At 46.0% G+C, this 126,426-nt stretch overlaps 2 protein-coding genes across 3 annotated transcripts in view; both read left to right on the forward strand.

Moving 5' to 3' along the window:
• Nucleotides 1-25,488, forward strand: part of zgc:163022 (putative ferric-chelate reductase 1) — a 157,054-nt gene extending 131,566 nt beyond the window's left edge. For both annotated transcript variants that reach the window (XM_038793951.1, XM_038793952.1), the window contains exons 15-17: nucleotides 394-534; nucleotides 644-669; nucleotides 24,654-25,488. In XM_038793951.1, coding sequence (XP_038649879.1) covers nucleotides 394-534; nucleotides 644-669; nucleotides 24,654-24,743 — 257 coding nt within the window. In that variant the 3' untranslated portion in view covers nucleotides 24,744-25,488. The remainder of the gene's footprint in view (nucleotides 1-393; nucleotides 535-643; nucleotides 670-24,653) is intronic.
• Nucleotides 25,489-35,091: 9,603 nt separating this feature from the next.
• On the forward strand, nucleotides 35,092-116,571 carry cfap57 (cilia and flagella associated protein 57). Its single transcript, XM_038793953.1, has 20 exons — nucleotides 35,092-36,269; nucleotides 52,335-52,648; nucleotides 54,964-55,205; nucleotides 58,860-59,028; nucleotides 72,748-72,900; nucleotides 73,180-73,319; nucleotides 75,485-75,650; nucleotides 83,027-83,140; nucleotides 86,090-86,302; nucleotides 90,974-91,147; nucleotides 94,853-95,014; nucleotides 98,482-98,637; nucleotides 99,603-99,696; nucleotides 100,898-101,088; nucleotides 101,253-101,426; nucleotides 102,153-102,311; nucleotides 104,170-104,313; nucleotides 114,570-114,606; nucleotides 114,706-114,822; nucleotides 116,538-116,571. Exons 1-19 carry the CDS (start codon nucleotides 36,113-36,115, stop codon nucleotides 114,714-114,716), a joined length of 2,970 nt encoding a protein of 989 aa, XP_038649881.1. The 5' UTR covers nucleotides 35,092-36,112; the 3' UTR covers nucleotides 114,717-114,822; nucleotides 116,538-116,571.
• The last annotated feature ends 9,855 nt before the right edge of the window (nucleotides 116,572-126,426 follow it).

The following is a 126,426-nucleotide window of genomic DNA, read 5'->3' on the forward strand; positions in this document are numbered from 1 at the left end:
TCAGATACTGGGATCAAGGAATGTCTGTGTCAGATTATTTATTTTCAATGGATAATGCCTTCATTCAGATAGGCATTACATGGGAATGTAATAAGTGTTGTACACTTAATTTCAGAATGTAATTTCATGGGGTCTTGGGTTTTAGTGCAAGAAAGAAACAGAACTCCTCCAATCAGCTGCAATAAGATTAACGGAAGATTGGGAAAAGGCCCAGATGGGCTTCTGTTAGATTTAAGGATAGTCGAACTCTGCATAAATTCCTGACATTCATTTTAGAATGTAATTTTTCCTTTTTCTCTCCAAATCACTCGTAACTGAAAACATCACGCTTTTTCATTGAAAAATACCAGCTTACCTGAATTTTTCTAACATCTATCGCTCTTTCTGTTCTAGTGGCGACTCTGTTTCTGGGGTTCATACTACTGCTAAATAGAACTGCAAATAAATGGCCCGTGAAGGTCTTGGGCGGATTTGTTGGATGGGAAGCACTGCTTTTCACCCTGCTTTTTATATGTTGCTATTTTAAAGAAAAAGGTAAGGAACTGTTTGCATTGATTTTTCATATTGACGCTCAATAAATCTTACATCATCGACTACTCAGAGTATATGATGAAAATTAACTTTACATCTGCCTTCTTTTCAGCTGTGTACGTCAACTTGAAGAAAAAGGTATTGTGTTTTATCTCTCTTATTTCCTGTTTATAAAAGTTATAAATTGTTCAGGTTTTTAACAGCAACATCCATTTGGAAAGGTCATTGGAACCATCAGCTAATGAATGAGAGGTTTTCCTTCTCAGTTCTTTTTCTCTCCACTTGCGCTGCTGCTCTCCTTAAATGTTGACTTCTGACTGCAGTGTAAACCAATGGGTTTTATGCATCTTTTGCCCACTCACCATTTATTGCTCTGCGTATTTTTGTGCTTCCGAAACTGAGGGTTCTTGGAAAGAACAAAGAACTTTCAATGATATGTTCAAAGTGTCTCACACGCAGTGACTACTTTTGATGTATAGCATTACCCAGGCAAATCAGACAGGGTTTTTAATAACTTAAGACGGAGAGATTAGGAGCAAACCATCCAAGCTCTTGCCAATGATACAAAGCTAGGTGGTAATGTAAACTGTGAGGAGGTGCAAAGAGATATGGCAAGATTAAAAGTGAGGGGGAAACAAGGTGGCAGTTGGAAAGTAATATGCATTAGGATGAGGGAGTAGGAGGTTATCAACATGATAAATAGAGTAAGAAACCAGACCTTTTTTTAAACAATGCTTGTGGCCTTTACATTGTCATGGGAATGTCACTTTAAGAAATGTTTGTCTTCTCAAGTGGCTGCAGGGATGTCATTGTGTGGGTGGATCTGGGCTCTGGCTCTGCTTTTACTTTTGTTTTGAGCTGGAAGCTGTTTTGGGCTCTGAGTTTTACTTTCGGTTTTCAGTTGGGGAGCTGCATCCAAACCAATAAGGTGTATTTTGGTCTCTCTCTCTGCATGTTAAAGAATGTCCCCAGATCATTTGATAATTTCAAAGTAATACCTGTTTCTGTAAGGAATGCAAAGCTACTGTTTTTGTAGGAAAAAGGGTGTTTGGCTTATGGGTGTTGTTAGGAAAGGTACTAAGGGTTATCTATAGAGTACTGTATCTTTGGGGGGGATATTTGTGTTGGTAGTTGCTAAGATGTTTACTGTGTGTTTATAAAATGTTAACTGGATTCATAGAATAAATATTGTTTTGTTTAAAAATACTTAAGAACTCTGTAGCATAACACCTGGAAAGCGGACCTTTGTGCTCCTCATAACCAAAATCTATTAACAGCTGTAGGCCAGGTGAACTCCATTATATTCTTTGGTGTTCTCTAAACCTGGCCCATAACAACATGCTGATGTTCAGAGGACGTGGGTGTATATGTACAAGCACAAAAAGCTAGCATGTATGTGAGCAAGAAATTAGGAAGGCAAATGGATGCACTCCATCCTTGCAAGGGGACTGGAGCACAAGAACAAGGAATCTTCCCATTAACATATCGAAGTTTGGAGAGTGCATATCTGGAGCACTGTACACAATTCTGAACTGCATATCTAGGGGCTGGTTTAGCTCACTGGGCTAAATCGCTGGCTTTTAAAGCAGGCCAGCAGCCCGGTTCGATTCCCGTACCAGCCTCCCCGGACAGGCGCTGGAATGTGGCGACTAGGGGCTTTTCACAGTACCTTCATTGAAGCCTACTCGTGACAATAAGCGATTTTCATTTTTTTTTCATAAAGGAAAAAAATTGCATTGGAGGCAGTATAATGTAAGTTCATTAAATTGCTCCCTATGATGCGACGTTTATCCTTTGATGTGAAGCTGAATAAACATTTGCTTCTCTGGATTTTAAACGTATGAGAGGTGATCTCACACCAAATTCTGAAGGAGCTTGATGGGGTTGCTATTGCGATGTTGGTTGCCTGACTGGGGAATCTAGAACACAAGGACGTAGACTCAGGCGATATATTTGATCATTTAAGATTGAGATGAGGAGAAATCTCTTCATTCAGAGGATTGTGAACTAGCAGAAGGCCCTACCCCAGGGTATTCTGTGGGTGTTTCATCCTTGAAAATAGTCAAGGTTGAGGTAAGTAGAGTTTTGATCTCTGGGGTGTCGAGGCGTTTGGGGAAGGGGTGTGAAAATGGAGTTCTGGCAGAAGATCAGTCATGATCATATTGAGACGTGAATCAGCTTCAAAGGGTCATATGGTCTACACCCAATCTTATTTCTTATGCTCTTACAATCTGTAATGATTAAAGCACCACCATGGTATAGGAAATTGTCTCTAATCTGCACTGATCCATAACATCTTAAAAGTGAGTAATCAGAACAATTACGTAAATGTCAGGGAACAAAGGACAAATTTGTTTAATAGTTTAAGGTTTCTTACACCAACATCAAATTTGGGAAGATGCCTAGAAACATTGGTTGATCAATGTTGGGTTTTTCCTTCTCCAATGCGTTGGCTTTGCAACACATTTGTTTTGATGTAGGGGAACAAAGGGCGAATTAAATCTTAACAGTTCAAGGTTCTTAGTCCAACCTCAACCACATTGGAAAGATTATTGGAACCATTAGCAGATGAACGTGAGACTTTTTCCTACTCTCTTTTTTTCTCTTTGATTCTGCTGCTCTGTTTCTTATGATGAAGTCTTCTCCCTGGGGTGTAGTTCTACGGTTTCCAGTCATACTCTGGGAAATTGCCAAATTCATTGCACTTTGTAAACATTTCAGCCGAACAGACAGAGGAACGTTAGAAAGGACAAAGAACTTGCATTGATCCTCCTGCACCTCACCTCCCCAGGATTTCCCAAAAGCACTTCATCGGCACTGATAACTGTGAAGTTCAGACTTTATCATTGTGCAGCCAAATGTGGCAACCGACTTGTGCACAGTAAGATCCCACAAGTAGACTCGATGGGCTGTATGGCCTCTACTGCACTGCAGGGATTCTTTGATTCTAAGTAACAATGGGATAATGGCTAATTAATCCAGTTTCATGATAATGGTTGTGGCATTAAGTAGACCATTATTGTTAGTCTTCATACAATGCCGTGACACATGATTTTTTTAATCCACCCCAGGAAGTCTTGATTGAAGACTAATCATCAGGACATCATTTTGACAGAGCAGCATTTCATCAGTACAGCATTGAAATGATAGGCGAGATTTATGTAATCAAGCTTTGATGTGGGACTTGAACTTAAAATCTTCTGGTTCAGACAATGTCCTACTAAAGAGCCAAAATGACACTGGTCTGTTGCATGGAACTTGTTCTTGTTTCGGCGGCTGTTAATCAATATCAAGCACATTCAGGTGGGAAATGAAGTGAAGGTCCTTCTATTCTGCCCCATCAATGTGCTATGTTTTCTCACCTCATACTGCACTAAAGTTAGCATGTAGGTACAGCAAGCAAATAAGAAAGAAAATGGCGTAGCAAGGAGACTGGAATATAAGGGCCAGAATATCTTTCTACAATTGCACGCGGTTTTGGTAAGATCACAACCTGCCATACTGTGCAAGACGTTTTGAAATCCAAATCTGAGGAAGGATCTGCGTGCACAGGAGGGGGTTCAGTGAAGGTTCACTGGATTGGTTCCTGGGATATAAAGGTTGTCCTTGATGAGAGGCTTGAGTAAACTTTTAACTCTCTGGGGTTTAGATGCATGGCGGTAATCTCATTTAGCTAGTGAAAGGCTTGTCCCTGTAAACAGTTAGGCGATGTTTCCCTGGCTGGGGAATCTAGAACAACTGTATGCAGTGGCTTCAGAGACTTTGTTTGATCATTTAGAATCGAGTTGCAAAGTAATCATGTTACTCAGGGAATTGCGGATCTTTGGATTTATCTACCCAGGGAGGTGTGGATGCACCTCAAATTTGGAAAAATCATGGTTGGAACTGGTAAAGAATTGATCATGTGTGGAAACCATGGTTATGGGGAAGAAAATTTAAACTAGTATTTTGACAGAAGATCAGCCAAGATCATATTGAAAAGTGGAGCAGGTTCATAGGGCCAAAAGATCTATTCTTGCTTCTATATCGTAGGCTCTTATGATCACTAATGATTGAAAGCAACACCATGGAACATGGAATTGTCCATTATCTGCTGACCTATAACTTATCTTAAATGAGAGCAATCAGAACAATTACGTAAATGTCAGGGAACAAAGGACAAATTAGTTTAATAGTTTAAGGTTTCTTACACCAACATCAAAGTTGGGAAGATGCCTAGAAACATTGGTTGATCAATGTTGGGTATTTCCTTCTCCAATGCGTTGGCTTTGCAACACATTTGTTTTGATGTAGGGGAACAAAGGGCAAATTAAATCTTAACAGTTCAAGGTTCTTAGTCCAACCTCAACCACATTGGAAAGATTATTGGAACCATTAGCAGATGAACGTGAGACTTTTTCCTACTCTCTTTTTTTCTCTTTGATTCTGCTGCTCTGTTTCTTATGGTGAAGTCTTCTCCCTGGGGTGTAGTTCTACGGTTTCCAGTCATACTCTGGGAAATTGCCAAATTCATTGCACTTTGTAAACATTTCAGCCGAACAGACAGAGGAACGTTAGAAAGGACAAAGAACTTGCATTGATCCTCCTGCACCTCACCTCCCCAGGATTTCCCAAAAGCACTTCATCGGCACTGATAACTGTGAAGTTCAGACTTTATCATTGTGCAGCCAAATGTGGCAACCGACTTGTGCACAGTAAGATCCCACAAGTAGACTCGATGGGCTGTATGGCCTCTACTGCACTGCAGGGATTCTTTGATTCTAAGTAACAATGGGATAATGGCTAATTAATCCAGTTTCATGATAATGGTTGTGGCATTAAGTAGACCATTATTGTTAGTCTTCATACAATGCCGTGACACATGATTTTTTAATCCACCCCAGGAAGTCTTGATTGAAGACTAATCATCAGGACATCATTTTGACAGAGCAGCATTTCATCAGTACAGCATTGAAATGATAGGCGAGATTTATGTAATCAAGCTTTGATGTGGGACTTGAACTTAAAATCTTCTGGTTCAGACAATGTCCTACTAAAGAGCCAAAATGACACTGGTCTCTTGCATGGAACTTGTTCTTCTTTCGGCAGCTGTTAATCAATATCAAGCACATTCAGGTGGGAAATGAAGTGAAGGTCCTTCTATTCTGCCCCATCAATGTGCTATGGTTTCTCACCTCATACTGCACTAAATTTAGCATGTAGGTACAGCAAGCAAATAAGAAAGAAAATGGCGTAGCAAGGAGACTGGAATATCAGAGTTAGAATATCTTTCTACAATTGCAGGCGGTTTTGGTAAGATCACAACCTGCCATACTGTGCAAGACGTTTTGAAATGCAGATCTGAGGAAGGATCTGCGTGCACAGGAGGGGGTACAGTGAAGGTTCACTGGATTGGTTCCTGGGATATAAAGGTTGTCCTTGATGAGAAGCTTGAGTAAACTTTTACTTCTCTGGGGTTTAGAAGCATGGAGGTAATCTCATTTAGCTAGTGAAAAGGCTTGTCCGTGTAAAGATCTGTAAAGGGACAGGTAGTATTGAAGAAGCAAGGGGACTGCAGAAGGACTTGGACAAGCTAGGAGAGTGGGCAATGAAGTGGCAAATGAAATACAATGTAGAAAAGTGTACGGTTATGCACTTTGGAAGGAGGAATCTAGGCATAGACTATTTTCTAAATGGGGAAATGCTTTGGAAAGCAGAAGCACAAAGGGACTTGGGAGTCCTTGTTCACGATTCTCTTAAGGTTAATGTGCAGGTTCACTCGGCAGTTAAGAATGCAAATACAATGTTAGTATTCATGTCTAGAGGGCTAGTAAACAAGACCAAGGATGTACTTCTGAGGCTGTATAAGGCTCTGGTCAGACCCCATTTGGATTATTGTGAGCAGTTCTGGGCCCCATATCTAAGGAAGGATGTGCTGGCCTTGATAAGGGTCCAGAGGAGGTTCACAAGAATGATCCCTGGAATGAAGAACTTGTCGTATGAGGAATGTTTGAGGAGTCTGGGTCTGTACTCGTTGGAATTTAGAAGGATGAGAGGGGATCTTATTGAAACGTACAAGATACTGTGAGGCCTGGATAGAGTGGACGTGGAGAGAATGTTTCCACTTGTAGGAAAAACTAGAACCAGAGGACACCATCTCAGATTAAAGGGACGATCCTTTAGAACAGAGATGAGGAGGAATTGTTTCAGCCAGAGGGTGGTGAATCTGTGGAAGGCTTTGCCGCGTAAGGCTGTGGAGGCCAATTCACTGAGTGTCTTTAAGACAGAGATAGATAGGTTCTTGATTAATAAGGGGATCAGGGGTTATGGGGAGGAGGCAGGAGAAAGGGGATGAGAAAATATCAGCCATGATTGAATGGCGGAGCAGACTCGATGGGCCAAGTGGCCTAATTCTGCTCCGATATCCCTTATGGTCGGAACAGTTAGGTGTTGTTTCCCTCGCTGGGGAATCTAGAATAACTGTACGTAGTGGACTCGGAGGCTTTGTTTGATCATTTAGGATCGAGATGCAAAGTAATCATGTCGCTCAGGGAATTGTGGATCAATGGATTTATCTACCCATAGAGGCTTGGATGCACCTCAAGTTAGGAAAAATCATGGTTGGAACTGGTAGAGAATTGATCATGTGTGGAAACCAGAGTTATGGGGAGGAAAATTGCAAGTAGAATTTTGACAGAAGATCAGCCGAGATCATATTGGAAAGTGGAGCAAGTTCATAGGGCCAAAAGGTCTGTTCTTGTTTATATATCGTAGGCTCTTATGATCAATAATGATTGAAAGCAACACCATGGAACAGGAAATTGTCCACTATCTGCTGACCTATAACTTATCTTAAATAAGAGCAATCAGTACATTTATGTTAATGTCAGGGAACAAAGGACAAATTAACCTAATAGTTTAAGGTTTCTTACAGCAACATCAAAGTTGGAACCATAAGTTGACGAATATTGTCTTTTTCCTTCTCAACCTTTTTCTCTTCATTTTCACTGCTCCTGGAATTCAGATGTTGATGTCTGACAGGACAGTAGTCCCATTGGTGCCAGTCGTCCTCTAGTAGCTAGCCCAATTCATTGCTTTTTGTGTATCTTCTGTGCTAATGAAGATGATGGTCATGAGAAAGAACAGTGAACTTGCAGTGATGTAGTAGTTCTCACCTCTCCGGGTGTATTCAGATAATCTCATGTTATCCCCAGGCAAATCACATGGGATGTTTATTATCTTGAGACTGAAGACTGGGTGTTAAGCACCAAATTTGCTGACAATACAAGGTTAAGTAGGAATGTAAGAGATATTGTAAAGGTGAGTGGGAAAACAGCTGGCAACTGGAGTATAATGTGGAGTAAGATGGAGAAATTTCAAGTTATTCAACATGATAATTAGAATAGAATGCTTAAATGCTGTTTTTTTTAAAATGGCTTGTAGCTTTTGAATGCTGATGTTCAGAGGGAGTTGGGTTTACAACTTCCTCTGTGCAAAGAACACAAAAAGCTAACATGCAATTACAAGCAATTAGGAGAATGAATGGATGTTGTCCATTCTTGCAAGGGGCCTGAAGTACAAGAACAAGGCAGTTTCCCGATTCTTTTTTCCAATTAAAGGGCAATTTAACGTGGCCAAATCACCCTGCACATCTTTTTGTGTTGGGGGGAAGGGACCCAAGCAGACATGGGGAGAATGTGCAAACCCCAGATGGATAGTGACCCGGGGCTGGGATCAAACCCGTGCTAACCACTGCGCCACCGTGCCGTCCTAGAACAAGGAAAACTAAGCCCATTATTACAGGTGTGGTCTCATCAATACGGCATTGATGAGACCACACCTGTAATAATGTGCTCAGTTTTGGTCTCTGCATCTATGTGATATATTTGCATTGGAGGTGGTACAGCAAAGGTTCATTAGTTTGGTTCCCAGAATGAGAAGCTTCTCATTTGAGGCATGGCACATTAAATAGGGTCTATCTCAGGCAGTCAAATGGAATGAAAGGTGACCGCATTAAAACATGGAAGATTCTGAAGAGGCTTGACAGGGTAGATATTGAGAGGTTATTTCTCCTGGCTGGGGAATCTAGAATATAGAGGCACAGACTCATCGTAAGTGGTCAAACATTTAAGACTAAGATGAAGAGGGATTTTTTACTCAGTGGGTTGGGGATCATTCAAATTATTTATCCCAAATTTTTGTGGATGCTCCGTTGTTGAATGTGTTCACAGCTGAGATAAATAGATTTTTGGTCTCTCAGGGAATTAAGGCGCATATGGAGGGAGAGGGAAAGTGGTTTAAGGTAGATCAGCCATGATAGTATTGAATGCAAGAACAGGATCAAAGGTCCATGTGTGTGGTTGATTACTGCTCCTATTTCTGATATTCTCCTGATCATTAATGATCGCAAGCAACACCATGGTCTCTTATCTGCATTGAAACATTGCTTATTTGAAGCGTAGGCATTGCAGCACATTTGTTTTGATGTAGGGGACAAAGGGCAACTTAAATCTAACAGTTCAAGGTTCTTTACTCCAACATCAACCACTTTGGATTATTGGAACCATTAGCAGATGACTGTGGGACTTTTCCTTCTCGATTTAGTTTCTATTCGATTCTGCTGCTTATGATGATATCTTCTCCCTGGAGTGCATTTCCAAGGTTGCCAGTCAAGCTCTTGAGAACTTGCTCAATTCATTGCGCTTTAAGAACAAAGAACTTGCTTGATATTTGTGCATCTCACCTCCCAAGGAATTCCGAAAAGCACTTTATGGGCAGTGATTACTGTTGAAGTTTAGACTTTATCATTGTGCAGCCAAATGTGGCAAGCAACTTTTGCAGAGTAAGATCCCACAAGCAACGATGGGATAATGGCTCCTTAATCCGATTTCATAATAATGGTGGGGGATTAAGTAGGCCTACACTGTTAGTCTTCACACAATGCTGCAATGTATGATATTTTTAATCCACCTGAGGAAGTCATTTAAGATTAACCCTCAGGACAACATTTTTGACAGTGCAGCATTTCATCAGTAAAGCATTGAAGTGACAGACAGGATTTATGTATTCAGGTTTTGATATGGGACTTGAATCTACAATCTTCCGGCTCAGAGGAATGTCCCACCATTGAGCCAAAATGACATTGATCTGTGCATGGAACTTGTTCTTCTTTGGGCAGCTGTTAATCAATATAAAGCACATTTAGGTGGCAAATGAAGTGAAGCCCATTCTATCCGGCCCCATCTATGTGCTATGGTTGTTCACTTCACCTTGCATTAATGTTAGTATGTAAGGACAGCAAATAAAAAAGAAGGCAAATGTTGTGTTCCCCATTCTAGCAAGGAGACTGGAATACAAGAGCCAAATGTCTTGCTACAATTGTACAGAGATTTGGTAAGATCACACCTGCTATACTGTATGAAGTTTTGAACTCAGTTTTGCTCTCTGCATCTATGTGATATATTTGCATTGGAGTTGGTACAGCAAAGATTCATTATTTTGGTCCCGAGGACGAGAGGCTTCTCATTTGAGGCATAGGACACCAAATGGGGCCTATATGATGGAGTTAAATGTGAAAGGTGATCATATTAGAACATGCAAGAAGATTAAAGGGCTTGACAGGGAAGATATTCAGAGATTGTTTCCCTTGGCTAGGGAATCTAGATCATGGAGGTACAGGCTCATGATAAGGGGACAAATATTTAAGAATAGAGATGAGGAGGAATTATTCACTTGGAGGGTTGTGAATCTTTTGAATTCTTTATCCTATATTTTTGTAGATGCCCCATCATTGATATGTTCATGGCTGAGATTTTGGTCTCTAAGGGAATTAAGGGACATGAGGGAGAGGGACAGTGAGTTGAAGAAAAAGGTCAGCCATGACAATATTGAATGCAAGAACAGGATTAAGAGTTCATATGGTTGATTATTGCTTCTATTTCTGATGTTCTTCTGATCATTAATGATCAAAAGCAACACCATGGTGAAGGACATTGTCCCTTATCTGCATTGAAATATTGCTTATTTGAAGCGGTAGGCATTGCAGCACATTTGTTTTGATGTAGGGGAACAAAGTTCAAGGTTCCTTGCTGCAGCATCAGTCATTTTGGGTTATTGGAACCATTAGCAGATGATTGTGGCACTTTTCCTTCTTGAGAGTCAACCACATTGTTGTGGGTCTGGAGTCACATGTGGGTCAGATTGGGTACGAACAACTGAAGGGATTTGGAAGGGTAGATAATTTGATTCTCTTGCCCTGACTGGGACATCTAGGACGTGGCGGCTCAGACTCAGGAGATTTGTTTGATCGTTTTGGAGCGATGAAGAGAAATTTCTTCACTCCCTGTTGTGAATCTTTGGGATTTGGGGTCGAATATATTCAGTTTGAATATATTCAAGGCTGGAATAGAGTTTTGATCTCTGGGGAATCACGGGTTATGGGGAAAGAACAGGACAGTGAAGATTTGGCACAAGAGCAGCCATGTTCGTACTGGAAAGTGGAGCAGGCTAATGAGGCTATATGGTCTATTCTTGCTGTTGTTTCTAATCTTTTGTCTTTTATCTACATTGAAACATGATGTTATCTTAAATGTGACCAATCAGTACATTCAGGGAAGACAGTGGAATTGTGGCACTGTCACTGGACTAGTAAACCAGAGACCCAGGGTAATGGTCAAGGGACCTGGGTTCGAATCCCACATTGGCAGATGGTGAAATTAGAATTCAATAAAAATATGGAATTTAAAATGTCTAACAATGATGATGATGAAACCATTGCCAGAAAAAGAAAACCCTATCTAGTTCACTGCTGTCCTTTAGGGTAGGAAATTTGTTGTTCTGACCTGGTCTACCCTACATGTGATTCCAGCTCCACAGCAATGTGGTTGACTCTTAAATTGCCCGAGCAAGCCACTCAGTTCAAGGGCAATTAGGAATGGGTAACAAATGCCCAGCCGATGAAATCCACATACCAAGAAAGAATTTTAAACTACATTTTCATGTCAAGAGGACAAAGGCAAACAAATCTAATAGTTCAAAGTTTCTTACATAAACATTTGAAAGATTATGGGAACTACTAGCAGATGAATGTGGCGTTTTTCCTTCTCAATTTTTTCTCTTCACTTCCACTGCCCCTCTCCTTCAGCTTTTGCCTTCTCACTGCAGCCGAATCCAATGGGTACTAGGCATCCTTTCTTAGCCCAATTCAATGGGCTTTGTGTACCATTTGTGCTTCCAAAGCTGAAGAACATGAGAAAGAACAAAGAACTTCTATTGATGTTGTGCTTCACACATTCCCAGGATGTCCGAAAAGTAACTCACGGGCAATGATTACATTTGAAGTGCAGTCACAGTTACTACCCAGGCAAATTCCATAGGTTTTCTAATGACTTAAACAAAGACACTTGAGAGTATTGTATCCAAGTTTTCTGGCAATGTATAACACGGTAGTCATATAAGCTCTGAGGAACACACCAAAATATAGAAAGGTTCAGTTAATGGGTAACAAGATGGCAGCTGGAGTATCATCTGGGGAATGAGAACTTAAACTTTTAAATGCTGATCTTCAGATAACTTTGGGTGCACATGTGCAAGGAACACAAAAAGTTAGCATACATATTCAGCAAACAATTAGGAAGGCAAATGGATTATGTTCTTTCTTGCAAGAGGACTGGAGTACAAAGACAAAAGAAAGTCTTTCCACAATTGTCTAGTGCTTTGGTGAGGCCATACCTATAGTACTATGCTCAGTTTTGATCTTGCCGTTCCTTGATAGCCATCTCTCGAGGCCACTATTGACAAGATCTATCATTTAATACAGCTGATCCTTCTACAAACTGAGTGATTGACAACAAAGATCTCTGCATGTCAATCTAAGTCCTGGTGTATAGAGCAGTTGTCGTCACCACACTCATGTTTTCCAGTGAGACCTGGACTGTGTATCAGCAGTACATCAGAGCACTGGAGAAATTCCATCACCTCTGCTGCATCCTCCCAAATCAAAGGGAGGACCGTTGAACAAATGTTGGTGTCGTACTTGAAGCCACCACCACATGCATTCAGGCAAATGTTCTCAAAAATCAGTTTCGATGGACTGGACCACTGTCTCCAGATGTCAGAAAAGCATCTCGCTGCATGCCCTGTTTTCTCAACTCTCAAATGACCAACATTCCAGGTAGGGATGAATAAAATGCTTCAAACTCACTCTGAAGCATTCTTGATGCGTGGCAGCACTTAGATTAATTTGTGGGAGGAACTTTCTACCAATCATTGAAAATGGTGACAACTTATCCATCACATGTCTTAATGATGAGGCAGAGCAGCAGCAGAGAAAAGGAAACAAACAAGGGTAAAACCCTGCACTCCAGATCCCATTACCTTGTTGAAGGTCCTGCCTCATGTTTCCAAAGATCCATGGGTTGAGAGTCGACCTGGTCAGTCACATGCAGTCTCATGGCAGAAACTCTTGACTCTGATTGGATGTCATCCTCCAGTTGAGGGACAGCCGACGATGATGCTTTGGGTACCGTGCTTTGGCAGCACGGTAGCATAGTGGTTAGCATAAATGCTTCACAACTCCAGGGTCCCAGGTTCGGTTCCCGGCTGGGTCACTGTCTGTGCGGAGTCTGCACGTCCTCCCCGTGTGTGCGTGGGTTTCCTCCCACAGTCCAAAGATGTGCGGGTTAGGTGGATTGGCCATGATAAATTGCCCGTAGTGTCTTAAAAAAAAAGTAAGGTTGGGGGGGGGGTTGTTGGGTTATGGGTATAGGGTGGATACGTGGGTTTGAGTAGGGTGATCATTGCTCGGCACAACATCGAGGGCTGAAGGGCCTGTTCTGTGCTGTACTGTTCTATGTTCTATATCTGGAGTACTGTGCTCAGTTTTGGTCTATATTTCTAAGGAAGGATATTCTTGCTTTAGAAGTAGTACAGTGAAGGTTCAATAGCTTGGTTCCTGGGATGAGAAGGATCCCCTATGATTAGAGTCTTAGTAAATTGGGCCTGTAGTGTCTGGAGTTCAGACAAACATTACATAACTTAAATAAGAACATTGCAACACATTTATTTTGATGGAGGTAAACAAAAAACAAATTAAACCTAACTGTTCAAAGCTCCTTACTCCAAAATCAACCATATTGGAAGGATTATTGGCACCATTGGCAGATGAATGTAGGGCTTTTTCTTAATTTCTTTTTCTTGGTCGCATTGTCCACTCAAGATGATGTTTTTTTCCTGGAGGGTCATCCCACAGCTGTAGTAACTTGCCCAATTAATTGTTCTTTGTGTTTCCTTCTTCTTAATAACCTCATCAAACAGCTTGAAATGATAGGTGCATCTCGCAGGCATTGATTACTTTTGTTGTGCAGGCTTGATCATCATGAAGCTAGCCAAATGTCACAGGCAACGTCTGCACAGTAAAAGTCCACAAATAACAATGCCATAACCTCTACTTAATCTGTTTTGGTCATATTAGTTGTGGTAAACATTAAGGCAGAAGGCCTCTCTTGTTCATCTTCAAATAATGCCGTCAAATATTTTAAATCCACCGGTGGGCGTCTTGGTTTAATAATAATCCTCAGAACAACATCTTTGACAATGCAACATTTCTTCAGTATAGCGTTGAAGTGATGGAAGGTGCTTACATAATTAAGCCTTGATCTGAGGCTTGAACCTACAATGTTCTGGCTGCAGATGAGAGTCTACAATTGAGCTAACACAGTTCTGGTGAATGGAACTGATTATTTAGGCAGTTAATCAACAGTAAGAATATCTGCGTTATATTTGAAACAAATCTCCCTTTATCCAGCCCCATGAATGTACTTCGGAGACACCCCGCAAACTTTAAAGGTAGTGTAGAGCAAATAATTAGGAAAGCAAATAGCATATTGGTCTGTCTTCCAAGAGGACTTGAGTGCAAAACAAGGAAGTGTTGCTACGATTGTACAGGCCTTTGTAGAAACTATACCTGGCATAATATGCTCAGTTATCTGAGGAAGGATATACTTCCTTTGGAGCAAAGGGTCACTAGTTTGTTTCTTGAGATAAGAAGGTTCCCATATGATGAGAGGCTGAGTAAATTGGATCTGTATTCATGGAGTTTAGAAGAATGAGCGATGATCTCATTGAATGAAATGAAAATGAATGAAATGAAAATGAAAATCACTTATTGTCACAAGTAAGCTTCAAATGAAGCTACTGTGAAAAGCCCCTAGTCGCCACATTCCGACGCCTGTTCGGGGAGGCTGTTACAGGAAATATGTAGAATTCTGAAGGGGCTTGACTGAGAGTTTGTTTCCTTGGCTGCAGAATCTGGAACATGTGGGCACAGCCTGAGGGCAAGGCTTCAATCATTTAGGATTGAGATAAAGCAATGTTTCTTCACTCAGAGCATTGCAAATCTTTGGTTCTCTACCCCAGGAGGTTGTGGTGGCTCCATCATTGAGTATGTTCAAACCTAGATATGTAGATTTTTTGTATCTCAGAATCCGAGATGGGGAGCAGGAAAGTGGAGTTGAGGCAGAAGATCAGCCATGAATGTATTGAATGACAGAGAAGCTCAAATGGCCATATGGTCTATTCCTCCTCCTATGTCCTTAATATCAGTAATGTTTGAAAGCCACATCATGGACTAGGAATGCACCTCTTATCTGCACTGAAACATAATTTAACTTAACTGTGTGAATTATAGAACACTTACTTTGATAAAAGGGGCAAAGCACAAATTAAATCTAATAGTTCAAAGTTCCTTGCTCTGATATCAACCACTTTGGAAGGATTATTGGAACCATTAGCATATGAATGTAGGGTTTTTCCTCCTCGCCTTTTTTCTCTTTGATTCTCCTGCTCTGCTCCTTCTGATGATGGCTTCTTACTGGAAGATAGTCTCATAGTTGCCACTCTTCTTCTAGTAACTTGCCCAATTCTTTAGGTCAATAATCTGAGGGGCATCAGAAAGAATAAAGATCTTGCATTGATCTAGGATTTCCCAAAACAAATCTCATGGGCAATGATTCCCTTTGAAGTGCAATCATTATTATTATGCAGGCAGTATGATCCCAACAATAATGATTACCTTATCTGCTTTCTTGATATTGGTCGAGGGATACATTTTAAAACTGTAGACCATCACTGTTTGTTTTCATATGTTCACCAGAACATTTTATAAAGGCACGGAACTTCTGAATGTTGATGTTAAGAGAGACTTGGGAGTTTTTGTGCAAGGAACAAAAGTTAGCATGTAGGCACAGCAAACAAGTAGGAAAGAAAATGGGCATGTTAGCCTTTATTGCAAGGGGACTGGAGCACAAGCACAAAGAAGGCTTGCATAATTGTACATTGCTTTGGTGAATCCATACCTGGAATGTTGTGGAGAGCTTTAGGTTCTGCATCAAAGGAAGGACATACTTGCTTTGGCAGCACAGAGATATTCATTAGATTGGCTCCTGGGATAAGGAGGTTCTCCTGTGGTGTTAGGTCAAGTAATTTTGGACTATCCTGCTGGAGTTCAGATGAAAGAGAGGTCATCTCAATGAAATATGCAAAATTCTGAAGGGCATTGTCAGGCCAATGCCAATACATTGTTTGCCTGGCTAGGGAATCTCAAACACGGGTGCAAGATCTCAGGAGAATTGTTTGATCATTTAGGACTGAGATGAAAATGGATTTCTTCACAGAGGGAGTCATGAATCTTTGTAATTCCCTACTCCAGAAGGTTGTTCCATAATTGATATGTTCACGGCTAAATAGACAGGTTTTTCATCTCTCTGGGAATCAAAGGAGATGGGCAGAGAGAAGGAAAGTGGAGTTGAGTTCAAACATTACACTGAGGCTTTTGAATCTTTGAAATTCTCTATGTGGAAGCTTCATCCTTGAATATGTTCAAGGCTGGGATAGATGGATTGTTGATCTGTCAGGGAGTTAAGGAATATGGGGAGAGCAGGAAGGTGGAGCTTAGGTAAGATATCCTATACATGGTGGATGAGGTACAGGGGACCATGCGATCTGTTCTTGCACCTATTCCTGATGTTCTGAGGACTAGTAGTGATTGAAAGCAAAACCATGGTGTAGGAAATTGTCTCTTATCTGCACTGAGCCATAACTTATCTTAAGCGTGGGCAATCAGCACATTTATTTTGATGCAAGGGAACAAAGGGCAAATTCAATCTAATAGTTCAAGGTTCCTTGCTCCAACATCAACCACGTTGGAAGGATCATTGGAACCATTAGCAGATGAATGTGTGGTTTTCTCACTTCACTCCTGTCCAAAGGTGTGGGCCTCTTTCTGGAATCTAGTTCCATGCGTGCCAGTCTTCCTTGGGTAGCTTGTCCAATTCATTGCTGTTTGTTTTCCTTTTCTGAAGCTGAAGGACATGAGAAAAAAACAGAACCTGCATTGATGTAGTGGCTCATGCCTACCGAAGATGTCCAGCAAGCAAAACACAGACTTTTGAAGTGCTGTTATTGTCGTTACCCGAGCAAAAGGACAGAGTCATGTATCCCTGGTTGCCAATGATAAAAATCTAAGTGAAATGCAAGCTATGATGTGGTTACAAGAAAATATAGATGGGTTTAGTGAATGGTCAACAAGATGCCAATGGAGGAGAGTATCCTGCGGGGAAGTGCAAAGTTATTCACCTTGATAGGTAGATTAGGAAAAACAAGTAATTTGTTTAAAAGGCATAACACTTTTAAATGGTGATGTTCAAAGAGACTTTGGTGTAAAAGTGCACAGAAATTTTGCTTACATGTCCAGCCAGCACTTAGGAAAGGAAATTGCATGTCTTGCAAATGGACCAGAATGCAAGAACAAGAAACGTGTGGGGCTTTGGTAAGACCATAGCTTGAATAGCATGTTCTGCTTTGATTGCAATATTCTTATGATTGAATGTACTTACCATGAGACAGCACAGCAGAGGTTCACCAAACTGGATCCTGAGATGAGAAAGTTGCCTTATGAGCAGATGAGTGAATTAGGCCTCTACTCTCTGGAGTTTATTAATAATAATAATAATAATCTTTATTATTGTCACAACTAGGCTTACATTAACACTGCAATAAAGTTACTGTGAAAATCCCCTAGTCGCCACATTCTGGCGCCTGTTCGGGTACACTTGAGGGAGAAGAAAGAAAGGTGACCTCATTGAAACATATTATCAGGGGATTAAAAACAGCAAATGTTTGAAATACACAGCAGGTCAGTCAGGCAGCGTCTATGGAGAGAAACAGAGTTGATTTTTAGGTTGATGACCTTTCATCAAAATTACCATTGACCTGAAGAGTGAACCGTTTCTCTCTACAGCTGCTGCCAAATTTGAGTATTTCCCAATATTTTCTCGTTTTATTTCTGATTTCTTGCATGGGCAGTATTTTGCTTTTGTTTTAAGATGATGAAGGTGCTTGACAAGGTAGATATTAAGAGGTTGTTTCCCCTGGCTGGGGAATCCAGATGAAAGCATAACCTCTGGATAAGGGATCAGTTATTAACTCTGAGAAGAGAAAATAAATTTCTTCACTCCTATGGAAGTAAATCTCTGTAATTCTCTGCCCGAGATATCTGGTTGAGTACGCTGAGATTAAATAGATTTTTGGTCACTTGGAATCAATGGCTAAAGAGAGGGAGCTGCAAAGTAAAGTTGAGGCACAAGATCAGCCATAATAATAATAATAATCTTTATTGTCACAAGTAGGCTTACATTATCACTGCAATGAAGTTACTGTGAAAAGCCGCTAGTCGCCACATTCCGGCGCCTGTTCAGATACACAGAGGGAGAATTCAGAATGTCCAAATTACCTAACAGCATGTCTTTCGGGACTTGTGGGAGGAAACCGGAGCACCCGGAGGAAATCCACGCAAACAAGGGGAGAACGTGCAGACTCCACACAGGCAGTGACCCAAGCCAGGGGAACCTGGAACTGTGAATCAACAGTGCTACCCACTGTGCTACCGTATTGAATGGAAGATCAGGCTCATATGGTCTACTCCTGACCTTGGTCGCGATTTTCCAGCCGAGTCCCACTGGAATCGGGATGTGACGCAGCCGGTATATCCCACGAGACGCCTCTTCCGGGTTTATAGAACATAGAATATACAGGGCAGAAGGAGGCCATTCGGCCCATCGAGTCTGCACCGACCCACTTAAGTCCTCACTTCCACCCTATTCCCGGAACCCAATAACCCCATCTAACCTTTTTGGTCACTAGGGGCAATTTATCATGGCCAATCCACCTAACGTTCATGTCTTTGGACTGTGGGAGGAAACCGGAGCACGCAGAGGAAACCCACGCAGAAACGGGGAGAACGTGCAGACTCCACACAGACAGTGACCCAGCGGGGAATCGAACATGGGACTCTGGCGCCGTGAAGCCACATTGCTATCCATTTGTTCTACCGTGCTGCCCCAAATTTCCTGATGGTCGTTATGCCTCACTATATCAAACGAGATCTTGCGAGGCGTCCTCATCTGGATCCTGCCCAGAACGGGCAGGACCCAGACTTGTAGAGTTAAAAGCTCACTTAACTCTTCCAACAGCAGATCCGAACGGCATCCGGGATCTACCAGCCTTGCCGAGGAGACCCCAGCCAGACGCCATTTAGCACCACAACCAGGGACTAAGCAGAACAACACTTTGAGGGAGGGGGTAGTCTCCCACGGGTCTCCGGGTGGCTTGTATATGGGCAGGATAGCACCCTGACACTCCTGATGCCAGCTTGGCACCCTTGATGCCAACCTGGCATCCTGGTAATGCCACTTGGGCACCCTGGCAATGCCACAATGTCACTGGTGTGCACTGTCAGATGGCAGGGGCACTGCTAGGGTGCCCGTATGCGGGTCCGGGGTCGTTTTGGGGGTTGAAAAGATTGGGGCCCCATTTAAACATGGCGCCCATTTCTCTTCCCCACTGAGCTCTGAAAAAAAAGCAGAGTTCCATTAGCTAACGATCCCTCCAATCCCTCCCAGAACAGTCTCTAATTTTTTCATTAGATCACGCTCCTTATGCTCTTATGATCAGTAATGATTGAAAGTAACACCATGGTATGGGAAATTGCCTCTTATCTAGAGGGTGTAATGTGTGTAGGGGCAGCACGGCGGCATAGTTAGCACTGCTGCCTCACAGCTCAAGGAACCCGGGTTCAATTCTGGCGCGGGTGACTGTGTGCAGTTTACACTTTCTCCCATGTCTGCGTGAGTTTCCTCTGGGTGCCCCGATTTCTTCCCACAGTCCAAAGATGTGCAGATTAGGTGCATTGGCCATGATAAATTGCCCCTTGGTATCCAAAAGGTTAAGTCCGGTTACTGGGATAGGGTTGAGACGTGGGCTTAAGTAGGGTGCTCTTTCCAAGAGCCGTTGCAGACTCGATGGGTCTTCTGGCTTCCTTCTGCACTGTAAATTTAATGATTCTATCTGCATTGAAATATCGCTTAACTGTGAGCATTCCAATATTGATAGAACATAGAACAGTACAGCACAGAACAGGCCCTTAGGCCCTCGATGTTGTGCCGAGCAATGATCACCCTACTCAAACCCACATATCCACCCTATACCCGTAACCCAACAACCACCCACTTAACCTTACTTTTTAGGACACTACAGGCAATTTATCATGGCTAATCCACCTAACCCGCACATCTTTGGACTGTGGGAGGAAACCGGAGCACCCGGAGGAAACCCACGCACACACAGGGAGGACGTGCAGACTCCGCACAGACAGTGACCCAGCCGGGAATCGAACCTGGGACCCTGGAGCTGTGAAGCATTTATGCTAACCACCATGCTACCGTGCTGCCCCATAGTTGAGGCCCCGAGAAGTGGTACCTGTGGCATTTCACTAACCCATTTGCCCCAACTGTTCTGTTCGCTAATCCCCTCTTTTTTTTAAATTTAAAGTACCCAATTCATTTTTTACAATTGAGGGGCAATTTAGTGTGGCCAATCCACCTAGCCTGCACATCTTTGGGTTGTGGGGCAAAACCAACGCAAACACGGGGAGAATACTGTGCAAACTCCGCACGGACAGTGACCCAGAGCCGGGATCAAACCTGGGACCTCAGCGCCCTGAGGCAGCAGGGCTAACCCACTGTGCCACCATGCTGCCCATGCTGATGTAGGGGAACAAAGGGCAAATTACAGCTAACAATTTCAGTGTTCCTTCTTCCAACATTAACCACATTGGAAGGATTATTGGAACCATTAGCTGATGAGTTTTGGGTTTTTCATAGAATCCCTATAGTGCAGAAGGAGGCCATTCAATCCATCAAGTCTGCACTGACCCTCTGAAATAGCATCCTGCCTGGGATCTATCCCCATAACCCCAACTAACATTTGGACACCAAGGAACACTTTAGCATGGCTAATTTACCTAACCTGCACATCTTTGGACTGTTGGAGGAAACCAGAGCACCCGGAGGAAACCCATGCAGAGACGGGAGAATGTGCAAACTTCATACAGACAATGGCTGGAATTGAACCCGTGTCCCTAACGCTGTGAGGCAGCAGTGCTTACCACGGTGGTACCGTTGTGTTATTTCCTTCTCAATTATTTTTTCCTTTTCACTTCCACTGCTCCTCTCAAGATGTTGGCTTCTTACTGGAGTGTAGTCCCATGGTTGCCAGTCATCCCCTGGTAACTTGCCCAATTCATTGTCCTTACTGCTTAATGAGCTGAAGAATGTTAAAATAAAGAACAAGTAACTTGCAGTGATTAAGTGTGTGTCACCTCCCAAGGATGTCCTAAAAACAGCTCAGTTGCAATGAATCCTTTAAAGCGCAGGCTTTGTCAGTATGTAACCAAATACGATGGGCACCTTCTGCACAGTAAGATTCCACAGACATAAGTGAGATAATGGCTACTTAATCTGTACCAGTCATATTGGCTGAGCGATAAATGTTCAAACAGAGGACCTTTCATATTGGTTTTGAAATAATGCCATCTGATACTTTACATCCACCTGAGGGAGTCTTGTGAGGGAAGTCTCAGCATAAGGACATCATCTCTGACAATACATTTCATTTGTATTGCATGGAAGTGTCAAACAGCATTTGCACATTCAAAGCTAGGTGTGGGACTTGAACCTCCTATCTTCTGACTTGGATGAGAGGGCTATTGCTGAGCCGAGCTGGCACAGTTCTGCTGAATGAAGCACGCTCTTTTAGAGGCGGCTATTAGTCAACAACAAATGGGTCTGAAACAGAAGCAAAATACGGCAGATTCTGGAAATCGGAGAAGAAGAAAATTGCTCGGAAATACTCAAGTCTGGCAGCACCTGTTAAGAGAAGAACAGAGTTAATGTTTCAAGTCAAATATGGCCAGTATGAAGAAGTCATATTCAACTCGAAACGTGAACTCTGTGGGGTGGATTCTGCAGCCCTGCCCGCCGCAAGAACGCCACGGGCGTGACAGCGACAATGGAGAAATCCATTGACCTCGGGCGGGATCCTCCTGTCGCCGGGTGGATCCGGCCAGAGAATCCCGCCCTGTACCTCTCTCCTCAGATGCCGCTGGACCTGCTGAGCGTTTCATATGTGTCCGAGTTCTATATGAAGCAAAGCTCCCTCTATTCTGCTCCATCCATGTGCTTTAGATACTCGCCTTCTGCTGCACTAGCTTGATATTTTCCATTTGTCACACAGAACCTACTATGAGTAAATCAAACAAATAATTGGCAGAAAATTGCTTCCAAATCTCATTACGTACAGGATGGACTCTCATTTCAATTCATTCCATCAACCTGGGATTATAGAGGGGTCTCATCCACAGTTCTGGTACTGAAGCATGAGCAGATTATTTTGACCATATGCCAATATTGCTCAGGAACCAAATGCTGCCTATATTCTCACATGCAGAATTTTAGATAGGGGTTGTTGGACAGTAATGTTAAGTGAAAACTCTACTCTGTTTTCTCCTCTCTAATGCAGAAATGGTGATACCCCTGTTTTTGAATTAATTTCCGAGATATGGCATTGCTGTCGAGGCTATCATTTATTTCCCATCTCTAAATGCCCGTGAGAAGGTGGCAGTGAGCTGCCGTCTTGAACTACTGCAGCCCATGTGGTATAGGTACACCCACTTCTGATAGGGAAGGAGTTCCAGGATTTTGACCCAGCGACACTGAAGTAACGGCGATACAATTAGATAAGCAGCTCTTGCAGAGCATTGGCAAAGGCACGATGGGCTGAATGGTTCCTACTATGATGTCATTATTCTGTGAAATACCAGTGGCTGGTCTGGGAACATTCGCTGGACACTCTTTAATAGCAAGAATGTCCTTCCTCAAACTAGGAGACCAAAACTGCACAATACTCAAGGTGTGTGGCTTCACCAAGGCCCTGTATAACTAGCAAGACATCCTTGTCCGACACCAAAATCGTTGCGGGTGCTGATTTCACACCAAATCGCAATTCTCTGTCACATCAACAGTGGCGTCAATGTGATCCGGAAAGCACGTATAGTCAACACCATTTGCCTATCATTAGGGGACCTGACCCGGTATTTTCCGGGGCCTCCATGATTCTCTACCTTTGATGGGCCGAGTTACTGATGGCGCGGTTCACTTGTGCTTTTTAAAATCGTGAAACCAGCGTAGTGGCTGCTGAGGGAGAAAGGGGGGTACGGAAAGTGCCTAACATTACCATAATTTGCTGACAGTTGTGTTGCTGGCCGGGGGCGCTTCTGCCAAGGCCGGAGGGAGTAGTGGGGGGTGGCCTTGAGGGGGGCTGTGAGGTCGGGGTGGATGGACGCGGAACACCATTTCAACAGCCGGGTAGGCAACCATGAAGCTGCGCACGCCACTGACATCCCTCTGTGAACTTAGGGCCACAGGTCGCATAGGTGTCCCCCCAGGCCACCACCTCAGGTGCCCTCTGGCCCCAGCTGACCCATCAGCTTTATGGGCGTGCTCCAGCACAACCAGTGCCATCTTGTTGGCTTGGATGAGCATGTGGGGATTGTAATTTGTATATGTGGCTGCAGATTTTCAGCCTCCCGAGTGTCAATCACGGACCTGGCGAATCCTGCACCGTTTTCATTGGAATCTATTGTGTTCCACTGGCACCGGTGCTAGCCCCTCCACTGTCGTTCAATCGGTCCAGATTTGGTGATGGTTTTGCTGTCATGAAAGTCCATGAATCTTGCCCCGCCATCAACACTTTGACTCAGGGACGGAGAATCCAGTCCCATTTACATGATGTGGGCTTTGCTGGCTAGGCCGGCATTTAGTGCCCATCCCTAATTGCCCTTGAGAAGGTGGTGGTTGGCAGCCTTTGTGAACTGCTGGGATCCCTGTGGTGTAGGTTACACCCACAGTGCTGTTATGGAGGGATTTCCAGGACAGTGAAGGAACGGTGATATATTTCCAAGTCAGGATGGTGAGTGACTTGGAGGGGAACCTCCAGGAGCGGTGTTCACAGGTATCTTCTGACCGTGTCTTTCTAGGTGATAGCAGTTGTGGGTTTGGGATGTGCAACATAAAGCACCTTGGTGAGTTCCTGCAATGTATCTCTAGATGGGACACACTGTCATGCATCGGTGGTGGAGGGAGTGAATGTTTGTCGATGGAGTGCCAATCAAGCCTGCTGACATGTCCTGGGCAGTGATGAGCTTCTTGAATGTTGTTGATGCTGTTATCATCCAGACAAATGAAGAGTATTCTATTAGACTCCTGACTTCAGTTTTGTAGATGGTGGACAGGCTTTGTGGAGTCAGGAGGTGAATTACTCGCTGCAGGATTCCTAACCTCTGACATGCTTTTGTAGCCACAGTATTCATATGGCCAGCCCAGGTCAGCTTCTGGTCAAAGATAATACCCAGGATTTCAAACTTGATGGGCTGAATGGCCACGTTCTGCACTGTAGGGGCTCTATTCTATGTTGATAGCAACTCATACCAGTGCCTCAACTAACAGCATAATGGATTTCCTGACTTGTATGATTATATGAGTCATCACCTTAACTAGCTGTATTTGGGAGAGTTGATGAGGTGTAAAATTAACGTGACAGAGTTATTGAGCCATTGCGCACTCTAGTAATGCAGACTTCTAATATCCACCCGCTGGTTGAAATATTAAAAATGGGTTAACCAGTTGCATTCTGAATTAATCAGGAATTGTTGCCAGTTTGAGTTAGTGATCATGTTCACCATTGTTTTTCAGGTGGACCCTGACTTCATCTTGTTCATTGTGTACCTATGTGGAAACCTGGCATTTGTGATAGCGCTCCTCGTGGGGATTGCGCAGACTTAAAATGCAATTTGCAAGAGAGACCATCATGGAGACATCAACATCATCAGTTCAACATCACCATGTCATAACAGATCTTGTTTCCTACATGTACATCTAAATGTATGACTTGTTTCCTAAATGCACATCTCTCAATGCAAAGAAATCTTAATTGAATACAGAAACAGGTGCTTATTTGACGATGACTACCATTTGATTGTGGAACAATAATTAAATCAGACTCGTCAGCCAAATAACCGTGTTCAATGGCACAGTCTAAAGACCGAGGAAATATTTTTAAAAATCATTGTGTGGCTATCATTGCATAAATCTTGCATAATGTATTGTAGAGTCATACAGCACAGAAAGAGACCACTGGGTCACTGTCCCTAGTGATGTTAATACAATGCCACTTTTCTGAGAGGATGTTAAAGTAAATCCTGATTCGGTAAATATTTCAATTTTTTGAAGAGTGTGATTCCATTTCGTTCCCCTTATCCAATTTTCTTCCATTCCCTCTGCATCAGTTGTTTGGGTATTTTTCCATAGGACAGTCATCCACATGAGTCTAGCCCTACTGGCTATTAAACAATGTGAGCCTTGACCATAAAAGTTTTTTTTTAGAAAGAGCCGATTTCTTCCTATCCAAATTCATGTCCGCACACTCTTTCAATAGTGACAGCCTTCCATCTCTTTGAGGAACATGTTTCTTTGACATGACTGTGAGGTAGAATAAGTAGAAGATACACTGTCACTCACATTCGTCACTCCTTCAGAGGGCCGAAGGGCCCGTACTGCGCTGTAATGTTCTATGTTCATTAATTATCCTACAATAAAAATAAACAGTGCTTGGCCATAGGCAGCACTCTAAATGAGTCGTAGAATTGTTGCAGCACTTGGCCCGCAGTGTCTGCATGAACTCTCTGAATAAGCAACCCTCGAGTCTGCACACTCTTCCTTTTCAAATAATCATCCAAATTCTCTCTTGAACGTCTCGGTTGAACCTGCCACCATCATACCCTCAGGCAGAATATTCCGGACCTTAACCACTAACTGCGTGAAACGGTTTCTGCTCAGATCTCCCTTCTCTTGGTAATTATCTTGAATCTGTGCTCCCTCATCCAAACCAGCATATATTCTTTAAAACATAACTACCAATGACATTGTTTGATAATTTTTATAATTGTTGAAGGTAAATGTCTCAAAATTGTGCACTTTAAGGGAAATTATTTGTGTATATAATGTATTTTAAATCAAAGTTTTAATAAAACAGATTATTCTCAAGCAGTATGAGTGTGATTTTACAGATAAAATAAAAATAATAAATAATCTTTTTATTGTCACAAATAGACTTACATTAACACTACAATGAAGTTACTGTGAAAAGCCCCTAGTTGCCACATTCCGAGTACACAGGGTGAATTCAGATTTCTCAGCTGGTACAGGAATTGAACCCGCGCTGCTGGCCTTGTTCTGCATCACAAACCAGCTGTCTAGCCCACAGAGCTAAACCGGCCCATATGACATTTTTAAATGCTTTAAAATAAATCCCTGAAATAACATTTTTCTGTTACTGACCTCATGTAAACGGACATTTTGAAACATTTTACAAGGTGGGAGAAAGGACATTGGGTGCCAAGTAAGAATGTAAAAGTGTAGGAAAAATAGGCTGTGAGTGGAGGACATTGTACAAGAGAAGGGTTTTCAAGCAATCTCTGAAACTGGAGGATGCAATGGAAAGGTGGAGTGATTCAGGGGACAGAGTTCCAGGGAAGAAAGGAACAATCATTGAAAGGACTATCAATAATAATCTTTATTGGTGTCACAAGTAGGCTTACATTAACACTGCAATGAAGTTACTGTGAAAATGCCCCAGTTGCCACACTCCGGCGCCTGTTCAGGCACACTGAGGGAGAATTCAGAATGCCCAATTCATTTAGCAGCACCTCTTTTGGGACTTGTACAAAGAACAAAGAAAATTACAGCACAGGAACAGGCCCTTCGGCCCTCCCAGCCTGCGCCGATCCAGATCCTTTATCTAAACCTGTCGCCTATTTTCCAGGGATCTACTTCCCTCTGTTCCCTGCCCGTTCATATATCTGTCTAGATGCATCTTAAATGATGCTATCGTGCCCGCCTCTACCACCTCCGCTGGCAAAGTGTTCCAGTCACCCATCACCCTCTTCGTAAAAAACTTCCCACGCACATCTCCCTTAAACTTTCCCCCTCTCACCTTGAAATCGTGACCCCTTGTAATTGGCACCCCCACTCTTGGAAAAAGCTTGTTGCTATCCACCCTGTCCATACCTCATAATTTTGTAGACCTCAATCAGGTCCCCTCTTAACCTCCATCTTTCCAACGAAAACAATCCTAATCTACTCAACCTTTCTTCATAGCTAGCACCCTCCATACCAGGCAACATCCTGGTGAACCTCCTCTGCACCCTCTCTAAAGCATCCACATCCTTCTGATAATGTGGAGACCAGAACTGCATGCAGTATTCCAAATGTGGCCTAACCAAATTCATATGCAACTGTTAACATGACCTGCCGATTCTTGAACTCAATAACCCGTCCAATGAAGGCAAGCATGCTGTATGTCTTCTTGACCACTCTTATCGACCTGCCTTGCCACCTTCAGGGTACAATGGACCTGAACTCCCAGATCTCTCTGTACATCAATTTTCCCCAGGACTCTTCCATTGACCATATAGTCCGCTCTTGAGTTAGATCTTCCAAAATGCATCACCTCGCATTTGCCTGGATTGAACTCCATCTGCCATTTCTCTGCCCAACTCTCCAATCTATCTATATTTTGCTGTATTCTCTGACAGTCCTCCTCGCTATCTGCAACTCCACCAATCTTAGTATCACCTGCAAACTTGCTAATCAGACCACCAATACCTTCGTCCAGATCATTTATGTATATCACAAACGACAGTGGTCCGAGCACGGATACTTGTGGAACACCACGAGTCACCCTTCTCCATTATGAATCACTCCCTTCCACCACTACTCTCTGTCTCCTGTTGCCAGCCAGTTGTTTATCCATCTAGCTAGTACACCCTGAACCCCATGCGACTTCACGTTTTCCATCAACCTGCCATGGGAAACTTTATCAAACGCCTTACTGAAGTCCATGTATATGACATCTACAGCCCTTCCCTCATCAATTAACTTTGTCACTTCTCAAAGAATTCTATTAGTTTTGTAAGACATGACCTTCCTTGCACAAAACCATGCTGCCTATCACTGATAAGTCTATTTTCTTCCAAATATGAATAGATCCTATCCCTCCGTATCTTCTCCAACTGACGTCAAGCTCACAGGTCTACAATTCCCTGGATTACCCCTGCTACCCTTCTTAAACAAAGGGACAACATTAGCAATTCTCCAGTCCTTCGGGACCTCACCCGTGCTCAAGGATGCTGTAAAGATATCTGTTAAGGCCCCAGCTATTTCGACCCTTGCTTCCCTCAGCAACCTGGGATAGATCCCATCTGGACCTGGGGACTTGTCCACCTTCAAGCATACCCAAAACTTCGCCTTTCCTTATGCCGACTTGACCTAGAGAATTTAAACATCCATCCCCAGCCTCAACATCCGTCATGTCCCTCTCCTTGGTGAATACCGATGCAAAGTACTCATTAAGTATCTTACCCATTTCCTCTGACTCCACGCATAAATTCCCTCTTTTGTCTTTGAGTGGGCCAATCCTTTCTCTAGTTACCCTCTTGCTCCTTATATACGAATAAAAGGCTTTGGGATTTTCCTTAACCCTGTTAGCCAAAGATATTTCATGATCCCTTTTAGCCATCTTTATTGCGCGTCTGAGATTTGTCCTACTTTCCCGATATTCCTCCATAGCTTCATCAGCTTTAAGTCGCCTAGATCTTATGTATGCTTCCTTTTTCATATTAGCTAGTCTCACAATTCCACCCGTCATCCATGGTTCCCTAATCTTGTCATTTCTATCCCTCATTTTCACAGGGACATGTCTGTCCTGCACTCTAATCAACCTTTCCTTAAAAGACTCCCACATTGCAAATGTGGATTTACCCTTAAACAGCTGCTTCCAATCCACATGCCCTAGATCCTGCCGAATTTTGTTATACTTGGCCTTTCCCCAATTCAGCATTCTTCCTTTAGGACCACTCTCGTCTTTGTCCATGAGTATTCTAAAACTAACGGAATTGTGATCGCTATTCCCAAAGTAATCACCGACTGAAACTTCAACCACCTGGCCGGGATCATTCCCCAATACCACGTCCAGTATGGCCCCTTCCCGAGTTGGACTATTTAAGCACTGCTCTAAAAAACTCTCCTGGATGCTCCTTACAAATTCTGCTCCATCTACGCCTCCAACAGTACAATAGTCCTATTCAATGTTGGGGAAGTTTAAATCTCCCATCACGACCACCCTATTGCTCCTACATTTTTCTATAGTCTGTCTACATATTTGTACCTCTACTTCATGCTCGCTTTTGGGAGGCCTGTAGTAAAGTCCCAACAATGTTACTGCACCCTTCCTATTTCTTAGCTCTACCCATATTGCCTCAGTGCTCGAATCCTCCATCGTGCCCTCCTTAATCACAGCTGTGATATCATCTCTGACCAGTAATGCAACTCCTCCACCCCTTTTACCTCCCTCTCTATCCCTCCTGAAGCATCTATACCCTGGGATATTTAGTTGCCAGTCTTGCCCTTCCCTTAACTAAGTCTCAGTAATACCTATAACATCATATTCCCAGGTACTAATCCAAGGCCTAAATTCATCTGCCTTACCTGCTACACTTTTCGCATTAAAACAAATGCACCTCAGGACATCTGTCGATTTGCAGTCATCATCTCTTCCCTGTCTACTCATCCCCTTAGTCACATTGAGTTTATTATCTAGTACCTTGCTGGCTTTAGTTGCTGCCTCTTTACTGACCTCTAATTTCCAAATCTGGGGCGGCATTCTCCCCTACCCGGCGGGGCGGGGGGTCTCGGCGTAGGGTAGTGGCACCAACCACTCCGGCGTGAGCCTCTCCAAAGGTGCGGAATTCTCTGCACCTTTGGGGGCCAAGCCCTCACATTGAGGGGCTAGGCCAGCGCCGGAGCGGTTGGCACCACGCTGACTGGCGCCAAAACCGGCACCAGCGGCCTTGGACGCCCGGCGCCGGGGCTGGCCGAAAGGCCTTCGGCGGTTTGCGCTTGCGCGCTGGATGATTCTCTTCTGCGTCCGCCATGGTGGAGGCCGTGGTGGCGGCGGAAGGGAAAGAGTGCCCCCACGGCACTGGCCCGCCCAGAGATCGGTGGGCCCCAATCGCGGGCCTGGCTATCCCCCGGGATCCGATCGCCCCGCGCCCCCCCCCAGGACCCCGGGGGGACGCTCGCGCCGCCGTTCCCACCGCCACCAGAGGTGGTTCAAACTTCAGGGGCAGGAGAGGCCTCCCAGCGGCGGGACTTCGGCCCATCGCGGGCCGGAGAATCGCCGCAGGGGGCTCGCCGCTCGGTGCGGTGCGTTTCCCGCCCCCGCCAATTCCCGGGTGGCGGAGAATTTCTGCCACGGCGGGGGCCGGATTTTCGGCGGCCACGGGCGATTCTCCGACCCTGCTAGGGGTCGGAGAATTTCGCCCCTGGTTCCCATCCCCCTGCCACATTAGGTTAAAACCTCCACAACAGTGTTAGCAAAAGCAACCCCTGGGACATTGGTTCCAGTCCTGCCCAGGTGTAGACCATCAGATTTGTAATGGTCCCACCACCCCCAGAACCGGATCCAATGTCCCAAAAATCTGAACCACTCCCTCCTGCACCATCTCTCAAGCCACGTATTCATTCTGACTATTCTTGAATTTCTACTCTGACTGTCTCGTGGCATTGGTAGCAATACTGAGATTACTACCTTTGAGGTCCTACTTTTAACTTATCTCCTGACTCCCTAAATTCTGATTGTAGAACCTCATCCCGTTTTTTACCTGTAACTTTGGTGCCTATATGCATCACGACAACTGGCTGTTCACCCTCCCCCTTCAGTATGCCCTGCAGCCGATTGAGACATCCCTGACCCGTAACATACCATTCGGGTGCCTCGTTTTCAACCATAGAAACGCCTGTCTACTCCCCTTACGATTGAATCCCCTGTGACTACAGCCCTGCCAGTCTTTTTCCAGCCCTTCTGTGCAGCAGAGCCAGCCACGGTGCCATGAGCCTGGCTACTACTGTCTTCCCCTGGTGAACCATCTCCCCCAAAGGTATCCAAAACGGTATACCTGTTTTGGAGGGAGATGATCGCAGGGGACACCTGCACTGCCTTCCTGCACTTTCTTTGCCTTTTGGACACCCATTCCCTGTCTCCCTCACCAATCCTAATCTGCGGTGTGACCAACTCACTGAACGTGCTATCCACGACCTCCTCAGCATCGCGGATCCTCCAAAATGAGTCCATCCGCAGCTCCAGAGCCGTCATGCGGTCTAACAGGAGCTGCAGCTGGATACACTTCCCGCACGTGAAGGAGTCGGGGCATTGGCCACGTCCCTGAACTCCCAGCAGGGAGGAAACAGGAGCACCAGGAGGAAATCCAGGCAGACACGGGGAGAATGTGCAGACTCCGCACAGACAGTGACCCAAGCCAGGAATCGAACCTGGGACCCTGGCGCTATGAAGCAACAGTGCTAACCACAGTGCTATCATGCCGCCCAACCACTGTGCTTCCGTGCCACCCAATTATCAGTGGTGGAGCTTAGAGTGCGACATAAAGGGCGGGATTCTCCTGTACCCGGCGGGGCGGGGGTCCCGGTGGGATGGAGTGGCGTGAACCACTCCGACGTCGGGCCACCCGAAAGGTGCGGATTCCTCCGCACCTTTAGGGGCTAGGCCCGTCCCGGAGTGGTTGGCGGCCCGCCGGCTCGCTTCGAAGGCCTTTGGCGCCACGCCAGCTGGGGCCGATGGGACTCCGCAGGATGGCGCGAGTCCACGCATGCGCGGGAGTGACAGCGGCTGCTGACGACACCCCGCGCATGCGCATCGGGGTTCACCTACGCGTCAGCCATCGCGGAGTCTGACATGGTCGGCGCGTAGCAAAAGAGTGCCCACACGGCACAGGCCCGCCCATGATCGGTGGGCCCCGATCGCAGGCCAGGCCACAGTGGGGGCACCCCCAGGGGCCAGATCGCCCCGTGCCCCCCCCCCCCCCACCCAGGACCCCGCAGCTCGCCAGCGCCGCCAGGTCTCGCCGGTAAGGGACCTAGTTCAATTTATGCCAGTGGGACTGGCATAGAACCAGCGGGACTTCGGCCCATCGTGGGCCGGAGAATTGCCGGGGGGGCCGCTGTGAGCGGCCGCTGACCAGCGCGGCGCGATTCTTGCCCCTGCCGAATCTCCGGTGCTGGAGTATTCGGTGGCTGGCGGGGGCGGGATTCACGCCGCCCCCCGGCGATTCTCCGACCCGGCGGAGGGTATGAGAATCCCGCCCATGGAGTTTGAAATAAACATGCTTTTGTTTAAAAATTCTGTTTGGATTCGGAAATGGAAGATGGATTCTCCCCTTGACATTCAACTGCATTATCTTTGCTGAATCCCAGGGGGTAGCACAATGGCGCAGTGGTTAGCACTGCTGACTCATGGTGCCGAGGACCCAGGTTCACTCCAAGCTCCGGATCACTGTCTGTGTGAAGTTTGCACATTCTCCACGTTTGCGTGGGTCTCACCCCCACAAACCAAAAAAAGATGCACAGGGTAGGTTAATTGGCCACGTTAAATTGCCCCTTAATTGGAAAAAAGAAGAATTGGGTACTCTAAATTTATTTTAAAAAATCTTTGTTGAATTCCCCACCACAACATCTTAAACCAGTGACATAAAACTTAACTGGACCAGTCATATAAATACTGTGGCTACAAGAAGCTGGGAATTCTGTGGCGAGAAACTACCTAACTCCCAAAGCCTGTCCACCATCTTTCAGGCACAAGTCAGGATTGTGATGGAATATTCCTGACTTGCCTGATTGCTGCAGCTCCAACAACACTCAACAGGCTTGACACTATCCAGGTCAAAGCAGCTTACTTGACCAGCAATGCATCCACCACCTTAAACATTCACTCCCTCCAACAGCACACAGTGGATGCAGTATAGTATACAATCTACAAGATGCTCTGCAGCAACTTGCTGCTGTGCCTCCTTTGACAGCACGTTCAGAAACCTCGACCACCTAGAAGGACAAGGGCAGTAGATGCATGGAGCAGCACTATTTGCATGATTCCCTTCATGCTACTCACTTCCTGACTTGCTGTTCCTTCGCTGTCACTCAGTCAAAATCCTGGATCTCCCTTCCTAACAGCACAGTGGATGTATGTGCATCAGTTGAACTGGCAGTTCACCACCACCTTCTCAAGGGCAATTAGGGATGGAGAATGAATGCTGGCCCAGCCAGCAACATCCACATCCCATCAAAGAATTTTTAAAAACAACCACTGGCACCCTGATTTTAACTAGAACTGAGAGTCAACGTTCGGATTGCTTGAAGCATGAGAATAGAGAGTAAGTTGCCAAGGGGTTACTAGTCTGGTGCCATACCGAACTGTTGCATCGCCTAGCCAAATAGTCCAGGTAAGCTTTTGAAAATTATTTTACTCATTTATAATTGGCACGTTCTATAAATGTCCAGTTTTCAGACAGCTGCAGTATTTGGACAGTTGGTTTCGAGATGCTATTGTATTTAATATGTGACCTTTACTGCAGGCAAGTTGGAGTATAAGAGGAAAACTGCCGTGTGTAATTGTACAGGACTCTGGTGAGACCAAACCTGAAGTACAGTGCACAGTTTTGGTTTCCATATCGAAGAAAGGATTTATTTGTTTTGGAGGTTCTGCAGCAAACATTCACGAGACTGATTTTGTGGAGAGGAGAGTTGCCCTATCAGAAGAGCTTTGAGTAAAATGGGTGATATCTCAGAGGTGTATAAAGTTCTGAAGGGGGATTGACGAGATTAGATTGGGCCTCACAGTGCCAGGGACCTGGGTTCGATTGCGACCTCGGGTGACTGTGTGGAGTTTGTACGTCATCCCCGTCTCTGCATGGGTTTCTGGCCGTTCTCCTCCCCTCCGTGTCTGCGTGGGTCCCTGGCACCGTGAGGCAGCAGGGCTAACCACTGTGTGGTAGTCGCCATTGATGTATATATTAAGTGATTTGTGGTAAGGCCCTGTACTACAGGTACGGGGGTAGATCCCTGCCTGCTGGCTCCGCCCAGAAGGCAGAGTATAAATATGTGTGCTACCCGTACAGCAGCCATTTTTCCAGCTGCTGTAGGAGGCCACACATCTTAGAGTATTAAAGCCTCGATTGCATTCAACTCTCGTCTTTGTGTAATTGATCATGCATCATACTGTACCATTGTGCTGCCCGTGTTGATCTTATTAGTTGTATTATTTCTACGTTTGAGAGCATGTCTGTCCACACCAGTGGATAGTTGTGTCCTCTGTTATAATATACATCCATGTATCTGACGGAGTGCAGACAGACAGTGATTGACACACAGGATGACCAGTGAGCACACAGAACACACCAGCCAATCACCAGACAGGACACGACCTCTATGAAGCCAAAGGGCACCAGTTGTCCCGCTCTTTCGGGGATCCAGCCTCTGAGACAGTTGGAGCTCGTGAGCAGCAGCTAGTACAAACACCATATGGTAGTCAGTTAGCCTCAGGTCTCCAGTCAAGTCAGCATAGTGTCAACCCACACTTAAGCATGTATTATAGTTAGTTGTTCAATAAAATCGTGTTGCATCTCATCAAGTGTTGGAAGCCTGTCTCTCTCTACACTGCATCAAACGCAGTCCACATAGACCCAGCCTGCCCAGCACATCATCCTCATGCTTACGGTGGCAAGCAGAAGTGACAAACATGAGGGGGCACACCTGCCCCCATGAGCAATGACACACACACACTGACACCTTTCTCCTCTGCACTGTGATAATTTCACCCCAAACACTCAGTATTGACTGAGAAACAGCGGGCAGAGTTTGTGAAGGTAATTTTTAATGTGGCATCCCTTCCCTGCCACCTGGCGGTCACTGTTGGCTGAGCCACTGGGTTGCCAAGGCAGTAACTAAGTGGACTCTTGCGCAGCTGCAGCCCAGAAGGAGCTGAACCATTCGGCCTATCCTGTCCGTACTGACCCCCTGCAAGAGTAACCTGGCTCAGTGCACCCCCCGAGCTACCCTCCCCCTCGCCCTCGCCCTCCGGTGGTGAGCTGACCCCTGACGGTCACCAGGTAGGCGCCGAACTACAACCCCCACAATCCTAGGCGTGCCGGTTTCCGGTTGGTTACGGCCGCTTTCCGGTCCGTGTCCATGGTGACGGCGTTATTTACAGCAGCTGGAAAGCGTCCTGAGAGATGTGCATCGAGAGTGAAGGAGAAAAGGGATAGAGTGCTCCAGAGACAGGGAGAGTGAAAATAGATCGATAGAGAGAGAGTGTGGGGCGGAGGAGGGTTAGAGAGATCGATTGATAGAAAGAGAGTAGATGGATAGAGAGTGATAGATCGTGAAAATAGATTGATAGAGAAAGTGTGGGGAGGAGGGTTAGAGAGAGAGAGAGATTTGGGAGTGATAGAGTAGATAGATAGACAGATAAATAGATTGATAGAAAAAGGGAGAGAGGGTGTGGGTAGGTGGAGAGTGAAAGAGAGAGATAAGTAGATAGAGAGACAGTGATAGAAGCAGTGAAAGAGAGCGAGTGAAAAAAGATTGATAGAGAAAGACCAAGAGTGCTGGGGAGGAGGAGGAGGGAGGGTTAGAGATAGAGTGAAAATAAAGTGAAAGAGAGAGAGTTATAGTGTGACAGTCATAGAGGGAGAGAGCACACAAGGACCAGAGCAATAGAGTTGTAAAGAGAGTGACAAGAGTCATAGAAAGTGACAGTTTTGGAACTGTCAGAGAGGCAGACTGTTAGACAGCACAAATTCATTGAAATTGAAATTGGTTGAAATTCATTGTGCTAACATAGTACTGAGTCTGCTTGAGTGACTAAATTAAAGAGTAAGATTTAGACATTGTGCTGAAGAGTGAGGGAGGCAGAGATAATGTTAAAAAGGCTATGACAGGCACAAAATACACCACAGAATATATGAAAGAGAGATTTGGGCAGATTGTATTAGGAGAGGCAAGGGAATAAGGAATAGAGTAAGTAGCAAAAGCAACAAGTTGTTGCAGAAGAAAGTATTAAAGATAGTGTGAGAAAGTTGCAAGTATATAAGGGCCAGACACCAAGAGAATGTATATGAGCTGGAGAGTGTGTTAGGGATTTAGAGAAGCAATTTACCAGCAAGATTTATACAGGAAGAAATTTATGCAGATTTATATAGAAAGAGAAAAAAAGTATTAAAAAGGAGTGCGCAATCTGACAGCTCACCATGTCCATCCCAATGATTCATGCCAATCACATTTTTGGGTTAGAAGCTTCTGTTGTCAATAATGTTTTTTACTTTGATGATCAAAGCATAATGTACCCAGCTGGGAGTGGCTGTGTGCGTTACAACATCGACCAGAAATGGCAAAAACTTTTTCCAGGTAAGTGGCTTAAGATAGTAGAGGAATAGCTCATTAACCGTGAACAATGTCAGAAATAACGCAAATAACGCCTTAATTTTTGAATTCATTCTTGTGATATGGGCATCGCTGGCTAGGCCAGCAATAATCGTCTATCCTTAACTGCCCTTCAGAAGATAGTGACCTTCTTGAACTGTTGTGGTGCAGGCACACCCATAGTGCTTTTAGAGAGGGAGTTCCAAGAATTTGCTTAAGCGACACGGAAGGAATGGCGATATAGTTCCAAGTCATGATACTGGGAACAGAGCTCCATCGCGAGCACGTTCAGCCTCGTGTTTCCCGGCGCTCGCAGCACCAAGAAACACAACGCAATCGAACAGCACTCGGGTTGGATTGGGGGCCTCATCGGGAACATGCGGCTGAAGCTGCACAGAGCCCCATTTTCTGCACTGAGGAGCTCCATCGCCAGAACTCCTCAGTGTAGCGAAAATGGCATCCCAATGTTTGGAATCCCAGATGCAACCCCTGACCATCCCCAAGCCTCAACTCACTATAAGGGAGCCCCCAGCCCCCAGCCCCCACATCCTCCTCAACAGCTGCACAGAGCACACCCAGCCCAATCATCACTGCATGCAAAGTGCCTGCTTTAACCTTGGCAGTGACAACCTGGGCACCTTGGAAGTGCCAGGCTGGCCATGCCAGGATACCCAGGTGCCACCAGCAGTGCCAGTATACCACCCTGCCCCAAGGGCATGCACCAGGGGGCCTCTGATCCTCTTGGAGACCACTATAAGTGCTGTTCTATCTGGTCCCCATTTGTGGAGATCAGTACTGACTGGCACCCACCCAAGGTCTCCAAAGCAAAGGGGATAGATCCCTCAGATGCCTGGGGAACCTACACATTAAAGTGAAACTAGCTGGCTTGCTCTAATATGCAGATCTATGCCAAAAAGTGATCCCGCCCATAATAGGCGGGATTTACATCCCTAACGTCTCACAAGGCCTTACAAGCCAGATAGATTGAGGGTGTGGGGTATCCTGGCTTTTACCAACCATGTTGTGCCATGGTGCCCTGATTTTCGGGTGCAGCTTGGCTGTTCAATTGTGCCCACTGTGTAACATCAGGGGAACTTAAGCCATTGAGGGAATTCCAAGCTTGCAGCTTTTAGGAGATCCAATAATTTCAGCTACACTGATTTAAAAAAAAATGTATTATCAATAGTACTTATTACTAAAAACATAGAAAAGAGGTAATTTTAAAGAGTAAATTCATATGCCATGACCTCGTAGTCTTACTATTATGGTTTATGTTGCTTGCCCCTCAAAACTACATTTGTCTTTAAAATCTTGTGTATATCTTTGTAGTTTCCGCATGTGTGAATGCTTCACTTACACTTACTGCCTGGTACTATTTATGACACTGATGGCAAATCTAAAACTTTGTAAGAAAGTGCTATTCAGTCAAAAATATACCAAAGTTGAGTGCAGCATTTTATTTATTACCTTTTAAAGAGAATGTTCAGGGTTATATTCTAATGCATTGTTTCATGATCTCAAATAATCTGAAAGGAGACAGACAATGCACACAAAAAGACACACATATCTACATATATATTATATATGTAAATAATATAAAATTGCCTTTCTAAAGAGCTTTGTTGAACATCCAATTTTATCCAAAATCTTGTCAAGTCCTTCTTTGTGCCGGTGTTGAATACTGTAGTGAGAAAGTAAATTAAATAAAAATAAAGGGATATATTCCTACACTTCTCTGGTAACTGGCATATGTAGAAGATCATATTAGTACATGTTCTGGCATGAAAGCTGCACTGTGCTTCTGGGTAGAATTGATTTCTGAATAGATGGAATCTCTTAAGTATGAACTTAGCAAAGGCCTTCCCTGTGATGTTAAGGAGTGAGATGTCCTGTGGCAATTGCAGTCTCCTCTGTTGCTTTTGCATTTGAACAGAGTAATGATTTTGGTTACATGCATCACCCATGAAACAGAACCTACCTTCCCGCAGAGAAGGAGAAGGTCATAAAGTTGTGGCAATAGGTGGGATTTTCTGTGCTTGAGCAATTTGACTGCAATTCTGTCCTTGCTGGATGCCCTTCTGTTTACGAGGTGGTCAGGCCTCTGGAACCCATGTGATGAGGGTTCTTCATCTAACTCATCCATGGCAGGAATCTTCGGGAGAGTGTCAAGTGCAGGCAGGAAGGTGTCCAATTGTCATGGGTACAGAACACAGAACTATAGTGTTTGGCCCATTGGGACATCTGTTTACTTATGTCAGTGAGTACTTCACAATTTGCTGCCTTCAGGGGAGAAACTTTGTGATGGCAGGGCCAAGCATACTCGATCCCTTCATACATAACGCGAAGATTTCCATTGTTACACAGTTTAGATTTCTTGATACAAGTTGATGCAGTGTTTGATTGCACAATATCTCTCAATTTTTTGCATTGTAGCCTTGGCTACTTTCAGGCACTTCCATGGGAGATTTAACAGCTACAAGAAAAGAAATTCAATAGTTTCCATCATTGCAATCTGAGGCACATTATGGGTACATCCTGACAACACAAAATCACAAATGTGGCATTCTTCACAAAGGCAGGACTTCTAAGAATGTTAGTACTAACCAAACAAAGGGAGCTTCAGTAGATCTGGTCCACACAATGGAAGACAATTACATACCCAAGTACCTTGAGTATGATGAGGTAGCCAGAGCCAAACAACCAGTGGAGCACCCAAGGCTTTGTTTCAAGGGATCGTGCAAGCCTAATATGAAGTCCCCAAAACATCATCAATTGCACCAGAGTGATTAGCTCGTGAAAGAGGATTGTGTGCATTAGCATGTCAACCAGTGGCTGCAGCAGCATGGTAATAGGTGCCAAAGCTGTAAAAATAATCCTCAACATCGCTTGGCAGTTCATGTGCAGTGCTTGTGATAAGCTTGCCTCTCAAAGGTTGGCCATCGCAGCCATCAGCAAAGGTGTACCAAAGGTATATCCACGAAACAGATTCTTTACTGTATGACGAGCATCTCCCATGGATAGAAGCATGCCAACTTCATTAAATTGTCCTTCTTCCATGTTTTATATGTCATTTTTAATACAATTACAGGCAGTCAGAAAGCAGAGGTTTATTTACACAGTACGACATTATGGTTCAGACTTTCTAGCGGTGAATGCTGAGAAGTTTACTCCTTTGAGGGACATGATGGGACCACAGTTTCTGGAGAGTTCATGATAAAAAGCGGAAGTTCAGATGCTCCTGAATGGGCTGCTGAGGAGGTCAAGCTGATGTTCCCACCATTGCTATTCTTAAAGTTTTAAGAGCCATTATTTCGAAAAGGTTTGCCTGTTTACCCTCAACGTGCTTGATGGATTTTTCCATGCAAAACATTAGGGTAGACAATCACAGATCTAAATCAAGCAGTCAGCCAAATGTTTATGTCCCTGTCCACAAAATTAATGGATGGTTTCTAATTATGAAGAAAAATATTTTTCATAATTCATCCAGCACCTCTACCATCCCCAGCCCCCTGCATATGAGCTCCTTTCTTGCTCCTCCAACACAAACTGGCTCACCCCGCCACGCTGACGCCTTTCCAGCTCTCCCCCCCCCCCCCCCCCCCCCCCATCACCCCCACCACCTCCCATTCCAGCTTCCTGCTCCACTTCCCACAACCCCTGGTGCTTGAATCCCACCAATCTTGGAAACAACACTTGATGGAGGAGGAGAAATGTCCATATCATCAAATTCTGCTTCTGCCATCGGTGGCACTGAGGATGGGGGGAGCCAGAGCAGAGATGGAGGAGCTGGAAGTCTGTCTAGGAATTGTAAGATGAAGAGAAGTGCCAGGATGCCGGGAAGGAGAGGATCTGGAGCTGCAAGGAGAGAGGAGCCAGGAATGTGAGGCACAGGGGGGTAGCTGGGAAGAAAAGCAGAGGATTTAGAGGGGGGAGGGGCTGGAAGTGCAGAAGGAGGTGGGATTCTGTGGAGGAAGGGAGGCTGGGGGATTGTGGTGGTGGCTAGGAACCAGGAGCCAGTAATGTCTAAATGACAGACCCCCCAACCAACTTGTAAAAACTGTCATCAAAGTATCTATAAGTTTTGAACAGTTTTTAAAAAGTGTTTTCATTCTAAAAAATCATTAAAAACACCTTATTTGCCATTGAGCTGTAGACTGACCTCAAGGTCCTCAGCTTGTGCCATCAAAAGGGGGAATGGCTTTGCTGGCAATTTGCCCTGCTGAATTCTAGATGCTAGACCCAGCTCAGGAAGAAGAACTGAAGACTACGGACAAGTTAGATGTGGATGTTTTGGGACTGTCAGTCATGAACACCAATGTTTTGCTGCTGAGAGAAAGTCCTGGCCATTGTAATTCTCTTACAAAAATACTGTGAATCCTTCATTACTTTAATGAGGTTGATATTAATGCACATTGTTGGTGCAGACTGACCTGAGATACTCTGGGCGCGATTCTCCGCACTCGCGGAAAATCGCTTTCACGGCCGACTTTTGCGACGGCCCGACACGGCCCCGTTCCCGATGTATTCATGTCCGGGAAATGGGCTAGGAACGGGGCCGCGCCATTCACGTGCGCGACGACCCCGGAACGTGACAACGACACGAACACGCCCACGTGAGGCCGCCCGATGCCGTAAAAATGCGTGGGCGAGCACAGAAACTGTAGGCCAGGATGTCGGAGCAAAGGAGAGCAGCCCCGCGATTCTTGGAGGCTGACGTCGAGACGCTGCTCGATTCAATCGAGCAGAGGAGGGGCATCATCTGCCCGCGTAGAGGGCATCGCAACCCTGCCAGCGCGGTGCACCAGGCCTGGCGTGAGGTGGCTGCTGCCGTCAGTGCTGTGGGGCAGACCCCTTGCTCTGCAGAGCAATGTCGGAAGAAGATGCACGACCTCACCAGGGCTGCCAGGGTAAGTGCCAAGAGGGTGCCCCCGGGTCACAACCATTCCTCCCCCCTTTACTTAATCACCTGGCACGGGGGGTGGAGGGGGATTGGGGCAGAGTGAGTTGAGGGTGGTTCACTAAGTAGTCACAGACCCAGCGCTCTGGCCCCCGTGGAGAGATGCAATGGTCTTATTACAACTTGACCCCCAAACTGTGCCAGTATCTGAACGGTCTGCTGATACCTGCCTTTTTGTAATGATCTACCTATGCCCCCTCCCCGAACAGGACAAGACCGCTCACAACACTCGTGAGCGGAACAAGACTGGAGGGGGTTCGCCCATCCTGCACCCCCTCACCACGTTTGAGCAGAGGGCACTGGACCTTGTTGGGGGATCTGCCACCTGGGAGATCGCGCAATGCGAGGTTGGCGGAGCTGCAACAAGTGAGACAACCCTGCATGACAAACACTCCCCCTCCCCCATCCTCTGTCCCTTCACACCCTGCCCACTTGGACACCTCCCCCATCCTCTGTCCCTTCACACACCCTGCCCACTTGGACACCCCCCCCATCCTCTGTCCCTCCACACACCCTGCCCACTTGGACACCTCCCCCATCCTCTGTCCCTTCACACACCCTGCCCACTTGGACACCTCCCCCATCCTCTGTCCTTCACACACCCTGCCCACTTGGACACCTCCCCCATCCTCTGTCCCTTCACACACCCTGCCCACTTGGACACCTCCCCCATCCTCTGTCCCTTCACACCCTGCCCACTTGGACACCTCCCCATCCTCTGTCCCTTCACACCCTGCCCACTGGGACCGTCCAGCGCCCGGCCGAGCGTCTCTAAATAACCCGTTTCATTCTCTTCCCTAGGACGTGATGCCGAACGACCAGGGCAGTCTGCCGCCAGGCGGACACAGGCATCTGCCCCCACCGCACCCAGGGCCGCACGACAGAGGGTGCCCGATCAGCGAGGAGTCCAATCCTCCCCAACCGAATCTGTGGAGCAGGACGCCCAGAGGGCGGCGAGAGAGCAAGAGAGAGAAATGGCCCATGAACGCCCTGCGGCCTCTCAGCGGGCCGATGACATTGAGGAGGCATCCACCCAAGCCGACCTCGAGCTTGCGGCACAGCTATCTCCCACACCATCCACCATCCCAGGGACACTCACCCCGGTTGGGCTATTTAGTGATGGGGCTCCTGGGTCACAGTCAGGGTCGCACATCACAGCTCAGCAGGTGCAGCAGGTGGAGGTCGGAGCAGCCGAGGGCCCGGACTGGCGGAGGGCAGGCCAGGCCCAGCACTAGCTGGCTCCCAGACGTTTTCCGAGTTCCTGGAGTTTCTCAACCCACCCGCAAAGCCGATGCATCAAGAAACCCAGGGACACAATGACGGGAATGGGGGCTGTCTTCCAGACTCTGCAGACGCTGTCAGAGGAGTCGAACCGCGTCCACGAGCAGGGAGTGGTGCCGCTCATGGCAGCAACCCAGGCCGACACCGCACGGGTGGCATCCGCGGTGGAGGCAATGGGTCAGGTTATGCAAGGCGTTGGGCTTAATTTGCACGCGTCATCCTCGGCCCTGGACAGGGTTGCCCTCTCACAGGCAGCAATGCGCCAGAGCCAACACGACATTGCCGGCGCGCTGCGGGCCTTGGCCGAGTCTCAGCAGGTCATGGCCCAGTCGCAGCACGCCATGGCACAGTCACAGCAGTCGATGGCACAGTCCCAGCAGTCAGTCGCGGAGAGCATCAACCGCCTGACACATGTGCTGGATGGCGTCGTGCACTCACAGGTTGAGATCACACAGTCCCTGGCGGGAATGTCTAACTCCCTGGACTCCGTCTCTGCAAACCTTCGGATCCTGGTGGATACCGTTGCAGGCCTCCAGGACTGGCAGCGCCAGGTGTCGGTGGCGCGACGGGGCACCTCCCCGCTCGCACCTATGTCCCAAAGTGAGGCCCGGGGGCCACCGGGTTCCCCGAGGGAGGAGGAGATTTCGGGGCCCGTCCCATTAACTCCATCACGGGACGTCCCGGGATTCTCGGCCTCCCCCCGTCCCATCCCTGGTGCATCGGGTGGGCAGCAGGTAGAGCAGGGTGGCACAACGTCACCCGAGACGCCCGCAGAGCAGCCTGGCCCATCAAGACCGGGTCGCCCCAGGAAACGCTTGCCGAAGGAGAAACGAGTCGAAGGGGGCGATTCGCAGCAGTCCTCCTCCACTCCTGCTGTATCATCTGGGGAATCACTTAGACGTAGTGGTAGGGCCCGTAAGGTAACAAAGAGAGACACTGAGTAAGTTGGCACGGGTGAAGGGCACAATTTAGTTGTAGGGGCTAGGGCACCTGTAAATTATTAACATTAAACGCACTGTTCCACCTTACTTGTAATACCGTGTGATTGTTCCACAGCCACAGGAATCGTGATGGTGACCGAATGTCGCTTGGGTTGACGAGCGGTGAAACTTCGGTGCCGGGTGTGCAGTCCCTGCCCCTCCCCCCACCCCCTCCCACAGCTAGCCCACGCGGGCACGTGATGGAGTGTCCGTGACGAACTCAGCGGCCACCAAGGTGGATGGTTCAGCTATTGCCATGGGTCAGACTCTCTCTAACGATTCTGAGCTCACAGCTCATTGCAGAGCGGGCTGTCATCATTCCACATGGCACTGATCACACCCGCCGCTGTCACAGCCAGCAATGTTGTGCCATACTGTCTGGACCCAGTGGTAAGGGTGATGTCGAAGTGGAGCAGTGTACACTGAGAGGGTGTGGGGGGGGGGGGGGGGTTGTGGTGGTGGCAGTTGTGTGTTGACCCTCTGCACGACTAGCGATGCAGGTGGTGGTTTGGTGTTCAGCGGGGACGTCGCATGCAACACGTGAACCGTGCTGCCACCAAGGCGTCGCGTGCCCGCTGGGTCCGTCGTGCCGCCTCCTGGACATCACCAGCACCTGGGTCGTGTCTGTGTGCTGCGCCCGCTACTCCGCCAGCCTCCTCCTCCTCCTCCTCCCTCTCCTCCTCCTCCTCCTCCTCCTCCTCTGTGCTGGCACCACTGCCACTGGCTTCTCCCTCCGCCTCCTGCAGCAGGTCATCTCCCCTCTGCATCGCGATGTTGTGCAGCGCACAGCAGACCACAACAATCCGAGCGACCCTGTCGGGCTGGTACTACAGGGCCCCTCCGGAACGATCCAGGCACCTGAATCTCATCTTCAGGAGGCCAAGGCAGCGCTCCACCACACCCCTGGTTGCTGCATGGGCCTCGTTGTATCGGGTTTCCGCATTGGTCTGAGGCCTCCGTATAGGCGTCATCAGCCAAGACCTCAGCGGATAACCCCTGCCGCCTAGCAACCAGCCCCTCAGCCGGGGGGGGACGTCCCTCAAACATCGCAGGGATGTACAACTGCGCCAGTATGTAGGAGTCATGCACACTCCCTGGGAACCTTGCACAGACGTTCATGAACGTCATGTGGGGGTCGCATACCACCTGGATATTCATGGAGTATGTCCCCCTCCTGTTTGTGAACACCTCCCTGTCCCCTGCAGGCAGGCGCATGGGGACGTGAACACAATCGATTGCCCCCTGCACCATCGGTATCCCGGCCACGCTGGCAAATCCACGAGCTCGTGAGTCTTGAGTTGGTCGGTCCTCGGGAAAGGTGACGTAGCGGTCCGCGATGGCATAGAGGGCGTCGGTCACATCCCGGATGCACCTGTGGACCGATGACTGGGAGATCCCGGAGAGGTCCCCGCTCGGAGACTGGAAGGAGCTGGTCGCATAGAAGTTAAGAGCGACCGTCACCTTGATGGCAACCGGGATCGCGTGTCCTCCCCCCGTTCCACGTGGGGCGAGGTCGGCCACGAGGTGGCAGATATGTATCACCGTCCCCCTACTCAGCCAGAGTCTCCTCCTGCAGGTTGTGGTCGTCATTGTTAGGAAAGAGATCCGGACACGGTACACCCTCGGCCTTGGTCGCCGCATCTGCTACCGTGGCTGCACCCTCACTCTCTCCTCCTCCCCCTCCTCCTCCTCCCCCCCCCATGCTGCTCGACGACTGGCAACTCCTCGGCCCTTCCCTCTGCTGCTGCAGCTGGCCCTGCATCCACTGCGGGTTGTGGCTGTGGATGCTGCTCCATCTCCAAATGCAGTGTCGCGGCCCCAACCACTGCGCAGAACATAGCCGTTCTGTTCGCAGACATTGTGCTAACCTACAGAAGGGTGGTGGGGGCAGAGAAACGGGACATGTTAGACGGAGGTTAGTCGACACCTCGGCAGCCGCCTGCCACGGGATACCTGTGTGTCCCGGTGGCCTGGTTGCGCTGCTGACACGCGGGCAGCCTAACCCCTGGTCACTTTCTGCATCTAACGGGCAGTTAACTACGTCCTCTTCACCGGTGCGTCAGTGGCCTGTGGCCGTAAGCCACAGGGCAACCAGCGGCCGTGTCCTCGTGACCGGCACGCCATGGCATGGTGGCAGACATTTTGTAACCGGGGTTGGACGAGTCACTCGCTCACTCTCTCCCTACCCCCCCCACTCCCACTCCCCCCCCATCCGTCTCCCCCACTCCCCCCTCCGTCTCCCCCACTCCCCCCTCAGTCTCCCCCACTCTCCCCTCAGTCTCCCCACTCCCCCCTCCGTCTCCCCCACTCCCCCCTCCGTCTCCCCCACTCCCCCCTCCGTCTCCCCCACTCCCCCTCAGTCTCCCCCACTCCCCCCTCAGTCTCCCCCACTCCCCCCTCAGTCTCCCCCACTCCCCCATCAGTCTCCCCCACTCCCCCCTCCGTCTCCCCCACTCCCCCTCCGTCTCCCCCACTCCCCCTTCAGTCTCCCCCACTCCCCCCCTCCAAATTCCCCACTCCCCCCTCCGTCTCCCCCACTCCCCCCTCCGTCTCCCCCACTCCCCCCTCCGTCTCCCCCACTCCCCCCTCCGTCTCCCCCACTCCCCCCTCCGTCTCCCCCACTCCCTCTCAGTCTCCCCCACTCCCCCCTCAGTCTCCCCCACTCCCCCCTCAGTCTCCCCCACTCCCCCCTCAGTCTCCCCCACTCCCCCCTCCGTCTCCCCCACTCCCCCCTCCGTCTCCCCCACTCCCCCTTCAGTCTCCCCCACTCCCCCCTCCATCTTCCCCACTCCCCCTCCGTCTCCCCCACTCCCCCCTCCGTCTCCCCCACTCCCCCCTCAGTCTCCCCCACTCCCCCGTCTGTCTCCCACACTCCCCCCCCCCCCCCCCCGCTCTGGACCCCCTCCGGTTCTCGGGGATGCCTTCCCCCGTTGTGGCCAGACTCCAGCAGTGCGCTGAGCGGTGCGCTGAGCGGTGCGCTCACCTACTCGAAGCTCTCGTCAGCCAGCACGACTGGTTGACGAACTTCAAAAGCAGATGTGTTGGCCGGGGTGAAAACATGGCGTGATGACGTCAGGACTTCGGCCCATTCGGGCCGGAGAATAGCGGGGGGCCAATAAGTCGGGATTCTGGTCGTGTCAGGGGGTCTTTCGAGGCCTTTGCTGGGAATGCCGACGTGTAGTTTGTGCGGGGTTCGGAGAATAGCGGGAGGGCGTCGGACCGGCGTCGCCGTGAAAATATGCGCGGCCCGCTATTCTCCGAACCGGCGTGAGAGCGGAGAATCACGCCCAGAGCATTTTGATGTGCCGTACACTCTTCTGCACAGTGGACATTCTTCTGTTTTCAAGCACTGACAGTAATAACCTTCAAGATGAGAAGAAAAAAGATATTTTGTTAATGGAAATTATCAAATACTTTTTCTGCTTTTGTTTATTCTTTGATGGGATGTGGCCATCATTGACAAGGCCAGCATTTGAAAATGAAATGAAAATTGCTTATTGTCACGAGTAGGTTTCAATGAAGTTACTGTGAAAAGACACTAGTCGCCACTTTCCGGTGCCTGTTTGTTGCCCATCCCTAATGGTCCATGAACTGCGTGACTTGTTAGAACATTTCAGAGGGCACACTTGTGGGTCTGGAGTCACATGTAGGCCAGACCAGGTAAGGATGACAGATTTCCTTCCCGAAAAGACGAGAGTGAATCAGATGGGTTTTTATAACAATCAATGATAGGTTGGTCACCGTTACTCACTCTGGCAATTCCAGACTTGTTAATTAATTAAATTAAATTTCACCAGCTGTCATGTTTGAACCTATGTCCCAGAGCATCAGCCTGGGCCTCTGGATTACTAGTCCAGTGACAGTGCCACTATCAGCGGAAGGGGTGGCACGCTGATGAGACCAACTCCACTACCTTACTATTGATCACCCCTCTTCCATCATTCCCAACCAGCAAACCTCTTCCTAATTTAACTATCCATGGGCTGAATTCCCTCAGCAACCCTGGTCTTCGGTTAGTTGCATTCTCGGCAGTAGCCACTGCCTCACCATTGGTGCTGCTGAGCAACGAAGAACTACTGGCCCCTGATTGACTGGCACCTCTTGGAAGGTGGAATATCCGCCCCTCCAGGGTTCTTGAACACAGGGAAGGCCACAACTACATTGTTAAGTGTCTGACTGGCGGTTAATGGGGTGGGCTTTCTGAAAAGAAGCAATATAGGGAAGTGGCGTGCAGAGGTCTGGTGATGCCCGTGGCAAATCTTGAGTGTATGCCCCAAAGACTCAAGTATAAGGCCTAATATACTGAGAAATATTATGAGAAAGGAAAACATTTTGAATATATAAACACAGATGAAACATGAAATAAACGCTTTATTCGATTTTAATATAAATCAATCAAATTTATTAAGTTCTTTTCCCCAAATGGGTCCTGTCACAAAACACCTGAACTACTTCACTTTTTACATCAGCTGTGAGAAATTATTTTTCAATGCTTATTAAAGCCAGGTTGGTCAGTCGCTCCTGTGACATAGAAGACCTCAGATATGTTTTTATTAATTTCAGTTTTGAAAATGACCTTTCACAGCTTGCGACTGAAAATGCGATTGTAAGCAGTAATCTGTATGAAGCACACAGCGTCGGAAAGACATCCCTCCCATACTGCAGTAAAGACTCCAGAGCATCTTTAGGATCAGGGGGAACTCTATTCCCTCCAGCTCGAAGGAGCATCACAAAATCAATAATTTTGTCATATAACTGAATTGCAACCACATCATTGTCATAATAATTTGCAAAGTCTGAACATTCCTTTTTTAATTTCTCTCTTTCTTGTTCGTCTTCAATCTTCAATCACTACTGAATTTAAGTTCAGAAGAAAAGAAAATCGGTCACTGAGTCTTTGAAGACGGACACTGCGGTCTTCAATTTCAGTTTTTAATCTGTTCACAATCTCTACCATTACTCTATTCATTTCTTCTTGTGCCTTCAGTCCACTATCTCTTGCTGACTCTCCAGGCATTATTCTTCTTCTCCTTGTTCGTGCAATTAGTATTCCCCAATTTTCACAATATTCATTGGCTAAATCTATTGCATTGTGGATAATTTTGTCATTCTTCAAATTCAAGATATGAATAAGTCCTCTCGGATCACAAGAAGCTTCATGGAACCCCATTTTCGGATCCTGCAAACGTTTTGAGACTTTCTCCACTGATGATAAAACTGAGTACCAAAAATTGAATCAAGCTATAAACGGGAACTGTTGAATAGAGTTCAGTAGCGATCCTGCATCAGATTTAGTTTCCCTTGAAAATTCTCCTTCCAGCAGGTGTTGAAGGCTTTCAATAACGTTGTCACACTCTTCATGGATTACTTGCACAGCATCATGGCTGGAACTCCATCTTGTGTCACACTGTGTTTTCACAGTCCGAGTGACAAATGATTTTAACACTTCCCAATGAGAAGTAGATGAAGAAAAAAAAGTAAAGAGTTTTTCTAGAATGCCAAAAAATGTAACAACAACAGGTTGCACCTCACTTGCATGGACACAGGCCAAATTGAGGCTGTGGTTCTCGCAGTTCACAAACACAGCTTTTGGGTTAACTTCAAGAATTTTTTGTTGAACACCTCCTCTCACTCCAGCCATAACTGCTGCATTATCATATGCTTGACCACGACAGTCATTCATGGAAATTTTGTCTTCTTCCAATTTTTCCTGAATTTTATTTACCAGGCTGACAGCATCTTTCTTGTTGACTTGAAAAAATCCCAGAAATGTCTCCTTTATTTCTACTTTTCTGTTTTCATCAATATGAACGTAACGCAGAATTTCAGAAACCTGATCTTCATGGGAAATATCTGTAGTTGAATCCAGCATTATGCTAAAATATTTTGCGTCCTTAATTTCGGAAATTATATTTTTCTTGACAGTTTCACCAAGAAGATTGATTATTTCGTTTTGAATTCTGTTGGACAAGTAGGTGACACTTTTTGGTTTCTCTTTCCCTCTCTGCAAGTGTTTTGCTAAGATGTCATCATATTTGGCCAAAAGTCTGATTGTTGCTAGAAAGTTTCCTGTATTTTCACTGACTGTCTCCCCTGGCTCTGATAACCCAGATATTCCTTCTCCTCGATGTCCACAATAGGCCAGATTCTGTTTTGCCAGAAAGGATATAACCTCGACAATCCGTTCAGTTATAGCTTTCCATCTTTTCTTTTCAGCAGACATTTGCTGTTGAAGTTCAGCATCTATCGTAGTTGAATGATGGAGTCGAACTACGAGGTTCAGGTATTCCCTCATGTGAGCTCTATGAGAAGGGCTTTTCTCATGGTCAAGTATTGTTGGATTTAATTTTCTCCAAGTGGAGAAACCGTCTTCCTTTCCAAAGTTTGACACAGACGACAAATGCTCCTTTGAAAACAAAAAGCAAACAAAACAGTAGCATGCTTTCCGATATGGAGAGTATAACAACCATTTTCTCTCCACAATTTCTCCGTTTGTGGAAACTTTATCAAACCACTGTTTGGAAAATGATCTCCCATCCTTCTCAGCAAATGGACCACTTTTATTCTGATATCTTTCAGGGCCATGTTGTAATATTGTCATCTTCAAATGATCTGGAATCGGTTTCTTCAAACAGCCAAAATCGCTTCTTTGCAAAAATATGCTAAAATCTTCTTTATTTTCTTCACATGGATCATCATCCTGACAACGAGACTGAGGAGAGAGAGTATTATGTTCTGACCGAGCTGAATCCGTATCAGAAAAATCCTTCTCTGCACCCACATCATCTTTTACTTCTCCAGGTTCTCCTACTTCTTCTTTATTTCTTTTTATCCATGCATCTAATGCCCCTCTTTGATGGGACTCTTCTTCGACTCTGGCCCTCTTTTTTTTCCTGTTCTGTGCTCCACTCGGTTGTACACGAAATACTCGTAACATTTCATTTTCTATCTCAAAAACCGTAAGACGCATGAGAAAATGGGAAGAAAATGGTAAACAATCGGTCAGTTGCAGACGGATAAACCATATTTCATTTCTTTGTTCCTTCGTATCAAATTATTTCACACTGATTCTCCACTGATAATTTTGTGCAATTTATATCATAGACTTGCAAATTAGTGGTATCTGTATTTGAATATTAGCATGTTAAGGAATAAATGTCTCCTATTCCAAGATTAAATGCCATAGCAGTCCTCTGATCATCCAGGCTTCACTCTTACTACATCCCACGAAAATATTTCATTAAATATCACCAAAAAACCTATAAAAAACGTAGTTGCACCTGTTCTAGAGCTATTCACTGACCTGAGTAGGTAAAAGAACTAATCTAGATGCACAAAAAGCTGAAGAAAAGACGAGTTATGACTTGAGGAAACGCAGGAACGAACAGCCACGGAAGGGCCTGTTCTGTGCTGTACTATTCTATGTTCTATGTTCTATGTCTGCTTGTTGCTTTTGATGGTTGCACCACGTACATCATGCGCATGCGTGTGGGGGGATGGGGAGAAGCACCATTTTCTCTAAACAGAAAGGGTACACCATGTTAAAGGAATAAAGGGCTAACAACTGCCTCTGCAGTGTGGTGAGCCTCCAAAAATTGATTTATCACCGCTGAAATTTTAAAATTACTATCTTATTTCCTTCTCTGGGGCAGCACGGTGGCCTAGTGGTTAGCACAACCGCCTCACGGAACTGAGGTCCCAGGTTCGATCCCGGCTCTGGATCACTGTCCGTGTGGAGTTTGCACATTCTCCCCGTGTCTGCGTGGGTTTCGCCCCCACAACCCAAAAATGTGCAGAGTAGGTGGATTGGCCACGCTAAATTGCCCCTTAATTGAAAAAAATAATTGGGTAATCTAAATTTAAAATTAAAAAAAAATAAATAAATAAAAATGTTTTTTCCTTCTCTGATTGGATGCCCCCATCCAATGGATGCCCGGGGCCAATGCACTGTCGCCCCCCCCCCCCCCCCCCCCTCTGCACGCCACTGATATAGGGCTTGTGCCAGTAGGTGAGACCTCCATTGCCTACATTAAACTCCACTCACTATCTCTGATAAAGAGTGAACTTGTCCCAATGCTTCTGAAACTAAGTCCCATGAAATTTACCAGAGCAGCTTGAATAGCTTACATATTAACTTCCCATTGAAAGCAGCTACCCTCTGGTGACCAGCCTTTTCCAGGTGGCTCAACTGACATCACAAGCTTGTTGTTTGTGAGGCAGACAGCAATCTGCATTCTGTTATGTAGTGCACTTGTACAACTTTGGGCAGCACGGCAGCATTGTGATTAGCACAAATGCTTCACAGCACCAGAGTCCCAGGTTCGATTCAATTCCGGCTTGGGTCACTGTCTGTGCGGAGTCTGCACATCCTCCTCGTGTGTGCGTGGGTTTCCTCCGGGTGCTCCGGTTTCCTCCCACAGTCCAAAGATGTGCAGGGTAGGTGGATTGGCCACGATAAATTGCCCATAGTGTCCAAAATTGCCCTTAGTGTTGGGTGGGGTTACTGGTTTGTGGGGATAGGGTGGAGGTGTTGACCTTGGGTAGGGTGCTCTTTGCAAGAGCCGGTGCAGACTCGATGGGCCGAATGGCCTCCTTCTGCACTGTAAATTCTATGATCTATTATTCTGACAGAGGAAAAGGAGTTTTACTCTCATTTGATGCACTTTGCTTACTAACTGTCTGTTCTCGATGAACACATCTAATTTTTCTCTCTCTCAAAGAAAATACAGGATTCTGCTTTTGATATGGTTTTATACTGTATGTCATCATGATTCTACAGATTTTAAAGGCATTAACTAATAACCTCTATTTGTGTTGTACTGTTGAATGCAGGTTCTGAAAAAAGCCAAGGAATGCTGGCTCTTGCCTTGAGCCCCAATCGACGATACCTGGCCATTTCAGAAAAGGGTGAAAGAGCCATGGTGGCTATATATGATATACAGCATGATCAAAATAAAAAGAAAAAGTTACTTAGTGTGAATGACCTTCAAGCTCAGGAGTTTGTCAGTATCGCCTTCTCGCCAGACTCCAAATATTTGATTGCGCAGTCTGGGAAACCCGATTGGACGCTGATCTACTGGTTATGGAAGAAACAGAAAATAATTGGTGTTATGAAAACTACCACTAATGCAAACCCTATTTACCAGGTAATCTTTGATAATTCCGTATCATTAACATGAGCCAAATTTACCTTAGAAATTTTCTTTTTTACGAAGAAAGTTGAGTACTAATTCAAACTAAATAAGTTTCCAATTTGCAATGCTTTCCATCAGAATTTGGGATCAAAAATTGTGTTCAACAATCAGAAGGCATTCACGTCAGTGCTGAAGTCTGGATGCCCTTTTATATTTGTTTCATGAAAATCTACTAAAACAATTACAAAGTAGAGGGAAGATTTAGTGAAAGGCAAAACCTTTCTCTTTCTCTGGCAGTCTTGACCATGTGTTTAATGTTTTCCAATATATCTGAAGTTAAATGAGAGAACAAGTAAAACTAAATTCTTATAATCAATATGACAATTGAAATTATTTCCCTTCTTCCTACTTGGGAGAGAGAGAGAAAGTGGAGATCCTCCCTTAATACAATGATCGGACGCATGTGGATAAAACCACAAAGATACTTTTTCCCAGGCGGCATGCCATTGAAGTCAGGATGGTTTCCTGCTTTCCTCAGCTCCCATATGCCCAATCTTCACCCTGAGTTAAAATTCCGAGGCTCACGCATAGACATTTAATGTAAATGAGGGGGGTCTCGCACACCAGGTGGAGAGCTGGCAAGAGCCTGTGTCAACCTTTTTAGGTAGGTTTGCTGCATTAAATGACAATCAGGTGTACTTTGCCTGGATTAAGAACCTCTAAAATGGAAGTCCAGAATGCTGAGAGCTGCCAGCTGATCATTAAATTCCACCCATTGTGTGAATCGCAGCTGGAGGGCAAGGAATAATTGTAAATCAATTCCCAGTAATGTTAACATCCAATTTTTACATTTCATTTTGATTATTTGATTTCGAAGTTGGAAATCAAATCAATTTTGTTTTAGCTATTTTTCAGGATATGGCTTTATCCATCCACACCAGCATTTATTGCCTGTCCCCATTTGCCCTTAATATGAGCCACTGCCTCAAACCATTGAAGCCTATTTGGTGCAGGTACTTCCATGTTCCTGTTAGGTAAAGATTGAGGATTTTGACCCAGCTATGATGAAGGAACAATAATATATGTCCAAGCCAATATATTCTAGCAATTCTGAGGGCAGAGTTAGATGCAGTTTGGAAGTTTCAGGCCATCACAGGCTGAGGAGCTGGAAGATGCAGTCACACAACCGATGGAAGATGTGATTGGAGTGAGGCAGGCTTAGAAACACAATATAATATGAACAAAGCAAAATTATATGAAAAGGAAAAATAAACAGAGAACTGTCACAAGAGTAAGGAAGGTTTTGCAGTTGGGATGTACACAAAGATTTTAATATTCGTCATCTTTATTGTCAACCAGTTCTTGAGTGAGTCAGAACAACTAAATAATATGCATAGACTGTGGTTTTTTTACCATCATGATAAAGTGTTTCCTACCTTGCAGGAAAATTAAACTGGTCTCAATGACTATAACCTGGGTTTTCCACTCACTAGTAATTTAATTCCTTTATTTTGAGTGGATTTATCTGACCTCCATCGAGTACGCCCACGTATATAGGAAAACTAACAATCACTTGCCCAACCATAGTCACTGGGGCGAGTAACTGAAATTACTGCTTACTCTCAGTTTTGCTGTTCAAAACTGCATTTTTCATTACTCCTGAGCTTTCACTTTGCAAAAATGCTTGAAACAAAATGAGAGAATCTCTCTTTCGTCTGGTGGGCCTGTGCAGCACTGTGCTCATAGAGCTTTTGCACATGCTGCTTTTCCAGTTATCCCAAAAGCCCATTTGAATGGAAGACGGTAGCCCCAATCAGCATCCAGCATCTAACATTCTTGCAGAAGCTGTTCTTCCCTCATTTACATATAATAGCAAGCTCCTGCACAACACACACATACACGAGTGAGCACAGTTTGTCGTGTGCCAACTGGCCTTCAGTACGTAGGTGGTGGCTGTGGATGCAGCTCAGCACGTTCCTTCATTGTTGCCTTCAGGTCTATTGCAAATTGGGCAGGGCAAGGGAGGCAGAGATGCAATACTTTACTTTGTACAGCACATAATCAACCTTTTCTGTACTTATCCCGATTCAGTTTCCTTCATTAACTGATAGTCCTCGGATTGTTTTTTCAAGTATTAATGTATTTGCATAAGAATAGGAATGTAGCATTACTGTCATGAAAGTTTGTTCTGTAATAGCTTCCAATGATTACTATGTTCTCCCTCATTGAACAGAGTGCAGTAATGTCTGATAAATGCATCATACGGATAATTGAGATCCCAGTAATGAACTGTATACACTAGCCAGTGAATTTCTTTTTTATGTTAGATCAGCTTTAACCCTCAAGATAACACACAGATCTGTGTAGTTGGGGATGGTGTTTTAAAGCTGTTACGATATTCTGATGGAAATCTCAAGCAAACAAACTTTCAAAAGTTTGAGCTACAGAACTTTCTCGCACATGCTTGGATGCCTGAAGATCGCATCATTGTTGGCACTGACATGGGAAAACTTTACCTGTTTGAATTGGCTGAACTGCACTGGGAGTACACCATAATGCTAGACATCAGGTACAGTATGAGTGGAGACAGTATGGTCCCTAACTTGTAGCAATTCTCAAATAGTTCTGTGCTGGAGATCATCTGTAAATATTAACCTACGCTTGAATTTTCAACCCCAACTCGGTCAGGACTCGCTGTGCAAACACAACCTGGGAAAAAGGGTCCTGGAACCTCGGATTTTCATTCTCTGAGGCAGGGTTTTATGGTTTTATAGGGGTCATGGTGGGCGGCCTGGAAACAGTGCAGAGGCGCTTGGTGCAAAGGCAGCCTCTAGTCTCGGCTGGGCATAAGGCCTGTCTTGGTGCACCAGCACTTTACGGAAACAGTGAGAAAAAATAATAAAGCAAAAAAAAGCCTTCCAACCCTTATGCCCTTACACACTCTCCATACTCTATCCATGTCAACCCTTGCCCCCATGGCCCTCTTTCCCTTCTTGCCAACATATGCCCCTTTAACCAACTCCATGGCCCCTCATAGTCTCCATGCCAACCTATGCTCTTTTGCTCACCCCCATGCCCCTGAGGACTCATGATGAAAGTTTGTGAAATCAATCATGCAGCACTACTCCTGTAATGATAGCTCCCAGGCTCAGTTTAGAGTCATAGAAGTGTACAGCATGAAAACAGGCCCTTTGGCCCAACTTGTCCATGCCGCCTAGTTTTTACCATTAAGCTAGTCCCAATTGCCGGCATATGACTAATATCCCTCTATACCCATCTTTCCCATATAACTGTCTAAATGCTTTGTAAAAGGCAAAATTGGACCCACCTCTACTACTGCATCTGGCAGCTCGTTCCAGACACTTGTCACCCTCTGTGTGAAAGAATTGCCCCTCTGGACCCTTTTGTATCTCTCCCCTCTCATCTTATAGCTATCTAGTTTTAAACTCCCTATCTTTGGGAAAAGATGTTGACTATCTACCTTATCTATGCCCCTAATTATTTTATAGACCTCTATAAGATCACCCCTAAGCCTCCTATGCTCCAGGGGAAAAAGTCCCAGTCTATCCAGCCTCTCCTTACAACTCAAACCATGAAGTCCCAGTAGCATCCTAGCAAATCTTTTCAACACTCTTTCTAGTCTAATAATATCCTTTCTATAATAGGGTGGCCAGAACTGTACACAGTATTCCCAGTGTGGCCTTACTAATGTCTTCTAAAACTTCAGCAAGTCCCAACTCTTGTATTCAATGTTCTGACCAATGAAACCTAGCATGCCGAATGCTTTCTTCCCCACCCTGTCCACCTGTGACTCCAATTTCAAGGACGATGAACACGTACCCCTAGATCCCTTTGTTCTATAACTCTCCCCAACTCCCTACCATTAACTGAGTATGTCCCAATTCGATCTACCAAAATGCATTACTTCACATTTATCTGAATTAAATTCCATCTGCCATTCATCGGCCCACTTGATCAAGACCCTGTTGCAATTCCAGATAACCTTCTTCATTGTCCACAATGCCACCAATCTTGGTGTCATCTGCAAACTTACTAACCATGCCTCCTAAATTTTCATCCAAATCATTAATATAAATAACAAATAACAGCTGGTCACAGGCCTCCAGTTTGAAAAACAACCCTCTACAAGCACCCTTTGTCTTCTGTCATCAAGTCAGTTTTGCATCCAATTGGTTACCTCACCCTGGATCCCGGAAGATTTAACCTTATGCAACAACCTACCGTGTGGTATCTTGTCAAAGGCCTTGCTAAAATCCATGTAGACAACGTCGACTGCACTGCCCTCATCTACCTTCTTGGTTACCCCTTCAAAAAACTCAATCAAATTCATGAGACATGATTTTCCACTCACCAAGTCATGCTGACTGTCCCTAATCAGTCCTTGCCTCTCTAAATGCCTGTAGATCCTGTCTCTCAGAACACCTTCTAACAACTTACTCACCACAGACATTAGGCTCACTGGCCTGTAGTTCCCAAGTTTTTCTCTGAGGCCCTTCTTGAATAAAGGTACAACATTTGCTACCCTCCAATCTTCAGGCACCTCACCTCTGGCTGTCGACAATTCAAATATCTCCGCTAGGGGACCCGCAATTTCCTCCCTAGCCTCCCACAACACCCTGGGATACATTTTATCAGGTCCTGCATTCGCTTTAAGACTTCCAGCACCTCCTTCTGTGTAATATGTACACTTCTCAAGACTTCACTATTTATTTCCCTAAGTTCCCTAACAGCCATGCCTTTACAGAGTGAAATAGCAAGCACTTAAGACTGCAGACAACTTTTTACATATTTAAAAGGCAGATGTTTGAATACCTTGACAGCATGTCAAATCTTTTTGACAGCTCAATTGACCGTTCTTTTAAGAATTCTGTTGACTGTTCCTTTTGACAGCTCTGTTGATGGCTCCTTTTGACAGCTCTCTTGACTATACAAACTTGACAGTTTGATGAATTAATTATGAATGGGGTAGTTTTGTGAAACCTAAGTTACCATTTGCTATTAATTTTTAAGCTTCAAACATAGATGGTATTGAGATAAATCTTCAACACTGACATATAACGCTTTATACAAGTGATGTAAATTTTGTGACCAGTGGAAATCATTACCAATAAGAACATGCAAAATTTATAGACAGGGAAAGATCATCCTGGTACATCAAGCCTGGCCGACAACATGATAGATGGGGCGGCATGTGGCACAGTGGTTAGCACTGGGATCGCGGCGCTGAGGACCTGGGTTCGAATCCCGGCCCTGGATCACTGTCTGTGTGGAGTTAGCACATTCTCCCCATGTCTGCGTGGGTTTCCCCCCAAAAACCCAAAGATATGCAGGTTAGGTGGATTGGCCACTCTAAATTGCCCCTTAATTGGAAAAAAAATAATTGGGTACTCGAAAAAAAATGTTTTTAAATGATAGATGCAGCATCATGACTGATCACTTCCTCATCGCTGCCCCTCCAAAGCTGTTAGTAATCTGTAAAATAAGTTCACGCTGGTACTTCATTTCATAGAATGGTAAAATGGTTACAGCACAGATATTTCCTCCATCCCTCCTTCAAAAGTTCTTGCTACCACTATCCCTTCACACTCCCTTTTAGTTAATGTTGTCTTTCCTATTCCTTTCTCAGCAACAGCAGCTAGTTTCCTCTTTTTCTCCCGCCTCCCTCCCACAAAGTGCAAATTATATCATGTTTTTACCTCTTATTGCAGTTCGACTTGAAGCCTGTGCTTATTTAACTTTGGGAGGAAATTGGCCTGTTGCTGTATACATTTCCTTCTCAGCAAATTGTTCCAAATATAAATTGGCAAACCAACAGAATGCTGATGTGAGACAGTCAAAGTACATTATGGATAAACAGTAATTAATATGAGATGACATTTTGCACTCACAACCAAAATAATAAAAGGCACATTAATTTATCGAGTAGAAATGGCTACTATCTCAGTATAAATATATTTTAATAGATGAATTTGCAATTAAAGTTAACTGATCTGGGAGAACCTACTGAACTTCTAGAATTAATTTGTGCACTTAATAAATGTGTCACTTATATCAAATATTTCAAACAAATTGAGTCAACACATTTGTTATTCACCAGTGTTCCTATTAGTTATAGATTCTCCATTGGTTTATGTTATGAATTAGAACTATTACTAAGGAATACATTATTTTAAGTGATTTCTTTGATGCTACTATCTATCAGAAAGAGTGCTTCCATCAGCCAGATGCCTTCACTTCCACCTCCTCAACCCAAGGTAACAGCAATAACAATTTATTCCAAAGGATTTATGTGCTGTGCTGGACCTGGAGTTGTGTATATATTTGAAAGAGGAGAGGAGAAAGATACCTTCAAGAAAATCAGGGTGATAAAGGTAAGTTCCACAATAAATGAGACTGAAACAATTAAATAATACTTGTCAGAAGTACCTAAGGCAACAATTGGCTCCTGTGCTGAGCAGTTTATGAGGCCTTTGGAGCTGCTTGTTCAAATGGTGACTACATTTTAGAAACTAATAATGTATATTTGAAATGGGAATACAAAATACTCGTATATAGTTGCTGTGATTAGGAACAGATACACAGTGACAATAATTCTACCCACTGCTATGCTCACTTAAATCATATGGCAACAGGTTAATGGTTTGTAAATCCATTTTCGTGAATACTTGAGCCTCACTGTCTGAAAGATAATGCTGACTAGATAGATGGATTTCTTAATGCCATAAACACTTGTTATTCAGTGATGATGAATTGATATCTATTTGCAAATATTTATCCTGACCATCATGTGTCTAATCAAAGCCCTGTATTCCTAGAAGGAAAAAACAGAAAAGTGGAGAAGTAAGGGGCGCAATCAGACAAAAGAAAGTCCCGCTCTGGGCGGGATTAGCGGCCTCATTCCCAGTGCTTGTAGCAGCAGGACCCAGCTATCGAATGGCACTCTATTATTTATTTGAGACTCAGCGGGGAACACCCCGCCAAGGCCACACTCAGAGTTGCATTTCCTTCACTCAGGAACTCCACTCGCCAGTGCAGGAAGAGATTGGGATGTAACTACCATCAGGAATCCTGGGAGTGACCTCTCACGGGATCCACAGCCGTGTCCCATCCCGATTCCGTCGAGACACAGCCAGTAAATTACGCCCAAGAATACTGATCTGAACTGGTCTTATATACTTTAAAATGGAACACCAGCAAAATGGTGAAATAGGAACACTGGTCTGAACTGCTTTTTACTTCTGGGCTGTGATTAACCAATAATGATAACATTTCAAACTGTATAGAATGATTTGAGCTATCACCATGTTTCGATGAGGTTTTACTTATCAATCAGTGATTTGAAGATAGTGGCGGGATTCTCTGGTCCCCCAGCTGTATGTTTCTCGGTGGTGCGCTGTTCGCTACCATTGGGATTCTCTACTTCCGCTGCTTGTCAATGGAATTTCCCATTGAAGCCACCTCACATCATCGGGAAATCTGCGGGCAGGGGTGTGGTACCGGTGGGAAAAGAGAATCCCAATGGCCAGAGAATTCCAGCCAGTATATGGGTTTTCTTAAAAATATTTATTAAGAACTATTTACAAGACCTCTTGGTAAGTACATACTTCTGTGGACACAGACTATTCTGTGTCCTGCTTTCTAGGAACCTCGGACCCTGATGTCATGTGTACCTCATCGTTACATTATTGTCTGATTAACATAACCATGAACCCTTTACAAAATATACTGAGGGAGAACTTCATTCTGCAGATTTGCATAAATTCTCTGGGGGCAAACAATGCTGCAGACTGCTACCTGCACTGTCTGGCGGACCAACCATTTTTTTACTTTTTGGATTCAAGAGCAACATAAAAGGGGAATGGACCAAATGCTGGATAAAGAGTTGAGAGTTTCATGGAGTGACTTTAGGTGTTTTGGGGTTTTGAGCGAGTATGTAATGTTGGGCTCAACACAGTGCGGAACTCTCAGGACATTAGATTTGATTCCCTCTGTCACTCTTTGTGCAAGGGTCAGCCCATCTGCACACTTGCAGATGGGTATTGTTTATTCAGCAGGGAGCATCTCTGAGGAGAAAGTGGAGAATAGGGAGCAAAGAGGGAGGAAGGCCTAGTGGTAACAGGAATTCCCCTCCTGCCTGCTGTGTCTCCCAGCACTGGCCATTCTGCAGGCAGTAATGACTCAGCAGCCTCTGCACACCACCTTTACAACTTCACGGCGGCCTGTCATTGAACACAATGCCCGCCCCTGCTGATCCCGCTGGGCCATTGCGGCTGCGATTTACACTGGCTGACACTTAAATGGCCAGCCAGCACAATATCGAGATTCTCAATTGGTCTTGAGCTGAAAACGGGATCGTAGCCAAGTAGTTCCTGCCCATCAAGCGCACATGTCACGTGTGAAAATTTGCCCAAGGAAATCGGCTTGAGTTATGATTCATCCATCTTCTCCATGCAGTAGCCAAATGATGTTCATGGAAAATAGTTTTAAGTAGATTATGCATTTATTAAATTGGGGTTGTTTTCCTTAAAGCAGAGGAAACTGAGGGGAGGCATAATTGAGATGTATAAAATTATGAGGAGCGTAGATAGGAACAAATTAATCCCCTTGGTGGAGGAGTCAATCACTAGGGGGCATAGATTTAATATAAGGGGCAGGAGGTTTAGAGGGAATGTGAGGAAAATCTTTTTTACCCAGAGGATGGTGGGAGTTTGAAATTTATTGCCTGAAAATGTGGTGGAGGCAGAGACCCTCATAACATTTAGATGTGCACTTGCAATCCCAGGGCACACAATTGATTCACTGATTCTGTCTGCATCTCCCGCTGCCTCAGGACGGCAGACAGCATTATCAGAGACCCCTCCAACCCAGGCTTTGCCTTCTTCCAGACCCTTCCATCAGGCAGAAGATACAGAAGTCTGAGAACCCGCACATCCAGACATAGGAACAGCTTCTTCCCCACAGCTACTAGACTCCTTAACGACTTTCATTCGGACTGATCTATTCCCTGTAAGAACACTATTCAAGACATCCTATGCTGCTCTTGCTCATGTATTTGCTTTGTTTGGTCCCTTGTTCTGCACTGTAACTGTTTGTCGATGTACCATTTGTCAACGTACTCTGTCAATTATTCTTTTTCTGTCCACTATGTGTGTACTGTGTACATTCCCTTGGCCGCAGAAAAATACTTTTCACTGTACTTCGGTAAATGTGATATTAAATCAAATCAAATCAAATCAAATACAAGTGCTGGAAAATGGGATTAGAATAGTTAAGTGGTTATTTTGGCTGCCGCAAACATAATGGGCCGAAGCTGTAAGATTCTACGACTCATGGGCGCCATTCTCCGACCCCCACGCCGGGTGGGAGAATCGCGGAAGTGCCGGGCGATTCCCGCCACGCCGCCCTGGCACCCGCACGCAATTCTCCCACCCCCCCCCCCCCCAAAACGGCGTGCCGCGTTTCACGACAGGCCGCTCGGAGAATCTCCGCTCGCCGTTTCTAACAGCGGGGAGGGGGGGGGGGGAGGATCGAGCACCAGAGGGGTGCTCAGTAGGGGTCTGGCCCGCGATCGGTGTCCACCGATCAGCGGGCCGGCGTCTCTAAAGGACGCACTCTTTTCCTCCGCCGCCCCGCAAGATCAATCCTCCATGTCTTGCGGGGCGCCCGCGGGGAGGATGGCAACCGTGCATGCGGGGGTTGGTGCCGGCCAACCTGCACATGCGCGGGTGACGTCATTTAAGTGCCGCCGGCCTCGCATTTACGCGGCGCCGCTTTGACGCGACCCTGGGGGTGGGAGAATAGTGGGCGAGGAGCGGCCTCCGACGCCGGAGTGAAACACTCCGATTTTCACTCCGGCATCGGCTCTTTGTCACCCGTTGGGAGAATTTCGCCCCATGTCTCTATAATCCTCTATCCGAGTTGCCAGTACCTTCGGCACAGCTTCGCATTTAAATTCAACAGCAAAATCAGGCGGTACGATCCACACTTCTCCAGGTCCTTGTCTTTCTTTAAAATGAGCGATATCGAGGCCTGCGACAGCATGGATGGGAGCTCTCCCCTCTCCATTGACCCATTATATATCTTGACTAACAGGGACCCAGCTTCGACCCTAACCTCTAGTTGGATGACAGGCAAGATGCCAGCAATGGAAGTTGGGCTGATGGTGCACGGTGGTGCAATCCCAGTAAATGATGCCAGTTCCATCTGGAGTAGGCCGCAATCATTCTTATCTTTGGCCCATATTGCATGTTCTTCCAACTCCTCCTTCTTCCGGCTTCTGATGGACCATGTTACCTGTCCGTTTTCAAAATGCAACAAGCTGGTCAATTGAGTCAGGATATGCATGTCCAGATGGTCTTGTCCCACTGGGCATACCCAGATTGGTGTGGTCAATTGGTGTAGGCCAAGTCCAATGAGTATAGGTTGAGTTCTTCTGAGTACCAAAACCTGGCCCCCAGTTCCGTGGGCAATTTGCACCTTGCCATCTAGAGGTAAAGAGTTTTTGTATCTTAGGGGCCCCTGTATCCATGAGACAGACTATACCTTGAATGCCCACTCTCATAGTGGTATACAATCTATCTCCTCGCTGTTGGATCAGTGCCAGGAGAGGTGCTGGGAGATCGAGGGCGGGCTCTCGTAGTTTTTAGCAACTCCTTCTGTTGCTGTGGTATAAGCTACTTGAATCTTTGTACCAGGTTGTCTTCACCATCGGAGGCGTGCTTAGGTTGTGTGTCGGACTGTTTCCCTGATGTCATAGAGTCATAGAATTTATAGTGCAGAAGGAGGCCATTCGGCCCATTGAGTCTGCACCGGCCCTTGGAAAGAGCACCCCACTTAAGCCCCACACCTCCAGCCTATCCCAGTAACCCCACCTAACTTTTGTTTTGACACTAAGGGCAATTTAGCATGGCCAATCCACCTAACCTGCACATCTTTGGACTGTGGGAGGAAACCGGAGCACCCGGAGGAAACCTACGCGACACGGGGAGAACGTGCAGCCTCCACACAGACAGTGACCCAAGCCGGGAATCGAACCTGGGACCCTGGAGCTGTGAAGCAACCGTGCTAACCACTGTGTTACCGTGCTGCCCTTTCTGTCGGCCCTTCTGTTTACACTCCCTTGCCTATGGCCCTCTTTTCCACAGTGATAACATTTCCATGTCATTTTCCTTGGGTGTTGTTGTTGCTAGGATGCTTGAGTCTCTATCCTGCCTGCATGGTTCGGAGATTAGCTCCCATATCTCAGTCTACTGGTTGCATTGATCCACTAACGCTGCAAAGGTTGTTTCTCGGGATGCCCACCTGGGCAGAGTAACCTTCAGCATCTTTGCCCATTCTAGCTTTAATCCAGTGACAAAAGCAGCTTTCATAGGTCCGAAAGTGCTGTAGTCTATATCTTCGGGTCCCTGATCATTCATTCCAGAGTGTTCCAACCAGAGAGATTGGAATCGCTCATCATTACTTGTTCCGCCCCTTTTTGCTGGCAAGCTGAGAACTTTCTGTTTTTGCTGGATTGAAACCCTGTAGCCAGCGCTGGATTGCAGCCCATACAGCCCCTAACTGCTGTTCCTCTTCCCCAAGGGTGACTCGAATCTCTTTATTTAATTTCTTCCCATCTCATCTAGGTACCATTACCATCAGGATCTGTACCCCATCCCATGGGTGGTGATTATAAATGCCCTTTAAACGTTCTAACTTCCTATATTTTAATTTCCCCTTTCTTGGGGTGTGGCAATTCTTTTGACCATTTATCGATTTTTTTCCAGGTCCGCTGGGTCATGGTGAAAATACTGAGCATATTTAGCTCGAATTGTTTTCTTGTCACCTTCGTCTGTAATTTCTTCTGACTTTAACCCGTTTTTTCTTCAGAGGATTGAGTCGCGCTGAGGAGGGGGCTACCTCCCGATGGCTTTCTCCACGAGAGTCCCTGGAGGACTCAGAATCTGTTTCCAGACCGGCTTCGCTTAACTGCGTTTTTCGCTGTTCCGCTTCTATTTCTTCCAGGCAAGGGTACAAATGGGACAATTTACTCGTGGGGAATCTGAGGGGTGTTCCTGACCTTTTTGGTGGCGTTTCTGGTTTGTCACGCAATTGCTTCTTAAGTTCTTTGATTTCGGACTTGATTTCGGACTTAAGTTCTTTAACTTCTGACTTAAGTCCTTTATCTTCCGCTTCTAACGTTTCTGATTTAAGTTTTTCCTTTTTTGACTGCTTACTGCCTTCAACTGTTCTTTCACAGTGCTCAGTGCGCGATCATGTTGGGATTGACTCGCAATTTCGTTTTGCGTTGAACCTGGGCCATTTGGTTTATTCCTTTTCTTTCAGACGGGTGGTTTTTCCCCAGACTCTTTTGCTATCTTCCAAGAACCATTGTCCTTTGGAGGTACCATACATTTCCTCAATCTCTGTACAGGTTTTGGATAAGTCAAACTGTTGCTCTACATATTCTTTTAATTGCTGAAAGATTTTGTCTATGGAAACGTCAGGCGGGGCCTGCTCACCTTTGACTGTGGTAGGCAACTGTTCTTTTTCTCTGCCATAATACCAATTATTTCTGTTTAGACTCAAGCCGTTAGGCTTTTCAGCCAGGCCAGTATATCTATCCTGTATACCTCCGAAATCCAGACGTCTGTTAGGAACTTGAGCCGACTACCATACCAAAGAAGTTCAAGGTCGCATAAAAGGATTACCGAGCCTAAACAATTGCCGAGGACTCTTTTTTTTTAAACAAAGAGGTGTCCTTACTCCCAAGAATAGACCCAATCTCCAGATCTCTGCTTCCCTTTTCCTCCAGCGACCCTGCTCGCAGCGCCAAATTGTAGGATCTCTTATTTTCAAATAAGAGATGGGGATCCAGTGGTAGTTTGAGATTGAGTTTTATTGCAAAAACTTAGTACACTTTCAAATACAAAAAGAGAAATCAAAACCCAGCAGGGCATAAGGAAGAAAATGATGGAAAGAGAACAAAGATGAAGAGAGCGGTCAACACATGCACCAGTAACTTTATGCCTGCATGGTTTGATACTGGCCCCCTCTCTGCCCCCCTATTGGATTACAAGATTTAAATTGTGACATCTAAATAGTGGACCTTACCATCACTCACATTGGTATCTAACTTATTGGCTGTACTTACTTTGTTACATTGTCACATTTGTAGTCTGGATTTGGAAAAGCTGATGTGTTCCCACAGTATATTTTCCCACAGCAACAATATTTTAAAAACTTGGTTTTAATATTTCCCCATAATCCCCCTTGTCTTTCTTTAAAATTAATGATATAAAAACTGTGACAGCGTGGGGGAGGGTTCTCCCCTCTCTATTGACCCATTATATATATTGACTAACAGGGGCCCCAGGCTCTAACCCAAACCTCTTGTAGAACTCAGCTGGGAATCCTTCTGCATCGACCCCACACAATCCATCGTCATCGGGGCCCTTTTGCCTCCACCATCTTCAGGAACTGTATCCCCTTAAAGAACCGCCTCATACCCTCGTCCCCCACCGGAGGCTCCAAGCTATACAATTTATGGTAGAAAGCCTCAAATACCCCATTCACCTCCTTCGGCTCCGTTACCACTATACCCCTGTCATTTCTCATCACCCAATTTCTCTCACCGCCACCTGCCTTCTCAGCTGATGCGCAAGCATCCTGCTGACTTTCTCCCCATATTAGTACACTGCTCCCCTGCCCCTGCGCAGTTGCCCCACTGACTTTTCCGTAGACACAAGTCCACACTCCATCTGGAACTTCTGTTTTTCCTTCAATAGTGCCTCCTCAGGTGCCACTGAGTACCTCCAGTCCACCCTCAGAATGGCCTCCACCAATCTCAACCACTCAGCCCGCTCCACCTTTCCTTTGTGCGCCCGAATTGAGATAAACTCCCCCCGTACAACTGCCTCAGCACCTCCCACAATGTGGAGGCGGAAACCTCCTCAGTCTTATTGTTCTCCACATAGTTCTGGATAGCCACCGCAATCTTTCCCCAATCTTCCTTCGAACACAGAACAGTACTACATAGTACAGGCCCTTCGCCCATGATGTTGTACCGACAATGTATCCTAATCTGTATCCTAATCTAAGATCAACCCAACCTACACGCCTTCAATTTTCTGCTGTCCATGTGCCTGTCCCAAGAGTTGCTGAAATGTCCCTAATGACTCTGACTCCACCACCTCCCGTGGCAGTGCATTCCACACACCCACCACTCTCTGTGTAAAGAACCTAGCTCTGACATCTCCCCTGTACCTTCCTCCAATCATCTTAAAATTATGTCCCTTCGTGACAGCCATTTCCGCCCTGTGGAAAAGTCTCTGGCTATCCACTCTATCCATGCCTCTCATCACCCTGTATACCTCTCTGCCTTCTTCGCTCCAGTGAGAAAAGCCCTAGCTCCCTCAACCTTTCTTCATAAGACATGCACTCCAGTCCAGGCAACATCCTGGTAAATCTCCTCTGCACCCACTCCAAAGCATTCACATCCTTCCTATAATGAGGCGACCAGAACTGGACACAATGGGCGCGATTCTCCGCACCCCACGCCGGGAGGGAGAATTGCGGGAGGGCCGGGCGAATCACGCCACGCCGCCCTGGCACCCCCCGCGATTCTCCCACCCCCCTCCAAAATGGCGTGTCGTGTTTTGCGACAGGCTGCTCGGAGAATCGCCGCTCGCCGTTTCTCACGGCAACCGGCGATTCTCCAGCCCGGATGGCCTGCCAAACCCGACCGGTTCACGCCGGCGCCAACCACACCTGGTTGCTGCCGGCGTGAACAGCACGCGACCGGTGAGTGTGGGGCCTGTGGGGGGGCGGAGGGAGGATCGAGCACCACGGGCGTGCTCAGCAGATGTCTGGCCCGCAATCGGTGCCCACCGATCGTTGGGCCGGCGTCTCTAAAAGACACACTCTTTTCCCTCCGCCGCCCCGCAAGATCAAGCCGCCATGTCTTGCAGGGCAGCGGAGGGGAAGACGGCAACTGCGCATGCGCGGCTGACGTCACTTCGGCGCCGCCGGCTGCGTCATTCCCGGCGCGCCGCTTTGACGCAAGCGTCAAGGCCGGGTGCTCGGAATTCACGCGCCGCCGCTCCTAGCCCCCCTGGGGGGGTGGAGGGGAGAATAGGGGGCGAGGAGCGGCCTCCAACGCCGGAGTGAAACACTCCGAGTTTCACTCCGGCGTCGGCTGTTTGTCTCCCTTTGGGAGAATTGCGCCCGATATTCCAAGTGTGGTCTAACCAGGGTTTTATAAAGTTGCAGCAAAACCTCGCGGCTCTTACCCCTGTTAATGAAAGCCAACACACCATACGCCTTTTTAACAACCCTATCAACCTGCGTGACAATTTTGAAGGATCTATGTAAGTGGACCCCAAGATCCATCTGTTCCTTCACACTTCCAAGAACCCTGCCTTTAACCCTGCATTCAGCATTCAAATTCGACCTTCCAAAATGAATCACTTCACATTTATCTAGGTTGAACTCCATCTGCCACTTTTCAGCTCAGTTCTGCATCCTGTCAATGTCGTGGTGTAACCTGCAACAGCCCTCAACACTATCTACAACTCCATCAACCTTTGTGTTATCGACAGACTTACTAACCCACCCTTCCTCTTTCTCATCCAAGTCATTTATAAAAACCACAAAGAGCAGAGGTCCCAGAACAGATCCCTGCGGGACACCACTGGTCACTGACCACCAGGCAGAATACTTCCCATCCACTACCACTCGCTGTCTTCTTATCCGCCAACAATCCCACAACCAACCTCCACTGCGGCCGTTGGAGACTCCTCTTTGCCACCTGCAATTCCACTCAATGTGGCATGTGGTCAGACACCACAATCACCAAATACACTGATCCAACCATCCCCGCCAACAGTGCCGTGTCCAGGACAAAGAAATCAATCCGGAGTACACCCGGTGGACGTGCAAGAAGTATGAAAATTCTTTCAGTCTCAACCTCGGGTTCCGCCCTCCCTTCGTTCCATAAACCCTAACAGCTACTTTGCCATGGCCGCCACTTCAGAGACCTGGGACATGACCGGTCCAACCTCGGGTCCAGCACCAGATTAAGCCCCCCCACCCCACCCTATAATCAGCAGGTGTGCATCCAGGTCTGGAATCTTTGCCAAAACCTGCCTCAAAAACCCTACAACATACCAATTTGGGGCATATACATTCACCAGCACCTCAAGCGCCCCCTCGAAGCTCCGACTTACCATCACAAATCTTCCGCCAGGGTCTGTCACGATACTCCCTCCCTCAAAAGCCACCCTCTTATAGAAGTCATAAAACGTACAGTGCAGAAAGAGGCCATTCGGCCCATCGAGTCTGCACTGGCTCTTGGAAAGAGCACCCAACTTAAGCCCACGCCACCAGTAATCCAGTAACAAAGAAATGATTGCGCAGCACAGTGGCGCAGTGGTTAGCACTGCTGCCTCACAGCACCGAGGACCTGGGTTCGATCCCGGCCCCGGGACACTGTCCGTGTGGAGTTTGCACATTCTCCCCCTGTCTGCCTGGGTCTCACCCCCACAACCCAGGGTAGTTTGATTGCCCACATTAAACTGCCACTTATTGATCAACACTGCCACCCCTCTCATTTTTATATTCAAGACCGAATGGAATACCTGCCCCACCCAGCCCTTCCTCAACCTTGTCTGGTCCCCCACTTCCAAATGCATCTCCTGAAGAAACACCACATCGGCCTTCAAACTCCTTAAATGCGCAAAAATGTAAGACCTCTTAATCGGCTCATTTAATCCCCGAACGTTCCATGTAATCAACTGGGTTGTGCCTCCCCACCCTTCAGATCAGCCATAGCCCCTCTTTAACCAGCTCCCCCACCAGGTCCATGCCTTATGCATCCATGGGGCATCCCCAGCGACGTCTGCCCCATCCCACCTTAACCAACTGTGCCTCACCAACTTCACCGACATCAGTATCCCCCCTCCTCCCTCCCCCAATAAACGAAGAAACAAAAAAATCCCCCACTCCCTCCACAGATCGACCCGCCTCTTCACTCCCTTTAGCTAGCCTATCTTCTACCATGGTGGCCCCCACTCGAGATAACTGCCTACTCCTTCCCTCCTACCAGCCCTCACCCACAATTCCCCAAGAACGATTGAACATACTTACCCAATGCACACCGAAACACAGTAAATATAACAATCCGCCCAGCATACACCCTCACATTCCCTGTACTGGCATCTCCAGAAGTCCTCAGAAGTTCCCCAGTCCATAAATTTACTGGCCTCCTCCGGCGTATCAAAATAAAATTCCTGATTCTGGTGCGTGACCCACAGACGAGCAGGATATAACACCCCGAACGTCATTCCTTTCTTGTCGAGGGCTGCTTTGACCCTATTGAACCCAGCCCGCCGCTTGGCCAACTCCGCACCCAAGTCAAGGTAGATACGTACCATTTTCCTTCCCAGGTACACTCTCTTGTCTTCTTCGATCACTGCATAATCTTCCCTTCATCCAGAAAACATGGCAACCGCACCACCATCGCTTTGGGCTACTCCCCCACCTTTGGCCTCCTCTTCCTCAACGCCCTGTGCGCTCGATTCACTTTGGGAGGTCAGTCAAGGACTCCCTCCCCACCAACCTCTCGAACATACTCGCCACATACTTTGTAGGGTGGTACGGTAGTCCAGTGGTTAGCACTGTTGCTTCACAGTGCCAGGGTCCCAGGTTTGATTTTGGGCTTGGGTCACAGTGTGGAGTCTGCACGTTCTCCCCGTGTCTGCGAGGGTTTCCTCCGGGTGCTCTGGTTTCCTCCCACAAGTCTCGAAAGACGTGTTGTTAGGTAATTTGGACTTTCTGAATTCTCCTCAGTGTACCCGAACAGGCGCCGTGGTGTAGCGACTAGGGGATTTCTACAGTAACGTCATTGCAGTGTCAATGTAAGTCTACTTGTGACAATAATAAAGATTATTATTATTATTTGTGGCCTGAATTCCCTTAACCCCTTCAGGCAGCCCCACAATCCAGAGATTCTGCCTCCTGGAGCGATTCCCCAGGTCCTCCACCTTCTCCCTTCACCACGAGCACCACCTCCAACGAGGCCAACCGGTAAATAATGATCCACCAACAACTCCTCCACTTTCTGGAGTGCTGAACTCTGCAACTCCCAGCTTTTGCTCCACTCTCTCAATAGCCGTCCCAATCGGCTCCGCCACCTTAGCCAGGTCCTCCGAGGCCTCTTGCCTCTGCCGTTGGAGCTTGGTGTTCAGTGGCTCAGTTCAATTGACCATTCAACAGACAACGATGTCCCAGAGCTCTCCGCTACCTTTCCCACTGTCGCACTTCGAAAGTCCTAGCAGCCAGATTGCTGTCCCTTGATCGGTGCACACCTTGTTGGATAAGCCATGAACAGGCCCCACCAGAGGAGAATTTCTATCTCTCACATTTCATGCACTTTGCACCAGCAAACATCCCCTGTATCGGATGAAAAGGGCCAAACAATTCCACCTCCAGCAGAAGCCACTAAATGCACGACTCACAGCGTGGCCACCACTGGAAGCTGACTGTTTAAACTCTTGACTGCTGTCAGTATCCTTTAAATTCTCTGAGGTCTCCTGCCCATCTGGAAACCCTCATGGATCAGGCCCTGGCCCTGCTCAATCGCCAGTCCACCAGATGTTGGGACTCCTCTTTGCAGTCTTTAGATGCACAGCTCCACAGCAGCGGTAGCAGGGCATTAACAGACCTAACCCCACACAAAGTTGAGACTATCTTGTTAAATGTTTTTAAGGAAAAGGTAGAAAGAATTTTTGAACAGTAAAGGAATAGAAGGTTATGGTGAGCCTGCGGGGAAGTGGAGATGAGTCCACAAAAAGTATTCGCCATGATCTTATTGAATAGCGGAGCAGGCTCGAGCGGCTAGATGGCCTACTCCTGCTCCTAGTTCTTATGTTCTCATGAGACATGCACCAGTGGTCGCTGGAACCCTCCCTGGCACACAGTCCCTCTCAGAGTAACAACCTCACAAGTGGGACAATTAGCTAACCCTAAGGATCAGTGATTTCTCCAGGCCCTGCAGGTCAACTGCGCCCCATTGGTATCATACGGTATGAGTGTATGGATCTGGGCCCACCCAGAAAACATGAACAGCTCCTTGTCACAACCTCTGTGTTAAACCCAGACTCTACATCACACTGCAGCCAAGCTCCTAGCAAATGCCTCAGTGACCCCCATCTGTAGAACTTGCGTGCACACCAGTCTCTTTGCATAGAGCCGCATGTCTGCACAGTATAAACGTCTCCACCACACAACCGGCTGCCACCATTCTGGTGGGAAGGCACAAGGCTCACTCACTGAGGACACCCACAGTAGACCCCACTGGGAGAACCAAGACAGGGATCACAGAGCCCATCGCTAACACCTGTTGTGGCAGCCATCAGCCCCCATTTAGTAGGGACCAATGGTGAGGATAGATGCAACCAAATATGGCTTCCCACATCAAAGGCCGGCTGCAAGTCACTGATGGGGACAGGGCTGCAGTGTCAAGTACCGTGCTTTGATTTGGACATTGGCTTGGATGGTTATTGAGAACAATGTGGAAAGCAGCCCAGTCCCTATAGATGTGTCTACAATTTCAGGTCCTAGTAACTATATATGCTAGATGGAAAGTCCTTAACAATGCCATGGACTAGTTAGTCATTCAGGCATGACACTGCTTTGGAAGGTAATTTGGTCCCAGTCAACAGAAGCAAGGTTAGTCCCCCCATAAGATCCTATTTTGTGCCTTCCATTTATTTGTGGGCATCACTGGCAATGACAGCATTTATTGCCCATTATTAAGTGCCTTTGAAAAGAGGATGTTGGGCCACCTTCTTGAATTTCTGGAATCTGTTTGGTGTAGGTATTGCAGCGATTCCAGGATATTAATCCCGCCTCAGTTATTTCCAAGTTACTTGTGACTTGGAGGGGACCATGCAGGTGGTGGAGATCTCCAAGAGGCAGGAGAGCTGATGTTTTCCTTTACAGTTGATCAACACCATTTTAGGAATTTTTGGAGAAAGATTTAATGATATATGATGTACACTGTCTTCAATATCACCTTGTTGTTTGAAATCCTTTTCTATGTTGCCTTCCAGATTCCACAGGATCCGTACAGCACAGATCCGACCCAAGCGGAACAGCAAGAAATTTCAACTCTTTGTCTCAGCCCCTCCGAGGAGGCACTAGTTGTTAGCACGAATAAGAGCCAATTATATTGTATCACGTTATCTTCTGCTGAAATAAGTAAGGTGAGCATTGATTGAGCAGCAGAAGAGCAAAACTAAATTTAATATAAACATTTGCTCAAGAGTTGCAAGAGTGCAAAGCAATGCCATCATTTATTGACTTAATTGTAACATAACTCACTCAGTACTGGAATGCATTAACTTAATTTTAAATCCTACCCCAAAATGGTAATTCTGCTACATGATTCGTATGTTGTCCTACTATCACTGTAGTGACATTTGACTGTCAATTTATTACATTGATTTGGATATTTTCAAATCTACTTTGTGTCATTTTAACAGGGTGAGCTGGCATATTTTGAATTTCTCTCCCAATCGTTCCACTCCAATATAATTACGGGCCTGGATATCTGCATTCGAAAACCCCTTGTTGCCACCAGTTCTGTAGACCGATCTGTACGCTTGTGGAACTATGAGACTAAGTATGGATTGTAGTTATTTAAAATCTGTACAATAAGTAAAAATGCGAAATGCTTTGATGTTGATAAAGTGCATACCAATACACTACCCCATGTTGGGACATTTTCTAGCACAGTAAATTAAGTAAACAAGATTATGCTAAGCAGTTTGCAGGTCTTTAAGCCCTTTAACTTGAGTAATTAAGTATTTCTTCGTCTCTGCTTGTACTCTCTATATTTTCAACCATACTAAATTTTGAGCTGCTAAGGGGTATACATTAATTTATCTGTTCTCTTTTTAGTAGCTGATTGGCCTGCTGTGTATTTTCAGCACTTTCTATTATAGTTCAGCTTCCAGCATTTTGTTTTTCTTTCATTTTTGGAGGTAAACAACACAATAACCACAGTTACTACTGATAATGTATTTCATACAAATACATTAAACTCTCAAATCTGTGAACCCAGCAACAGGTTCCCTAGCAAATATTTTGCTGTAATTCAAAGTCTGCCTCAATTATTGAGATCTAATTGTAAGATCTGATGCAGAGTGAATTGGTGTATTAATATCTTCTGATATAATATGTTACGATACAGGCTTTCACCCTTGATCATATTCATAAGCTCTGCATACGTTATTGAGAAATCAATAACTTCTGTCATTGGCCTATAAAACTTAACTCACATTTCAAGAACTATATACCATGGTAGCACAGTGGTTAGCACAGTTGCTTCACAGCTCCAGGGCTCTAGGTTCGATTCTCGGCTTGGTTCACTGTCTTTGTAGAGTCTGCACGTTCTCCCCATCTCTGCGTGGGTTTTCTCCGGGTGCTCCGGTTTCTTCCCACAGTCCAAAGATGTGCAGGTTAGGTGGATTGGCCATGCTAAATTGCCCTTAGTGTCCAAAATGGTTGGGTGGGGTTACTGGGTTACGGGGATAGAGTGGAGGTGTGGGCATGGGTAGGGTGCTCTTTCCAAGGGCCGGTGCAGACTCGATGGGCCGAATAGCCTTCTTCTGCACTGTAATTTCTATGAGCCTATGATTCTGTGATGCCCTTCTCCTCAGCACATTGCCCTCCCAGTTCAAACATTGACCTCAGTGACTGCAAATCTTTATTTTCCATTCTATTTTAATTTTGATCTTGGTGCTCAGGTTTTCCATGCTTTCCATCTCCCATTTTGGCAATCCCCATAGCTCCTGCTTCTCTTAGCTATTAACATCCCTTGTTCTGTATTGCCTTAATGTTTCTGACCATCACTTAACTGAGATGATATGCTACATTATTTCCCCTATTTTGAAACATTAACTCTGTTTCACTCTCCACAGATGGTGCCAGACACGCTGAGTTTTCCAGCACTTTCTGTTTTTATTCCAGATTTTCAGCATCCACAGTTCTTTGCTTTTATTTTAATAAAAATCAGCCACTTTTCTTGAACCTGACCACGCTTGTTACCGTAACAGCTGCTTCCAGCTCTCACAGAGGTGTGATTTTGCAATTAACCACTTGAATGGAGACGTGAGGGACGGGATTTACCGAACAACCCACTGCGTGTTTCATAGCGGCGGACGCTGGCCTACCATCGACCGGCGGCATTGTCAATGGGGATTCCCATTGAATGCACCTCAGGGTGGGGGTGCACTGTAGGCAGGACAGGAAGATCCTCTCCGTCATGAACAGCAGAAAAACCTTTCCCAATATTCTGCACAGTGGTGAGCACTGCTGCCCCGTAGCACAGGGACCCCGGGTTCAATTCCGGCCTTGGGTGACTGTCTGTGTGGAGTTTGTAAATTTTCACTGTGTCTGCGTTGGTTTCCTTCGGGTGTCCCGGTTTCCTCCCACCGTTCACAGATATGCAGGTTAGGTGGATTAGGTGGATTGGCCATGCTAAATTGCACTTAGTGCCCAAATATGTGCAGGTTAGGTGGGGTTACGGGGATAGGGTAGGGGAGTGGTCCTAGGTAGGGTGCGCTTTCGGAGGGTTGGTGCAGACTCGATAGGCTGAATGGCCTCCTTCTGCATTGTGGAGATTCTATGCACTCTATCGAATATTTTAGAAATGCATTTACTTGGCATACTGTAAGCACTTAATTTTAAATACTAAAATCCCTTGACTGGAAAGTAGCTCTGGACAAATTCCTCTGCAGTATTTTTAAAAAGTTACATTTATTGGTGGTTTCTCCATCTTCTTAGTGCTTTGGAGCTTTATAAGGAATTTCAGGAAGAAGCCTACAGCGTTGCAATTCATCCATCTGGCCTATACATTCTTGTCGGATTCTCTGACAAACTACGGCTTATGAACCTTCTAATTGATGATATTCGAACCTTCAAGGAATTCACAGTTCGAAGCTGTCGAGAGGTGTGTATGTAATGGATGAATTTGTTGGAATAAAGTATCAATTAAGGAGAGTTCCATTCTATTGATTAGTTTAACACAGCAGATGGGGTGTTTGAAACATAGAAAATAGGAGCAGGAGTATGTCATTCATCCCTTTGCCATTCAATATGATCCTTGCTGATCTCAATGCCATAACCTTGTGCTCTCCCCATACCCCTTGACGTATTAAGAGTCTCTTAATCTGTCTATTTCCTTCTTAAGTATATTCAGTGACTTGGCCTCCACAGCTTTCCGATAAGAACGGGAACTAGGAGCATGAATCAGTAAATCAGCCCCTCGAGCTTGTTCCGCCACTCAATACGATCATGGCTGATCTCATCTCTGCCTCATTTCCACCTTCCTACTCACACCCCATAACCCTTTATCTTGGTACTCATTAAGAATCTATCTCCTCCTTAAATTTGTACAATGTTCCGGTGTTCGTTGTAATCTTGAGTAGAGAATTCCACAGATTCATGACACTTTGAGTGAAGTAATTCCTCCTCATATCTGTTTCTGCCATCCCTTAGCCTCAAACTATAGCCTCTCTTTCTAGAATGTTCAACAAGAGGAAACATCTCTGCCTCTACGCTGTCAATCTCCTTTAGTACCTTATATACTTCTATTATATCTTCTCTCATTCTTCTGAACCCCAGTGCGTATAGGGCTAAACTATTCAATCCCTCTTCATAGGACAAGTACTTCCTCCCTGGAATCAATCTAGTGAACCTTCACTGAAACGCCTCTAATGTATTCACACCCTTCCTCATGTAAGGGGACCAAAACTGCATGCAATACTCCAGATCCAGTCTCACCAATCCCCTATAGAGTTGCAACAGTACTTCCCTGCATTTATACTCCATTACATTAGCATTGAATGCCAAAATTCCATTTGCTTTTCTTATTACCTGCTGCATCTGCATACTAACTTTCTGTGATTCTTGCCCGGGGACACACAAATTCCTCTGCACTGAAGTATTTTGAATAATAATAATATAGGACAGGATTCTCCGACCCCCCGCCGCCTCGGAGAATCACTGGGGGCCGGCGACAATCCCGCCCCCGCCGTGTCCCGAAGTCTCCGGCACCAGAGATTCGGCGGGGGCGGGAATCACGCCGTGCCTGTCGGCGGGCTCCCCCGGCAATTCTCCGGCCCGCGATGGGCCGAAGTCCCGCCGCTGACAAGCCGGTCCCGCCGGCGTGGATCAAACCACCTACCTTACCGGCGGGACCAGGCGGAGCGGGCGGGCTCCAGGGTCCTGGGGGGGCGTGGGGCGATCTGGCCCCGGGGGGTGCCCCCACGGTGGCCTGGCCCACGATCGGGGCCCATCGATCGGCGGGCAGGCCTGTGCCATGGGGGCACTCTTTTCCTTCCTCCTTCGCCATAGTTTTCATGATGGCGGAGGCAGAAGTAACCCCCTCCCCTGCGCATGCGCGGGATGATGTCAGCACCCACTGATGCTCCGGCGCATGTGCGGACTTCCGCCGGCTGGCGAAGTCCCTTCAGCCCCGGGTGGCGTTGTGCCAAAGGCCGTTCCCGCCGGCCGGCGGGGTGCCAACCACTCCGGCGCAGGCCTAGCCCTTCAATGTTAGGGCTTGGCCCCTAAAGGTGCGGAGGCGTCAGGGGAGAATCCTGCCAATAATCTTTTATCAGTAGGCTTACATTACACTGCAATGATGTTACTGTGAAAATCCCCGAGTCGCCACACTCCGGTGCTTGCTCGGGTACACTGAGGGAGAGTTCAGAATGTCCAGTTCACCTAACGAGCGTGTCTTTCGGGACTTGTGGGAGGAAACTGGAGGGCCCAGAGGAAACCCACGCAGGTGCAGAGAGAACGTGCAGACTCCGCATAGACAGTGACCCAAGCCAGGAATCGAACCTGGGTGCCTGGAATTGTGAAGCAACAGCGCTAACCATTGTGCTACCGTGCTGCCCATGAAGGTTCCCTCCATTTAGATAAAATGTTGCCTTTTTATTCCTCCAACCAAAATGGATAACCTCACACTTATTCACATTAAATTCCATCTAGGGAAACACGATGGCGCAGTGGTTAGCACTGCTGCCTCATAGCGCCGAGGACCCAGGTTGGATCCAGGCCCTGGGCCGCTGTTTGTGAGGACTTTGAACATTCTCCCCGTGTCTGCATGGGTTTTGCCCCCACAACTCAAAGATGTGCAGGTTAGGTGGATTGGACACGCTACATTTCCCCTTAATTGGAAAAAATAAATTGGGTACTCTAAATGTATGTAAAAAAAAATTAAAATTAAATTCCATCTACCCACTCACCTAACCTATCCATATCCATTTGCAAATTTCTTATTTCGTCATTGCAACTTGCTTTCCCACCTATTTTAGTGTCATCTGCAAAGTTGGCTTTAGTACTTTCAATCCCAGCATTCAAGTCATTACTATAGATTGTTAATAGTTGGGGCCCAAGGACCATACCCTGTGGCACAATATTAGTTGCAGCTTGCCAACCTAAATAAGACCCATTTATCTCCACTCCCGACTTTCTGTTGGTTAGCCAATCCTCTTTCCAAGCTGTTATGGGCTGGGGCTTAGAAACTCCAAACGATATTATGAAGTCCACCAGACCTACAACCTTTATGTTGAATTTGGCTAGGATGAGCACAAGAGCCTTCCCTTCAGCTGTGATTCATTAGTCTTCCTTGGCACTTTAATCAAAACAAGCTTTATTCTAAGAACTTAGTTAACATATATATATAAACACACAGCAAGAATTTTTCTCAATTACAAACATAAAGACACCACACAGCTACAGTAATCTATGTATAGCACTTAATGCATTCTCCCTTAACTGTTCTAATTCAAAAACAAAATTCCATTAACCAAAAACTCCTTTTCAAGGGTGTGGCCCAGCATTCTGCATTTTCTCTAGAATGAGACTGGTTTTCCCTGAGATTCTAATTCCGTCTCACCAGCAGATTTAACTCCTTCCTGGTTTGGCTCAGTGGGCTAAACAGCTAGTTTGTGATGCAGAACAAGGCCAACAGCACGGGTTCAATTCCCGTACCAACTTACCCGAACAGGTGCCGGAATGTGGTGACTTGGGGCTTTTCACAGAAACTTCATACTTGTGACATAAAAGGTTATTATCTTTTAAGTTACCAAAGCAGGTAGCTATAATCAATGGATTTTTTACTGGAAGAACTCTTTAAAATGAAAACATCGAAAGACAGGAAAAAAAATGCTTTTTCTCCTTCTGAGTCCACAGCAGTCAAAACTGAAAATGAAACTAAAAATACCTCCCAGCCAAGCTCCACCCACAAAATGACATCACTGAAGCCATGTGATAAGACAGAAACCTTTCTTAAAGGGAGACTCCCATGACAAAGCTTATATATTATCCTATGTGCTAGAGAATTCCACAGGTTCATCACTCTGGGTGGTCGGTGGGACATGCTCAGTAGTGCTTCAGCCATGCCCACCTGAGTCTGGGACAAGCTCCGCAGCATCTCGGCCATGTCTATCTGAGAGCGGAACATGTCCCGCAGAACCTCCTCAAGGTCAGCCTTGTACTGGGTGACATCCCCCAGCGAGGCAGTCATTCTGCCGAGGCCCTCAGCCATGGGTGTCAATGACTGCGCGACGCCTTGGATAGCTTCACTCCTGGTGCCGACATCGTGCTTTCCACTCCCGTCGCCACCCGAGCAGTGTTAGCTTCGGTGCCACTCATTGCTGGTGCCATTCCTGTGCAGGTAGCCTCTTTGACTCCTCCAAACGGCCGTGGATCTGCTGGATCTGATAATTTTTTCCCTCATCAAGAAATATCAACATAAAATGATGTCAGTTGAAATGTGGATCACCATGTTTCAGTAGGTTGGCTATGGTAGATATTTACAATTTAGACCCACTTAATTTATAACACTCAAGCTTATAAGTATTGCTCTGTGTTCTTGTGTTAGTGCGGCCCCTTTAAGGGGGTGGCTCTGGCAGCCCATTTGACCAGGACCAATCATGCGGCAGCGCACAAACCCCACCAAATAGCAGGAGCCCGGGCAGCGTGGACTGTGGAATCGAAGAGTTCAGACCCATCCTATTGTGTTCTATACCTGTATATATATATATACACCAGTCTTTGTTTTTTGTTAATAAACCCCTTTGTTACTACAGGAAGCCTCCAGAGTGTTTCTCGAGCCATTACAGTTCTTATTGATCAATTTCTAGTATATAGTTTCATTAAAAACAGAGCTTGGATCTGTTACTTTGTTATCTTTCCCAGTAATTTATTGCAATTTTTCCTTTTTGAATGAAATTTTCTCCCCAAACTTACACCCACATGCTGGTGTGTCTGTTCAATGGTTCATTGTTTTTTAAATCTAGACTCAAGTTAAAAAAGGTTGCCAGTTTGGGTGTTTTTTGCATTTAAATTGTAAAAGATAATGCAGAAATTGGAGAAATAATGTTGCTTCTTAGTGCATTTATTTTCTTAAGAAGCAAGGCTATTTCTTCTATTCTTAAAAAACACTGACTATATGGAATAATATAAATGCATTTGATTCAAATTAAGATGTGAGAGTTTCATTATAATGTGTCTTGCATGTTGTTAATTGTTGGATGCAAATATTGTAACCACACAATGTGACTTATTGGGCTGTGTGTGGTCTAATCAGTTTGCATGGAGAAGGTGAGATAAATATTGAAATCACAGAAACTGACAGCAGTTAATCATTTGGCCAGTTAGTTATGGCATTGCATTGTTTTGAAGATTTATGTGGGTAAACCACAATGTTTCTGTAAATTGACAAATTAAACTTTCGAGGGCAGGATTCTCCGGCCGTGTCTGCCCAGCGACCGGAGAATCCCGCCCGAAGGTCAATGGAATTCTACATTGTACGCGGCTCATCCGTGACGTTCTTGTGGCGGACAGGGCGAGAGAATCCAGCCCCTAGTGAAGAAATAAGCAATTTCAGAGAGCCTTTCCAATTATGCGGAGACCATGAAGATAATCAGTCATAATTATAACACAGTTAATTAAAAATTATTTTTAAAGTTGTGTTTATATTTGACCTTTTTAAGCTTCGTTAAAATAAATGTTTAAAAGTTTATGTTTATATAACACTTTTCACATGCTTAGGATGTCTCAAAACCTTTTAGCCAATCAAGTACTTGAAGCGTAGTCACTATTACATAATTGAACATAGCTCATTTGCTTACAGTAAGCTCCCATAAACAGAAAAAACAGATAATTTGTTTATTAATGGTATTGATAATGGGAATACTGGCTAGGACTCCCTGAACGTTTTTGAATAATACTATGAATCTTTAGCATCTCGAATACAATTGGGGTTTTATCAAACACTTGTGATGAGGTAAGTTCCAGAAGAAGTCAGTCTGACACTCACAATGTGTCTTGTTTGAAAGCACTATATTGATGTATATCGATAGCGAGATAAGTATGTTTAGGATTTTTTGAAAAATCATACAAACTTCACTGCCGCTTATCAAGTTAGCCTTTAACTTTCAATGAGCTAATTTCTTACAAAATGTAGGTTATGACAATCGGAGTGGTCCTCCAGACTAGTTTTGACCTCGTGATGGGTCAGAGAGGGCTTTTCCAGATTTCTCTCCCTAAATTGGCCAGGGTTTTATTCTGCCTTTTTGCCTCTCTCGGGAGATAACATAGTTTTTTGTTCACAATGTGGGGCAGGTTGTGTGGAGCAGACGCTGTCTCGTATTGTTGACATGTTCATATTATTTCTTAAAAACATATGGGGCGGGATTCTCCGACTCCCTGTCAGGTTGGCGAATCGCTGGGCGCGAATCCTGCCCCCACTGGCTACCGAATTCTCCGGCACGGAGATTTGGCGGGTCGGGAATCGCGCCGCGCCGGTTGGCGGCTGCTGGCAGTGGCCCCCCCAGCGAATCTCTGGCCCGTAATGGACCGAGTGGCCGCCTGTTTTCGGCCAGTCCCGCCGGTGTAAATTGGAGTAGATCCATACCAGCAGTACCTGGTGGCGTGGGTGGCATCCGGGGTTCTTGGGGGGGGGGGGGGGGGGGGTGCGGGGGTTCTGGCCCCAGGAGGTGCCCCCACGGGGCCCACGATCCGTGGGCGGGCCTGTGCCGTGGGGGCACTCTATTCTTCTGCACCGGTGGCTGTAGCGGTCTGCCATTGCCGGTGCAGAAACGAAGCCCTCTGCGCATGCGCGGGGATGAAGCCAGCACACGTGGTGCTCCTGCTCATGCGCCAACTCGCGCCGGCCGGCAGAGGCCCTTCAGCGCCGGATGGCGTGGCACCGAGCCCCTTCCCCGCCGGCCGACAGGGCGCAAACCACTCGGGGCGGGCCTAGCACCTGAAGGTGCGGAGGATTCCGCACCTTTGGGGCGGCCCGATGCCGGAGTGGTTCACGCCACTCCTTGGCGCCAGGACCCCCCACTCCGCCGGGTAGGGGAGAATCCCGCCCTTTGTCTTTTAATGTATTACAACTTTCATCCTGACTACTTTTCTAAGGATTCTTTTTTCCATTGTTTGTTCTTTCACATCGGGTTTAAGTGCATCTATTTGAAGTCAACAAATTCTGATTCAATTTCCAGTTTTTGTCTTCACTGCACTTATGCGAATGGTCCAACAGCATCTGATAACTCACTGTACATTGGCTATATTGTCATCCGTATGGGCCCAGAGGGTAATATTTAATGGAGCTGATGGGTGAAATCTCCTGCCTGCTGGAGTGCCAGCCAGTAGGTGGCAGGTGTCACCTCTTTATGAGAAGGCACACCCAGCGGCAGGCCTTCCACAGCTTCCACAGGATTGGGGAGACGCGGGGGGGGGGGGGGGGGGGGGGGGGGGGGGGGGTGCAAAAATCTTGGCTGCCGAGATTTGTTAACCGATCAGAGGTCGACAGCTCTTTGTTGTTCAGCAGTGCCTCTGGGAGGTGATGGCTGTTGCTGGTTCTACACCCATCAGGATCGCTAATGAACCAAGGATTGCTGTGTGATGGTGGAAAGGGTCACTGGGTGATGGTCATGGGAACTGGAGGTTGACAGAAGTGTCGAGAGCTGCTTCTCAGCGGACTTGCCCACCTTTCTGATGGAAGGTCCCTTGATTGGATACAGATTGCCTTTGAATGAGACCCCTACCCCCTTCAAGCCCCCCAATAATTGCCCGCTTAAGAGACTCAATGGCATTGGGCCGCGAAGGCCAGCCATGGGTATTCCTGTCATGGACTTAATTATGGCAGACATGGGAAGGCAGCAGAATCCTCAGCCATCACTCTCTCGACTGATTAAATGCCCCTCACCACCAAACTCATTACAGTGGAGGGCACTGAATTTTGCCCAGATTCTCCAGCTCCTGTGATTGCATGCCTTTTAACATTACCCTCTCTTCTTTCAGTGTTCCTTCAGCAATGGTGGACACCGATTTGCAGTTGTGAATGGAAACGTCATTCATATTCATTCCACAACCACATTTGAAAACCTGGTTAATCTTAAAGGTCACAATGGGAAGGTGAGATTCAGGATAATTTATAATATTGCAGAAATTTTGTTTATGACGTTCTTGAGCCTTATCAATCTTCTTCCACAGTGATGTTCAATGATTTAGGCAATCTAGGCAATACAATTGCGGAATCTTTTCTTTTTCTGCATCAGGTGAGAAAAATGGTGTGCAGCCCGCTGGCCACATTGGCCTTCCAGACCCCCCCCCTCAGATACGGTGACCCCCCTTAAGCACATGGGAACTCTCGCATATGTGGAAGCCCGCTGCCCAAGGACACAGGGAACCCTTTCCCACAGACACAGGCATTTCACCTCCCCCCGCCCATGGCTCCTCAGGCACTGCCCTCTGGCAAATTCACAGCCTATATTCCTGAACATCAATAATGTCATTATGTGAACTTAAAGACTATCCAGTATTAATAAGGGTACGCCCATTGTAATACCGATTAATTGAGATATGACCAAGACTAATTCCACATCTCTGGCCTTGGTTAATGTGTATCAATTAACTATTGGTGAAAGGTAATTCCACATTCATAAACGTGGGTATAAAACCGGTTTGTCTAGATGGGACACATGATTGGTGCAGGCTTGGAGGGCCGAAGGGCCCGTTCCTGTGCTGTGTTGTTCTTTGTTTGTTCTTTGTATGTAACATGGATAGAAAAACAACCTTAAATGTAAAATAAGTAACTTTGAAGGTAGTAAAGCACAAAGATATAAATTAAGGACAATAATTAGAAGCCAGAAAAGAAATGCAAAGGGCACAGATTTAAGGTGATTGGCAAAAGAAGCAATGGTGACGTGAGAAAAAAATGTTAGGGCAAGCGTGTGGTGAGGATCTGAAATGCACCGCCTGAGAGTGTGGTGGAGGCAAATTCAGTTGAAGATTCAAGAGGGAATTGGTTTAATATCTCAAAAGGAGGAATGCGCAGGGCTACAGGGAGAAGGTGAATTGTTCCTTCAGAGATCCAGCACTGACATGATGGGAAAAATAGCCTCCTTCTGTGCTGTAACCATTCTGGGGTGCTGTGATGAGGTATGAAGCAGCAACAATAAATACCCAGAGATGTATTTAATAAAGTATAAGTACTGTTGTATAATTAGAAAATTGAGATGATACATAGCTGTACATTTCCTGTGTACTTTTCAATAAAGAAGTTGCATGCAACATAATAATAATCTTTATGAGTGTCACAAGTAGGCTTACATTAACACTGCAATGAAGTTACAGTGAAAATCCCCTCGCTGCTCTCCGGCGCCTGTTCAGGTATACTGAGTGAGAATTCAGAATATCCAATTCACCTAATAAGCATGTCTTTTGGGAGGAAACCCACGCAGACAGGGATAGAACCTGCAGATTCCGCAAAGACACCACCCCGCCCCCAGGACAATGCACTCGCTCATGTTGATGCTGCCGAGAAGACTGGACGCTTGCTCAAAGAAAGTCTTTTGTTGCTGGCTAGGTGGGGGAGTGTAGACATTCACAAAGTGAAGCACCATGTCCCCTCTGTAGACCGTTAGGTGTAGCAATCAACCTGACACAAGCTCCTTGTCCCCCAATATCTGCAGCTGAAATTATGGAGCCAACAAGTTAGCCAACCCACCAGAATGGGAGGGCAGCTGACTAATGTAGAATCCCCCCCCCCCCCAACCACCTTTGCCACTCCAGGAGCTATGTGGCTTTGTCTCCCAGAATTATGTGAGTTTTGTACAGGAATCACACTGCATACTTTCTGTCATGGAGGACTTCCTGTCATGGAGGACTGAGAAGTTCTGGAACCTGCATTGTACTTTTCTGCTGCCGGTGATTAGGAGGCTGGCTACGGCCACCTTCATGTCAGAAACAAAGTGCTACCATCACCATCACGACTTAGTGCTCGGAAAGGTGCTTGTGCCCCTCCACTCCTTTAGAGCCCAGCGAGGAAGCCATTCAGCCACTGTCATTTCCAGCACCCTTTGGCAGAATGGTGGGCCGACTCGACCAACAACCCTGGTTCTGACCAGCAGCGACAGTGGTTGTTCAAAGAAAGTCCCGGAGTTCTCCAGGGAGGGATTGAGGGGCGACTAGGTGGACGGCACAAACGGGTCCACTCCCTCGCTGCAGATGGACTCTAATTCGGTCCCAATTGCCCACCACTAAGTAGCCATCATCCTCCAAGGCAGTCGCCATCTGGATCCACAATAAGTGCGGCAAGTGGCACGGACCCGCCAACTAGCCCTGAATCTGCTTCCATCCCACCCCCAGAACAGGCTTCTCTCGGGGCTATGGGCCAGAGCGAGGCAGTAGCTCAATACCTGCTCCGTCGCAGATGCCTGTCACCGTAATAAAGGTGCCTGGCACTGAAAATTGTGTCAGAAAGGGAGAAGCCCTCTTCGATGCCACTACCCAGTGACCCAGGGGTCAAGGTGTTTCTACAGACCCCCAGAATTCTAAAAATGAATGCCTCCTGGATGCAAAGATGCTGCCGGTGGAATGAGGCCTCAGGGTTCCCTTCTGCACCCAGCCCCGAGGCACATCATCCCCCCCCCCCCCCGCAACTTCCTTCATGTCCTCCGGCCTTGCAGATGCTCTCCCCCTTCACCATATTTATTTGACAGTGTTCTCACACCCATGTCCATGACTGACTCCCCCCCTCTATTTCATCACTCCCTCACCTATGGGCTACAAACCCTCTGTTTCCCTTGCCCTAGATGAGCTGATGCTTAACTCGTTAACATGCCAAACGACAGACTCGCTATTTGGAGAAGCCTTGACACTTCTCGCTTGCCAACTCCATTTTAAAAATTGCAGCATGTCAATACCAAGACAGAGAACCATGACAGAGTCAGCCCAGGAATGAGTAAAAATAAACTGTGTGTTTTTTGTACAAACAAATGTAGTGGAACATTGTGAAATACATGGTAGAGTGAGCACTTGAAAAATTATGCGCTGATGTAATTCCATTTCTTCCTCATACAGATTCGCGCTATCATCTGGAATCCTGATGACAGTAAATTGATTTCCTGTGGTATGGATGGTGCAGTGTATGAATGGAATACACTGACTGGAAAGCGAGAATCTGAGTGTGTACTGAAGTCCTGCAGTTACACCGGTCTTTGTATCACACCGGACAGTAAAACCATCTTTGCAGTGGGGTCTGATCGAACATTGAAAGAAATTACGGATTCCCAGGTGTGTAGAATGTGAAGGGGAGGTGCTGTTGTATCCCATGGTAAGGTGGACATGATTTGCATCCCAAGTTCTGAGATTAAATAGATAAAAATCCTATTTGGTTGAAAGTTCTAGCTGGGCTAAAGAAAAGAAGGCAGACTAACCCTGTGATCACAAAATTCTCAGTGCACAGTTTTCTCTGGGTAAAAAATAAAAGAGGTGGTGAGTAAACCAATGATTGTCATGCATTATACAAAATAATGTATAAAAGCAAATTACCACGGATGCTGGAACCTGAAACCAAAAAGAAAATGCTGGAAAATCTCAGCAGGTCTGGCAGCATCTGTAGGGAGAGAAAAGAGCTAACGTTTCGAGTCCTGATGACCCTTTGTCAAGGGTCATTCTAAGAGAAACTGTCTTAGAGAAGAGAAGCTGTCATTCCATTTTTGATTGATTGATTCTCTTTGATTGTCATGCATTGTACTTTTGAACAACGTAAAATAAATTGTATCTGCATAATATTGCCACAGTATTCAGATCTAAATACACCAGTAAAAACATACGGTGAGTATTTTTGAGAATACTTATGTTTATCTCAAATTCTGTGGGCCAATGATCAACCATGGAATGATATATGTATCGCTAATTAAAGCACCACGGTATTATTACATTTCAAGTTTTTCCATTCGGTTTTCTTTTTATTTATCTGAGCACTTTATCATAGGACATGATCACCTGAAATTGTTTAAATTTTCTAGTATAAAATATTATAATTGGAGGGAGAGTGAAAGGCCTTGGAAGAAATCGAGGTGACAAACAAAATACAAATGAAGCATGGAATTGAAAAACAAAACCGAAAGAAAGGGAGGTAGAAGGAGCCAAGCAGATGTGTAGGCAGAATGGGAAAATGGAGGCATTTTGTCATTTTTTTCTCTCTCGGGAGAGAGCATGTGGATTGAGCAGCTAGCATTTACAAAATGTGCTGTGAGATGTTATTCATGGTATGATACAGTAAACTAGCTACATCAACATGTAAATATGAAGGAAGGTCTCACATGATAACAAAGAGTCAAAATTATTAGGCTGTTATTCCAAGGCAAAGCAGTACATGATATTGAACACGTTTAAAAATGTTAAGGAACTATAACACTGACATTCATTATTGTCACTGCAGCAACATAGAACATAGAGAAATACAGCACAGAACAGGCCCTTCGGCCCACGATGTTGTGCCGAACTTTTGTCCCAGTTTAGCCATAGTGTCCAAAATTCTATGATAATCTAAGGGCAATTTATCATGGCCAATCCACCCAACCTGCACATCTTTGGACTGTGGGAGGAAACCGGAGCACCCGGAGGAAACCCACGCTCACACGGGGAGGATGTGCAGACTCCGCACAGACAGTGACCCAAGCCGGAATCGAATCTGGGACCCTGGAGCTGTGAAGCAATTGTGCTATCCACAATGCTACTGTGCTGCCCTTAAGAACAAATTAATCTACACTCCATTATTCTACCATAATCCATGTACCTATCCAATAGCCGCTTGAAGGTCCCTAATGTTTCCGACTCAACTACTTCCACAGGCAGTGCATTCCATGCCCCCACTACTCTCTGGGTAAAGAACCTACCTCTGACATCCCCCCTATATCTTCCACCATTCACCTTAAATTTATGTCCCCTTGTAATGGTTTGTTCCACCCAGGGAAAAAGTCTCTGACTGTCTACTCTATCTATTCCCCTGATCATCTTATAAATCAAGTCGCCCCTCATCCTTCTCCGTTCTAATGAGAAAAGGCCTAGCACCCTCAACCTTTCCTCGTAAGACCTACTCTCCATTCCAGGCAACATTCTGGTAAATCTCCTTTGCACCTTTTCCAAAGCTTCCACATCCTTCCTAAAATGAGGTGACCAGAACTGCACACACTACTCCAAATGTGGCCTTACCAAGGTTTTGTACAGCTGCATCATCACCTCACGGCTCTTAAACTCAATCCCTCTGTTAATCAACGCTAGCACACCATAGGCCTTTTTCACAGCTCTATCCACTTGAGTGGCAACTTTCAAAGATCTATGAACATAGACCCGAAAGATCTCTCTGCTCCTCTACATTGCCAAGAACCCTACCGTTAACCCTGTATTCCGCATTCATATTTGTCCTTCCAAAATGGACAACCTCACACTTGTCAGGGTTAAACTCCATCTGCCACTTCTCAGCCCAGCTCTGCATCCTATCTATGTCTCTTTGCAGCTGACAACAGCCCTCCTCACTATCTACAACTCCACCAATCTTCGTATCATCTGCAAATTTACTGACCCACCTTTCAACTCCCTCATCCAAGTCATTAATGAAAATCACAAACAGCAGAGAACCCAGAACTGATCCCTGCGGTACACCACTGGTAAATGGGCTCCAGGCTGAATATTTGCCATCCACCACCACTCTCTGATTTCTATTGGTTAGCCAGTTCATTATCCAACTGGCCAAATTTCCCACTATCTCATGCCTCTTTACTTTCTGCATAAGCCTACCATGGGGAACCTTATCAAATGCCTTACTAAAATCCATGTACACTACATCCACTGCTTTACCTTCATCCACATGCTTGGTTACCTCCTCAAAGAAGTCAATAAGGCTTGTAAGGCAAGATCTACCCCTCACAAATCCGTGCTGACTATCCCTAATCAAGCAGTGTCTTTCCAGATGCTCAGAAATCCTATCTCTCAGTACCCTTTCCATTACTTTGCCTACCACCGAAGTAAGACTAACTGGCCTGTAATTCCCAGGGTTATCCCTATTCTCTTTATTGAACAGGGGCATGACATTCGCCACTCTCCAATCCCCTGATACCACCCCTGTTGACAGTGAGGACGAAAAGATCATTGCCAACGGCTCTGCAATTTCATTTCTTGCTTCACATAGAATCCTTGAATATATCCCGTCAGGCCCGAGGGACTTGTCTATTCTCAAGTTTTTCAAAACGCCCAACACATCTTCCTTCCTAACAAGTATTTCCTCGAGCTTACCAGTCTGTTTCACACTGTCCTCTCCAACAATATGGCCCCTCTCGTTTGTAAATACTGAAGAAAAGTACTCGTTCAAGACCTCTCCTATCTCTTCAGACTCAATACACAATCTCCCGCTACTGCCCTTGATCGGACCTACTCTCTCTCTAGTCATTCTCATATTTCTCACATATGTGTAAAAGGCCTTGGGGTTTTCCTTGATCCTACCTGCCAAAGATTTTTCATGCCCTCTCTTATCTCTCCTAATACCTTTCTTCAGTTCCCTCCTGGCTATCTTGTATCCCTCCAGCGTCCAACATCCTGGAACTCACTCCCTAACAGCATAGTGGGTGTACCTGCACCTCAAGGACTGCAGTGGTTCAAGTAGGCAAGTAACCACCACCTTCTGACGGACAACTCGGGATGAGCAATAAATGCTGGCCTAACCGCGAAGCTCACATCCCATAAATACATTTTTTAAAGTAGAAAGTGATGAGTGAGCAGTTTTTTATGCTCCATTATTGAAGACTCTGTAAGGCTGTTCTCAGCAACAAAAATTCAGGAAACAAAGTTCAGATTTAATTCCAAGAAAAATGTATTTTGTTTTCAAATATTAGGGATGCAATCTACTGGCCAGATGCTGGGAGAGGCCTCTTCCCAGCTTGCCACAACTTGCGGGATGTAAAGGGATCTCGAGAGACATCATGATCTAGATCCCACCCATTGTAGCTAGTCTCACTCGAATATGCAGCTCACCTGATGTACCCGAGGTTTTGGGATCTAACCCTTTCGCCTTGGAGACCTTAGGCAAGCGTCATTCAGTACTGGTCCCCACAAAGAGGGTCCAGATGGAACGACAGTTGGGAGAGTAGCCAAGGGATTTGAGGCTTCCGGGTGATTGGTCTCCAGGCAGGATAGCACCCTGGCATTTCTGGGACACCTGGGCTCCAAGGCACTGCCAGCCTGGCACCCTGGCACTGCCACCCAACTGCCAGTCTGACATTGTCAAGGTGCCCATGTGGCAGTGCCAGGTTGGCAGTGCCAGGCTGGCATTGCATCTGTGCCGGGGATCAGGCCAGGAGTGCCCTGCTCAGGTGAGGTGGGGTGCAGGGGGCTTGACGACCCCCTTGTAGGTGAGTTGGAGGTTTGGAGGGGGGGCGAGAGACTGGGACGCCATTTTAAATGGCACCCCAATCCCCTCCTTCATTGGGGAGTTAAGTGGAGCTCCTCAGTGCAGGAAACGGGACTAAGTGCAGCCCCGATAGGGCATTCCCCACTGAGAAATGGGATTGCAACAGAGTCCCGGTCGATAGCCGTGAAACACCTGGCTGAACACGCTCGACACGGGACTCTGTTGCAATTCGGTTAGACCATTCCCATGATTCAAAGAAAGGAAGGCTATTAATAGCAATGTATTTACTTTATATGGCTGAAAGATGATAACATTTGCTCATCTATGTAAAGCCCTAGTGAATTCCAAGGTGTTTGATTTTGGTGAAATAAACTTAATGATGTGACTCTCCTTGTGAAATATACAGCCCTTAATGATAATAATATATTATTCTACGCTTCACAGCTTGGTAACTTTCTGTTTTCAGGTTGAAACCTCATATTTTGCAGATTATTTGCTTCCATGATTGAAACCCCTGAATGATTTCCCCTGTCTTTTTGCTCCTGCCTATTCAGATTATTCGGGAAGTTTCATCGAACGATGTTGCATATACCTGTGTCGTTATGTCACATTCTGGACGAATGTTGTTCATAGGCACTGCCAATGGGTCAGTACGATGTATGAAAATCCCACTACCGGTAAAACCAGAATGGAATGAGCATCAGGCACATGCTGGGCCAATCACTAAGGTAGTATTTCAGAATGTTCTATATCTGTCTTGACGTTCCTTTTGAAATTTAGAGACCATGGGCACGATCTACCGGCCACGTTCCTCCCAAATGCGGGTGCCAAGAGAGGGCTCGTCCGGACTTCACCACATCTTGCGAGGCATCGCGATCTGGGTTCTGCCCTCTCGCATGGTTAAGTGGGTTGGAGAACCCATTTTTTTGTGTTTTTCCTTTTTAAAAATAAATTTAGAGTACCCAATTCATTTTTTCCAATTAAGGGGCAATTTAGCATGGCCAATACACCTAACCTGCACATCGTTAGGTTGTGGGGGCGAAATCCACGCAAACACGGGAAGAATGTGCAAACTCCACGTGGACAGTGAGGCAGTGGCAAGGGTCAGGGCCTGAGGGGGGCCACTCCCATGAAAGGAAGGATGGCGTGGTGAAAGGCAGTTATGAAGGGGCCTCTGGAATGTTGGGAGAGGGTGTTGAAATGTGGGGGTCCTGGAGGGGGCTGCACTAAAGGGGGCATTGAAGGCCTGAAAAGGGCCTTGGTGACTCCATAGCGGGGTGTCCTCACTTGGGAGGGTGTGGGGTAATGCCCATGTATGTGGGGGTGACATTGCCCATGGGTTGAGGGTGTGGGGGATCCCTCAAGCTCACCTAGAGATTGGGGACCCTTTCAAAATGGTGGTCCAATCTCTGAGGAGCCGTTCTGGCCAGCGAGTCCAGGTCTCCAGTGATGAAATAAAATTCTAAGTATGGGCTAGCCTGGAGAGAAATTCTCCAGGACCCAAAAAAATGACTATGAGCTGTTAGGTAGCATAGAGAACCAGGGAGAAACTCCCAGCAAAGCCCACCTGAAATGACACTTCAAAATCTTTCCATTAGATCGTGCCCTTAATGTTAGTTGAACTGAAAAAAAGAGTTGGTTTATTGGAATGGGTTTAACTGCTGTCCAAAAAAACAAATATACTTCTATGAGCGTTAAAACAATAGCTAATAGCTTAATTTGTAACCCGGTACAAGTTGTGAATGAAAATTGACAATATAAGCAGAAACGTATGAATATGAATAATGGAATTTTAAATCTGCTCACACTTTTCTGTAACTGTTATAACTGTGAAATGAATGATATTTCCTGGAAGTTTGAAGGGATAAGAATATATCCAAACAGGTTACACGTTTTAAAATTTAAAATGGCCACTCAATTTTAGAATTCAAATTTCTCAAAATGGCAGCTGGCAGAAGGAAATCTGGGAGAGGCCTTTGACATCCATTCGTTCACCTAATATGATTTTCAGATAGACCTTTAGATGGGAATCATAATTCTGAAGGGAAACATTGTTGCAACACAAATACCTAAAACATCATCACTAATTGGTACCAAACTAGTATTCTTTCAGGGATTCCACGTGTGGCTACATTATTTTTTCCTTTCATGGTATGTGGGTATCACTAGCAAGTCATCTCAGATTGTCTTTGAACTGGGTGGCTTGCTAGGCCATTTCATTGGGCAGTTAAGAGAGAGCCACATTGCTACGGGTCTAGAGTTACAAGTAGACCAGACCAGATTAGGATGGCAGATTTCCTGCCCGAAAGGGCATTAGTGAATCAGATGGGCTTTTAACAATGATTGATGATAATTTTATCACCACCATCATTGAGGCTAGGTCTCAATTCCAGTTTTATGAATTGAGTTTAAATTCCACCAACTGCCATGATGGGATTTGAACCCATATCCCCAGAGCATTAGATTAATAGTCTAGTGACATGACCACTATGCCACTCTGTCCTGCAATTTACATTGGAAGATGCTGCGGTAATTAATTCAGTTCGAGGGCTGGATTCTCCGACCCCCGCCGGGTCGGAGAATCGCCGGGGACCGGCGTGAATCCCGCCCCCGTCGGCCGCTGAATAATCCGGCACCGGATATTCGGCGGGGGAGGGAATCGTGCCGTGCAGGTCGGCTGGCCCCCCCCCAGCGATTCTCTGGCCCGCAATGGGCTGAAGTCCCGTTGCTGTTATGCCAGTCCCGCCGGCGTGAATCAAACCACCTCCCTTATCGGTGGGACTGGTGCCGCGGGCGGGCTCCGGGGACCTGGGGGGCAGTGGAGCAATCTGGCCCCAGGAGGTGCCCCCACGGTGGCCTGGCCCACGATCGGGGCCCACCGATCCGCAGGCGGGCCTGTACCATGGGGGCACTCTTTTCCTTCCACGTCGGGCATCAGCCTCCACTATGGACGACGCAGAGATGACCCCCCACCCCTGCGCTGATGCTCCTGAGCATGCGCGGACTTCCGCCAGCCGACGGAGTCCCTTCAACCCCGACTGGTGTGGCGCCAAAGGCCTTTCCCGCTGGCCAGCGGCGCGCCAACCACTCCGGCGCGGGCCTAGCCCCTAAAGGTGCGGAGGATTCACGTCTCTCCATCCCGCCGGGACCCCCCGCCCCGCAGGTTAGGGGAGAATGCAGCCCCTAATGTTATCTGGTCAAAACATATTTGGCGGGATTCTCCGAAAGAGAGAACAGCAGTACACCTGCTTTTCTGGCTTCAGCTCCAACACTGAAAATAAAACTAAAACACACCCTGCACCAAACAGTCTAAAATGAAAATAAAAAGCTGACAGACAGCCCAACTCCACCCACTCTCTGACATCACTGCAGTAATAAATGCTCATTTCTTAAAGGTACTCTTACTACAGATGTTTAATACCCATTTATTTTTTTATTTTTTTATAAATTGAGAGTACCCAATTATTTTTTCCAATTAAGGGGCAATTTAATGTGGCCAATCCACCTATCCTGCACATCGTTTGGGTTGTGGGGGTGAGACGCACGTAGTCACGGGGAGAATATGCAAAATCCACACGGACAGTGACCCAGGGCCGGGATTCGAAACCGGGTCCTCTACACACATTTATAAACAACTATTTCTTAAAGGTACTCTCACATGATACCCAGGTGACAGGGCCGGCCCAAGGTACCGGCAACTCGGGCAGTCGCCCGGGGCGCCATGTGTTAGGGGGCGCCAGAGACTCGGGGTCCCGCGCATGCGCAGTTGGGCCGGTGCCAACCAGCGCATGCGCGGTGGCCGCCCCCCCCCTCAGCCACCCCCCCCCGGCCGCCCCTCCGTCCGCCCCCCCTCGGCCCCGCCCCCGCCTCGGCCCCGCCCCCCCCCCTGCCTCGGCCCCACCCCCCCCCGCCTCGGCCCCCCCGCATCGGCCCCGCCCCCCCCACCTCCGACCCCCCTCCACCTCCGGCCGTCCCCCCCCTCCGTCCCCCCCCCCCCGCCTCGGCCCCGCCCCCCCGCCTCGGCCCCGCCCCCCGCCTCGGCCCCGCCCCCCCACCTCCGACCCCCCCTCCACCTCCGGCCGCCCCCCCCCCCCCCTCCGGCCGCCGCCCCCCCTCTGGCCGCCCCCCCCTCCGGCCGCCCCTTTGTCCGCCCCCGCCTCGCCCCCCCCCGCCCCCCCCCCCCCCCCCCCCGAAGGGCGCTGAAGTTCAGCTTGCCCGGGGCGCCAGCAACCCTAGGGCCGGCGCTGCCAGGTGATACCAGATCACTAACCACATGCTGGACAATACACAATGGAATCCAGTGTTCAGGTTGTTTTAGATGTTAGCCTGTTCTCCCAGCAAGATGCGAGAAAGCGCTTAGTGCACAATTTTCAAAATCCTTGCAATGCTGCCTTTATCAAATAATGGACAGTTTTTTTTTAAATTCTGCATAGATGGTCATTACTTTTGATGACCTGTATTTGCTGACGGTTTCAGAGGATGCATGCCTTGTGTTCTGGAAGATAATTGATAAAGAGGGCCGGGTGCTGAAACGAGACAAAGAGGTTGGTCACGCAGAGGAAATCCTGATCACAAAATCGGATTTGCAAGAAAAGGTAAAGTATATTGCTCATAAACATTGAAATGCACTGTACATTCCATACCAGGGAATACACAATTTCCTAAGAGGAATTTAATCGCTAGATCCCTTTTCCACACAAACTGAAACAGTCCAGTACCTTGAAGCAAAGTTTTTCAAACAGTTGATGAAGTTTTACCGCAGTAAAAAGGCTTTCAGTTCAGAATATATAGCATTAATCGCCATCATTTTACTTGAAAAAAATGAGTTTTATTCAAAATATTGGTGAAGGGAGACCTGATGCCCAGGTGGACAAGCTCGGATCCTGTCCCATGCTAAGCTCTATTTAATTTCATTTACAGCTTCTATAAACCATCTGTAGTTTGATATATTTATATCCTTTCTTGGCTCAGTGGCCTAAGTGGTGAAACCTCAATATTTGTAAACATTGACCACATCAAAGAGAGGTAGCCGCATTCCAAGCACTAAGTGCATTCCAATAAATCAAAAGAGTGATTTCACTGAACTTACCTCTCTTTGAGGAGGTCAATGTATACAAACATTGGGGTTTCACCACTTAGGCCACTGAACCATGAAGGTATGTGAATGGATCAAAGCAGCAGATGATTAAAACCCTTAAAATCTCCTCCACCAGTCTTGCCCTCTCATCCCACTCTGTTTTCTCCCTTTGTGCTCGAATTGACATGCACTCCCCCTGACTACATCCTTGAATGCCTCCCACAGCGTGGCAGATGTGACCTTTCACGTGTCGTTCAGCTCCACATAGCCCCAAATGGCAGCCCTCACCCGCTCACGCACCTTCTGATCCGCCAGCAACCTCACATCCAGCCTCTATTGCGAGCGGTGTCCCTCATAAATTCCATCGCCGCTTCTGGCATGTCGAAATAAAGCTCCCGCATCTGGAAGGTCACCCACAGGTGGGCCAGGTACAATACCCCAAACTTCACCTTAATCTAATTAAACCCGGTCCTCCTCTTCACCAGCTACGCACCGAGTTCCTGGTACGCCCGTGGCTCATTCCCTTCCCAAGTACACTTTTTGGTCTACCTTGCCCATCAAAGGATCTTTTCCTTGTCCTGAAAGCAGTGCAACAGCACCACCATCGCCCTTGGTGGTTCACCCATCTGCGGCCTCCTCTAGTGTCTTGTGCGTTTGGTCCACCTTCAGAGGCCAATCGAAGGCCCCTTCCCGCATCATTTTCTCCAGCATCCTCACCACATACACAGCATCCTCCTCCGCCCCTTCAATGCCTTGAGGCATTCCGACAATCCTTAAAGTTTGACTCCTGATGCGATTCTCCAAATCATCCACCTTCCCCCTCAACCTCTTCTGCTCTCCTGCATTACTTCCACCTCCACCACCAATGAGGCCAATACAATATTTCAAATGTGGCCTAACTAAGATTCTGTACAGCTGCAGCTTGCCAATTTTTATACTCAGTGCCCCGACCAATGAAAGCATGCATGCTGTATGCCTTTTTGACTACCTTATCCATCTGCATTACCACTTTTAGTGATCTATGGACCTGTATGCCTAGATCTCTCTGCCATTTCCTGTATAATTCCCACCTCTATTACACCTTCTAAAATGCATTACCTCACATTTGTCTGGATTAAACTCCGTCAGCCAGTTCTTCGCCTGAGTCTCCAGCCGATCTATATCCTGCTATATCCTTTGACAATCCTCTTCACTATCTGCATCTCCACCAATCTTTGTGTCATCTGCAAACTTGCTTATCAGACCAGCTACATTTTCTTCCAAATTATTTATATATATTACGAACAAAGGTCCCCACCCTGCGGAACACCACTAGTCACAGCCTTTGATTCAGAAAAGCACCCTTCCACCACTACCCTCTGTCTTCTATGACCGAGCCAGTTCTGTATCCATCTTGCCAGCTCACCTCTGGTCCCATGTGACTTGGAAATATATTTGCTTTCCTTCATTGTCGCTGAGTCACAACCCTGGAACTCCCTCCCTAACAGCACTGTGGGTGTTCCTACACCACAGGAACTGCAGCAGTTCAAGAAGGCAACTCACCACCACCTTCTGAAGGGCAACTAGAAATGGGCAATGAATGCTGGTCTAACCAGCGACGCCCACATCCCGTAAATGAATGAAAAAGAATATATATAAATCCTGTGGCTACACGGGCAGGTGAGGGGCTAGAAATCCTCCAGCAAGTAAATCACCTTCTGACACCCCAAGCCTATTCTCCATCTACAAGGCACAAGTCAGTAGTGTGATGGAATACTCTACACTTGCCTGTGTGAGTTTAACTCCAACAACACACAAGAAGCTTGACACCATCCAGGACAAAGCAGCCCACTTGATTGTCACCTCATCCACAAACATTCACATCCTCTACCACTGCGCACAGTGGCAGCCATGTATACCATCTACAAGATGCACTGCAGGAACTACCCACCAAAGCTCCTGAGACTGCACCTTCCAATCTGTATCGACCATCTAGAAGGACAAGGGGCAAGCAGACACGTGGGAATGCTACGACTTGGAAGCTCCCATTCAAGCCACTCACCATTCTGACTTGGAAATATATCATCGTTCCTTCACTGTCACTGGGTCAAAATGCTGAACTCACAACCTAACAGCACTGTGGGTGTACCTGCACCACATGGACTACAGCAGTTCAAGCTGGCAGCTCATCGCCACCTTCGCAATGGCAATTAGAGATGGGCAATAAATTCTGGCCTCGTCAGCAAGGCCCACATCACATGAATACATTTGTTAAAAATTGGGTGATGTCTAAATATGGTGCCCAGATGTTGGAGCCTATGGGGTGACAGCAGGGCAGGCTACTAACTTCCAGCCCCACCACGAGATTCAACATTGTCCTTGCAGTTTCTTAATTAATGAGCTGAGCAGCACATGATTTTGCGAGTTGAGCTACTCCACACAAAGTCAGCCCGACTACTGCTCCTGTCACTGGACTGAGTCTCCAGAACAGAAAATTATACCCAAGGAATACAGCTCTGGTTTGTGTAATTCCAGCTCCTATTTTAACCCTTGGAATCCAGGAATCATTCTGGTAAATCCATGCTACATCCCTCTAAGGTCATTATAGTCTTCCCAAAGTGTGGTGCCTAGAACCGAATACAGTACTCTAGATAGGATCTAACTAGGGCTTTCTATAGCTGAAGCATACTTCGTCTCCACTATTAATTGCTCTTCACCTCTGTCCTCTCTTACCCACATTAGTTCAAGATACCCCAACACCTCAGATTTAAATTTCTAATTCTCATATTTAAATCCCTCCATTGGCTAACCTCATCCTAACCCACACCCCATCCCACAAATATGCATGAAGAGCTTCAGAAATTTCATTTCGCTTCATGTCCTCTTGAAAACCCATTTGTAGCACTGATAATTCAGTTTGTATTGCTGATTAAGGTTATTTCTAATGTTCCAATTTGTGATTCAGGCTAAACTGATGGCAGAAAATAACTTCCTCTCTTCCGACAGAATCAAATGACTCTAGAGTTGAAAACACGTGTTGAAGAACTGAAGATGGAGAATGAATACCAACTCAGACTAAAGGACATGAATTACAGTGACAAAATCAAAGAATTGACTGAGAAATTTATTCAAGAAATGGAATCTCTGAAAACAAAGAACCAGGTAGGTAATAAAAGCAGGCATTAAATAAAACTTCCCTGGGCATATGGGCACATCCAGCAAGATCGTTTTTAACAGGCGTCACCTTACTATCACAGGTCAGCCTGCAAACATCTCCTATAGGTAGTCAGTATTTTGACTTACACTCATCCTTTAGGGTTTCTACTTGCTACCAGAGGCTTTACAGGCCCTTAAGAGCGTTTTCAAGATGTGTACACCCTGTGCTGACAGGCAGTCATTTGACTTTTGGTTGTCAGAATATGTGTGCTCCAAATTACAAAGAAAACATTTACAGATGAAAAATTATCTTTCACACTCACAATTCAATTTGTAAGTTTATCTTTTTTATATAAATTTAGAATACCCAATTCATTTTTTCCAATTCAGCGACAATTTAGAATGGCCAATCCACTTAGCATGCACATCTTTGGGTTGTGGGGGTGAAACCCACGCAAACATGGGGAGAATGTGCAAACTCCACACGGACAGTGACCCAGAGCCGGGATCGAACCTGGGACCTCAGCGCTGTGAGGCTGCAGGGCTTCGCCACTGCACCACCGTGCTGCCCTATAAGTTTATCTTTTAACTTGTATCTTGTCAACTTTATGGGGATTACTCGTGGAACATTTTAGGATTCATACAAAGATGAATATGGGGAAATTGACTCCACCAGAAAGTAAGTTGAAAAGTTATGTTCCAACAGAATCCATTAGAGATGACTTAAAGAATTGATTTTACTTTTACATTGGATAGTAAGTTGGGATTTTAACATGTGCAAAATTGGAGGCTTCTTTGATGAGACAAAATTGATTCAGTTGGTGAAGGGTCGTACGTTTCCATTTGGTCAGACTTTTCAAACGCAGTAACACAAAGAATGCAATCCTCCCCTTTGTATTAAGTAAAACCTGAGATGCATTTCTGGTGCTTATCCAACTCTCAACATAATCAAATATTGTGTTCTGTTGTAGGTTTTGAAGACTGACAAAGACAAAATTGAGATCAAACATAAGGAGGATACAGTAATAATTTTGGATAAACATGCAAAAGACATTGAGGACTTAGGTAAAGAGCATGCTGCTTGTGGCCTTTAATTCAACCGTTACTTCCACCACTGAACTATGGCTGATAAATGCTCCAGATTGTGTCAAAAATTTGGTTCAGAGTTATTAAATTAATTATTTGAACCATTACTTATAAACTAGTCCCACCTCGATAGTGATACAACACAGCAATGTTGTAGCAGTATTCTAATTTCTCATATTCTCCATGCACAAAGTCTGCAGTTTTATCTATCACAGCATTTTGCCAGCAGAGGGCGTTCACAGGCTTTCATACCTGCCGGTCCAGCAAGATCGTTTTTAACAGGCGTCACCTTACTATCACAGGTCAGCCTGCAAACATCTCCTATAGGTAGTCAGTATTTTGACTTACACTCATCCTTTAGGGTTTCTACTTGCTACCAGAGGCTTTACAGGCCCTTAAGAGCGTTTTCAAGATGTGTACACCCTGTGCTGACAGGCAGTCATTTGACTTTTGGTTGTCAGAATATGTGTGCTCCAAATTACAAAGAAAACATTTACAAAATACTGAAAGTAGGCACCAGGCCCTCCAGGATCTGCAAAGAGAAAGGATAGATTAAAATATTAGCCAGGTCCTTCATAGAAACACTGGAAAAAGATTAGGCCTTTTAACCCCTGTTCCATCATTCGTAGAAATTGTGGCCGACCTACAATTTAACTACACGTACCCACCTTTGCTTCATATCCCTTAATATCTTTGGATAACAAAAATCTACGATCTCAGATTTGAAATTTACAACTGATCTAGTATCAATTACCATTTGCAGATGAGGGTCCCAAACGTCTGCCACCTTTGTGTGCAGAAAAGTTTCCTAATTTCACTTCTGAAAGGTCTGGCTCTAACCTTTAAACCTTGCCCCCTAATCCTAGACATCCTAAACAGTGAGAATAGATTTTCTCTATCTACCCTATTTGCTCCTCGTAAGATAATCAGACAGATCATGTAGGCGTGCTGAATATAAAAGACATTCATTCCTGTCTCCTATCAGATGAACAAACGGGGATAATCATCCTCTTTTATTTGCACTTATTTAGTCTTGTTCCTTTATGCTAATGTGCACAGAAAATGTGTGGTATAGTACTATGAAGGCTGGAATGAACCTTTCATTTTGTGCTCCATGAGACGTATAAATATATATATAACATATCTTTTAAGTTTACTTCTAAATGTACTCTAATTTCAGAAAGCATGAACAACCAGAAACTGATGTTGGAATATGAGAAATATCAGGAGCTGCAGCTCAAATCTCAACGAATGCAAGAAGATTATGAGAGGCAGCTGACTGAGATGGATGAGAGTAAAAGCCAGGCATTAGAGGAGCTGACTGAGTATTATGAGACTAAACTCCAGGAGAAGCGTACACTTATTGAACAGGTAAGTCAGAAGAAGCCCATGCGTCAGGAATTAACAGGACTTTGAAAATGTTATGCATCCTCTCTGAAAAAGTGATTTACTCCTTTGTTTAATGCTGTGTTGAGCTTTTGCATTGTTCTATTCAGCTGACTGTTGTATTGATGATTTACCTTTAAATTACCTAGTTGCAGGAAGAGTCCAGACAACAGATTAAAGAAGCTGATGAAACAAGGAAACAAATAGAAGAGGATGCTGACCGTGAAATTCAGGACATTAAAATCAAATATGAACGAAATCTGAGAGATGAGAAAGAAGCAAATCTCCGGTTGAAGGGAGAGACAGGAATCATGAGAAAAAAGGTATTAAAATGGCAGAAAAAGCTAGATTTAAAACCTTTCACATTAAATTTCTTTGGAGTCACAACAGGATTGGGCCAATAGGTAGAATTCCACATCCCTCCTTCAGCGATAAGAGGAAGAAAACCCAGGCCTGAGTGTCAGAAGGCTATTTGAATATGGGAGCCCAATCCTGTCCTCCCCCTGTAAATCCTTTTTTCCTTATCATAGAATTTACAGTGCAGAAGGGCGCCTTTCGGCCCATCGAGTCTGCACACGCTCTTGAAAAGAGCACCGTATTTAAGCCCACACCTGCACCCTTTCCCTGTAACCCAGCAACCCCACCTAACCTAAGGTCAATTTAGGATGGCCAATCCACCTAACCTGCACATCTTTGGACTGTGGGAGGAAACCAGAGCACCTGGAGAAAACCCACGCAGACACGGGGAGAACATGCAGACACTGTGTAGATAGTGACCCAAGCAGGGAATCGAACCTCGAACCCTGGAGCTGTGAAGCAACTGTGCTAAACACTGTGCTACTGTGCCACTTGTTGTGCTCCCATGCCGCTCATCTGGCACAATGGGAGGACTTTTCTGATTAGAGGCAAACCCCTTTTGAGAACTTAGTGTAGTCATTCGTTCCTTCTCACAGCTTCCAATCCATGTTTTTCCCTTGACTGCGAAGCTGGCTTCCAGTGATTTTAGCATCTTCACTTATCTCTGCCTCCCTCGTTTCTCTCTTTTTCAGTTTACTAGTTTGCAGAAAGAAATTGAAGACAAGCAGGGAGAGATTGAGAAGCTGAAGAGTGAACACCAGAAGCTACATGGAGTCATCAGGTCACTGGAGAAAGACATCCAAGGACTCAAGAAAGAAATCTTAGAACGTGATGAAACTATTCAGGACAAGGTGAGGAAGCTGAGATGAAATGACGAAGAAAAAAATGAAACGGCTTAGGTGGGAGGTGTACTTATTGCATAAGAGAGACTAGACTAATGTCATGAGAATGTCGCTTTAAGAAATGTTTGGCTGCTCATGTTACTGCAGTGATGTCAGAGTGTGGGTGGAGCTGAGCTCTGGTTCTGCTTTTTAGTTTCACTTTGAGAAAAAACTTGGGTGTGTCTGGGTTTTCCAGTGAGCTGCAGCTGAAGTTAAACAAAGAGCTGTCCTGTTAATGTCTGCCATCTAAAGACTATTTCTGGATCATTTGGTGAATTCAGAATTATAAATGTTCTCAATAGTGAATGTGAACCTAATGTGCTCCTGTTTAAAGGTTTGTTAAGTCTTTTGGATGTTAAAGGGACAGCTTAAAGGATTACTTAGTGTTGTATCCTTTGGGGCTTATCTTTGAATTAATGGTTGCTAAGATAACCTTAAAAAGGTTAACTTGAGTTCATAGAATAAACATTGTTTTGTTTTTTAAAAAATACTAGTCCATTTCTGCTGTACCATACCTGTAGAGTTAGCTGTGTGTTCCCCATACCACAATCTATTAAAAGTTGTGGGTCAGGTGAACTCCATGATACGCTTTGAGATTTTCTAAACCCTCACCCATAACACTAAAGCAATGGAATGCACAATTGTGTAAAATATTAAATAAAAAAGGTCTATTATCTAATGCAAGAAAAAGCTATTGAAGAAAATATTAAACTGCTATTTAATTTTCCATCCTTTGCTTCTTTGAGCTTCAAAAAAGATTAGATAAAATGAAGTATATAGTTAAACAAATATTAATAACAATCAGAGTGACTGAATAAAAATTCCATGGAAATGTTCCGAGTCATAAAATAGAACAGGAAATGGAAAATATCATGAAGAATTTTGCAATGCTCTGTTCTAAAAATATAATTCAAACCTTGAAGAACTGACCCTGAGATTATATTGTGCACTAACTAGCATAAAGCAACTAGTTATCCTGTCCCCATTGGTGACAATATTTAAAGTCAGACAGGGACAAGTGTACTGTCTCCCAGTTCTACTTCTCCACAATCTATCTCAGTCGCTCCAGTGCCTTTGTGTGATTTATCAGTCATATTTCCAATCCTGAATCAGTCAAGATTTGCTTCAGTTGAACAAAGGCTAAAGTCATCATCCTTGGCCAAAACACACTCTTAAGGTTTGCTACCAATTCCATTTCTCTCTGTCGCTGTTTCAGACCAAACCAGACTACAATCTCAGGATTCTACTTGACCGAAAGATGAGCTTTACACACCTATTTTTCTCTGCTCCTGCTTCAGTAACCTGCTATTGAATCATCGTGCAGTTGTCACTTCTAGACTTTTCCCAATGCTTTTCCAGCCTGCCTCTCATCTCCCATCTTCCATAAACCTCAGCTCATCCAAAATTTATAAGCTGGTAAATATTATTGGAGTATTACACAAAGAGGAAAATAAACTGATATATAATGTTGTATATGTGACAAAAGTTTGAAGAACTCCACAATTTATCCAGTTTAAGCCCAACCATTGAATAATGCTATAAATCTTGCTGGATAGCACTGCAATGATCTTAACATATATCACTGCAAACAGCAAACTATTAAATATACCACACCAGCGCTATCCTAAGTGTCGGGCTGCATGCATATCGTAAACCCTTTTAAAGTATGTCTCTGTCAGCATAATTGCAGTATAGAAAATCAAACAAGAGCACAGAAGTTATTTGAAAGTTATCGGACATTATCCTTCAAATCCTATGTTAGAAAGAAATGGTAACTATAATTAGTGTTACGATCGTAAAATGAACCTAACATTCTGCTCATATACAGGAAAAGCGCATCTATGATCTCAAAAAGAAGAACCAAGAACTAGAAAAATTTAAATTTGTTCTGGATTACAAAATTAAAGAGCTGAAAAGACAAATTGAGCCACGAGAAAATGATATCAAAGAAATGAAAGAGCAAATACAGCAAGTAAGTCTTCAGGGAATAAATTGAAAAATTATTCAAATAACTTGTATTCATATTATCCTTTAACACGCCCTTAACTCCAAATCACTTTACAGTCAATTAATTACCATTGAAATCACAGTATCACAGAAAAATGCAGTGCACATGAGGCCCTTCGGCCAATCGAGTCTGCACTGATACATGAAAAACACCTGGGCTGGGGTTCTTCAAAATGGTGGGTAAGTGTTGACATTGGCGTAAACACCGGACTGTTTCACGTCGGGGTCAATGGGCCTCTTGGCCCAGCGTTTCCGTGGCCCACAGGGGGCCAGCACGGCACCGGAGTGTTCCACGCACCTCCGGCTGCCGATACGCAGCCCTGCACTGCCGGCCGCGGGTCCGCGCATGAGTGCAGTGGCCGCTTCCGCGCCAGCCCCGCGCAGGCCCCGCACAACAGCAGGCCGGCGCGGAAGAAGGTAGGCCCCACCCTAGATTGCGCCTGCCGATCGGTGGCCCCTGATCACAGGTCTGGCCGTCATGGAGGCCCCCCTGGAGACTGATCCCCCGCCCCCCCCCCACCAGGACGGCCACCGCAACCGTGACGCCAAGCTCCCGCTGGGTGGAACCATACATGAAACACACCGACGGGAACTCGGCCGGTCAACCGCGGAGTATTGCCGCGAGGGCCTCTTTCAACAACCCCCGACCGGTGTCGCGTTGACTGCGTGTGCGTGGCTGCCGCCGATTCTCTGGTCGCCAAGAGGTTCGCGTCCCGCCGTCGGACCCGGTTGCAGGTCTGATGCCCCATTCTCCGCCCCGCACCGAGTGCTATTTCTTAGCGGAGACTCGGAGAATCCTGGCCCTGATCTATCTACCTAATCCCATTTGTCAGCATTTGACACATAGCCTTGAATGTTATGACGTGCCAAGTGCTCATTCCGTTCCTATTTAAAGGGTGTGAGGCACCCCTCCCTCTATCACCCTCCCAGACAATGCATCCCAGACTGTCACCATCCTCTGGGTAAAATTATTTTTTCTTACCACGCCCCGACCAAACCTCCTACTTGCCTTGAACTTGTCTCCACTTGTGACTGATCCTAAAACTAGGGGGCACAGCTGCTCCTTATCCACCCTGTAAATTCCTACTTTTATCCACAATTGATAAGGTGCCGCATAAAAGACTGATCCAGAAGATGAGATCTGAGGAGATTGGGGGTAGAGTACTAGCTTGGATTGAGGATTGGCTGACTGACAGAAAGCAGAGGGTCGGGATAAATGGGTCCTTCTCTGGCTGGCGAACTGTAACTAGTGGGGTGCCGCAGGGTTCAGTCCTCAGAACTCAATTGTTTACAATCTACATAATGATCTGCAAGGAGTGTAATATTACAAAATTCAAGATCAGCCTGGGAGATGGAGGCATTGGAGGCAGTTCAGAGGAGGTTCACCAGATTGATTCCAGGGATGAAATGGTTGACATATGAGGAGACATTACACAGTTTGGGCTTATACTTGCTGGAGTTTAGAAGACACAGTAAGAAGTCTTACAGCACCAGGTTAAAGTCCAACAGGTTTGTTTGGAGTCACTAGCTTTTGGAGCATAGCTCCTTCATCAGGTCATGGATTTTCGAAGGATGAGAGGGGATCTGATCGAGGTATATAAAATACTAAATGGGATTGATAAAGTAAACATAGACCAAATGTTCCCTCTTCTAGTGAAATCTAGAATGAGAGATCACGAATATAGGTTGAGAGGCGGTAGATTTAGAACGGAGATGAGGAGGAACTACTTCTCACAGAAGGTGGTGAATTTGTGGAACTCGCTGCCCCATTGTGCGTTGGAATCTGAATCATTAAATGGTTTCAAGAAAGAGATAGATATATTTTTGATTTAAAAAAAACACGTTAAAGGATATGGGCAACAGGTGAGGAGGTGGATTTGAGACCGGGAAGAGATCAGCCATGATCTGATTGAATGTCGGAGCAGGCTCGAAGGGCTGAATTGCCTACTTCTGCTCCTAATTCCTATGTTTCTGTGTTTACAGCATGTTCTAATGTTATGTCATCATTTTTCATTTAAATCATTGATGCATATGATTAAAAAACTGATACCCAACACAAATCCCTAAGGAACAATTATCAATTCATGTCAGAAGGTTATCTCCAATTTAAGACTCATTTACGTCGGCTATTAATCTCTGTGACCAAACTCTCAGAAATCAATACCAATTCTCTACAATAATGCTGGCTGGCCAAGCGCTCAGTACTCTGTTCTTAATAATGGATTCCAGTAAGATCCCTGCAGCCGATGTTGAACTGTAAGGTGCGTTGCTTCCTATTTTGTCCATTCCTCCTTTCTTAAATAATCACCTCCTTTGTTTCTTTTAGTACCCCAGGGTGGAAACCATTTGTTCTGGAGATTTGTCATTTTAAGACCCATTATTCCTCAGCTACAATTTTTTTACTTTTATTAAATTCAGAAATATCTGTCCTGATGACTGACTTTGATATTTTTCCAACTTCCTCTGTGGTTAAAATGCATTAATTTTACAAGTCTGACACTTATTCACTATAGTATTACCTGCAATTAATGGGCACATTTTCCCCCTTATCTCTCTGGAATGTAAATTTGAATGTGCAGTGTCCTTTCTTCCTAATCCCTCACTGTGGTGGACAGGAAGTGTGAATATATTTCCACATGGAATTGCGCCACCCTCCTATATTCAGAAAGAAAAAAGAAAGGCATCTTTTATCCACATCAGAAGCCAGCGGTCGGTCCTCTATACATGGAAATAATGAGCCAAATGCCTGTTTGAAGCTTCCACTTTAAGATTGGTTTTCCTTGTTGAAAAATATGCCAGCTCCTTGGGCACTTGGGGGAAATCAGACTTCTGGGATTGCTTATGACAGATAGGAAAGTTTACATTTAGGGGGGTTGGTGGGAGGGGGGGGGGGGGGTGTACGGTAAGCTAAAGACGTCATAGTCCCAGATGACCATAGGATGCTTTCCCCTGTGAGGGGATTTAACCTGAGGATCACCACACCTCAGGCACGGGGAAATATTGAGAAGGTGGGCCTTAATGATAACCACAGCTGGTATGGAGGTGATGGCATCGTGGTGAATTTCACTGGTGAGTAATCCAGAATTTGGAATTGGAATCTGGCCTCAGTAATGATTTTTAAAAGAATTTATATTCCAAATTTTCAACATTTTAATCTTTTAAGCAAACAAACCCCCAACACATTAAGCCCCCCAACACACACCCCCCCCCCCCCACCTTCATCCCTCCCTCTTGCATCTCCAACCCTCCCTCAGCAGTCAACGCTAACTAATTCTCCAAAATACAACATGAACAAATCCCAACTATTGTAGAACCTGTTATTTGCACCCTTCTAGAGCAAATTTCACTTTCTTCAGGGCCAAAAACTCCAGCAGGTCCCCCTGCCACGCCGAGGCACAGGGTGGAGAAGCTGATCTGCACCCCATCAAGATCCGCCTGCGAACAATCAGCGAGGCGAAGGTTAAGACATCTGCCCCCGCACCCGCCTGCAGTCCGGCTAGTCCGATATCCCGAATATGGCTTCCAGGGAACCGGGCTCCACATCCACATGTAGAATCTCTGCAAAGATGCTGAAAACCATTGTCCAAAACCTTTCCAGCTTTGGGCATGCCCTAAACATATATACATGGTTTGCAGCAGCACCCTCCGCCCCCCATCACTTCACCCCTCGAACAGCCAACTCATCCTAGCCTGTGTAAGGTGCACTCAGTACATTATGTTCAGCTGTATCAGCCCCAGCCTCGCAAACGACTTGAGACGTTCACCCTCCGCAGCACCTCACACCACAATCCCTCCTCCAGCGCCACGTCCAGCTCTGTCTCCCATTGCCTTAGCCCCCACCATGGATAACCCATCCTCCTCCAAAATCTCCCCCTGCCCCACTGACAGAGCACTGCCTCCAACAGCGAGGAGGCAGGTGCTATCGAGAAGACCTTCCTCACAAAGTCCAGCATCTGCATTTATTGGAAACTTTTGCCCCGCGCGAATCCAAACTTCTCACTCAGCTCCGCCAAATTCACAAACCACTGTCCCAGAAACAGATCCTTCATCTCCTTAATCCCCTTCGCTTCCCATCCCCGGAACCTTGCATCCATCTTCCCCAGCTCAAACCCATGATTCCCCCTAATTGGCATCCACTCCGACCCTGCTCCCAACCTAAATTGCTGCCGAAACTGCCTACAGATCTTCAGCATCACCACCACCATGAGACTCATTTAATATTTCCCAAGGGCCATCAAGAACGGTGCCGTTGCCAGCACCCGACCCCCTACATCCTCACCCACAGAGCCCCTCGTTCCCTATTCCATCCATGAACCTTCTCTGCATTTGCCGCCCATCAAATTCGGGTAGCCTAGCCCCCCGCCTGCCATCCCATCTGCAGTATCATCTCCCTTATCCTCACCACTTTCCCCGCCTAGACCAATGAGGAGATCAGCCTACCATCCCCCTGAAAAATGCATTGGGCAAAAAGACGAGCAGGTACGGAAATACAAACAAGAATAGCAGTTAAATATTAATCTTTACCACCTGTATTCTGCCTGCCTGACAGAGGAAGATTGTCCCACCTCAACAAGTCAGTCTTCCGCCTCCCCACCAAGCGAGTGAAATTGAACATCCGGAGCCCTGGCCAATCCTGCACCACCTGCACCCCCAAATACCTAAAATGGGACGCTGCCAAACAAAATGGCAGCCCCACACCCCAGCTCTCACCCCCCGGAGAGGAGACCATAAAGTACATACTTTCCTTCAAATTTTACTTATGCCGAGAGAACGTCCCAAATTTCTGAAGCAATCCCATTATGTCCCCCACCGAAGAGCCCTGCTCCAAAATATATAACAAATCATCTGCACATAAGGACACCCTATATTCCACCTGCCCCACCCCCTCACTATCTCCTTCCATGTTCCTCAGCGCAATGGCCAAGGGCTCTATAACCAATGCAAACAGAAGGGGTGATATAGGGTACCCCTGCCCCATTCTCCTGTGCAATGCAAAATACCCTGGATTCATATTATTTGAGTGCACGCTTGCTATTGGCTCCTTATACAACTACACCCAAGCCACAAGCTTCAGCCCAATCCCAAATTTCTCCAACAATCAAATAACTCCACGTCAACCGATCAAATGCCTTCTCCACATCTAGCGTCACCACCACCTCCGTCTCCCTTCCCTCTGCCGGAGAAAGTATCACATTCAACAACCTCCTCATATTCGATGACAACTGTCTGCCCTGAACGAACCCCGTCTGATCCTCCCCAATCGTAACGCACCCCTCCAACCTTAATGCCAGCACCTTTGCCAATATCTTGGCTTCCACATTCAGCAGAGATATGGGCCTATATGACCCACACTCCACCGGTTCCTTATCCTTCTTAAGCAACGAGATTGTGGCCTGCCCTATCATTTTCGGCAAGACCTCCCTGTCCATCACATCCTCGAACATTTCCACCATCAACGGCGCCAGCTTATCCTTAAATCTTTTATAAAATTTGATCGGGAACCCAACTGGTCCTGCCACCTTCCCCACCTGCATCCTTCCGATTGATACCTTCACTTGCTCCACCCCGATCGGCTCCTCCAGCCCTGCCTTCTCCACCACACCCAGCCTCGTGCACTCTAACCCTCCCAGGAACTCCCTCATCTCCCACTCATCCTCTGGTGGCTGCGACTTATACAAGTTCCTATAAAACTCCTCAAACACCTTGGGCGCGATTCTCTGCTCCCCACACCGGGTGGGAGAATCGCGGGAGGGCCCCCCGACAAATTTCACGCCCCCCCTGGCGGCCCCCGCGATTCCTCCCCCCCCCCCCCCCCCCGCTCGGAAGAATCGCCGCTCGCCGTTATTTACGCCGAACGGCGATTCTCCGATCCGGATGGGCCAAGCGGCCTGCTGTTCGCGGCCGTTTCACGACGGCGGCAAACACACCTGGAAACGGGAGTGAGAAGCCCGTTTGGGGCTTGTAGGTGGCCTAGCAAGGAAAGAGCACCACGACTGTGCTCAGGAGGGGACAGGCCCGCAATCGGTGCCCACCGATCGTCGGGCAGGCGTCCAAATCGGACGTACTATTTCCCCTCCGCCGCCCCGCAAGATCAAGCCGCCACGTCTTGCGGGGCGGCTGAGGGGAAAGACGGCCACCGCGCATGCGCGGGTTCGTGCCGTCAGCGTCATGACGTCAGCCACGCATGCGCGGGTTGGAGCCGGCCAACCTGCGCATGCGCGGCTGACATCATTAGGCGCGCCGGCTGCGTCATTCTTGGCGCGAAGCCCCCGCGACCGAGAGTTACAGAGTGCCGCTCCTAGCCCCGCCGGGAGAGGAGAATAGGGGGCAAGGAGCAGCCTCCGAGGCTATCGTGAAACTCAGCCGAGTTCACGATGGCCCTCCCGATTTTTCCCGAGAGCGGAGAATTCTGCCCCTTGTTAATCTGTACTGGAGCCACCACCTACTCCCCCGTCTTGTCCCATACCATCTCCCTCACCTGGGCCTCCCTACAAAGCTGACCTGCCAACATACGCCCTGCCTTCTCCCCGTACTTATAAACAGTCCCCCTTGCTCTTCTCTTTTTAAAAAATTTTAAAGTACCCAATTTTTTTCCCCCAATGAAGGGGCAATTTATCATGGCCAATCCGTCTACCCTACACAACTTTGGGTTGTGGGGGTGAGAGCCACGCAAACACGGAGTGACTGTGCAAACTCTATACGTCTGTGACCCCGGGCCGGGATTGAACCTAGGACCTCAGCACCGTGAGACAGCAATGCTAACCACCATGCCACCGTGCCGCCCTCCCCTCGCCCTTCTCAACTGACACACTGCTTTCCCTGTAGACAGTAGATTGAACCTCGCCTGCAACTCTTTTCTCTTTACCAGGAGCCCTGGAACAGGGTCCCCCACATATCTTCCATCCACTTCCAAAATCTCTTCTACCAACCATTGCCGTTTCTCCCTCTCTTCCCTATCTACCTTGGCCTTAAACGAGATCACCGCCCCCCTCACCACCGCCTTCAGATCCTCCCAATCCACCGACGGCAAGACCTCCTCCCTGTAATTGAACCCCATATACACCTCAATCACCTTCCCTATCTTACCGATCCGCAAATAACCCCACATCCATCCTCCACCCCGGCTTTTGGGCTGCTCCCTTCTCCAGTATCATGTCCGTCCAATGCGGAACGTGATCCAAGAACACAATTGCCGAATACTCTGTCCTCTTAACTCTGGCCAACAGCGCCTTCCCCACCACAAAAATGTCAATCCATGAGAGTGCTTTTAGTTTGATTCTGTCTCATCACATTTGTTGACTGTTGTTTCTTAACTTTACAAATAAACCTTTAGAGATATATGCTAATTGAACCAAAAATGTCTTCAAATACTTTCCACTTCTCATCTATAGGTTCATCTGACATGTTTCCAGTGTACTATTATTTCTCATCCCTCTGATGTGTATCTTATTTAATTTAAAATGTTTTGTGTCTCTTATTTCTCCCTATCAAACCCAATGTCAAATTCAATCATGTTATGGTTACTATTCATAAAATGTTTCCTTCTGGTCAGATTGTTAACTAATTCTGTTTTTTCAAAAATTATTCTTTCATGAATGCGGGGGTTACTGGCTAGGCCAACATTTGTATTGCCCATTCCTAATTGCCCTTGAGAAGTTGGCAGCAAGCTGTGGTCCATGTGGTGAAGTCATATGCTGATATCCAGTCCATAGTGCTGTTAGGATAATCAATAATCACCACTAAATCTAGAATGACATTATTCCTTATTGGTTCAAAAACATATTGCTCCAGAAATGTGTTCTGAACACATTCTAGAAATTCAGTGCCGTTGCTACTTGAGCGATTCTGATTTTCCCATTCTGTGAAAATTAAAATCTCCTATTATTAAAGTACTGTTTCTTATTCATGCTCCTCTGATCACTGTATTCCTTCACTACTTCACTTCTGCCAGTGGCTCTACAAATAATTTCACCACAGTCCTGCATCCTTTATTGTTTCCCAGTTCTCCACAAACTGTTTACATTGCCTATTCACCCATATTGCCAAAGAGTCATTGCAGCACAGAAGAAGGAGGTCATGCAGCCCATCAAGTCAATTTTCCATTTCTGCATTTGTACCTTTTAATCAATATTATTACCCTTACTCCTTTTATTATGTACCTACTCTTTCTAAAGACTCTTGGCTGGACTATATAGGTCCCAATCATCCCCATCTAGTTATCTTAAATAGTACATCTTAAATCTAATGGTCTGTAATGGGGGTATTATGTCAAGTCCGTAAAATTGAATTTGTGCTTCTAACTCATTCTTCAATTATGTTATTATTTTTAAGATAACAGTCCCTAGACTTCTGCATTGTCCTCTTCACAGTTTACATATTCCAAGTTCTGTATCATCCGCAAACTTGAAATTGTCCCCTGCACACTAGGAGCTAGATCATTAATATATGTCAGGAAAAGCAACGGTTCAAACACCGATCCCTGGGGAACACCAGTCAGAGGATACAGCAGAGTGTAGATTAGTTGGAGATATGGGCAGAGAGATGGCAGATGGAATTAAATCCAGACAAATGTGAGGTAATGCATTTTGGAAGGTCTAATACAGGTTGGAAATATACAGTAACTGGCAGAACCCTTAAGAGTATTGACAGGCAGAGGGATCTGGGTGTATAGATCCACAGGTCACTGAAAGTGGCAACGCAGGTGGAGAAGGTAGTCAAGAGAACATATGGCACGCTTCATGAGCCGGGCCATTGAGTATTAAAATTGTCAAGTCATGTGCAGCGATATAGAACCTTAGTTAGGCCACACTTGGAACATAGGGGGCGATTCTCCGCACTGGGCCGGAGAATCGCCTCAACCGCGCCACGATGCCTCGACGCCGGCGCGCGATTCTCCGAGGTGCGGAGAATCGGTGCCATTTGCGCCAGTGCGTTTGGCACGACGCCGGCCGCTGGAATTGATGGGCCGCCGAGTCTCCGGCCCAGATGGGCCAAGCGGCCGCGCCGATACGTCAGAGTCCCGCCAGCACCGTTTACCCCTGGTCGCTGCTGGCGGGAATTCTGCATGAACGGTCGGGGGGCAGCCTGTGGGGGTGGGGGGCGGGGAAGATGCCTCCTTCACCGGTGGGGGCTTCCGATGGGGTCTGGCCCACGATCGGGGCCCACCGATCGGTGGGCCGGCCTCTTCCCCCCCCCGGGCTTACTTTCTGGCGCGGCTGGCCCCTGAACACCGACGCCATGTTGAGTTGGGGCCGGCGCGCTAAAGAAGTCCCCCACGCATGCGCAGGTTGGCGCTGCCCAACTCCGCATGCGCGGGTTGGCGCGGCGCCCATTTGACACCACGAAAGGAGGCTGTAGCGGCGTGAACCGCTCCAGCACCGTGCTGGCCCCCATCGGTCGTACCCGGGCCCGGTTCGCGCCGTCGTGAAATGCGACGGTGTTCACGACGCCGCAAACACTTGGGCGCCATATTGGAGAATCGCAGGCATAGTGTTCAATTCTGGTCATCACACTGCCAGAAGGATGTGGAGGTTTTGGAGAGGGTGCAGAAGAGGTTGACCATGATGTTGCCTGGTCTGGAGGGCATTAGCTATGAGGACAGGTTGGATAAACTTGATTTGTTCTCACAGAAATTTGGAGGTTGAGGGGCAACCTGATAGATGTCTACAAAATTGTGAGGGGCATGGGCAGAGTGAATAGTCAGAAGCTTTTTCCTTGGGTGGAAGAGTCAATTACTAAGGGACATAGGTTTGAGTAGCGGGGGGATCAGTTTAGAGGAGAAGGGCAAGGGAAGGTTTTTTTACACAGAGGGTAGAGAGTGCCTGGAACCCGCTGTCGGAGGAGGTGGTGGAAGCAGTTATGATAGTGACATTTAAGGGGCATCTAGGCGAATACATGAATAGGATGGCAATGGAGGGATACGAACCCCGGAAGTGTAGAAGTATTTAGGTTAGATGGGCAGCATGGATGGCCCCCCTTGGAGGGCCGAAGGGTCTGTTCCTGTGCTGTACGTTTCTTTGTTCTTTGAACTTCTTTAACTAATCTACCATGTGGAACATAACACTTTTTAACATTAAAGATACAAGGTAAATATTAATCACAAAATGGCATTGACTGCCAGGATTATTAGAAATGGTATGCAGGGATGTGCCGTATTAGTCACATTTAATGAATAAAGTTTACCAATGGAACATTTAGTTATATAGGGATTGTTTCTTGCAGTTGACAAGCAAGAAGATCTCAGTCTTTAGGAGCAAAGGTAATGAAAAGTGACTTGCTTCAGAAATAAAACCTCCTTTTAGGAAGGTTGATCATTGTTTAATTTCTAACCATTTCTTTGCCACAAATCTCTCTGCAGATGGAAACTGAGTTGGAACTGTTTCATAAACATAATACCCAGCTGGAACTTAATATTGGAGAACTCAAACAGAAACTAAAGGCAACAGAGGCAGAGATGCGTAAAGAGATGGAGAAGGTTAGATGTGTTGTGCATGCATTTAACCAAATATGTACTAGCACAAATATAGTCACGCACACTGTCCCACATTCTTGCAAATCAACTTAGATAAATTCTATTATCTTTAATTCATCGATATTGTATATTTTTGTGTTAAATATATCAAAATGAATTTTTCACATGCATTAGAATGCATCTCGATATGCTGTTGCTGTTACCCCGCTGTAGGATTTACAAAGGCTACTAATTTCATTACCATGGTTTCAGGTCAGGAACAGTAAGCTGCGGAGTATTATGACCCCAGACCAAACCCCAACAGTGGCGAGGATACTGGGCCAAAACCCCAAGAATAATTCGCTCCAGGAGTGATTGAATGAAAAAAATAGGGCTTTGGTATTTCTAAAACAAAACTTTATTATGAATACAATATTAAACTATTAACTTCACACTCAAAAAGAACAGCTTACAATTATCCCTTAATACAACGATACAATTTCCCATTAAACAACAAGAAAAGTAACGTACAGTTCTTAATCCATCTTAAAATTAGCAAGACATAGAGTAATGCTTGTGGTACAGAACAGGTCCTGGTTTTGGTTAGAAACCCTTCAGACTCTGGCTGAATTGCTTCAAATAGCTTGGTTGTTTCAGCCTCTTCCTTGTCTTCAGACAAGAATGCTCTGTTTTTAAACTATTATTACTTTGTTTTTAATCTACTACTGGGAAATAAACCTGCTTTTTGTTATGGTCTAAAAAGACAAGGGTTGCCAGATCAGACTTCACTTCCATAAGCCTTTCCCCAAAATTCTGTTTCTCCAACAGCTTCTCAAAATGTCACTCTGCCTTCCTTGGCTCCACCCATCAATTACTTAATCTCCCCAAGCAAAAAAACACAAATGATCTCTCCAGGGACCTGACAGCACATTAACTGAGTTCTCCTGAACTAGGAATGCCTCTCCCCGCCCCCCTCCCCAGGACCCTGCAATTTACATGATATTTGACTTGGTAAAAACGATAAGTCTCTGGTCAACAACAGGTATTGGCATGTCATTGCAGCAATTTTTCACAGTGACTGCTGCCATTGTGAGTGCTCGAGTTAAACAAAAGCTTTCCAGTGTCTAAGCCTCATCCCCTTTTCAGTCAGTGGCTCTCTCTGGTGTTCCTGTCTCCGTGCCTGCGATCCCACTTCAGCCACATTGAAAGCTGCCATGCTCACTCATACCTCAGCACCTGATTAGACCCCGCACCTCCTGCACTTGGCTTCCGGCCCTAATTGGACAACTTCTGTAAGATTTCACCAGTAGCCGCAATGCTGATACCTAAAATTGATCTGAAAATGTACAAATTGCAGATCATTGCCTTTCTACACAGGAAATATATGTGTACATGTAGATACATGGAAAATAGGGTCTGGCACCACAATATGAATGAAATGAAATGAAAATCGCTTATTGTCACGAGTAGGCTTCAATGAAGTTACTGTGAAAAGCCCCTAGTCACCACATTCGGGCACCTGTTCGGGGAGGCTGTTACAGGAATCGAACTGTGCTGGTGGCATGCCTTGGTCTGCTTTCAAAGCCAGCGATTTAGCCCTGTGCTAAACAGCCTATTGCAATCAGTCCCAAAAATAATTGTGTTTGAAATAAGTTAAATCTGTATTTTTAAAACATTTCCTCCCTTTTATCTCTATCTTTCTGTCTCCCATTTGTTTTTTCTTTTTCTCTCAATTTCAGGTGCGAAATGTAGAGTCTGTGGTCAAGCGTTTCAAGACTGATTTGTATAACTGTGTGGCGTTTATTCAAGAGCCAAAGAAATTGAAAGAAAGTATATGGCAAGTCTATGCGAAATATGTGCCGCAGTCGGAAGTGGTAAGACTTGTTTTTAAAATTGCAACGTTTACTGAACTGTAAGACCATTTGATTTCATAGAGAAATTTTTACCCTTTGTCTTCTCTACTGTTGAGAAGATGCGCCACTCGATCGCACAGAGTGACGTCCTGTAGACAAACACAGCAAAACCTCTTTCACCTGAGAGCAGCACAAGGTTGTTAGCATGAAAGCATACACGACTTCTAACGAACCACCTTCTATCCTATTATTTTCTGTTGTATAGCACAATTACTTCCATGAAGATCCATGTTGCTCATTTGTCTGCTTTTTCAAAAAATTCAGTCGTGAAACGTGGATGTCGTTGGCTAGGTCAACATTTATCGCCCATCCCTAATTGCACTTGAGAAAATGGCAGTGAGCCATATTCTTGAACTGCTGCAATCCATGAGGTGTAGATACACCCATAGTGCTATTAGAAAGGGAGTACCAGGATTTTGACCCAGCGACATTGAAGGAATGCAATATAAAGGAATGGCAATCATTCAAGGAAGATATGTGGCTTGGAAGGGAACTTGTAGATTGTGGTGTTATCATGGTCCGGGCCAGAGGGCGACTGAGGCTCAGACCTGCACCCTGCCCCAGATACCGGGTAACCCGGAAAGGAAAAAGGTTTGTCATACACATGTAGTGCTTCAGATGGAGACAGTGACAGCCCCCTCCTGCTTCAAGAGAGCAGGCCTTCTCCCAGACAAAAAAGCCAGCACAGGTGAACAATTGGGCACCAATGGCACATTGCAATGCTGACTTAATTGGCTCCTCAAAGAAGGGTCAAAGAACTGATCAGCCAACTGATTTCCTCTTCTGGCAGGTGAGGCACATCTGATTTGTGTGAAACCTGCAATTAGCATGTCAATTTAGAGGGCACCCTCATTCCCCCTGCTCACATGGGCTACAGTCTAGATCAAGTGTCAGATTAAGCCCAAGATGAGGTGCAATGCCGTTTCTTGTCGGCTTGGACCTTTTATGACTTTCATGTAGAGACAATAAGTTTAATTTGAATTTTAATTGGTTTTCGGAACAAGCAATGAGATGGATTAAAGGCTTGCCCTGTCCACTCTGCGTATTGGCTTTGTAACTTTAAAAATGGGATAAAAATTAAAACAAGCTTTCCAACTGGAACAGCGAGCCACCCAGACACAAATCCCAGACAGCCTGGCCTCCATTACCAGTGGCTTTGAACCTCAATACAGCCAAGCTATTCCAGTACAGCTACAACACTGACATTTACCTGGCAATGTGAAAAATTGCCTAAGTGTGTCCTGTACACAAGAAATAGGACAAATCCAACCCAGTCAATTATTGCTCTATCAGTCTACTCTCCATGATCAGCAAAATGATGGAAGGAATCATCAACAGTGCTATCAAGTGGCACTTACTCATCAAGAAGCTGCTTACAGATGCTCAGTTTGGGTTTCGCCAGGGTCACTCAGCTCCTGACATTATTACATCCTTGTTTAAAACATGGACAAAAGAGCTGAATGCCAGCAGTGAAGTGAGCGTGGCTGCCCTTGACATAAAGGCAGCATTTGACCGAGTATGGCATTAAGTAGCCCAAGCAAAACTGGAGTCAATGGGAATCAGAGGGAAAACTCTCTGCTTGTTGGAGGCATATCTGGCAAAAAGGATGATGGTTGTGGTGGTTGAAGGTCAATTATCTCAACTCCTGGAAATCACTGCAGGAGTTCCCCAGGGTAGTGTATTAGGCCTGACCATCTTCAGCTGCTTCATTAATTTTATTAAGAAAACATTTTATTGAAGGTATTTTGAACATATAATACAAAAGTACAAACATTAACCACAGCAACAGGTACCAAAGCTTCCCCCTCCCTACATCTCCCCCACCCAGCAACTACTCTCACTCATCCCGCTGCCCCCCCCTCCCAGCACCCACCTCGCTTTTTCCAACTTATCGCCCACCCCAAATACAAAGTAAACCCCGCCCCCTTCCCTCCACTGACGACTCAATACTCCTTAAAGAAGTCGTTAAACAGTTTCCACCTCAAGTTGAATCCCTCCTTCGCATCTCAAATGGCAAACTTATTGTTTTCCAAATACAGAAACTCTGCCAAATCAGATAGATAGAATTGTACTCTGCATTGGTATCAGCTGTGACTCAATGAAAGCACTCTTTCCTCCGATTCAGAACACTGTGGATTCAAATTTTATCCAACACCACTGAAAAAGATTATCTGGTTATTATCAAATTGCTGTGCGGAAAATGGTTGTTGCTGAAAGTACTAGATTAGTTTGTAAAGTGCCTTGGATTGTCTAGGGGTTGTGAAGGGCACAGCGTGTGTGTAAGCTCCTGACGCAGGTGCTAGCTGTATTTGATTTTGACATTCTTAATATTGACATTGGGTGCCAAAAGTCAATTGTTACATTTCTCAAGATTAAGATTGCTGATTTGAACTGCGCAAGATTTAGCCGTGTTGATTCTGAAACTGCCTCTCCCTCTCTCCCGATCTCAAAAAAGATGTGAACAGCAATAATGCTGCATATTTCCCATGGTCACAACAACAGCATTCACAACATTGATCCTAACAGCGTAGCTAATTTGTCCACCAACTGAGCATCTACTGACCACCTACTCTGATTTATGTCCTTACTTCAGTCACAGCTTGTAAGAGTTTGTTGCTGGGATCCATTTATTTGGGCCTTTAACAAAGTAAAGCACTCCAAGGTACTTCACAGAACCTTTAGCGAACAAAATTTGACACTAAGCCAAATAAAGAGATATTGGGAGATGGGTCCAAAAAGCTTGATAAAGTAGATGGGTTTCACATATGAACATAAGAAATAGAATCTGCAGTAGGCCATTAGGCCCTTTGAGGTTTCCCCGCCATTCAGCAAGATCATGGGTGTAATTTTCCATTCATAGATAGATAGTTCATAGAATTTACAACGCAGAAGGAGGCCATATGGCCCATCAAGTCTGCATCAGCCCTTGGAAAGAGCACCCGACTTAATCCCACATCTCCACCTAACCTTTGACACGAAGGGGAAATTTAAAGTGGCCAATCCACCTAACCTGCACATCTTTGGACTGTGAGAGTAAACCAGAGCACCCGGAGGAAACCCACGCACACACGGGGAGAACGTGTAAACTCCACAGAGAGAGTCACCCGAGGCTGAAATTGAACCCGGGTCCCTGGAGCTGTGCGGCAGCAAAGCTAACCACTGTGCCGCCCATCTGGAGACTAAGTGCAGTTTCAGGTGGGCAAAGTCGCCCTCACTGGGCGAGACCCAGAATAGCATATCAAAAATGAGCCATTATGCTCGTGCAAACATGTCTGCGCCTGATTATCCCAGGTCCCGGAACTAACGGCCTCGCATGGGAGACCTCACCATGACACTGTTTAGCACTCATCCACAAAACTATGGACCAGGTGCAACGGCACCTGAGGGGTGTCTCCCAGGTCATCGTAGGCCATCCAAGTGCCCAGGTGGCATTGCCAGGTTCCCCGGGTGACAGTGCCAAGTTGCTAGGCTGGCAGTGGATGGTGTCTGGGTGGCAGCGGAAGTTCAAGGGTACCACCCTGCCCAGAGCTCAAACACCTGGGGGCCTCCGATGGCCCCAAGTTGCCATTCTGCCTGCTCCGCGTTTGTGTGGACTAGTGCTAAACGGCGAGGTCTCTCATTTGTGGCCATTCATTCCTGGGCCTTTGGAGAATCCAGCGCCAACAAATTTAACATTTTGGACTCGAAGGGGCAATGTAGTGTGGCCAATCCACCTAACCTGCACATCTTTGAACTGTGGGAGGAAACTGGAGCACCCGGAGGAAACCCACATAGACACGGGGAGAACATGTAAACTCCACACGGACAGTCACCCCTCAGAGTAGTCTAACTGCTCACTTCAATGTAAATCTGAATCAGGCCATGTGAGGGCGAGATCCAGATCATAACATCTCTCTAGATCTGATTTGATCTCACGAGGCGTTCCGAGCATCGCAAATCTCGCGAGAAGCCTATCATGAGATTTAATGGCCCCATTGCATCACCAAGTCAGGATCGACAAGCCCGTTCGATCGTGCTCTGTATATTTTCAAGAAGAGTGAGATAAAGGTCTTGGGGCTAAAGGAATCGAAGGATATGGGAGGAAAGCGGGAACAGGTTACTGACTTGGACAATTAACCATGATCTTACTGAATGACAGAGCAGGCTCGAAGGGCTGGATGGTCTCCTCCTGCCCCTATTATCTATGTTTCTAATTCATGGAGCTCAGAGTTTAGGTAAATCCAATTTACATGGCAGTTCAAATGAACTAGCTGTTCACCTATTTTAACTCTATTCATTCTATTTGATAGTTTGAAATTGCAGCTGTTGATTCAGACATTCAGCGAGAGTTTGGACGACAAAGAAACCACTTGGAGAAAAGTATTGCAACTCTACAGAAGAAACTGTCGAAGGACACAGAGATTCACCGTGCTGACAATGTCCATATTATGCAGGTAGGATTTTCAGTAACGACATCTTATTTTTTTCTCGCATCTTCTGTCAGCTGTGGCTCAATGGGTAATATTCTTACCTCTTGAGTCAGAAAATGTTCCAAGCTCAAGTCCAGGGCTTGAGCACAAAAATCATCGTTGACTCTTTAATGCAGTGCTGAGAGAATGCTGCACTGTTGGAATGCCATCTTTCTGGTGAGATATTAAATCAAGGCCAATGCTGCATGAATGGGTAGATGTTGAAGATCCGATGGAATTATTTTGAAAGCAGGGTGTCCTGGCCAATATTTATCCCTCACCATCACAAAAGCAGATTATCTGGTCATTTTGTGGTTGTCCTCTTTATGTGGCGATCTGCCAAGTGGGTCACATGACCTGGATAACCAATCAGTGACTGAGGTGGGGGATCAACCTAGGAAGGGTTGGTTTATATATTGGTGAGATCCTGGAACCTGACTGTTGCAAGCATCTGCATTGTAATTATGTGAAAATAAACGTTGCAGTTGTTATTTACCTAACTGGTGAATGGGAAATATATTAGTGATCAAGATAAAAGAAAGAAAAAAAAGCAGTCCCAAGATTGTGAGTATTAAGTCACGTTGAATTTCAGTTCAAGTTGAGAAACAGAAGAGTATTTGCAGATATACCCTTTTCGAGTGGTTAGATCCTTTTGATGTCTCTGGAGGATTATACACAATACATTGAATTTTTGGGCTACTTTTCTCAGACCAACGAAATAGAATCATAGAATAGAATCAAAAATTTTATAGAATCTTAGAATTCCTACAGTGCAGAAGGAGGCCATTTGGATCATTGAGTCTGCACTGACCCCTGAAAGAGCACCCTACCTGGGCCCACTCCTCCGGGCCTATCTCCCTCGTAAACTAACCTGCACATCCCTGGACACTAAGGGTCAATTAATGACCAATCTACCTAACCTGCACATCTTTGGACTGTGGGAGGAAACGGGAGCACCTGGATAAAACCCACAAAGACACGGGGAGAACATGCAAATTCGTGACAGAGAGTCACCCAAGGCCACTATTGAACCAGGATACCTGACACTGTGAGGCAGCAGTGTTAACCACTGTGCCACCGTGCCACCCGTACAAACAATAATAATCTTTATTGTCACAAGTAGGCTTACATTAACACGGCAATTAAGTTACTGTGAAAAGCCCCTAGTCACCACATTCCAGCGCCTGTTTTGATAGACAAAGGGAGAATTCAGAATGTCCAATTCATCTAACAATCACGTCTTTTGGGACTTGTGGAAGGAAACCAGAGCACCCAGAGGAAACCCACGCAGACACGGGGAGAATGTGTAGACTCCACACAGACAGTGACCCAAGCCAGGAATTGAACCTGGAACCCTGGCGTTGTAAAGCCATAGTGCTAACCACTGTGCTCCTTGCCTTCAAGAAGGAGGAGAAAAGAGAGGCAATCCTTCTGAGCATGTGTGGGACCCAGGCCTACAATTTAATACACAGCCTCACACTCCAAGCCTGCCACAATCCCAAGTCATTCACTGAGATAGTTGAATTGGTGAAGACACACTATTACCCGAAGCCATTAGTAATATTACAGCGATTTAAGATTAACTCAAAGGAGAGCCCTTGGGGAAACTATTGCAACTTATGTTACCAAGATAAGGCAGATCGTAGAGCTCTGTGACTTCAAAGTCATCCTAAACGATATGCTGCAGGACCGTTTAGTCTGTGGGATAAATTAATTTCAAAGAGGCACTGGGGTGATGTAGAGTGCTAAGAAGTGCGCACAGGATCTTCAGAGGATGGAAATGGTGCTGCCCATCATTTAGGGTGGGAGACTGCAGTCAGCAGTGGCACCAAAAATGAGGATGTAACTTTAAAGCGGGAAGCAAATGCAGCCACGAATATAACAGGAAGATTTAAAAGAGCCAATCAATTGCTGAGGGCTGAAGTAGAGTGTTACCGGCGTGGGATTAATCTCTCCTCTGAAGCCTGCCAGTATAAAGAGGCTGAATGTTTTTTTCTGCCACAGGAAAGGTCACTTGAGGCACCAATGTAAAAGTAAGTCAAGTCTATCCAATAATAGTTACATTGCTCATGCATAAGATGTAAGAGTCCAGTACTACAGAGTTAAATGTTTACTCTTGTTCAATGTGAAAGTAGGCAATGTAGCCCCCATCACTATGACTTAGCTGGTTTAGCTCACTGGGCTAAATCGTTGGCTTTTAAAGCAGACCAAGCAGGCCAGCAGCACGGTTCGATTCCCGTACCAGCCTCCCCGGACAGGCGCCGGAATGTGGCGACTAGGGGCTTTTCACAGTAACTTCATTGAAGCCTACTCGTGACAATAAGCGATTTTCATTTCATGATGCTTTTGGTAAACATTAGGCCCTTATTAAAGATGGAAGTTTATATCGGAGCCTTTGCCACAGTGATAGGAGAACATTCATTTTGATATTTACAAGGAATTTAACCATTGGGTTTGAGGGATATCACAGAAAAACTAACAACACAGCAAATCAAGTATTGGATCAGCAGGGATCTGCTGTTATCCAAAGTGAAGCACAGGATGCTAAGAAGTTGGGCTAGTGAGTCAGTTTCTGAAGAGATAAAACCACATTAAAAGTAAAAGGATGAATTAAGTTGCGCGGATGGCATCATACTTTTGTGAGCCAGTGTAGTTGTCCTTGTACCAGGAAGGGAGTTGCTCCTAGCCGAATTGCCCATTTGAGTATATCTATGATGAAGATGCTCGACAGGGGTTATGCATGGTGACCTGACATCGATGTCAACATTGAGAGTCTGGTGAAGCACTGTGAATAGTTGTAAATGCAACAAACGTTGCCTACTACATCACCACTGCACCCTTGGAATATCCGGGCTAGCCATGTGTGGGCTGTTTAGCACAGGGCTAAATTGTTGGCTTTGAAAGCAGACCAAGGCAGGCCAGCAGTACGGTTTAATTCCCGTACCAGCCTCCCCGAACAGGCGCCGGAATGTGGCGACTAGGGGCTTTTCACAGTAACTTCATTTGAAGCCTACTCGTGACAATAAGCGATTTTCATTTTTCATTGGGTACGTGTTCATGTTGATTATGTGGGGCCATTTTTTGGCACAAGGTTTTTGCTCCTGTTGATGCCCATTCAAAGTGGATAGACGTGTTGGAAAGGAAGTCAATAATATCGCACACCTCAACTGAGAAATGTCATTATTGTTTTTCGGCCCACGGGACTCCTGGAGACAATGGATAATGGAACACCCTTCACGAGTGCTGAATTTCAAACTTTCACCCCATGAAATGATATCAAGCACATCAGGACTGCCCCTTCAGGACTACGCCTTACCTGCCAGCATCCAACTGGCTGAAGGAGCAATCTAAATCTTCAAGGTCAGCCTTAAGAAGCTGGAGACCAGAATCTCCCAATTCCTTCTGGGCTATAGAAACACTCCACACTCTACAATGGGAGAGACGCCAGCAGAGCTGTTGATGGGTTGGCATCTTAGGACCAGTCTAAGCCTGGTGTTTCCGAATTTTCCGGTGAGTGTAGAGGGTAGTCAGAACAGTCAGAAGAAAAGTCATGATTCAAGCAAATCAACAAAGTCGTTTTCAGTGCGGGAAGCTGTGTATGTCAGAAATTTTGGAAGCGGCTCGAGGTGGGCCCCAGGAGGTGTATCAAAAACAGAACCTTTGTCTTATGATGTGGATGTACAAGCAAGGACTGTCTGAAGCATGTAGACCGTTTCTGAGGACGAGAGTTGTTCCAGCAGCCTGTACTGCCACCTGACACCATGATACCAGCAGGAAACATTGTTGATTATTCAAGCAGTGAAGTACCAAGTCAGTCTGTCATCCCCATGGAAACGGATGAAGCTGAGTTACCAGTACCTGAGGAGATGTTGAGTATAGTAGTCTCTGTGAAAGCACCCCAGTGGAAGCATGCCCGACAGAGAAGTTATTCCGCTCCACTAGAAATCAGAAACCGCCTGAAAGACCCATTTTATGATGTACTGAATGCATTGTTTAATGTTCTAATTATTGGGGACAGAATAACTTAAATATTTTATGTATGGAATCTATATAATATATGGTTTATACATATGGAAAGGAGAGGTGTGATGTTTGGCCCCTTTATCGGCCGATCTGCAGAGGGTCAGGTAACCCAGGTATTCAGTCAGAGGCCAGGGTGGGGGATCACCCTAGCAAGCATGTGTTTCTATATCAGTTCAATCCTGGAAGCTGACTTGCAGCCATGAGGCTGCAAACCTCTGCTTTGTCATTATATTTAAATAAACACCGCAGTTATTATTTATCTAACTTAATTGGGAAATATTTCAGTTATCATATTGTTCATGATGGTTTGCTGTGCAAAGCGTGGCTGCCATATTACCTATATAACAACACTGACAAGACTTCAAAAGTTCTTAATTGGCTGTAAAGCACTTTGAGAGGTCCGGTAACTATATAAATGTCTGTCTTTCTTTCATTCTTATATGCCATCCTAAGCAGCTTCACATGAGCGTGATATAATGGCCTGTAACATCTGGCTAGTGCGGGAAACCATGAGCCACCGATTCTAAAATGCGCACTTACCTGCGCTTGGATATTAGGATGAACCTTCCTTTCCATTCCGCAGCCTGGGGCCTCCACTTGGACTGTCTGCGCAGGCTCCAAAGCAGTGCAGGAGTGCAGCACTTATGACAGGGCCAGGTTGGGAATGCTCATTGAGGGCAGCCATTTAAACTGTAGATTTATATTGAAAACAACGGGCAACTTTTTAACAAGTGTTTTAAAGATATATAGAAGTTCTTTGAATTTTTTTTTACTCTTCCGTTTGTACAGGCATTGCTTTTGTTACTGGTTCTTTTAAATAGATTTTATATATTTTTTTATGATTAAAGGTGATTATTTTGTTATGGGCCAGGGTTTAACAACTCCAAATTATATTATGGAGTCCACCTGACCTACAACCTCTGTGTTGAATTTGGCTAAGGTGAGCACAAGAGCTTGCCTTTCAGATGTTATTCAACGGACTTCTTAGGCGCTTTTAATAAAAATAAAGCTGTATTCTAAGAATTTAGTTAACATTTGTATAGAACTTTTATCAATTACAAACACAAAGATCCCACACATCTACAGTAATCTATGTATAACCCTTAATGAAGTTCCCCTTAACTGTTCCAATTCAATAACGAAATCCAAGTAAAACCAGAAGCCACTTTTCAAAGGTGTGGCCCAGCACACGGCATTCTTACTGGCATAAGACTTGTTATTGATACTCTGTTCCCCTTTTCAAA

This window comes from Scyliorhinus canicula, chromosome 4, assembly GCF_902713615.1.
Source record: "Scyliorhinus canicula chromosome 4, sScyCan1.1, whole genome shotgun sequence".
In the NCBI taxonomy this organism is placed as follows: Eukaryota; Metazoa; Chordata; class Chondrichthyes; order Carcharhiniformes; family Scyliorhinidae; genus Scyliorhinus; species Scyliorhinus canicula.

Coding starts and splice junctions, on each gene's coding strand:
- cfap57 (XM_038793953.1), top strand. CDS start 36,113: ATGTCCATCCCAATGATTCATGCCAATCACATTTTTGGGTTAGAAGCT. Junction 98,638..99,602: donor CTCTGAAAACAAAGAACCAG/GTAGGTAATAAA, acceptor GTTCTGTTGTAG/GTTTTGAAGACTGACAAAGA. Junction 101,427..102,152: donor CAGGAATCATGAGAAAAAAG/GTATTAAAATGG, acceptor TCTCTTTTTCAG/TTTACTAGTTTGCAGAAAGA.